The sequence below is a fragment of the Acomys minous genome, assembly GCF_964271855.1.
Source record: "Acomys minous genome assembly, chromosome: 10".
NCBI classification, from domain to species: Eukaryota; Metazoa; Chordata; class Mammalia; order Rodentia; family Muridae; genus Acomys; species Acomys minous.
In genome coordinates this window covers 111,987,705-112,120,623 of record NC_140491.1, presented here as the reverse complement: position 1 = coordinate 112,120,623, position 132,919 = coordinate 111,987,705, and the positions used below count along the sequence as shown (strand labels likewise).

The 132,919-nt window shown below is 44.2% G+C and overlaps 1 protein-coding gene and 2 long non-coding RNA genes across 9 annotated transcripts; 2 read left to right on the top strand and 1 right to left on the bottom strand.

Moving 5' to 3' along the window:
* Positions 1–5,118: 5,118 nt before the first annotated feature.
* Positions 5,119–21,924, top strand: LOC311607004. Of its 2 annotated transcripts, none has more exons than XR_014782493.1 (3): positions 5,119–5,255; positions 12,293–12,533; positions 21,579–21,924. It is a non-coding gene; the product is annotated as an uncharacterized lncRNA (long non-coding RNA). The 2 variants fall into 2 exon arrangements; XR_014782494.1 differs by lacking the exon at positions 21,579–21,924 and adding an exon at positions 17,760–19,782.
* A 17,668-nt stretch (positions 21,925–39,592) lies between these two features.
* SESTD1 (SEC14 and spectrin domain containing 1) lies at positions 39,593–131,039 on the top strand. 5 transcript variants are annotated; one of them, XM_084798505.1, is made up of 18 exons: positions 39,593–39,690; positions 77,203–77,282; positions 80,389–80,497; positions 85,863–85,953; positions 89,169–89,282; positions 94,388–94,501; positions 95,208–95,305; positions 98,007–98,062; positions 100,618–100,829; positions 109,108–109,230; positions 116,910–117,104; positions 117,579–117,693; positions 119,077–119,236; positions 123,638–123,719; positions 124,332–124,454; positions 125,148–125,339; positions 128,474–128,595; positions 129,813–131,039. In XM_084798505.1, the coding sequence occupies exons 2-18, from the start codon at positions 77,228–77,230 to the stop codon at positions 129,940–129,942; spliced, it is 2,091 nt and encodes a 696-aa protein (XP_084654631.1). In that variant the 5' UTR covers positions 39,593–39,690; positions 77,203–77,227; the 3' UTR covers positions 129,943–131,039. The 5 variants fall into 5 exon arrangements, with proteins under 5 accessions (XP_084654631.1, XP_084654633.1, XP_084654632.1 ...); XM_084798507.1 differs by lacking the exon at positions 39,593–39,690 and adding an exon at positions 39,871–40,107; XM_084798506.1 differs by lacking the exon at positions 39,593–39,690 and adding an exon at positions 40,331–40,352.
* On the bottom strand, positions 51,002–60,463 carry LOC311607005. 2 transcript variants are annotated; one of them, XR_014782495.1, is made up of 3 exons: positions 59,400–60,463; positions 58,941–59,099; positions 51,002–51,106 (listed from the first exon to the last, which is right to left on the bottom strand). It is a non-coding gene; the product is annotated as an uncharacterized lncRNA (long non-coding RNA). The 2 variants fall into 2 exon arrangements; XR_014782496.1 differs by lacking the exon at positions 51,002–51,106 and adding an exon at positions 53,816–55,333.
* Positions 131,040–132,919: the final 1,880 nt, after the last annotated feature.

Here is a 132,919-nt window from a genome sequence, read left to right as displayed (position 1 = left end):
CCAGACAACTATGACATGGAGAAGATGGAGACCAACGACCTCAATGACCTCTAGGCTACTCTCCCTGAGCTCAAGGTTAGAGGAAGGTCAGTTTTCCCCAACTATAGTTGAAGGGGAAGCTGAACGCAATGAGTAATTGGTATAATGCTGGCGCCATGACTTGCCTGTCAGCTGAGTTATTTTTGCCTTGCAGAGAATGGGTCCTGTTTGGACCAACACAAGAATTCATCATAGGAAAGACAAGCGTCTCAGCGGTTAGTGGACCCTGACTAAGGGCGCATCCCTCAGGGACCCAGGCACAAAGCTGTTCTAACACTTCATCCTTTTTCCTCCTCCCTCCCCTCCCCCTCCTCTTCTCCCTCTTTTTTGCCCCTTATTGCCCATTTTTTCCTCCCTACTGTACTTTGAATAGTACTTTGATTGTGTCTTATTTAAAGAATTTTGTATACTTTTATATCCCCCTTCTTATAGTTATCAAGCTTTGTTTATAACTTTTTTTTTAAACTGTTGGGCAATATTTCTTTCTTTTTGTTCTTTTTTTGGGGGGGAGGTTTCTAACTACACTCCTCCCCTGCCCACCCCGCCACCAGTTTTTTGAGACAGGGTTTCTTTGTGTAGTCTTGGCTGTTCTGGAACTCTGTAGACCAGGAAATCCACATGGCTCTGCCTCCCAAGTGGTGGAATTCAAAGCGTGTCCCACCACTACCTGGCTCTCATCTGTTTTGTTTTGTTTCTTAAATAAGTCTTGTCTCTTCTTTTTTTCCTTTTATTATTTTATTAACCCTGCTTCATATCTGTTCCCCTCTTTCCCTTTCCCCTTTCTGTGATCTCATTCATTCATTTTCTGTTTTTCATTGAATATGGATAATTTTTAACTTCATGTAACATGTTAAATTTGACATCTTCTGGTCTGTAGTTATTGATGATGTGGGATTTATTTAATTTTAAATGTGTTTCTATATCTTGTCTGACTTGGTGGTTGTGTTACTAGAGCAATTCGTCTTCTCTTTTTGACTGGTATTGTGGGTTGAGTCCTCAAGTGTAGGCTGCTCATTAGGAAGATCCCCAGATAAAACTGGAAGGGATACCCAGGACAACAGATATTCAAATTGCAAAGGCAAAACCACAGAAACCATGAAAAGGCTAGGTCACTATGAGTTCTCCAAATAATCAGAGCTCTTTGGCTACTGAATTCAAAGATACCAGTTCAGAGATGGATAAGTTGTTTGGAGGGAGATTTCCTTGGAGTAACCTTGGAGCCTTCAGTATTATAAGCCAGCAGATGATGATGTACAGAAGTCAATCTAGGATCCAAAGAGAATGCCAGCAACACAGATGAAAAATATGTAGCAAACAATAACAATAACAATAACAACAAAGATGGAAAAGTCTTAAAAAAAAAAAAGGTTGGATAATGGGCTCGTAAACGCAACCAAAATTGAATCAAAAAGACATTGAAAAACTTAAATAGAACCAGAATAAACAAGATTTAAACAGTGACAAAAAGACTCCAAACAAACAAAGTCCCAGAACATATTCATTGCCAAATTATTTCAGACCTTTAAAGAAGAGATACCATCAATGTTCCTCAGATTATTCCACAAAATAGAATCCTATAAAGCCAGTATGACGTTGATACCTGTATTAGTCAGGTTCTCTAGAATAACAGAATTTATAAAATTACTCTCTCTCTCTCTGTGTCTCTCTGTGTCTCTGTCTCTGTCTCTCTGTCTCTCTGTCTCTCTGTCTCTGTCTCTGTGTCTCTCTGTGTCTCTGTCTCTGTCTCTCTCTGTCTCTGTCTCTCTGTCTGTCTGTCTGTCTCTCTCTCTCTCTGTCTCTCTCTCTGTCTCTCTCTGTCTCTCTCTGTCTCTCTCTCTCTCTCTCTCTCTCTCTCTCTCTCTCTCTCTCTCTCTCCATCTCCCCTGCTTCCAACAGTTGGCTCTAGAAGGGATGGACTTACCAGCAAGGTGAGGGCACGCAAGCTAAGAGCAAAAGGTTCCTTTTTCCATGTATATAGGCCTCTAGCAGAAGGTGTTCTCCAGATTAGATCTAGATTAAACACCCAGATTAAAGGTGTGTCTTCCTGCCTCAAAGATCTGGATTAGAAGGAGATCTCCCCTACTTCAAAGTAAGCAGAAATCCCTCACAGGTGTATCTCTATTTTAAGGTTTTACTTAATTCCAGATGCAGTAAAGTTGACGATCAAGAACAGCCATCACAGGATACAAACCAGGTAAGTGCACAACAACAAAACCGTAGGTCAAGTTCCCTGTTGAATATAGATGCAAAAACAGCCAATAAAAGACTCAAGTGGAACTTACCAATAGAGTCAGATCATACATCATAACCAAGTTGGTTTATTCTGTGAATATAAGGATGAGTCAGGGTATGCACATCAATAAATATGACGTAGAACAGAAACACACCCAGCACTGGAAAAGACAATTGTCTCAATAGATTTGGAAAAGAAAAGCAACAAAGCTCCAGGGAATTGAGTGATAGAACGAATATACCTCCACATAATAGTTTGTATGTGACATTCCTACAGACAGCACTATTCTACGTGGAGAGAAAACAGAAATGATTTCCTCTAAAACAAAAACACAAGAAGGGCATTCACTCATTCTTACCCAAGAGAAATGAAGGAAGAGGAAGAAAAGAAGAAAATCCAGCCCTTTGTGTGGGTAACATGATGCTATTCAGAAAAGACCCTGAAGACTCCAGTAGAAAATTCCTAGATCCGATAAACTCAGCAGACTAGCAGGCCATAAAACTAACACGCAAGAGTCAGTAGCTTTCCCTTACACCAATGTCGAACTCACTAGAAAGAGATCATCTGAAACAACAGCAAACACCTTGAGAGTAAGCCTAACCGAGGAGAGCAAAGATATTTGCATTGAAATCTTTAAAACTCAAAGAAATGGAAATAAATATTAGAAGATGGAGATACCTCCTGTGCTCATATACAGTAATTGCTACAGAAATCAGGGTAGAGATTCAAAGAGAAAGAAAAAAGAGGAAAGAAAGAGGGGGAAAAGGAAAAAAAGAAAATGCAAAACCAAACACCTAAAATATGGTACAGCTAATACCCAGATATTTGCATATCCATCTCTGTTGTTGCTCTGTTCACAATAGCCAAGATAAGGACCCATCATAGGCGTCCATGAACAGAAAATACATAAAGAAAATATGGTATATTTACCATTTGAGGAGTTTTGCTTGGCTGTAACTAAGAGTAAAAGAACATTTACAGGGAAATGGATGAAATTGGAGATCATGTTTGGCAAAATGAGCTAAAATAAGATGGATAAATATTACCTATTTTCTCATATGCAGAGTTTATACTTGAAAATGTATTTATATATTTGTGTATAATGCACAGAAGTATAAGTAGAGTGCAGAAAGAAAAGATCTAAAGAGAACAGAAGGGAAATAAGAGAAGGGAATGGGAATAAAAAGACAAAATATCATGTATTTTCACATATGAAAAAAAACACATATGCTGCACAGGGCCTAGAGGGGTCTGTACCATCTGCTGTGTGCTTTTATTATAGCTTCCAGTTTGGTGTTTTTATGCAGTTCCTGAGCATGAGAATGAGTGGGTCTTTGATTCTTATGAATTCTCTTAGGCTACTTTTCTTCTCTTGGTTTGTCTTGTCCATCTTCAATGTGATAGTTTTTGTTTTATCTATTACATTTTATTTTTGTTTTATATATATATATATATATATATATATATATATATTTTTTTTTTTTTTTTTTTTTAATGAACAAATGAATGAGTACTTAGCCACTAAGGTAAAGGCTAACAACTGAGCTGCCATTTATACCTGCTGGGAGAGGGGAAATCAATTTTCTCCAATGGAGTGCCATTGGGTGTATCAACTACTGCAGGGCAGGCCTTGTGTTCAGGAGTAATTAACCAACTCCTGCAGGGTTTGTGTGTGTGTGTGTGTGTGTGTGTGTGTGTGTGCGCGCTTTTATTTTGTGTGTTTTCTTTGGGGGAGGTGGTGTTTTATTTTTATTTTTTTCTTGTTTTGGGGAAGTTGTTGTTGTATTGGGTTTTTGTTTTGCTTTGTTTTGTCTTTTTGAGAAAGAATACGAAGTTGGGTGAGTAGGGAGGGGAGATGATCTGACTTGGGGGATTAAATATATTTAAGTTTAAATATAATCTTAAATAATAAAAATACAATAAAAAATAAAGGATACATATGCATACACACACACTTGAGATTGGTACCAAAAAGATGGCTAGGAATTGGAGAGAGCATTGGTGTGTAAAAATATGAGCAATGGTATATGAGTACAAAAACTGCATTGATGGAATACATTAATTTGTATTCAGAGAGAATCTATTTTAGAATAGAAAAATAAAATAAAGAATAGTTATCTTCCTTTGGTTTATTTTCTTCCAACATGTGTGCATGTATGTATGTATGTATGTATATATATATTTCTTTTTCATTATATTTTTATTATTAACAAATATAATTACATATTTAATATTTAATTAAATATTTAATATAATAAAATGTGCACATTGTGGATGCCTAGGTATATACATGTTCACATGTGTGTGGGTGCATATAAATGCAACTGCATGTAGAAGTTTATGGTTTATTTTGGGAGTCTTCCATTATTCTCCATATTATCCTTGGCATCAGCATGTCTCAGCTGAACCCAGATCTCACTGATAGGACTATGGTAGCTAGGCAGCTTGCTCTGGGGTACAGGTTTTACACTAGGACTACTGTACCCCTGGAATTTTGGAGCTCTGACCTCCAGTCCTCATGTCTGCATGGCCAGTGCTTTACCCACTAAGCCACCTCCCCAGACCTCTCTTGGTTTCTCCGTGTAGTTGTAAAGTGAGGACAATAATCCTCAAGATTTCTCCTTTTTGTGGTGATAAGGCCCCGGTTTAAGCTGTATAAATGATTACACAATTAGAGAGGGGGAGACTGACGTCCTCGTCCTCTGTCGCAGCTAGACGTGGCTGCTCTGGCTGGTTTCAGTTCAGAGGAAATCCAAGCAGAAGGGTCATGTGTCATCTCTGGGAATCTCTCCTCCAATGTAACACTCGCACACTTGGCGTTTGTCCTTCATCTCTGTTCATGCTGTTCGTGAAGCCCAAAACAGCTTCTGGAATCATCTCTGCGGCTGAGTCTCTCCAGCATCCAACACTGAAGTGTATATAAAGTCTGTTTTGTTACTGCTCCAGCCCTGAACCGCCAAGTGGATCTATGCCTGACAGCGAGGTAAACTTCTACCTTCTAACACTGCTATTTAGAAGAGCCCTCCCCCCGCCACATATTTGAACTTCATCTTAGTTATATAGGCTTGTTAATTTTACTATAGTTCAGCCTTTTTGCTTAACACAATATCATCTTTTATCGCTAAATAATCACTGTAGCCATAATTGTAATGACTTCATCTCACAAATATGTTTCAATGTATAAAACAACTTCTCATCATTTAATGTTTTACTTAATATTACTTTATTTATTTATCTTTAAAAGCTTTATATATTCAATGTGCCTATTACTACTTGAAAAAGTATATCAAGATAATTAATATTTTTGTCTATCCACTTATGAGGATACCATTCAATAAGCTTTGTAACTCTCTCCCTCTCTCTCCCTCTCTCTCTCTCTCTCTCTTTCTTTTTTCTTTTTCTTTTTCTTTTTTTTTTTTGCATCCCTTTCTAATGCTGACTTAAAATTCTTATAGAGTTGATTTATGAGTAACTTTTGGTCTCAATTAACTTACCTATTATTATAACACTACTCAATTTATTTTACTTATGATACCTATGAAATGACCTAAGGGCAAATAATTAAAATACTTATAACTCTTTAGATTTATACCAATCTATTTTTACCCATGTATTTTATAACTACAGGTTTCTTTCTAGAGTTGGGTCTGTCTTTTGAAAGCAATAGCCAAAACAATGATGCACTGCTTTCTAACTGCTATTTATGTCAAAGCCCCATCAAATTCATTGTTTCATTTGAGGCCTGAATTGTGCTATTATGACACCATTCAGATTAGCCACATCCAGCTTCTTAGTCTCCTCACACTGAAAACCAGGGCCTTTTAAAAAAAAGAATTTAGACTTCGCTTCACAGAAATTGTTCTGCGGTGCTCCTGAAGAGACAGCTGTCAGCTCCGTTGGCTACAGCCCCAGTGCTGGCTTGCGATTATGGACAGGGTTCTGCAGTCAGGTCAGAGCTCTTAGCCTCACGCTAACTGTGGTTGCAGCTGTCTTCAGTCACGCTGAGCGTGGTCCAGCACCACCATCCATCAGAGCCCTGTGCCATGCCTGCCTCAAAAGCAAATCCCTGTAAAGTAGGACAAGTCGTTGAAGCTTTGCAGTCTTTCAGCATGGGGCGTCAACTCTCATCTCAACTCAATGGGATGTGCTTGGGAGAGAGGCGAGAAGTGCCTGTAGGAATAATAAATCCCGGGCGAGACATTCTACGCAGTTGTAGCTTTTGCTCCTGGCAACAGAGTGATATACCACCCTCAGCGTTCAGTGGGCTTCTCGGAACGGAAGTTCTTCTGCCCTTCGAGTGATTTCTCTACCAATAAGGTGCGGATCAAGTGTGAGTGGACAAAAACACAAGCCATTTCTAAGATAATGACGTGCTTTTTCCAGGGAAGCTTAAGTGCCAACTAGACCAGCTGGAGGTTTTCTAGAAATTGTGTTTGTACAAATGTGCTGTATAATGCTATAAAGAGGATGCGAAATGGAAGTCTCTTAAGGTTAGGTATATAGATAGCCTTTATAAATTCCATACAAGTGAACTTTTATGTCACTGCAATGTAAGATAGAGAAGGGAACTTAAGGGGGAAATTGACAGGATCGGAAGGAAGTCATCAAGGGCATTTGCTAACCCTGACACACAGCCCCAGCTTAAGTCAAGCTGCTCATACAAGGCATTTCATGGAGAAAACAGTTAAGCCACACAGCAGGAAGGTCAGCGAAAATGACTTCCCCAGTTTGGTGCCATCAGAACACATTGCCACAAACACAGACACATGTGCTTAGAAACATCATTCCCACGCTCCTTGGTTAGAGAGATGCTGGAAGGTGCATGTCCACACTGTGGGGTGTCCCTGAGCCTTCGGGGAACAAATAGATTCGTCAGCTCCAAGGCAGGCTTCAGGAAGCAGCAGCTTCTCAAACATATTTGGCACCTGGTGGGAGAAACCTTTTTCTATCTCCTAGAATACAGAGGATATAGAAGGTATGATATATAATCTACACATAAATATAGAATATATAAAAATATGAAATATAGAGTTTATAATTTTGGAGATCCAGGAAGAGCACAAAGTTATTTTGGCTTCAAGGGTAGGGTAGGATGAGCGCGGGGAGGGCAAAGGGAAGGTTTCTGCACTGGTGTAGCTCAGGCAAGATGTTTAGGTCAGACTCCCGGAGACTCTAACTGCTTATGAGGAACTGCAGTAGCCTTTTAACATCCACAGAGAAAAACTCATCTGGAAACGGAGGAAGAGAACTGAGAATTCCATTATGAAGTTGTTAATTCGTTCCATTTGTAAAACCGTAGCATTTCAAACCTGAGAAAGATCTTAAAAGAACCCCACTTCCACCAGTTCTCAGACTTTCTAATGAGGAAATTGAGTGGTTTGGCCAAGGTCATCCAATCAGAAGTCTAACATGAGACAAGACCTAGTGGTGATAACGGTCCTATCATGTTCTTATAAGCACTGCACAGCAGGCCAGTTGGTTTAAAAAAAAAAAACAGATAAAAGGAAAAGATGAAACTTCCTTCACTTCCCCTCTCCCCTCACATTCCCCTTAGAGATGACAGCTGAATGTTGCTTTTGACTTTGTGAGTAAATGTGCACTATTCAAATTTTGTTCAACACTCCACTTCTTCTTTATCAATCTAGTAAGTAGTCAGTGTGCACGGCCTGTGTGTTGCTATTGCAATCCGAGTCTGCTCTCAAAGTGCCCAGTTGGTGAGGGAGGCTGAGTCTGTGACGGGTACCATGTCATAAACTGGTTAAGAAACTCAGGAGGCACAAGGCATGAATCAAGGGGATGTGTGTGTGTGTGTGTGTGTGTGTGTGTGTGTGTGTGTGTGTGTGTTGAGAGGCTGTGTTTCCTAGAAGGCATGAAATTTTGAATAAGAGACTGTTTGATAAACATTTATTTCTATTGATCTGTGTGTGTCTGTGTGAGTGCACACCACTTGTGTGCCCCCTAAAAGGGGAAGAAGAGGGGGGTCCAATACCCTGAAGCTAGAGTTCCAGGTGATCGTGACTAGCCTGTGGGGGGCTGGAAACCAAACTTCACGTCCTCTAGAAGAGCAGCAAGTGCTCTTAACCACTGGGCCACCTCTCTGGATCCTTAAATAAAAATCTTAAACTAAAGAAGCAAAAGCAGACAAATAGCGAGACATGGTTGTACGAACAGCAAGGCAAAGCTTAGAGCCATGAAGTGCGGTAGAGAGCAAGGCATGGAGACATCTTTAAAGACCCAGAGGCACCCGCTTTAGTGTGCCTCGCTGTAGGTGTGAGTCCACACCTAGTTATAAACACTCACACTAGATGCGATATGGTGATAGGAGGCCAGCTGTAGTGCCACACACACCCTTAATCCCAGCACTCGAGAGGCAGAGGCAGGTGGATCTCTGTGAGTTCGAGGCCAGCCTGGTCTACAAAGGAGCTCCAGGACAGCCAAGGCTACACACCGAGAAACCTGTCTCAAGAAAACAAAACACAAACAAAAAACAAAGAAGAAAAGAAAGAAGAGAGGCTATAAGAATGGTGCGGGGAGCATATGGCGAGAACCTGAAACAAAAACGGGGCATGGAAATGTCCTGAACATCATGAGCTGGCAAGAATGGAAGGAAGTGGCCTCTCCTTCAAAGGCAGATGACTTCATCCCAGCACAGGCGATGAAAGTAAAAATTGAGACTAGATTGGCTGGAGGCACATTTTGGAGTCGATTTTTATAGGGATTGCTATAGAGCAGGGGGTATAGGCATAGACAAGGTGAAGAACTGCTGACGACTTCAGATTGCTGAGTACATATTGGTACCCTGTGCTGAGCTATGGAGACAGGGGAGGAGACACACAAGCAGCAGGAAAAATGTTTCACACACGTCAAGTGTGACATTCAAGAGAATGGTAAGTTGACCGTTGGAGATACAAGCGTCAAGAGCAGAGAGATTAGAGATGCAAATGTTACTGTGGAAAGCCTCAGCACATAGCACAGCTACTATATTTAAGGCATGGAACACCCATGCTGTCCTCTGTAAAGGATACACAGAAGGGGCTGGAGAGATGGCTCAGCAGTTAAGAGCACTGTCTGCTCTTCCAGAGGTCCTGAGTTCAGTTCCCAGCAACCACATGGTGGCTCACAACCATCTATACTGGGATCTGATGCCCTCTTATGGCATTCAGGTGTATGTGGATATAGAGCATTCATCTACATAAATAAGTAAATCTTTAAAAAATAGATTTAAAAAAAAAAAAGAAGACACAAGGGGGAAAAAAAAGAAGCTCAAAATACATGCCTTGAAGTTGGGAAAGAAAGACAGCCACCAAGGAGACACAAGCATGGGCCAAGCTGTGGACTTAAAATGAGAGCTGAAAGGTCTGCTGAATGTATGGCCTAGTAACTTGGGGATAAGAAAGATACTGGGGATGAAAGAAAATGGAGATTAGAAAATATAGAAGGAAGAAGTACACTGGGGGAGACTAGTGGTGGGTTAAACTAGGCAAGAGGGGGAGGAAGCTGAGAACTTTTCCTCCCCAAAAGCCTATGCTTTCCTGGAGTGTAAGGTTTCTGTTGAGTGGTCCAGCATGTTTGCCTTTGTAAGTCAGTTGACCTCAGAGTGCTTGCACACTGTGGCTTGGCTTTCTTCCTCTACTTTCTTGGAGTCTGAACATTGTTGTCTTCTTCCAATCTTCCGCCCAAGATAGTTTTCTTCTGTTTGGTTAATCTAGTGGTGACGTTTTCCAGTCTGTTTTTCACTTCCATTTGGTTTTTTTTTTTTTTCAGGATCTCAATTTTTTGCCAGAATTTTCATCAACGTTGCTCACTGCTCATCTGTGAGGCTGACTTCCTTATGTATGTCCTGAAGTTATTTCCTTACTTCGTTCATCAACTTGTTGACTGTGGTTGAGTATTTTTAGTAGTGGCATTTGAACTCTGTCATTTCAACCATTTCAGGATTTTGGATTCAGTACTTGAAGAGTTATGAGCTCTTAGAAGCAGCATGCTGTGTGTTTCTTATCGTTGTGCGCTGTGAGCAGCACACTGCAGTTTTGATATCTAGTCAGGACTTTATTGGAGATCTTAGTGAGCAGCAAACTCTTGAAGGCTCTGTCCCTAGTGTCGCTCTAAAAGGAGAAAAGCAACCACAGTAATAACAACAAATAGAATGAGATATAAAAATAGACACAAAAATTAGAGATAATGAATGTGTCATTGGTGCCTACAGCACAACAACAAAGAAAACCAATTTAGAGTATTGTAATGGTTATTCTTGTGTGGCAACTGGACTACATCTGAACTTAACTAAAACCCAAGCAGCTGGCTACACCTGTGTGGGATTTTTTTTTTCCTGGATAAATCATTGTAAGTCGGAAGACCCACTTTTAATGTAGACTTCCTGAGGTAAAAAGACCCACCTTTAATGTGGGCCACACCTTCTGCTGGCAATCTGCATAAAGAATGTGGAAGAAGGAAGCGTGCACTCTCTGTCTGCTTGCTCTCCATCTCTCTGTCGAGCCTACCCCGCCACTGGCATTAGAGCCTACCCCATCACTGGCATTAGAGCCTACTCCATCACTGGCATTAGAGCCCGCCCCGTCACTGGCATTAGAGCCTACCCCGTCACTGGCATTAGAGCCTACCCCATCACTGGCATTAGAGCCTACCCCGTCACTGGCATTAGAGCCTACCCCGTCACTGGCATTAGAGCCCACTCCATCACTGGCATTAGAGCCCACCCGTCACTGGCATTAGAGCCCACCCCGTCACTGGCATTAGAGCCCACCCCGTCACTGGCATTAAAGCCCACCCCGTCACTGGCATTAGAGCCTACCCCGTCACTGGCATTAGAGCCTACCCCGTCACTGGCATTAGAGCCCACCCCGTCACTGGCATTAGAGCCCACCCCGTCACTGGCATTAGAGCCTACCCCATCACTGGCATTAGAGCCTACCCCGTCACTGGCATTAGAGCCTACCCCGTCACTGGCATTAGAGCCCACCCTTCACTGGCATTAGAGCCTACCCCGTCACTGGCATTAGAGCCCACCCCGTCACTGGCATTAGAGCCCACCCCGTCACTGGCATTAGAGCCCACTCCATCACTGGCATTAGAGCCCACCCCGTCACTGGCATTAGAGCCCACCTCTTCAGGGTTCTGATGTAGACTGAAGACCAGCTGAGACCTCCATCCTTGTGGACTAAACAACTATTGGCTTCCTAGACTTTTCATCATTCGACAACCACTGTTGAGCTTGCAGCATCACAGCCCATAAGCTACTCTAATAAATCCCATATATTTTCTCTGTTCTAGACAATCATGACTATGAAATTTAAAAATTAGTTAAAAATATTAAGTGGATAAAATAAAGAGTGCATACAAAAAAGACCAAGGTTAAGTAAAAGGAAGGAAAGAGAAAGAAGAAGTGAAAAAGAATGTCATGAAGCAGTAAAGACACTTAGGAACCTGATTGTCCTATAAAGGAAAATGTGTAATGTTATTAAATAGATAAATTAACTAGATAAATGTAAGAAACAGAATTTTAAAATCAAAACATAAAATCATTTTTATAAGAATGGTTTTCTTTAGGAGGGTGGCTCAGTCCAGTGCATGGTCCTATACCCAGGGATATACGTGCACCACAAATCAGAATCTGTGGGTTAATTAAAAACGAGAGCAAAATAAATACAAAGTTGGGGTGGGGTAGGAATCAGGGAGGAGTTTGGCTAAATATGATCAGCATACATTGTATGAAATTCCCAAAGAATTAATTAAAATATTATAAAATAGTAATGACAAAAATACTATTGCATGTAGTAGTAAGAGGAGACATGTAGAGATATAAACAAAAGACAAATAAGGAGAATCAAATTTGACAGTTTCTTTCTGGGTTCTCTACACCTGGCTCTGGCATATAGGGCAGGGCTGGGATGTTAGGTGAGGTTAGGGACTTCCTTTTCTTATATTCAGCTAGAACTGATTTCTCTGATGTCCAACAGAGCTTAGTCTTCAGTTCAATAGCTTCTCTTCTCTGCATTCCAGGATCCACTGCTGGCCACGCTCAGCTCTGCAGCCCCAGACTCCACTGACATGCTCACACGTCTGCAAACCCTGAGATGACTCATGTGTAAACAGCAGGGTACTTCCTGGATGAGTTGCCTGTAATGGTAGATGAGTCTTCATCTTTAAAAACCAAGTTGGGATAGAGGAAGAAGCTGTGGAAGTCATATATTCAGATGGAGCTCTGTAGTTCTCAGCCCTGCCCCAGTGGACTTTGCAGCTGGTAAGTGTTTGCAGAGACTGGGCTGCCTGTTGACCTCAGGCTCCATGCTCTCAGACTCAACTCTTATCCTCAGCTCATGGGCTCAGCTCCTACCAGTAAAGACAGAAATGTCACCTACATTACCCAGATGAACTTCTGCATATCATCTCTCTCCTTTCCCATGTCCACCTTCCACGTCTGTCTTTCACTTGGAGACTGGCAATTTGACCTCAGGCTCAATGACTTGATTCGCTCAGCATTAAATAATACACACACACACTCTCTTTCATGATAGCTTTGTGACAGCCCCCTGAGTCATAAGAAATATAAATATATGTTCTCTCCACTGATGACACATCATGGCAGAGGAGTCACTAAAACCCCAGACTGGATTTGAGTCTTGCAAGGACTATGTACTGTGTGTGGCTCTGCTGGTCTTTCAGTTGTCTTCTGGATAGACTACTGTGTGCCACTCTCTCCCCACTAATCTCCAATGCCCCTGTAGTTATCCATGACTCAGTCTGTATCTGCTTAGTCCTTTCCCTGTCTCCACACTCTTCAGTTGGCCTGTGATCTCTGATGTTCCTTCAATCCTTGCTCTCTTTGGATCAGAGACAATTCTCTGTTATTTTGATTTTTTTTTTATTCACTACGTGACAGAGTCAATTTCTAATTGCTATTTCGCCTCATAACCCAGCAGTACAATTTATTGATGGGTTTACTACTAGCAATATGGTCTTGAAGAGCAACAGTGACTGAAATTTGTATCAGAAGTGTGTGTGTGTGTGTGTGTGTGTGTGTGTGTGTGTGTGTGTGTTTCCATCCTAACCAGAATCTATCTTAATATCTTTTTGATATTCCTGACCCAAGAGTCTAGCTGTAAGTTTCACATATCACTGTAATGGTTTTATCTATTTATAGTTTGCTGGGAAACCAAGTGGGAAAAGCTGACTAGGGTTATTCTGGTGCAGTTATGGCAGTTGTGGTATTTGCAACTCAAGATGTCTGGAGTCATGTCAAGCTAAACCCAAGGAAGCTCATATTAGAGAAATACATTAAAGGGAATGCCTTGTACAGAGATCTAAAAATGGGAAATTATTATATGTGTTTGAGGCACATCAAGGGCCGGGGTGGAATGGGTGAGTTGTGATTAAAAAAAAACAGATTACAAAGAGCCATGCAGGCCATTGTATTCAAAATCTTGATATGCACCTAGTGAAATGGACAGCAATGGTCATGTGCCATTTTTTTTTAAAGAGTCAATGCTGCTGTGTAGATACATGTACAGAAACATGGGGATGGAGACAGTAATCCTCCCTCATGAGCTAGAAAAAACAAGATTAAGCTCAGACCAGAGCCACAGTTCTAAGGACAAAGAGAAGTAAAAACTGTCAGGGTATCTCCTGGTGTCATAGATTCATCAATCAAACATGTATGGAGTGCCTACTATTTGCCAAGTTGTATTATAATTTCTAATAGGTAGAAATGGTTAGTGTCATGACCACATTATGCCAGCAATATAAATGGACATTTTTATGTTTCTCCACAGTCAGAATTTATTGGTCAATAATAAATCTACAAGCTATGTCAACTTCATGGGCTTTAGTTCACTAAGTACTGGTTTCGCTTGGTAGATGTAGCCATTGACAATCACAGGTTCTTTTATCCCTATTGTAGGCACTGCTTTTAACTATTATATCTGCATACACATTGTGTTGTGTGGCTTTTCCTAGGGGGCTGTGAACAAATGTCTCTTCACCCCAAATATAGCACAGAGAGGGATTTAAGAAACTATTCCATATATCTTAGTTACTGTTCTATTGCTGTGAAGACACGGCACAACCCATAACTCTTATAAAAAGAAAGCATTTAATTGGAGGTTTGCTTACAGTTTCAGAGGGTTAGTCCATTATCATCATGGTGAGAAGCAGAAAGGCATGGTGCTGAAGCAGTAACTGAGAGCTTTACATCCTGACCCACAGGCAGAGAGAAAGACACTAGGTGTAGCCTGGACTTCTGAGACCTCAAAACCCAGCTTGAGCAACACACCTCTTCCAACAAGGCCACGCCTACCTTAACAAGGCCACACCCACTGTAACAAAGCCACACCTACCCTACGAAGGCCACACCCATTCTAGCAAGGCTACACCTCCTAGTTCTTCCAAATAGTTCATCAACTGGGACCTAAGCAGTCAAATACATGAGCCTGTGTGGGACAGTCTCATTCAAACCACCACACCACACAAGTCTAACTTTGTAAACTAGTAAGGTTATTGGGGTCACCAAAAGCCCACCCCAGAATGGGTGATCACTCATGAAGGCATTCCTGGAGCTTCCAACATGGTGTGTGTGTGTGTGTGCGTGTGTATGTGTGTGTGTGTGTTATGACCTCAACTTGGTCAGCCAGAAAGCTTTTCCCCACACCAACAATTTTACTTCTTCTTCTTCTTCTTCTTCTTCTTCTTCTTCTTCTTCTTCTTCTTCTTCTTCTTCTTCTTCTTCTTCTTTTTTGTTTTTTTTTTTTTTTTTTTGGTTTTTTGAGACAGGGTTTCTCTGTGTAGCCTTGGCTGTCCTGGACTCACTTTGTAGACCAGGCTGGCCTCGAACTCACAGAGATCCACCTGCCTCTGCCTCCCGAGTGCTGGGATTATAGGCGCGCGCCACCACGCCCGACTTAATTTTACTTCTTATATAGCCTCACAGGAAGGGTGGGGCTTTGTGACTCCTGTAACTTTTCGTAGCATCCTGGGCCTCGTAAATTTTGTTTTATTTCCTGCACCCTGTATTTTCTTTACTCCAGGAGCCTAATGACCCTCCCACCTCCCTTTAGATGAAACTGTCTCGACTGGGAGGCTTGGGTTTTTTAGCGGACAGAGCTCAGTCTTCATTCAGTTCGGTAGTGTGCCTTGGTTGCATTCCAGGGTCCTCGGCTGATCACACTTAGCTCTGCAGCCTCAAACTCCATTAGCACGCCCCTAAGTTTGCAAATCCCGGAGTGACCCATGTTCCAACAGAAGGATGCCTCCTAACATGGAACCTCACAGAACACGCAAATATGTGTGCGCACATATATGTTACATAGTGGGAACAAACATGTTCAAGAGGCTGACGACTTAGTGACGGCCAGAGCAAGCAGACAGCTGATTCTGATGGAGCACACTAGGGTGTCTTTGAAAGTGACAGAGCCTTTCTCTGCTCTTAGTGAGCTTGGTTTGGCGATGGGGTGAGACTAAGGTCCCAGGGAAACTCAACAGTCCCCCAAAGCAGCCCTAGGGACAGTGGCTTTCGGGTTTGGGGGAATTCGAAATATGAAGTTCATGGACCACAAGAAGAGGGGCTCTAGAGAAAAGTTTATTACACATGGTGGGGAAGAGGAGAGAAAGAAAGAGAGATTGGGGGGGAGGAGAAGGAAGAAGGGAGGGGGAGGGATTGAGGGAAGGGTGAAAACCTGTATAGCATCAGGGGTCCTAGGACGTAGGGCACCTTCAAGCAGCTTGTCTAAGGACATTTTAGAGGATTTGTGGCAGAAACCAGTGCAAGACATGAGAAGGGGATGAACTATCGAGTCCAGCTGTTCAGGCGCCTGCTTCAGTCCATCTGTGTTCTCACACACAGCCCTCAGAGACAAGAGATGTCAAAGGAGCAGAAACCAGAACTCTCTTCTGGCTCTCCTGACTCTAGAAGAGACACCCACACAACTGTTGGTTTGGGGAACCCTACCTTATCTGACCACTTTCTGTCTCCTGTTCTTATCAAGACAAATGCAGAGACTCACTGTAGCTGGCAAGGCAAGATGGAAAACCAAGAAGCCAATGGGAGCTTCTGGAAGCATATAAAGCTCATTGAACTAAAGTACAGGGCTGGCAAAGTAAAGCAGCGCAGACAAAGGGCGATTCCCATGAGGGCACCATACTGAGGTACTTACAGCTCAGGCTACGTAGTTTGAGAATTGGTTGCCTGTCAGTTCTGTGATACATGCATGCATTGGGCATGCTGGTAGAGGGCCAGTGGGTAGCACCATAAGTCAATATAAGGGGCCCCTTTGTGTGAATGATATGGGGGTGTCACACCACTATCTTGTGTATTCAATAAGTTCATGGGCAAAACAGTTTTTCAGGTATGTGTTTGACAGGCCCAAACACCCATGCATTCCCAGCTTGCCTTCGTAAGCTCATATAGTACTTTTGTTGCATGAGAAAGTTAGTTACCCATCTGTGTAGCGGTTTGTGGGGAGCCGTTTGTGGTGGTTCTTTATTTGCAAAAATAAGATTTAGCATCATTTTTTTCATAAACATTTTCATCTAAAATTGTTAGGGCGCAGGCAATTCTGCTGACCTGTATTCAGGGACCTAGAAACTTCTTATGTCTTTACCTGCCACTTCCAGGCGGGGACTGCCAGATAAAAGAACCCCCCACACAACCTCAGCTCACTCTGTTCCTGCTCTCTCTGTCTCTGTCTCTCTGTCTCTGTCTCTGTCTCTGTCTCTGTCTCTGTCTCTTTCTCTGTCTCTGTCTCTGTCTCTGTCTCTCTGTCTCTGTCTCTGTCTCTCTGTCTCTGTCTCTTTGTCTCTGTCTCTCTGTCTTTCTGTCTCTCTGTCTCTCTGTCTTTGTCTCTCTGTCTCTGTCTCTGCCTCTGTCTCTCTGTCTTTGTCTCTCTGTCCCTGTCTTTGTCTCTCTCTTTTTCTATCTATCTCTGTTCTCAGTACCTCCTTTTCTTCCCCTCTCTGCCCTTCCCCACCCTTCTCCGGGCTCTCCTCTCCCTTCCCCCAATAAACCTCCTTACATCAGATCTGGAAGGGGCATACCTTGGCCTGGGCCCACCATGCCATTTATATTTCATAACAAAAATGTAGCAAATAGTTGCTCTGTCAAACAGAGTCGTCAAAGCAAGGCATTGTTAGAAAGTTTATGTTTATGCACACAGAGCACAGTTCAAACACTTAACACAATAGGAGTAATTTAGAGTGGAGCATATTCTCCACAGGTAAGATCTTAGATAGGAAAGCTTATTCTAAAACAATGGATATAGAAATAGAAATGAGAAAAATGTATTTGCAAGGAGGAGAAAATAAGAAAGATGTATACAAAGGTGGTGAAATGTAAGATTCTCAAATGGTGAGAAGTTGTGTTAACTGGAAGTCTGTTTAAATAAGTGCGTTGATGAGGCAAGAAGGATTGTCATTCTCTTCAGGAAAGAAGGTACCACCTCGTCCCACTTAGCACTCAACATCATCTTTCTATTTCCAGGAAACCAGCATGCCCTCTCCCCATTTCCTATCCCTAAGACTTATGGTGGCATCATGGGGTCATTTCAAAACCGCTGGGAAGGGAAGTGCTGGCAAGGGATGAAGGGAGGATACGAAGAGAGAGACGAAGAGAGAGATGTGTAAAGAAGGAAGGAAGATCAAGGATGCTCACAGACACACCCCCGTGCAGACACCAGGCCGGCATGCACAAAACAGCAAACAAAAATGGAACTGCATTTCAATCAGGGACTAAAAAAGAAGTGGCATATCTGTTATAATGAAAACTTTTAAACGCACATAGCATCACTCTGCCCAGGCTGCCATAGCAACGTACCATAGGGCAGTGGCTTAAACACCAGTTCTTCCTACAGCTCCGGAGGCCAGAAGTGAAGCCAGAAGCAGGTATCATAGAGCTAAATTTCTCCTGAGGCCTCTCTTGGCTTTGAGGGAGGCTGCTTGCTCACCATGTCCTTAGTTCCCTCTCTGCAGAGTCCCTGGGCTTACTACACACTAGATTAGTGTCTTCCCTACCATCTTGGTTAATCTAACGACTCCCTTAGAGCACTCTGTCTTTAAATACTGCCAAATCCTGAGAACGTCAAGATCTGAGTGAGAAGAGAGTAGACAGCCATTGGACAGCCCGTGTGGTATCCAGAAAAACTATGGGAATGTTACCTGAAAGTTTGGAGCATCCCACCGGAAAAATCTCTACATGTTACCTGTTACCCGGGAAGTCAGGTCCTTTTTTGGGGCTCTTACTCTTGTCAATGTAAGAACTTGATGGTGAACTTAAAAGGAAGCTTGAAGACAATTTCATTAGCGTTTAAAAGGAAAAAAAATGTCAAACAGGCAAGCTCTAAATCCCAGCAGCTTCTGGAGGAGGGACAGAGAGGAGCAGGAGCAGGCACCATACCCTTTGGTCTAGGCAGACATGGAGGTCAGCAACGGCAGACAAGCAGCCTCAGAGCCGAGAAGAGAGAAGCCCAAAGTGAGAAGAGAAAGACAGACACGGTGGTGCACACATTTAATCCCAGCTCTGGGAGGCAGAGGCAAGTGGATCTCTGTGAGTTCGAGGTTAATCCAGTCTGCATACCAAGTTCCAGGACTACACAGTGAGACCCTGTATTACATAGACACACAGGCACGCAGACACACATACACACACACACACGCACACATATACACAGAGAGAGACAGAGACACAGACAGACAGACAGACAGACAGACAGACAGACAGTGCGCATCCCCCGTGATCAGCTCTTGCTGGTGGTCAGTGCGAGGAGAAGTCAAGAATCTAGAAAAACTAGTTACTTCAGCTCTGGCGATAAAGTTACTTAACAAGAAAACCTAACAAAATGGCGTGACCATGCTAATAATACCTAAACAATTTATTTATTTTGTGTGCATACATGTATGGGTGTGTGTGCACATATGTGTGTAAGCCACAGCCTGTGTGGCGTTCAGAGTCCAACCTGTGGAAGTCAGCGTTCTCCTTCCAGCATGTGGGTTCTAGTGGGTCAAAGTTAGGTTGTCCGGATCCAGGGTCCATGACAAATGCTTTCCCCCTCTAAGCCAAACTCTCTGGCCCTAATAATTCCAGCACTTGGGAAGCAGGGAAGGCAGATCTCTCTGTGTTTGATGCCAGCCTGGTCTAAAGGTCTAATTTCAGGACAGTCAGGGCTACATAGAGAAACCTTGTCTTAAAAAACAAAGAAGGAAACCGAACAAAAATCTTCCTAGAGTCTTTTAGTCCATGTAGGAGTTTAACTTACAATTTTAAAAATAACGTAAGCCAACCAGCGGGGCACAAAAAGCGAAATGACGCCATTTTAATAAAACTGCAACAAAGCTACAATACACTTTTGAGCCACTGCCTTTTAAATACTAGGAAGCAAAATATGACCGGGACAGTGAGCCCCATTGGGCCTCGCACTGCAACCATAGGCTTTTCAGGTAAAGCCCTTGGGTTTTATAAACAGAGCAAAGACACAGTTAGAATCTAGGCTCTGTCACATTGTACAGGAATCTATGGATAAATCACGGGAAGACGATGCATAATTTCTCTCAGGATGCAAATGTGCTCATGCATGCTAAGCACAAACTCCATGGCTGAGCTATTCCCAGCACTAGTGCATGCTCACTCGCTCTCTCTTTCTCTCTCTCTCTCTCTCTCTCTCTCTCTCTCTCTCTCTCTCTCTCTCTCTTTGTCTCTGTCTCTCTCTCTGTCTCTCTCTCTCTGTTTCTCTCTCTCTTCCTCCCTCTCTCCAAGATAAATCATTTCAGAAATCAAAGGAAAGGAACCTTTTCTATATCTTTGATTTACATTTTCCCCCCACAGTTTTTAGAACAGTTTCTGTACATATTAAAGACTGCTGGTGAAAGGGACTGGAAGGCACTGATTGTCAACAGAACCTCAAAGCACCAAAGTGCAGTTAACATGCCGGAAGAGACACTCACATTTCTTATCAAACTACTCACTGCAGAGCACATGGACCTCAGTTTGGGCTGAGTTCTTAGGAAAAGGAGTCAAACGCCTATGACATCTCATGGGAAGGACTTTCTAAAAGCCTTTCTTTCATGTACAAATAAATGTTTAGCTCTCCAAAATAATACCTTTCTGCTCCTCTGCCCTTATTGAAGGAAACGTGGACCACTGAGGATGATGGAAATCTCAGGCCCAGGCTTCACACCTTTCAGAATTCCCATCTCATTGCTGTCATCTGCTGCTGCTTACTATTTAGGTTGTGATGTTATCATGTATTAATTTCATGGCGGGCTGTGCTGTCAATCAATGAGATTACCCCATTTTCTTCTCAAGGTGTGCATTCTGAGTAAGAAATTTGCTATTTCACATACTTTAAAGACGACTGCAAAGTAGAATGACTTCATTTTAAATCCCTTCCGCATCAGATGCAACACACTGAGGAGCTGAGGGTCTTTTGTTTGTAAGCAAACGGAGATGTGAGTCATGTGACCTTTGGCAGGCATAATTGCCAATTAATTAACAGCCAGCATATATTTTTTTTTACTCACCATCGACTGTGTCTGCGCTACAACACGTCAGAGATGCATATTTAGGGCTGGAGAGCCGGCTCTGTGGTTTAAAGCACTTGTGACTCTTGCAAGGGACCTGGGTTCAGCTTTGAGCACCCACATGATGGCTCAGAACCATCCGTAACTCCAATTCCAGGGAGTCCAGTGCTCTCTTCTGGCCTCTGTGCACACCACACACACATATACATGGAGGTAAAGCATTCATACAGCTAAAATAAAAACTTTGAAAAAATAGACATGCTTATTTACTTTATCCCTTTAACACATACGAACCTTCGGTTTAGTATTTACCAAAAACTGTCATCATGGGATTTGCATCCCTAACTGAAATAAAGCAAAGATGTAATATGAATTAATAGAAGATGTTACCTACTATGGAAAATAATAAAACTAAGAAATGATGTCGAAGATATGTGGGCAAGAGGGTGTAATTTTTAAGAGGATGGTCAAGGAAGATGACATCTAAGCAAGTATTGAAGGAGGTGGGAGTGAAATACGAATTTCTGGACAGAAATCAGATTAAGATGCCAAGTATTTTAGTGTGTTTGGGGCCCTGGGGAGTTTTCCAGAATGAAAGACTTTCAGTGCTTAACCCAAGCAGGCCAGGCCAGATAGATGATCACTTTAGGAGCATTTATGAGAGGAGACCCAAGGAACAAAGGGCCTGAGTTAGGAGCCTGGGGTCAGGAACTAGGAAGGAAGCCGGTGGCTCTAGAGGGGTGAGGTCAGGGCCTGCAGGAGGAGTCACATTGTGCATGCCTTTTAGGTCATGTGATGCAAGTCCACCTGGATCCTGTCCTGAGACTGATGCAGACAGCCACCACAAAGCGCCTTTCAGTGGTACTTGTCCTTGGCTGGGGAACTTCCTCCTTCAGGGTACATCTCTCCCCAGAAACAGCCGTGACCAACGACTGCCTAATGCGGAACTGCAAAGGCCTGGTCCCCACCCTCAATTTGCTTTGCTTACAACTGATTGAGGCCTCGTTTGTAACTGGCTGTACTTCAGTGTTTCCCTCTGCAGCACTGTTTCATTGGCGGATCTCCCGAGAGCTCTCCCTGGTCCAGATGCAGCCTTCCATCTTACTCTCCATGTCTAGGGAACTCAGCAAAGATGGCCTTAAACAGATTTTGAGAGAGATGATATATCAGATCTTTCATGAGTTGCGAAGACACTGGACCCTGAAACATATTTTTCCTCTCCTAAGAGAATACATATGTTTTATCATAGCCTGTTTCAGGGTACCCTTCTGAGCCTCTCTACAATTACTTTACAGGAAGAAAGACCTTGGCAGCACCTGGCTGGAAACTTTAAGTCTGTGGAACTGTTGGCAGTTTCCCTTATGCCTGAAAATGTGGGCAGGTAGACAAAGTGCTCAGCTGGGGCAGCCAAGTTGTGGTGTTCCCAGATGGATTGCATCACACATCAGATTCCTTTGTGTTTCTGGGGCTTCAGTTGTTTTCAATCAAGTAGTTACATCAAACAACAGCAAGCAAGACGGATTCTGTTCTTCTCTGAGAGCCATCCTACTGAAAACATTCCATCATAAATGGCTTGCCCTGGCCGACGTCAGAGCCTCATCTCCTGTAGAAGCAGCATCTGTTGGGAGTGGCTGGTGAGGGGCCTGAAGACATTCCAAGTGAGAAAACAGCCATCTAGTGCTTTCTGGTCTCATATATGCCAACTCAAATATCCAACTGTCCTGGAAATATATCAGCTGAATTGACTATGTCAAAAAATTTTAATATCTGGGGCAGACAGTAGACTCCAAATTCATGATTCCTGGGAAGGGAATGAATAGGGAAGCATGAAGGGAGTGGCTGCTCCCACTTCCTGTGTGCACCAGAAAGCTGCCCCCCCCCCTCTGGTTCCTATGGCAAAGCCTCAGGGCGTAAAAGCTTCTCCGATATGAAGGTTAGTTTTCCAAGTACATAGGAATTTTTATATGGTGAAAATGTTCTAGAAATTAGAGGTTAATTGTTCCTATTGTCTGTGTGTACAATATTAGCTGGGCAGATTTAGAAAAAAAAAAGAGTCCTCGTACTTTATAATGTATTTTATGAAGTTGTGAAAAGTATGCTGTAGGCAGACAGACCTGAATCTATTTTCAATTCTAAAGCCGAGCCCTGTGGTCTCAGACCCTGGAAGGAGTCAGCCCTCTAACATAATGGGATTCCGGAAGAGAAACTGATTTGAAAGTTTTCCTCCAACTTGATTTTTGTAAATGCACAGTGGTGTGGACCCGACTCTGGGACTTCGCTAAATAGCTTCATCTATTTTAATAAGTAAGCCCATCTTAACAGCACTGACTTCTTTGTCTATTAGATGGCATGGGAGCCGAGCTGTCTCTCAGAACTGCTCACATGCATTAGTGGGGTTGAGGCTGACTTGAGAACTACAAGGAACAAGAGGCTACTCCTCCCTTAGTTTTAAGTGGAAATACCCTCTGTACACGTTCAGACAGAGTTTTGAAATACTAAACTGATGCAATATGTATGTAAAGGGCTCTCCTTCTTTATACATTCAAACACAGCCACACACTCACAAACACATCAGCTAACGGACTCTGTGGCCTGCAGAGCTTAGCATATTTGGGAGGTTCGGTTTTCACCACTGAATGAGTAATGCTGAATGAATGAATGAATGAATGAATGAAGTTGAAAGCAACAGAGGTTTATCTTCTGCTGCCACATATCAAAGAAGTTTAACCACACTGAAGCCCACAATGATGAGCAGGCGTGCATTTCTATCACCATAGTTACATTCCACGTGCCCGCAATTTTACAAAAGAAATCTGAACTCGGTAAGTGACTTCAACCAAGTCAGATATTACTTAAATGGCGATGCTTTTTCCTTAAAATGAAAATCAAAAGAATCGCTAAGTGCTAGAGTTTCACATTATTTTGTCAAAACAAAACAGCTGGGTGGAGTGGTGCGTACCTGAGTCCCACACACTCAGGAGGCAGAGGTAGCTGCATCTCTATGAATTTGAGGATAGCCTGGTCTACACGGTGTGTTCCTATACAGCCAGGGCTGTGTACATCGACCATGCCTAAAAACATGAGAGGGTGGGGGAGGGAGGCGCGGGCAGGGGGGCTAATGATGAAGTTTGTCACTTTCCCTCTATTTCAGAAATTAAGATATTCTTTTTTCTATGAAAACCAGATGTCTCTTCATCCATTGCCTCCTCTATCTGGGCTATCATTAGACAGGTTCCGTTTTATCTTCCTTATATGGACACTTTTCAATCAACAGTTCGCCATTTCTTTTTTTTTTTCTTTTTTGAAATTAGAAAGTTTTATTAGTGTTTCTTTACTGAAATAGTTGTTAATGAACCATGCCACACACCACATGCACCAACATAACCAACATGCATATGTATAAGTGCACAATGAACCAACTTAACCCTCACCAAAGTCTTGGGAGGTACCTATAATTAACATCCTTCTTAAACGGCTAAGAACATGAGACAAGGAAGTAGAAAATCTTGCTTAAGCTTGCTGGTCCACCAGCCTCTCCTGGTCAGTGAGTCCCTACATCCGGTGAATGATTCTGTCTCAAAAAACATGGAGGATGGTTACTAAAGTACGACACCTGCACGTGACCTCTGGCCTCCACACGCATGCATACACAGGTTTCTACATGCTCATGCACATATGCATGCCTGCACAATACACATACAAACACACAAATCTTGCATGTCTATTAACATATACACATATATTAATAAATATACATATATTACACAAAATATTTTTACATTAAGAGCATACATATTTAAAAGTTCTTAAGCACTTGCATAGACCCAGTCTCAGAGTGTAAACACACTGACCTAAAAGGACCAAAGACTGTGACTATTAGGAGGAATAAGTATTAGCTCAACACCACAGAGTAATGGACTGGGGACCAGAAACAGAACAAAGCAGGGTCACTACCATCCAAAGAGACAAGTTTTGAGAGGCAAAGCAAGGGATCCCCAGCCCAGAAATGACGACATTCAGCTATAGAGCAGCATAAAGCTTCCCATACCAGCATCTGCAAGAGCATGGCTGACAAAAAAAGTCAATATTCTTGGTATGTAGGGAGCTAATACCCCTCAAGGGAAAAACTAGAAAAACTATCAACGCACTGACTGAAAAGACATTAAGAAAATAAAATACAAGTAAAAATGTCAATAAATGCATTAATTTATAATTTAGAAAATGCAAATTTGGAGGAAGAAATCTTTGCCTATTCACTTAGAAAAGATTTTTTTTTCAAATACAGTTGTAACTGCTAATGAGAATTTCAGCTGGAGCAAAGTACTTATAATGTATTTTGTGCACATAAAGAAACTTGATAGCTGTCCTTAAATTTGACATGTAATCTCACCTCTAAGAGTGTTTATTCCTGCATAACCAGAACTACATAGTAGTAAATGCAATGTGTTCACTACAGCATAATTTCTGATATAAAAATGAGTCAATTGCAATATTCACCAATATTTAAAATTGCAGTTCATTTATAAAACACTGTATATCCATTAGAATGTACATCCAAAGATTATTTGTAGGTAGAATAGTGTTCTTGGCACACAATCAAATGTTAAAAGCAAGGTACAACATTTTATACAAAGGATGAGACAATTATCTAAAAATGGGTCTATATTCACAGCTCCTGGTTTGTTTGTTTTTTTTTTTTTACATATCTGCATAATGAGATTCCTGGTGAATTTTATTCTTTATATTTAGAATGTCTTTGTAATCATCTGCAATGAAAAGCTAAGTATCTTATAGTGATGATCAATATTCTAAAAAGCAACAAGAGTAAGAGCATCAAAAGAAATGCATGGTCATCAGTTGGAGTCCACACTTCTGTGCATAGCCGCCCTGCCCTTCCTGCCCATCCTCCTCATCTCTGAAAGCTCCTACTGACCTGCTTCCTTTGCCTGCTCTTCCACTCGCCTTCTCATAGGGCTGTCATCTCTCTTCACCATCTTTCATACCCAGAGGCCCTCTTCTTAGTTTACCTCACTTTTTCCTTTTTAATTCAAACCCCAAAGTTGCCTACGTGGTCTTCTTCCTTCAGTGGTACCTCAAACTCAGTCTCTGCCTTCTTACTAGAGTGCTGTTTCCAACCAGGCATGGTGACTCGTGTCTGTAATTCTAGCACGCAGGTGACTGAGGCAGGGGGATTTGTGACTGGAAGCCAGTCTGATCCACGTAAGTCATTCAAGGTCAGCTTTTGGTATATCCCTCAAAATAAGGGGTGTTTATTTCTAAACGTGAAACATATTCCTAAGAAGAAGAGATAGAAGGAGGTGACATCTTGTTTTGTGCTTGTCGTGGTTAGTTAACCTGATGGCATCTAGAGTCACCAGGAGACAGCGCCCAGGCATGCCTCTGAAAGCTTACCTAGAGTGGGTTAGCTGAGATACCATGTCCCACCCATTATGGGACATATCACTCTCTGGACTGGGGCTCTAGAGTGAATATCACAGTGAAAGAAAACTAAGAACAGGCATCCATACTCCTCGGTCTCTCTGCTTCCTGACTACAGATGCAACGTGACCGTGTAACCTCCCGCCTCTGCCTCCATGCCATCCCCACCACCATGGAATGTGTATACTCAAACCGTGAGACAACTGCTTCTTGTCAGGTATTTTGCCCAGCATTGAAAACTGTAACTGATACAGTGCTGGGGAGATAAAAATCCAAGCCCCTTGAAAAGAGACGACAAGGGTTCCATGCTTTCACTTTGTCTTTCATTCTAGCTTCAGTGGCCATCTTGGTTCTGTCCCGGGCTTATGGAAATGTCCCCGGGTATGGGTCCTCACCATACCTGATGTGGTTTTCCACTCTGATCATATCCTCCTCTGTCTCAAATGATGTCATCACTCACTTCATCCAGTGGGTCAACACACAGCCTCTCTCCAGGCAAACTCAAGTACAAGAGCTTTGTACAAGTGATGGCTGCTGAGTCCCCATAGTGTTCTGGTCCCTAGTGGTACACACGTCTTCATTGATGAGTCAAGTACAAACCTCTTGAGCTCAGTGAATGTAGTTTAGCTTTTGATCTCCACTTACTTTAGAGAATAATAAAAGTCTAATAAATGTTTGTTGGTTATGAGAATAAAAGAACAAATGGTACCTTAATTTGCCTGCTATTGCTGTGATAAGACACCATGACCAAAGCTATTTGAGGATGAAGGGTTTGTTTGGCTTATGGATCACAGTCCACCATCAGTGGAAGTGGAATCAGGAACTCAAGGCAGGAACCTGGACAGAGGACCAGAAGCAGAGACCATGGATGAGTGCTGCTTCCTGGCTTGCTCAGCCTGCTTTCTTATACTGCCACAGACCAATACCTGCTCAGGGGATGCTCTGCTTCCAGTGAGCTGGGCTCCTCCAGCACCAATTATTAAATAAGAAAATGTCCTGCAGACATGATACAGGCCAATCTGATGGAGGCATTTTCTCAACTGAGGTCTCTTCTCCGATGACCCCAGTTTTGGTCAAATTCACACACACACACACACACACACACACACACACACACACCACTAGCACAATGACTAGCAATATCAAATACTATAAACTGAGAGGAGAGGAAGAAACATCATTGCCTGTCATAATTAAATAGTCTTTGATATTATTTAAAAGAACCACTTCAGTTGAGGTAGCAGGAGTAGGTGGTTGGAGAACCAGCGCTCGTTTCCAGTTAGGGATACCTCTCCGCTCCAGCATAAGAAATCTGCCACTGAGTAGGAGGAGAAAAGAACACCTCAGCCCCAGAAGCCAAATATGCTTGTAAACACAGAGAAACAATGCACCTGAGAGACAGTTTTAGTGTCATATGGTTAAGACTGGCTTGTGAGTGATTTTAGTCCTTTGCAAGTCACAGACATTTCAGGGGTATCTTGCCTTACACATTACATGAATGCTGTTAACTAAGAGCTCTCACTGGCTCTGCCATTTTTTCCAGCCCTCTTCTTTGTGTCCCTTAAAGAAGAAAATAGTTATCAGAATAATCTAAGACCAGCCTCAAGGTCAGCATGCGGGAGCCCAGGAGTTTATCCTGTGCTTTTGTGATGAGCATTAGCCATGTGTAGCAAATGGCCTTTCCCAGGCCCATCTGACTATCTTCCATGACCTCTTCAGTATTTCTTGATTTTTACATATGTTTTTATCTGCTTATTTTGTGTTGCATATTGTGAAATTTCATCTGCTCTGTTCTCCAATTTGTTGATATTTATGTTTAGCTGTTCCCAGTCAATTTTTTAAAATCTGTACACTTCTAAATTTTAGTTTCTAAAAGCTTCCCCTAGAGTGCTTTCCAATGTGTCCCATCTTAGAGAGATGCCTTATTCGTTGCTTATTTTTGTGTTTCTATCTTTTGTTTCTCTCAATGTTTTGTAAGAGTTACTTCACATTCTTTGGCCAATAACTCCAATATTTGAAATTCCTGTTGGCCTAGATCTGATATTTGTGTTCCTTGCTGACTATAAACCACGGTTAGCTGATTTTGGCCTGTAGAAAGCCTGGATACCTGAACTGAGGATGTGCTTTTGCAACTCTTTCCCTGTAGGGGGAGATAAACCTAATTTTGTTTTGATCTCAAGAGTGGGCTGAGGAAGAGAGCAGGATGTTTACCACTTAGAAGTCAAACCACTTTGTGGGGGGCTTGGTTGTTGCCACCTGAATAACATCCCTGAACAGACTGAGAGGATATATATATGAGCCCCAAAACAGGAGGCAGAGCTTTTTGTTGGGACTTGGTTTTTGGCTGTTCATCCCTGCACTTGGACAGGCTCCTGAAGAGAAGTGCTCCAAGGAAAGCTTCAGAGGCTTTGAGCTCTGCTGAGGTTCTGGTTGTTTCAGGTCCCAGCAGCAAGTTTGGTGGGTCTGCTGAAATCCTGCTGACTATGCCAAGAGAATCGTCCCTCAGAACTGACACCCAGGTTTCCTTCCTGTTTTCCTTAATCTCCTTTCCCTCTTATTTAGGCCAGTCGGGTTCTAAGGGAGGTAGGCTCGTTTAATAAGTTCATAATAAAATATAATTGTTAAGAAAATTGAGCCTATACTTCCCTCTGTGTGGAGAGATGCTCTCTCACCCTACTGTGACCTGTTTTAATCTGAGGCTTTGTGGGGTAGCTGTTTGCCATCAGTCCTCTCCAAGCTCTTTTGTGGATGCTGCTGCCTTGATAGCTTGTGGCCCCTGTTAAGCTTTCCCCACAACCCTTATGAGCCTAAAAGCATATCAAATTTTTTGTTTCGGAGCAAAAGTGACTTTCTTCCTGCTTTCTTGTATTCCCCTTCCAAGCCTACTTTCTACTCTATCATTTCATAATTTTGCTTCCTATAATCGCTAATAATGTTCCATCTCAGTCTCAAAAAGCTTAGTGCTATGCTTAACTCTTATCTTTCTATCATCTATTTATCTATTTAAGTTTATTTTTGAGACAAGGTCATTCCACATAGCCCTGGCTGACCTGGAACTCCCTATATAGATCAGGCTGTCCTCTACCTCACAGGATCCACTTGCCTCTGCTTTGTTATGTCCTGGGATTAAAGGCAAGTACCATCATGCCTGCTGGGGATGGTTATTTTAGAGCATCAAACTTGCCTGGCTTGTGGTTGCCAGCTATTTAGTCAGGTTTTTTTTCCTAGCTGTTTCTACAAGAGTAAACTTTGAGTAAAGCAGATTGGGTGGGCTTCACCTAATCAACTGAAGACTTGGATGGCTTGGTGGTGGTGGCCTTTAATCCCAGCACTTGGGAGGCAGAGACAGGTGGATCACTGTGAGTTCAAGGCCAGCCTGGTCAACAAATTGAGTCCAGGGCAGTCAAGGCTACACAGAGAAACCCTGTCTTGAAAAACCAAAAGTCTGTCTGTCTGCTTTTAAGCAAGAAAGAATTTAAAAGACTTTAACTCACATTAGACTCTTCATGGCTGCCTGGCTGGCTCCTCTACTTGTGTTGGTCTTCTCAGCCTCCATATTTACATTAGCCAATCCTTAAAATCAACCTTTCTGTTTCTCTGGAAAGCCCTGACTAACTGCTGACTGTGTTAGCAGTGTGTCACAGCATTGGTCACCTCTTCTTTTGGAAGGTACTTTCTTTTATGGTTTTCCCGTGAGTGTTCTCCAACCTCATTGGCTGCTGCTTCTCAGTCTGGCTTTCTTGCATCCTCATCTTCTCAATCACCTTGTCCCAGAGCTGAGTGCTACGGCCATTCTCAGCACGTGGTGCTGAATGTTAGCATTGTTCTGGCCCCAACCTCTTTGCACACACACACCTCTTCACGCACGCACGCACGCACGCACGCACGCACATGTGAGCTAGCATTTCTGAAACAAAGCCACCTCTGAATGTCCTCACCATCTTCTCCATAGAAAGATGGATATTGCCATTCTAAATGCCTAGGTCCCAAGCATCACCCTTCTCTCTAGATTTTCTTTTTCTTTTCTTTCTTTCTTTTTTTTTTCTCTTTTGTTCACACCCCATACACAGCATGTCAAAAAATCCTGATGCCTTCTCTTTGACATAAAGCAAGAACCCTATCACTTCCTGCCGCCTTGTTGCTACTGCATAGGCTGAAGGCACACTCAAGCTCGACTTGAGGGGTAGCTCTCACTTCTCATCTTTACCCTCTTCCCAGGCTTCTGCTCCAGTGACATTTATCCTGGCTGTGCGCACAGTCTGTAAAAGGATAAACCCCATCCACTTTTTGTTTGTTTGTTTGTTTGTTTTTCAAAATTGGGTTTCTCTGTGTAGCCCTCACTGTCTAGGAAACTCGCTTTGTAGAACGGGTTGGCCTCGAACTCAGCCTGCCTCTGCCTCCTGAGTGCCGGGGCTAAAGGTGCACACCATCAGCTAGTCAAAGTTCTTGCCCCGCTGAGAGGTGACGACTCTTTCTTGAGAGGTGACGACTCTTTCTTGAGAGGTGACGACTCTTTCTTTACAGTTGTCTAAAAGACCCTTTCCTGTCTCTTTCCCCTCCTCCCATTTCCTCTACCTGCTGCCCTGGGGCTGTGTTCTCTTCACTCAGGTCTTCTGGTTGTGGCTATAGCTGTATCCTCTGCTGAAGTCTTATTCCCACAGATGAGTGGTCTTACTGAACAGCTCTCATTTTCCTCGTCTTTGTTCAAAGCCTCCTTTTTAGGGGGAACCTTCTAGATCATACTATCTTAGCTCCCATTCCCCATCTGGTCCTCCTATGTTTTCTTCCATATCATTTATCTTATACTTGGCTATCTGATTTTTTTAAACTATATTTTCCATCTTCCCCTCACCACAGCGCAAGTTCCAAGGTATAGCATTTTTATTTCAGTTTCTGTGGAAAGACAATTCCGAGTGCCATTCACCAATCATGAGCACTGCATAAATACATGTTGGAGAAATGCAAAAGGATGGCTGGAATATTCATCAGGAGAATAGAGCAGAGTAAGGAAAGAGACCTTCTCTCTGATCGTTCGGGGGCTACAATTTGTGCAATAGACTGAGAGACTGCATGTCCTCCCACATGCCAGCGGCCTGTCATTCACAGCATGTGCATTTAGTCCCTAAATCCACATTGATTTCAGTCATTTGAATAACATTCCTGGGGTCTGCAGGTTGTTCTCAACCCAGGAGCAAAAGCACTTCACATTTTTATCACACCCGTCAGTGTCCCTCATTCAGCCATAGTAAGAATACGCAACGCTCCCCTTGAGATGCGACATTTGTCACTGCTTCCCAGCCTCTACATTCACTCTTTTCTTCTCTCGGGTCTATGTGGCTCTGACTCCTTCTTCTATATTCAGCTGAAGCTCGAAGCCACTGCAAACTTTTCACCAGACACCTGGCGGTGACTCATGTCTGGGTCCTGGGAACTGGTTGTGTGGAGTTCAGTTACAACGTTTGTATGTATCCTGTTGCACGATCTGTGCTGCCTCTCAATTACACAGAGCAAAGTCGCGACAACCTCATTTTTGTTCCCAGGATTCCAGAGCACTGGAGTTCTCTATTTTGGTCACACGAACAAAGACATCTTTGAGTTTATTTTCCTTAGGCGTCTTTCTTACTCCCATTCTTTTCAGGTAAAATGTTTAAGAAGTTGTTCCTAAGACATTAGCGCCATGCCTTTTCCACAGTGCCGGCAGCTTGACCTGGATACAGGTCTTGGAATGTCTGCAGATATCCTTGGAAGAGAACTCTTCCTCTGGTTGCTAGGCGAAGCAGCAGCAACAGTTCTCGTCCTAAGTCGGATGCTGTAGTTTACATGGAGAAGTCTAGATAAGGAAAATACATTTTTAAATTGTGCACCGTGGTCTGCAGTCCCAGCTGTAGTGAGGCCGAGGCAGAAAAATTACCACACGTTTAAGGGGCAGATATGCTATATAATAAGACCCTGTCTTAAAAATATATTTCTCTTCACCATGGTGAATGATGATAATACATACTGTTGGGTTTTTTTTTTTTAAGGTTTTCATATAAAAATTAGGAGTTAGAATAACGTGGTTAAGCAGTGTGCTGCTGTTGTTTATGTCCCCAGAGAAAAGCACTCTTTCTTCTTTCTTTCCTCAAGTTGAACACAACGTCCATAAGGCATGAACCCAATTTGTGTTTTGATTACACTGCTGCGCAGTCCCGGAATCAAGTAACCCCACACCCTACGAAGTGGCTCTAACCCAGGATGACACAGTCTGCATTTGTCCCATTGCCAATTTAAAAAAGCAAGCAATTGCTTAAAGGCCCTTTGTTACATAATAATGTTGTATTCAGGAGGAGAGGGAAAGTTAGATTAACACAAAAGGCAATTCTTTCCCTCTTCCATTTCCCCCAACCAACCACACCAGTTCTTTGCCTCGGTATTGACAGCGCTTCCTGAGACTTTTACTCCACGCCACGGAACTTCCCCGTGGGCTGCCGCCATTCAGCTACTGGCCACTGTTTCATGCACCTCTCCGGGGCAGCTGGAAAGAGTGACACGTGGGAAGGAGCCTGCTGCTAACGGGTGGAGATTATTTCCAAATGTGGTTTGTCCCTGTTTTGCTCAAAAAAACTTCACAGAATTCTAAGGGGGCAGGGCGGGGCGGGGGGGAGGGGTGGGTGGGGTGGGGTGGTGGTGGTTGCGAGGTACATAAACAGCAGAGCCATTTCTGACCACTTCAGGCTCCAGCCTCAGGCCTTCCCAGTCAGTCCAGAGCAGAACACAAGGCTTAATCTCTGCAGTAAATATTCTTGACCTTTCTATGCAGGCTGATGGCTGCAAACTGAGTAACGTGGACTAACCTCCTTGTTAACATTCTTTTCTCGTTGACTGATGTCTCAGAGAGGCCCCACACTGAGACAGCATGTGAGGGACCTGGCTCTGCACCTTACAGAACACTTTTTTTTTTTTTTTGGTTTTTCGAGATAGGGTTTCTCTGTGTAGCCTTGACTGTCCTGGACTCACTTTGTAGACCAGGCTAGCCTTGAACTCACAGCGATCCACCTGCCTCTGCCTCCCGAGTGCTCAGAACGCTTTTTCAATGAGACGAGCATCTCACTGGGCAGCTTGAGCTGGACAGCCAAGCCTTTTATACTCTCAGTAGTGAATAAAATGTATTTGGACTTAAAATTTCTAGACAGATTTCAAGCAATAGCTAGAAGCAGTCTGATGAAAGTAAGACAAACGGTGTTTTTGTACGATTATCTTGAGCAAGATAAAAGGAATTTTCTGGGACAGGGTTTTAAGAGGGCATCAGCAGATCAGAAAATGAGTAATTTAGCATAAGACCTTAATGTAAAATCATGAGACCAGGAAATGATGTACATGGTAAATCTAGTAGTAGATTGATCATACAACATATTTCACAAAATCCCTCTCCTAATGATGTGTGATTAGAGAGGCCCATATCCAGCCAGGGGAGGGAACTTGCCTGCTGCCCCTCTCTCTAGGGCAATAAGCCCAGCGTCTGACAGACACCTTGTGTGAGTGCAGATGCTTTCTCCACACCTGCCAGCCCTTTATGTTCTATCCAGCCACAGTGTTTGACCCTTCACGAAATCAAAATATCAGTAATGCCGAGGATGGGCAGCCATTGGTCCTCGGGGCTCAGGCCCTGTGTCCTAACACAGGCCGCTTCGGTGGTGGACAGGCATCTGAGAAGGGCAGGCTTGACAGGAGAAGCAATAGCAGGCATGCGTGCTAACTCCTCCTCCCCCCTCCCCCTCCTCCCCCTCCTCCTCCCCCCTCCTTCTTTTTGTTTTTTTAAGACAGGGTTTCTCTGTGTAGCCTTGGCCGTCCTAGACTCACTTTGTAGACCAGGCTGGCCTTGAACTCACAGCAGTCCGCCTGCCTCTGCCTCCCGAGTGCTGGGATTAAAGGCGTGCGCCACCACGGCGCGGCTGATTTTTCTTGAGTCTCTGAGGTTGGCAGGACTCCCTTAGGGCTCTGAGTTGCCTGAGGATTACCGTAGAGTTTCTTCATCCTTCTATTTAAACCCAATGTGAATTCCTTTGTCGCTTGTGGAGTTTGAACCGAGAGACAGCCATTTCAACATACTCTGGACCCACACCAACTGACTAGTGGGAGAAATCGTACTGGAGATGACGGTGTGTGACCACTGGCCTCATTAGTTTGCTGTTGCCTCCTATTCATATTGACGTATTGTGTATTGTCAGAAGTATCTGTAACAACTTGCTCCAACATTCAGCTCATCATTTGGTATCCTTTGCTAATGTATAGCTAAAGCTTATATTAATTAAGAGTGAAGGAAATTATTCATTGAAATTAGAGATTTCTGCCCTGATTGAAGTTTTATATCAGCTCCCAATACCTTTAAAGTACTGCTGATGTTTAAGGGGGGAGGGATGCTTTGTGTTACGCCCAAGTTATACACTTCTGTTTACACACGTATAGGCGATAACACAAATATCTCACGCCAACTAGTAAACAGGTCTGGATTCTACTCTGTGATACCTCACTAGCTTTGAAGTTGGTTTTGTTGCTTTGACTTCTCTGTGTTCCACGAAAAAGGGGACGTTGGAATAGAGGAAGAGGGAGTTTCCAGCTTAAAAAAAAATCCTATGACCTCATGACTAGAAAAATAAGTCAGTTTTGCTTTACAAGGGTTTTATGATTAACAGCAACAATCAGACATTGCTTTTCACTGTTCCATTTGGCTTGTTTATTAAGAAGGAAAGACGGAAAGAAAGACAGACCATTTTGTGAATTGGGAAACAGAGCCAGGCTTGGGAACACTTGTGTGGGGTGAGGCACTGCAAGGCACTGGCTTACATGGTGAAGCAGCAAAAGAAACAAACAACCTAAAAGCTGCACTGGCGGCATTTCTGAATCATGGAAGGATATTTAAAAAGACGACCCAATTTTTATACCTGTCTTATTACGTGAGAGAAAATTCGATCTGGAAATTAAAATGTCAAATATAAACATGATAAAATTAGACACTCCATCATTTTTGCAAAATTGTTAAACTTTTTTTCTTAAAAACATTAATGATATATTAAGTGTGCATTATTAAAAATTAATGCCATATAGTTTGGCAATTTTCTTTTCTTTTCCTTTTTTCCTCCTACAACTGGGGAAATGAATCTTGGAGTAGACTCCTGCCCAGTGCTACTTTGACAATTTTCTTTTCTTTTCTTTCTTTCTTCCTTTCTTTTTCTTTCTTTCTTCCTTCTTTCTTTCTTTCTTTCTTTCTTTCTTTTCTTTTCTTTTCTTTTTTTTTTTTTTTGAAACAGGGTTTCTTTGTGTAGCCCTGGCTGTCCTGGATGTCTTGGACTTACTTTGGAAACCAGGCTATCCTGGAATCACAGAGATCCACCTGCCTCTGCCTCCCCAAGTGCTAGGATTAAAGGTGTGTACCAATGACAATTTTCAAATTTTGATTTTGAAACATTAAAAGGTTCCTAACTTTCTGGATTTTGTTGTTGTTTTGTTTTGTCCCTAAAGGCCAGTTATAGGAATACGGCCTCAAGTCCAGTGCTATAATTCAGCCATCCCTCACAGCTTCTTTGGTTTGTGTGAGGAAGGTTCAGAGGCATGCTTTGAATGCTCAGTCCTTGTTTTCTGACAGCCACTCCCATGGCATGTGCCCCATGAGGACTCCCTAACTGCCTGGCTCCCTTTGCTTCCATGTCTTTGTTTGTTTGTTTGTTTGTTTTTGGTTTTTGGTTTTTCAAGACAGGCTTTCTCTGTGTAGCCTTGGCTGTCCTGGACTCACTTTGTAGACCAGGCTGGCCTCGAACTCACAGCCAAACCGCCTGCCTCTGCCTCCCGAGTGCTGGGATTAAAGGCGTGCACCGCCACCACTGGCTCTGCTTCCGTGTTTTATCTTAGCCCCAGGCCCACTGTGTCTCACCCTAGAGGGGCCCTTCTCGGTGAGTTCTTCCCCAGCCCAGTTCTAACAACTGTACTCCTCTCTTTGTTCTTCCTGTTGGCTACATTGTTTTATCCAGTGTGCCCGGCCTCCTGACATGTCATGTGCTTTTCTTACTGTGCTTATTATAAGTCTGTTTCCTCCCACTGGAATACATAATCCGCAAAAACAAACTTTTTGTCATGTCTGTTCTGTAACCCCTACATCTAAGGCGAAGTGGAACCTAAGAAATAGTTGTATAGATGAGTGAGTAAATGTGAGAACAGATGCTCTCTGCTTAGTCATGGTGTGGCTGGCCTTCACTTCTGTCCACTGGTGCTGTGTGTGCTGTATCACCGCTCTTCTCAGTCCTGGCTACCTCTGTACCTCCTTTTCCGTTAGGTTTCCCCCCAGCTGGTTGCTTGATTGGACTTATTTAGAGTAAACGTTTTCCCCTATGGCCATTTTTTTAAAAAAGTTTGACCCTTCCTGCTCATCGTACCCAGTAGAAAGCAGTAACAGCTAGAGACCACACACATAGTCCAAGAACACTTCCTGGGGACACTCCTTCAGTACGAGCTATGGGAACTGTAATCTCTCCAAGAAGCCAACTTTAAACTGCCTATTTCTCCAAAGCTCCATTAAAAAGACATTAACAAAAGGTCTACCTTACCTTGGTGAGTTATTCAGAGGCCCAACCATACCAAGTATGGAATATTCTCCTAAAAAGTGGTTTTCAGTGTTAGTTTGTCAGAAAAAGAAAACAAGATGGGTGTAAGAATTCACACCATTTAAAATGATATTTAAATGTGGCTTTAAGGAGCCCAAAAGAAATTGTGTGGGAAAACATGACATTTAGAAAAAGTGTCTCTTGGGGTCTTTGCTCCTAACCTTGAAAGTCCATCTCCTTGTACACTGCCATTGAGTTAGTAGGGGCTCTTAGTGCTTCTAACACTTAGTGGGGACTCTTAGTGCTTCTAACACTTAGTGGGGGCTCTTAGTGCTTCTAGCACTTAGTGGGGGCTCTTAGTGTGTCTAACACTTAGTGGGGACTCTTAGTGCGTCTAACACTTAGTGGGGACTCTTAGTGCTTCTAACACTTAGTGGGGGGGCCTCTTAGTGCGTCTAACACTTAGTGGGGCCTCTTAGTGCGTCTAACACTTAGTGGGGACTCAGTGCGTCTAACACTTAGTGGGGACTCTTAGTGTGTCTAACACTTAGTGGGGACTCTTAGTGCGTCTAACACTTAGTGGGGGCTCTTAGTGCCTCTAACACGCATTAGAGAGGCACAATGGAAAAATATCCTAAGGGCTGCAAAGCATAGTTTAACGAAGATACGTTTTTACTTCTCTGTCCATGGTAAAGACTTAAAAAGTTTTGGGGGTAACTGTGTTTGTTATTAGTCAATGATACCTTGATATGTATGGCTAGCCTAGGAGGTGGAAAAGATTCATGTGATACCATGTCTGCTTTTGAAATGCCATCATTCACAGTGGGAGTTGCAGAGTCTGGTCTTGGGCACAACTGGAGAGGCACTAGGTAGATGGAGAAGCTGGGTGGAGTGTGAATAAAGGGCAGGTATGAGAGGGACCATACTGTGACTGCTGCCATCAAATGTTCCCAACGCTACATACAGAAGAGCCCGGGTGTTCTGTGCTCAGCAACAAATTGTAGCTCTAGATTCAGATTTGTGAACAATTTAATATATTTTGTTTCATATTTTATCATGATGACTTACAGCGCAGTCATTGTTATTACTGCAGTCATACTGGTAGGATTTGCGCTTGCCCAAGGTCACAAAGCCAGGAAATTGCCCAACAGATGTAGGACTTGCTCACTCAACTTAGAATTTAAGCCAGGTGGTGTTTCTAGCGATACCATTGTCCACCCACGAAGTTTATAGAGACACAGAGTTCAGTTCCACATAGGTGGGGCAGTGGGGTCTTCCAGAGAAAAATGCTACTGTGTAGTAATGGATGGTCCCCGGGAGCTCAAGCAAAGGATGCATGTTTGCTTTGCAAGGATCTAGTCATTTATTTCTGTCTCTTTGACTCTGTTTCCCCACCCCCCCCCCTCTCTCACACACACACACACACACACTCTACAAATGCTAATACAGAACCATAATAACTCTGGACATGAGGCCTACTCAAGTGAAAAGATGGAGCAGAGTTCATTTTGTCAGCCATTGGGAGCCACAGCATGTCCATTCTGTGAAGTCATGCAGCTGGTGGGTAGGTAAAGAGTGCTTAGGATAGTCAGGGTGGCATTGTCACTTACAGGAGTGGATTCTCAGGCATGCTCTTGAGTGAAGAGCATGGGTTTTAAAATGATAAGTAGAGAACCCCCTGTGCTAGTGGGAGGAAAGTCGCAGTAGGTGGTGATTTGGTTGTAGCTTCTCCTCTTTGATGGGTAGATTGTTGTTGTTGTTGTTGTTGGATACATAATGACTTAACGAATGGTTAAAGAGAACTTTCCCTGTGTCGAGCATTGTACTATGATCTAGGGAACTCAAAGTGAGGTAAATCAAATCTCTGTCCTTGTAAGGATCACAGGGTCGAGGAAGAAAAGACCACTAAAGAAAGAAACGGGAAATATGAATAAATTAATAAAATAAACAGGAGAAGAACGAATAAGGATAATCACAGAAAATCCAGGCCTCTATGAAAGCAGAGAGGAAAGGACGTCTAATTTACCGTGTGTGGTGTGTGTGTGTGTGTGTGTGTGTGTGTGTGTATGTATTTAGGCTGGTGGTAGTAGGACGGTCTGTGAGCCAGTTCTAGGAAGAGGAAGCCATGCGCACTGTCTTATGGGAGCAACTACGGAAGCCTCAGAGCCTGTGCAATCTGTGTGGTGTGTGCAATACGGCGGGAGATGGTTCTGGAGGTGGAGAGCGAGGTGTCCGATTCTAAATGGGCTTGTCCACTGCTGGACTCAACCTCTGAGGAGTCTAGACACAAGGGGCAAGCTAGGCTTGGGCTTTGAAGGGTTTGTTGGTAGGTGGAAGTGAAGCAGAAGTGAATCTAGAATAAAGTCACGGAACTCAGAGTGGATACGAGTGGGACTCCTTTAACCAAGATTGGTCCCCTAGGATTAAGAGGAGGAAAACTCTCTCCATTTTCAGCCAAGGGAGCTTAAGCAGAGAAAGTTGGGTGTTTATTTGGTATGGGAAGAGTTTGGCCACTGAAGCGGGTGATAACTGGACTGGCAGTGTGAGCTCTAAGGAAGGCCGGGCATTGGGACCCTGTGACCATTGTGGTTTTATGTGGATGACTCTTTTGAATTGAATTCAGGAAATGACCTAAAAGTGACTTGTGCAATGAAATAAGAAAGAGGACACTGAAGTAGTCATCACCAGAAAGCCCCGTTTGTGAATTTTGGATCATCCAATGGAAAGATCCCCAGAACCAAACAAACGTCTGGAATCCCACCCATCCCTTCATCCCTGAAACCCTTTCCCCTCCAGTATCCAACCCTGTGTACATGGGACCACCGGAATCCTAGCACAGTGGGCTCTCTTTAGATAAGGGGGATGAAGCAGAAGTGAACAGACAAGGTACAGGGGCCTCTCCAGCTACACTTCCTGACCCCCGGCCGGGAGGGTCCGGGGTGGGGGTGGGGGGCTTCCACCACCCACGCGGCCGGGCTCTGACGGGTGGGGACCACAGGACGTCAATCCCAGGCGCCCCGCCCCCTTCCGCGCCGGGCGGGGTCTCCGCGCCGCCGCCACGGGCGCAAGCGAGGTCGCGCGGACGGGGCCTGGCCGCGGGTGCCGGGAGGTGGCCTGGCCACCCGCGCCGCCGCCCCCCAAGCCTGACGCACGGAGGGCCGGGCAGCGATTTGCCGCGGGCCCGCCGCCCGGGCCGCTCCGCCCCCGGCCCGCCTCTCCTCCCGCCTCGCCCAGCTCTCCGCCCGCTGCGCCGGCGTCCCCGCGTCGTCCCCAGCGCCCGCCAGCCCGGCCCGCGCTAGCCAGGTGAGTGCGGCCGCGCGGAGCAGGGGGCGCAGGCCGCGCGGGACAGGGACGCGCGTGGCGCGGGCGGGAGGGCGGGCGCGGCTGTCCCACCCTCCCTACGCCGTCGGCCGGTCCGCGCCCGCGGCAGACAAAGCGCCCGAGGTGCGAGCCCCGCCGGCCCATCCCGCTCCCGCCGCCTCGGCCTCGGCCCGCACCGGTCGCTCCCGCGTCCTAGCGGGGTCCCCGGGCCCTGAATCTAGCAACAGGTTTGAATGTCAGCCTGGATTCATGGGGTCCCCCTCCTTCCCCGCGTGCGGGCATCCAGGGCAAGCCCCCGCATCCCTGCCTCCCGGCCCGCTCCTTTGTGTGCGCCTGGAGCCGCCGGTGCGGGACGCCGGCTGCAGGGCCAGGGCTCCCGGGTTGCCGGTAGGGTTGGGCTCCTCCAGGGCCTGCGGGGGGCTCACAGCCTTTCAGCCCTACATGGCCACAAAAGGGAGGCCTGAGATACTTAGGGTGCAGGGACCTGTGTTATCCAGTATTCCCTAGAAGGAAGGGATGGTCGCAGCCTGCTCAGCTCTGGAGGTGATGATGGGATTCACCCTGTCTGAGGCTGGGGCATGCTGAAGCTGACAGCCCTGTGGCTCGCCACGCTCTGACATCCTCTCACACATGGCCCTCACCCAGAGAAGTTGGGAATAACTAGACAGCTGCTGTTTGACAGGTCCTAGCTGTCTTCAGGTCTTGTCTGTGTCCAGCATAACCCACCATGCCTGCCATCAGTTTAACAAGCTCTTACATTATAATTGTCACTCAGGGTACCCCTATGTTGGAAAATCCCTGTGGTTTTCTTTTGGTTGGATCAATTTTTTTAGGCGGGGGGAGGGGTGCGGGGGAAGGAATGGATTTACCCCCATTCAGGAAGAAATCACAATAAAGAACAATTTATCTTTGTTTACAAACCTTGGGTCTTGTCACACCTAGCTGATTTCATTGGTCTGCTATTTTAGTGTAACAATACTAAATAGAAGGAAAATATTTTCCTTTTGCTCTAGGCAGTAAAATACTTTCTTTGTTCTAGAACCAGGAAGCCTTTATACCTAATACTTTTTGGTGGCCAGGACTTGGTGGCCGCCTTTACCCTATGACAAACAGCGACAACGAGGAAAACTCCAAAGAGATTACAAAGCCTTTACACATCTCTGTTGATTGCTTTTATGTCCCAAATTCCAGGAAATCGTTTTTTGCAGAATATGTATTCAGACATTCTAGATCAAACTTACCCTTAAAAATTGGCCTTCCGCTGTGTATTTAGAGCTTACCAGCGTTGTAACCGCTCCGAGTGGGCCTTGGAGCAGTCCATGGAAGAGAGCAGTGATGGACCCAGAAATCCTGAAGAAACAGAGTGCAGAACATAGAAGGAAGACAGAAAGCTGGGTCGGCCTGGGTTGCAGTTGATTGGCAGGTGCCTAAAGGGATGTTAAATGGGCAATCTTACTCATGATGTATCTGAAAAATCAGGGGGAGAAAAAAAATCACGTTTTGATGTATGTGTATGCATAGGCATGTGCGTTCACTCCTTCTATAAGGATCCCCTTAGAACAAACACAGACTAGTAAGGTTGGGTTTTAAGCAACAGGGTGATAGCAGATTTGTACAGTTAACTTTGGAATAGGTTCACTTTATTAAAAACGCCGTTTATGTTTAACATCTTAACTTCAGAAGGCCTTTTTAGCTCTTGCAAGCAAACAGGAGCAGTCTCTTGGGGGAAAGTAGGCCGTTGACTAGAGTCCTGGCTAGTTTTTGCCAACTGCTCAAACTAGAGTTACCTTGGGAAGAGGGAATCTCAGTTAAGGCGCTGCCTCTGTCAGATTGGTCTGCTGTAGGTAAGTCTGTGGGGGCGTTTTCTTGATTAATGATTGGTGTGGGAGGGACCCAGTCCATGCTGGCGGGGTGGGGCCCAGTCCACGGTGGGCTGGTGCAGTTTCTGGCCTGGTGGTCTTGGCTTAGATTATAAGAAAGCAAGTGAAGCAAGCCAGCCAGTAAACAGCTTTCCTCCATGGCCTCTGCCTCAGCTCCTGCCTTCAGTTCCTACCCTGGCTCCCCCGATGGGGGTCTGGGCCTTGTAAAGTGCGGCAGACCCTTTGCTCCCCATGATGGTTTTGGTCAGTGTTGTGTGACAGCACCAGAAGCCTGGTTAGAATCGAAAAGCAGGGGCTTTCAAGGGAAGAGGGAGCAGAAACCTAGATTTCTGTATAGCCTCGTTTGAGGCCTAGAGTTCACTCTCACAGTGTGCAGTCCTGTGGTTTTTGTTTATTCATTCACAACATTGTGTAAACACCACAGCCAGTTCTAGGCAAGCACAACGACTTTGTGTTGTGGATTTATTGGCCTTTTCTGGACATGCCACAGACGGAATCATGAACTGTGCGCTCCTTAGTGGGTGGCTTAGCGCGTTGTCAGTGCTCATCTCCATCGCGGGATGTACCATTTTAGGGCAGAGTAATATTCCGTCGTGTGGATATACCAAAGTTTGTTGACTTAACTGATGTTCGTTTGGGTTATTTTTACTTTGACTATTTTGTATAATGCTGTGGTACATACTCATTTCCAGATACTTTGTGGACATATTTTCACTTCTCTTGGAACTGTAACCCCGTGTGGGATTCCCGGTCACATGGTGGATATGGCTTTTTGAGGGACCATTACACTGATTCCCATCGCTGCTGTGCGTTGGCAGCCTCATCACCAGCCTGCGTGGGTTCTGCTTTCTTCAGTTATTATTGATGTAGTGTTGGTGGTGATGCTCAGAATCTTACACGTGTAGGCGTTTTACCAGCTGAGCCACACCCCTACCTGAGGGCCCCTCCCCCTTCTCCGTTCCTTTACTGGTAATGTTTGTTTGTTTCTTTGTTTTTGATGAGGCCTGTTAATGCTAATGGCTGTCAAGTGATGCGTTTTACCTTTTTATGTTTCCATTAGTATTTGCATATTTCCTTTGGAGAAATGTTTATAGTTTATGCCTTCACAGGTATTTTCATATTTGATTTCTAAATTGTCCTAGAAGGTAGATTATATGTAGTTTGCTGGTAGGTGCAGAAAGATTCTATGTTTTGCTTGTTTTTAAACTTAGCAATAGGGTCCGAGTGTGGACTTTTGGTCTTTTGACTTCCTGCATTCTTCTGCTTGGTGAGGCATGCAGATGTTTCATTCTGCTTGGTTAATGAATGACAAAGCTGGAGGAGAAAATTAAACCAGATATAAGGAAGCAAATGTGTGAGCATACTGCTTGGTTACCAGATTTTGTTATGCTTCTAAAGACAAATTGTTTCCTCCCATCCTAACGAGGGAAGTCGAGGTTTCCTTATGTCAGATGGGGAAAGAGAGTCATGGTTATAGCCCATATCTGGCTCTTCCTGCTTACCTGATCCTGGAGCCCCGCGTGCACGCCTTCAATCAGCCTGTACACTCAGTGCCTTCTATTTTCCCATTAATTTATTCCCTCCAGGCCTAAAATAATCGAATGATTTTGTACAAAGATTAATTATATTTTTTTTTGGGTTAAGCTGGAATTAAATTTTACTTTGGAGGGTGCAGTTTCACTTTGAAGTTCTTAGAGCAGCTTTTATGTACCTCTTGGCAAACTCCTTAGAAGCTATGTGGGAACCATGTAGTATTTATTCTTCATGGCAAATACATTATGCAATGTGGTACCTGACACATACACAGGGGCTAGCATTTGTCAAATAAATGAGTACATTTAGTAATTAGGAAAAAATGATATATATGTTTTTAAAGACTAAGATTTAGAAAATCTAGCATGGATTAAAAATTAGAAATTTGACTCCTATCTCTCTGTATCACGTTTAATGGAAGTAAGGGGTCTGCTTAAGAACCTGGTGATGCCGGGGACAGTGACTCATGCCTGTAATCCCAGCACTCGGGGAGGCAGAGGCAGGCACATCTCTTGTGAGTTAGAGAGGCCAGTCTTGGCTACAAAGCAAGTCCAGGATAACCAAGGCTACTCGGAGAAACCCTGTCTTCAGCCCCCTTGCCCAAACAAACAAACAAACAAACAGGACCTGGAGACTGGCTTGCTTGTTTCCCTCGTTAAATACACACATGCAGTAGTTGGACCTGGGTATCTGTTGGATGAGTGAATAAGGGTGTGAGTGAAAAAAGAATTGATGTTTGCTGTACTCACTGGAGCAGCTGTAAGAAATGAATAATTAAGCTCTGCTTTTAATGTATATATATGTGTATATATATGCATACATAGAACATGCTAGTTATAAAAACTGAGCGAATAGTGAGGGTGTAGAGTAGAAGCTGAGTATCTCCCTTCGCTTCCTGTCTATTTCCCTCCCTTCTCCCCTACAGTCACTCCTGTTACAGCCACTCACATCTGTACGTGTGTCCGTGCACCTGTGTGTGTGTGTACACATTCACATGACCCACCATAAACACGAAGTGCCTTCATCCTTCACAGGTGGGAATCAGCATGTGTATCGTTCTGTTTTTCACTTGAATATCATGTTTACGGGTCCCTTCTCGGTTTGTCCTTGCCTGACCTTGGCGCCCAGATTAAACAGAGCCTTCAGAGATTATCAGCACACCTTCCCTGTTTCTGAGCTCCGGGGCAGATACAGAGGCCTGTCTTGTCAATTTGCGTTAGCTATCACCTGACACCTGTGGGGAGCGAGCACCCCGAGATGACCTTTCTGATTGTCCCCGGTCTTTTTGTGCTCTCAGATTCCCACACTTGTTTTCTCTTACACTTTGTGAGTTGACAAAGGTAGATGATTAGCTAAGTCAGTGTATGTGGGGGTCATGGAGAATGAAGGCGCAGGTCCTACACGTCTGTCTCCTGGCTGTGAGCCATAGGTTGCCTTCTTCTTCCCTTAGGATTCCACTGTCTTATACAGTTCACAGGGTCGGGGAATGGTAATAAGTGAGATGTGGGGTCACATATGAGGAAGCCACGTAGCTGCATCTAATAAATATTAAAAAGACTGGAGGTACAGTTTAGCTGGTAAGACTGCTTGCCTGACAGATGGGACACTCCAGGTTCAAGCCCCTGTACCAAGTAAGCCTGGAGTGGTGGCACATGCTTGTCATACCACAGTTGGGAGGGAGAGGTGGCAGGAAAGATCAGAAGTCCTGTCCTTGGCTGCAGAGGGAGTTTGAGGGCAACTTGACATACATGAGACCCTGTCTCGTGGGAAGAAAAAAGAAGGGTAGGGGCTGGTAAGACTTTTCAGTGAGTGAAGATGCAGGATGCCTCATGTCCAGAGTTCCATCTCTGAGGTCTACCCAGTGTGGGGAAGAGAACCAGTTCCCACAAGTTGTGGGCTCCACACGTACACATTGGCAGGTGCCTCCCCCACCCCAAACAAAACAAAGTGAAGTAAAGAAGAAAAAAAATTAAGAATTTCCTAGTAATAAACTGTCACGTGCTTTTCAGATGTAATTTGTTACTGTGGCTGTTCTGATTATGTTTTAGCTTAGCAAGAACAAACTTAAGGGGATAGAGTGGTGGCCTTGGCTGCCTTCCACTGAGTTGGAAAGATTTGCAAAAACTCCTAGGCTATCTGCCTAGCTTTAATTTTGGCAGGCTGTTCTGTGCAAACACTTGAGTCTTTGGGGGCAGGAAAGTAGAGGAAAAGAACAAGAGTGCACAGATGCAGGGTAGCCTGTGTTGTCTATTATCTGTATCTATTTGATTTCAGACGGCGAGCTTCTCTCAGCACAAGGGGATGACGCTAGCTGCTGTATAGGATAGCTGTGAGGAAGGCAGGGTTTAATGTAGTGCCAGGCCTCTCTCTAGGTGGTGTTTGAATACTTTCTCTTCTCTTCTCTTTCCTTTTTTTTTTTTTCAAATAATTTCTGACCAACATTCAGTCACTTGGGTCAGTAAGATGACCTGTAGGCCTAAGTCAGAGTTGTAGTCTATAGGACACTTGCTAACCGTGGATATGCCACCTATGTGCTCAGATCCTTATGAGCAGAAGAAGCCGTCTCTTCCCCACCTGACCGGTCCTGGCTAAGTCTTTTCATTCATTGCAGCTGCCCCCTCTCAGGGTGGGGGAGTAGAGTGCAGAAGTTAAATGTGCAGTGTCCTGGAAGCTTAAGTCCTGATATGTACAAAAAGCCCATCTAGGGTCGAAGGAGACTACTTACTTATTAATGATTTCCATGAATAAAATACTGATAGAGAGTTGTTAATGTGTCCTAATGTCTGTGCTTAGCAGTGGTCATTGTTTTTTTTTCAATACTTTGTTTTGCTCATGATCGTTTTACGTACATAATTTATCACTTAGTGCTCATTGCATTTTCAGTTCGCTCAGGTAGAGAGTGTAGGGTAGAGAGGTCCTAAAGGGAGGCCAGGGCTCCTCTGTCAGCTGGGTGTGTGTCTGTGTATGTTGGGGCAGGACAAGTCCCTCCCAGTTGAGGATTTGCAGAAACTGCAGATTCTTGGAAAGAAGTTGCGAAAATCTGCATTAGAATTCCCGTCTTCTCTGGACTTGCAGAGTCATTTAGAAAGGAGCCTGCTCTTGTCAGCTGGTTTGTAAAGAGCTATTGATTATATTCTTGAAAGATGGCAACATTGTTTTTCCTTTAATAGGGATTGCTGGAGCGTTTGCTTCCCTTTCAGTTTCATTGATTGGATACCTTGGCAAGCTTTGAGTTGGGGATCTGCCGAACTAAAAATGGTATTGGAAGATCACAAATGAACTTGATGCCCAATAATCCCACAAAAGGATTGGGAAACTGGCTGCTTCGGCTTCTACATAATGGGGGTGGGCAATGCCGTGGTTAGGTTAGAGGGACTTTTGCCAGGGTGAGTTGAGTTGCACCGTGTGGATTTTTTCTGACATTGAGTAAGTTTTTTATTTATTTGTAGAATGGCAAACATGAACTATGGGTGGAAGAGGTGGAAGTTGTCTTCATAGAGCTTACCCTTTAGTTGGGCGGGAAGGAGTGACGATGGCAGATAAAATGACAGTGGCGAAGCTGTGTCTGTTCTTTGTAAAATCAATGTATTGAGTTGGGCCTTGGTAAACTATCAACAGTCTCCTGAGGAACGCTGACAAGAACAATGCCGCTCTTGAAGAGATGTATCATTTCTCTCGGTTATTCTGTGGGGGTCACTTCACTCGCTTTATATAATAAGTCTCCTTCAAGACCTGTTTTTCATGGACTGGGTTTCCAAAAGCCAAAGCTGAGTTTGAGAGTCATCCCAGGGTGGCCCAGTAGGTCTCATGCTGAACAACTTCTAGCCTTTGTCTCAGTACCGGCCTTGGTTCCTTGATTTACATTTTTAATAGTTAACACATTCTTATGTCCTTAATCCATTTCAGAGCAGAATGTGGTATAGATACATACACACACACACACACACACACACACACACACACACACACACACGAGCTCCATGGGTGAGCACATGGAGGCAGACAGGCTCATATAGCAGGGTCAGCCATGGTGAATAGGCTTTTTCCCAGGTCAGTGTGGTGTGGTAGCAGCTGGACTTAGTGGGAAGGCTGCTGCCATCACTGAGCAGGGCTGGTTGTCATGGTGACAGCATGAGTGTTGGTACTTGCTGTCCCTGGTGTAGATAACATATACAGCATGCTAAAAAGCACATGAGGTGGGTGGCTTTTAAGTTTAGATTTTTTTTTCAGGGAGAGAGGCCAGTTTGAGGAAGACGCTGACAGGGTGCTGGATTGGCAGGCAAGCAGACGCACCCAGCTAGGATCCAAGTACATTTAAGGAGAAGTGATGGTGGTGGGGGCAGCCCTGATAGGTAGTGGAGGAGACTGGGTCTCTTTTGATCTCTGAATTTTGAATCTTTCCCACTCCCTCTTTACATTGTTTTCACAATTTATCTTAGCCCAAGTCCTTTTCATTATAAAAGCTAATTGGGTTCTGAATAGGCAGTGTATGCATACATTTCAGTTTATAAGAGGCAAGAAGACACATGAAAACTTACTTTTATTCTCGTTCCTTGAACATTGTCCTCTGTGAAACTGTCAGTCTTAGTAGGTTCATGTGCCCTTCCAGAGGTGTCTTGTTTTATACATATATGCTTTCTTATCCTTTTGACATAAAAGACACCTCAGTATCTATGTCCGCACTGTCTTCTGGGACAGTGTGCACACTCTGAACCTTGGCTTCTTTTTTTCATGCCAGTACATGAGGAGCTTTGTTCTCCTCCCCCGCCTGCCCGTTCTCTCTTCTTACCTCTCTCCTCCCCTCTTCCTACCACACGCCCCTCCCTCCCTCCCTCCCTCCCTCCCTTTTTCTCCCTTCCCCTCTCCTCCCACCTCCCCTCTTTTACTGTTTTATTTTGAGACAAGGTCTCCTGTTGCCAGAGCTTGTCTGGAACTCTGTGTAGCTGAAGATGACATTAAACTCTCACCCTCCTGCCTCCACCTCCCAAGGACTAAGATTGTTGGTATGAATAACTGCACTTGGAATATATAATATCTTTACATATATGTATATATATTATATATATATTTGTTTTTGATACAAGCCTTGCCACATTGCCCACGTTGCCCAATGATTTTTCTGCCTTAGTCTATCTCACAGCTAAGACTATAAGTGTATACCACCCCCATAGCATCATCTTTTTAAAAATGTGGGGGGGGGGCGAGGAGGGGGAGGAAGGGGAGGGTGTTATTATCTGTGTTTGGTGCTGGACCTCAAACTCAACGTGTATGCCTTGCCTCACGTGGGTAAGCGTGGGTAAGTGCTTTGGCACTGAGCCATATCCCCAGCCTCTGGTTCTGGAATAATTTTAGATTTATTGTACAAGGTGTGCCTCTCCTGCATCTCCCGCAGTTTCAGTTCCCCTTGACCTTACCTCACAATGGTAGGTTAGTCAAAACCAAACCAACCTTGGCGTGTTACTGGTGACTGAAGTCCAGACTTTGTTTGGACTTGTGTTTCCACTTACTGCCCTTCTGTGGTTCAGGATCCCTTCCAGAATACTAGGTTACATTACTACTTTTCTCTTGGCTTGGCCTTGTAGTTTTGGACGGCCCTAAGAGGTTTCAGGTCCGTAAAACACCCCTGAGTGCACATGTCTGATATTTTGCTCAGGATCACAACAGTGGAATGGGTGTGTCTTTGACAAATCTTGATACGTCTGTAGTTAAACATTCCACTTACTTTATGTAAACCTTGCCATGTAATAGACACTTAGGTGATTTAGTAAGTTATAATGGTTAAGAGAGTAGAATTTGAGAGCTTGATCATCTGGGTCCAAACCCTATTTCTGCCCCAGCAATGTGATCTTGGATTACTCCCCCCCCCACCCCCGTTCAACACATAAGAGTTGTGGGAGGATTAAGTGGAAAATGTGTGGGATGCTTAGGAGAGCATCTGCCAGGATTCTAATGCTGGATAAGTACATAAGATTATTAAAAAGCTACCGATTTTGATTATTAGAATAGTACGGTAATCAATCCCCCTTCCTTTTTTTTTTGTTATTTCACAGACAGTGGAGAGGGAAGGTGTATGTGGGAATATTTGTAGGAACTAGGTTTTAGGTCTCTCTGTGTTAGGGTTCTTTAAAGGAGCAGAGCTGATAGAGTGAGTATAAGCATTTAGGATTGATTTACAGCATGCGGTCTGGGCAGCCTAGCGGTGGCTGTCTCTTAGGTACGCGGTACATGATAGTGGATGTCTAAGCAGTGTCATTCCAGCACTCAAAGCCCGAAGGGTTCCTGGAGAGCTGCTGGTCTTCAGTCTGTGCTAGAATCCCAGGGAAGTTGGTTCTGATATGTGGAAGGATGGATGAACTTGCCTTCCAGAGTGAGGGCAAGCAGGTAGCACAAAGCACTTCCCTTCTTTCATGTCCTTCTCCGTGGGCTGCCACCAGAATGAGCTGTCTCAGTTAGGCTGGGTCTTTGTGCTTCATATAATCTGGCTAAGAAAATCCCGTGCAGCATTGTGAGGTGGCTTGTGTTTTAATTGACTCTAGAGAAAAGGGTCAAGTAGACAACCAAGATTGGCCATCATAGCATCCTCGGTCCTTGCAGTTCTGATCTTTGGAGATATTGCTGGCTTTCCCTCCATGTAGATACTAGTCTGCATATCGACCAGGGATATCTGAGAAGAGTGGTGTCACAGCATTTATTGTGGAACCAAATTATTTGTCTATTTGTTGACAAGTTCTTTTGTTATGAATTAAATTGGGCACCTTTTCAAACTGAGGTATTTTAAGAGTTTAGGATTTGCTCATGGCTACAATCCTAGCACTTGGGAGACTGAAACAGGAGGATTGCCACTGAGTTCAGGGAAAGCTGGAAGCAAAGTGAATCACAGGTTAGCTTGGGCTGTACAGTGAGAACCTATCCCAGACAAGTAAACAAAAGCTTTGGCTTGGATGTTTGCCTGTTCAGAACACATTTGTTCTTTGTTATTTGGGAAGTGACAGAAAGCTGTTGAGGTGGGGAGTAACTTGGGGAAGGCTAAAATACTGAGGTTGTAGGGCAGACCAGCTGCGCCTTCGAATTCCAAATTACTGACCTCCTGAGCTGGCAAGCACGGTGACTTGGGATGCTTAGAGTTTTAAGGGAGTAGGCCTGCTGTGTGCAGCTATGTAATTGACCAAGAAGGAAGCTGCCAAGAGAGGGCTGGAAGCACAGTTTGTGGTTACATAAACTAAAGCTCAAAACACATCAATCTGACATAATTTATAACATGAAGATTTATCATTTTGCATAATAATTGGGCATGAAATGAAAGCTATTTGCATATGTAGCCATGATTAGCAGTAACAGTGACTTGTGGAAGTCCTCCTTCCCCGTAGTGCTCTCCAGTTCACAGGCCCTTTGCCAGCCAGCAGTTGTGTCTGGTACCTTCTACTGCTCAGTAGCATCATCACTAAACTGCCTTTTGCCATCACTAAATTGCCTTCCTCTCCTTCTTCCCATTGCTTGAAAACAGCAGCCAAGCCTGCTTTCCCCATCTTGCTGTAGTTTTGGTGTCTTTGTTTTTGCCTTCTTCAGCCCTGGGCATGTTGGACAAAAGCTTGGATGTAACATGTCCATCAAAGGTCCGTGTTTCAGAAGCTGAGCCACAGCTTGGTAGTGTTGAGCGGAGGTGGAAACCTTAAGCGCTGGGGCTTAGTGGTGGGTTCTTTGGGCTGCTGGAGGCAAGTCCTGCAGGTGTCTGGGGAACGCTCATTTTCTGCCTGGCGGTAAGAGAGCAGTTCTACCTTGCTTGCCTGCTACAATATGCCACCTCACCCACTGTGCCTACAAGTAGTAGTGCTCCGCTAGTGGGCTACAACCTCCAACACCAAGCCAGGGTAACCCTTTTCTCTTGATAAGTAGGCGCTTGTGCTGTTTGTTAGAGTGCTGGGAAGCTGCTTGGTTCTCAGCGGGCTGGGGTTAGCATAAGTCCTTGGCTGTTCCTGAGTTTGCCTCTTGTTTTGGGAGAGTCTGTGAAGTAAACCTAGCCCATTGTGTGTGCCTCCTGCTTAGTCCTCACAGCACAGACGCTCCAGCACTCTAGAACACAAGATTGGCACTTAGAGATGATGAGGCAGATACAAGCATGGCCGCCATGCTGAGGAGAGGAAAGGGATGCTAAGCCAGGAGGGAAGAGTGAACATTTGAATGGAATCTGACTCTCTTCTGAAGCCTAGGGCCTCAGCTGCATAGAAGCAGACCCATTTCCTCCATCAGACCCAGATGAGCCAAAAGCCAGAATTTCTCTTTGTTGCCTTAAAATACAGTTCAGTCCTCCTTAAGTCTTTTGGTCTTAATCTGAGAGGACAGCCTCCTGGGGCCTGGAGATGCCGTCTACCCAGATGCCCTGGAGCACTTAGGAGACAGGAGTGAGTATCATGGCGGCTGAGAAGACAGGTGCAGGTTTTACAGATGTGGTTTTGGGGCTTGTCTTGTCATTACCCAGAGACTGTGCACAGTGTCTCCTCCCTGTGGGAAGGGTGGCAAAGCCCCTTCACGATCAGGGTCTGTAGCTGCTTTGTGATTCAGGATTTGTATCCCACTTACATTCTAAATACTCAAGAGCTGCCAGGCTAGGTCCTGGATGTGGTAGGCCCTGGGCCGCTGAGTTGAGTGGCTGAGAGTGCCGGATTCTGTCCTGCATGCGCAGTTTCTGTTACGGTGCCCTTTGGGTGAGATGGCTTCTGTCCCTTGGGACTGTTCCAGCCCAGCCGTTACTCATATCTCAGTGTGAGTCATCTAGGCAGATACTTGTTTTTTTCCCCTAATACTTCCTTGAGATCAGATATTTTAGAAAAAATAATGTTGGTAGGAGAGAAACGTTTACAATTTACATCTGCATTTGTTTGTTCAGGCTGTGCTCTGGGGGTGTTGTAAGCGATGTGGGCTTACTTCTGATACTTCTAAAGGTAGGAAAGTCCGCGATAAAGCAGTGTCGTTTGCTGTCTGCTGTGATTTACAGCTGGGGTTCTTGTGGCCTCGCCTGGAGGAGGTCAGGAAGGGGCTTTTTGGGCTCGCTCTTGTGGCACTGCGCATTGAACTCCAGGGCTCACACATGCAGGGCCAGGTGCTCTCCCTCTGAGCTGTACCCCTGGCCACCTTTGTGTTTTAAAGCACTTCTGAGATAGTGTCAGTAAGTTGCCCAGGCTGGCCTTGAGCTTGCTTTGCGGCCCTAGTAGGCCTTGAACTTGGAGGCCTTCTGCCTTTGCTTCCTGCATGGCTGTGGCTGGGAGCGTGGAGGTCAGCGCCATCATAGGATTTGGACATCTCCCTCAGGAGGGTGCTGGTCCTGTCCTCGTGACCTAGTCACCTCAGACATCACGCTGAGGGTTAGGACTTTTGAAGGGACACAGGCACTCATGTCTCTTGTGCAGACTCATGTCTTGCACTTAAGTTGCTTTGGTGGCATTTGAGCACACGGAGCTCAGGCTGGAGGGCAGCCTTGGTGACACACCCACCCATGTTTCCAAGTAATAGCAGAACTGAAATGGCAGTGCTGAGGATTGAACTCAGGACCTTGTATATGCAAATATGTGTTCTGCCACCTAACTGCACCCCAGCACCAGGACTAAACTTAAAAACAAACAAACAAACAATGTGCTTTATCCCATTCAGTTATAAAGAGTGCCTACTTAACCAGCAAAGAGATACGTGCCCAAGGAGATTGGTTAATAGTGGGAGCACAATTCTTACATCATAGTAAGTTCATAGTTGAATCAAGGCCTACTGCCGCCATGCAGGTTTTCCAGTGAATTTTACCTTTATCCCTTTCCTTTGGGCACTGTCTTCCTGGGGGTTGTTTAGAAACTGCTTCTTAGTTTTGAAATGGTTGAAATTTTATTTCCCTTTCATCTTTGCTACTGATTTCTGGCTTGGTTACATTGTGATCAGAGAAAACATTCAGTCTGGCTTTAGTTGTCTGAAGTTTACTGAGGCTTGCCTGGGGTCATCCTGGGGTGTGGTCCCTGGACTTTCTGAAAGGAAGGCGGGCTCTTCTGCAGTCTGATACAGCATAGGGATTGTGGGTTGATCTGGAACTGTTGGGTTCTCTATTGCTGACTTTCTGTCTGAAGAACTTTTGAGGAGCTAGGGCAGGGTACCAGAGATGGGGGAGGTGGGATGGGAGAGAGAGGAGAAGGAAAGAGGTGGAGGAAGGGGGGGGGGGAGGGGAGAGCAAGGGAGGCTGCCTGCTGAGTCTCCAGCTGTAGCTGTTGGTTACCTGTTCAGTTCTGTTTTGCCCTGTGTTTTCCAGCTTTGCTGGTTGTTGGACACAGTTTAGGTGGGCTGTATTTCGTGGGTTAGCACTCCTTACGTAATGTTCTTCTCTGACAGTTTCTTTGCTCCGAAGTCAGCTTTATACATATAGAGGCCATCCTGATTTCCTTTGGTTACTATTTAATGCTTTATCATTAAAAAAAAAATCTTTTACTTCCAGCATGTCTCTGTAGTTATTCTGTGCTAAGCTTAAGTTGGGGGTAGGTGGTATGTGTTATAATCTTATTTGTTCAGGAGGTTGAGGTTTGAGTTGTGCCTGAGCTACAGGGTAGGTTTAGGGCCAGCTTAGATCTTCTGTCAAGCTAAAAAGAAGAAAGAAATGAGGCTTACCTATAGGTCAGTGGTAGAGTGATTGCCTCGTGCGCGTGGGGTCCTGAGTTCAATCCCCAGTGCCATAAGTAGGTTTTTACATTTGTTGTAGGCAGCTTGTAGCCCGGTCATATTTATTGAACCACTCCTTTGTTGCCTTTCACAGTGTATTTGGATTATTATACTTAATGCATTCGCTGTGTTAGGGCTTACATCTGTGTTTTTGCTAGTTTGCTTTGTGTTCTTTTCCTGTCTTGTTAGATTGCATCTGCCTTCAGGAAGCAGAGAGGTGAAGGCTGGAGCAAAGCTCATGTCTTTTCATTCAGGTCTGGCCCCCAGCCCATGGAATGGTGATGCCCACAGTTAAGCGTGTGTTATCCACCTCAGTAATCCCAGTCTAGAGATTCCCTTCCTGACGTGCCTGGAGCCTTGTCTCTTAGGTCTCTCCAGATCCTGCCAGTGCTCGGCCTCAGAGCATGGAACTTCTCAGCCCACGGTCACCACTTACCAGTGTGGTGAGACACGGAAGCTTTGTGTCCCTCTCTGAGCCTTTGCTGTGCTCTGACTGATCTCCCGGCAGAACAGCCAACCGGAGGAAAGACTATTTCTATCGAGTTTTCAACAGGGTCCTTTTAGGAACACTCAAGAGACTATAACATCTCTGTACATATAATTTAAATGAAGTCAACTGTTCTTTTCCTTGTTTTCTATTTATTTTGAGACAAGGCTTATCCTATAGCCCATGCTGTCTTGGAACTTGCTGTTAGCCCAGGCTAGTCGACTTGTGTTCTTCCTCCTTTACCTTCCTGGTTGCTTAGATTATGGGGCACATCACCACGTGCAGTTGAGATTCACAGTCCTCTATTTTTATTTTTATTTTTTTAAGTCCTTTTCTCATGTGGCTTAGACTAACTTCCACCTCACTCTGTGGCCCAGAGGCCTTATCCTGTCTCTGCCTCTCAAGTGACACCAGGCCCAACCCCAAGGTAATGTTAATCTGATTTAGAATTTCTTTTTTGGCCCAAACAATAGCTACTAAGAGTCCAAGAATCTCCACTAGTTGCAGACAAGGAAGTGACGGTTAGACATCGGTAATGGTCAGTGAGCGTGGCACTCTGCGGGATCTTGTGACAGAACTGCAGGCAGGTGGCTTTGGCTTCTAGTAGGAAAAGCAGTTCTGCCTAAGGAAAGAAGGGCAGGTCAGAGGAAGAAAGGGAAAGGAGAAAAGAGGCCAGTTAATAGAGAACGCGGAGATAAAAATAGGAGGTCAGATAAGAATTCAATTAACCCCTGTGCCTGCCAGCGCCTTTCCTCCGAGGATGAGGTTCACTGTTCCGGTTCTCTGTTTTGGGGAGGCGCATTTAGCTCACTCTGTGTGTGTGAACTCTGTAAGACAGGCGCAGACAGGGCTATAAAATGATGCTCCCTTGTCTCTAACCAGTCATTCCCCAAGCGTTAGGCTTCTAGTTTCTTTCAGAAGCCTTGGCTGGGCGTGGGGAGGGAGGCTTGCCATCAGGGCGCTCACTCTCTGAGGGAGGCTTGGGGACTAATGGGAGACACTACTGCATGGATCACTGCCCACTTCTCAGTCAGTTTCTGTGTGTGTGTGTGTGTGTGTGTGTGTGTGTGTGTGTGTGCGTGCGCGTGCGTGTGTGTGTGTGTGTGTGTGTTTTTTATGGACTCTAACCCCTTTCTATGTTTTTTAAAAAAGATTTATTTATTTATTATGTATACAGTGCACATTAGATCTCATTATAGATGGTTGTGAATCACCATGTGGCTGCTGGGAATTGAACTCAGGACCTCTGGGAAAGCAGTCAGCACTCTTAACCGCTGAGCCATCTCTCCAGCTGTTTCCCCACTTTCTATGTTTTAAGTGGTATAATTACAAAGCATTTACAGTATCATTTCAAGATTTCTGTGCCATGATTGGATCTCCATCTTTGTGGCGGGAGTAAGTTAGCCAGTGTTAGGATTCAGCGTCAATCTGCCTACCTGTGATGTCACTGCTTACCTGCCACGGGGGGCGTGGTCCTGCCCTGGGCCATATAAAAGACACCCTCCAGGTGGCTGACTCTCTCTACTTTTCTCTCTATCTCTCTACCTTTCTACCTCTCCTCTCTACCTTTTACTACTTCTCTCTCCCTCCCTCTCTCTCTCTCTCTCTCTCTCTCTCTCTCTCTCTCTCTCTCTCTCTCTCTCCCCCCTCCCTCTCTCTGTGTATGTTTCCAGAGACAGTCTCGTATCTCCCTATTAAACCTCTTAAGTGGATCTGTTGGGTGGTGTGATTCCATCCCTCTGTACAGCTCTGCCCTTCACCTCTAACCTCTGCCGTACACTTCTTACATCCAGCATCTTGGACTCTTGTCTTGGGATGTGGTGTCTACTTCCAAACACTGACGGAGGGGCTGAAGTTTCATGGTACTGGAAGTAGGCCTGCTGCTGTGTTAACCATATGCAGTCTACTTCTCTGTACCTCATGTAGAATAGAAACACTTTAATCATTGCTACAGAAAGCAAAGTCGTATGAAATCTAGCCAAATTCTCTAGGGAGTGGGAGATGGTGCGGCAGGTAAGCCTGGGACCATGTGCCACTTGTGAGACCTATACCGTAGAAGGAGAGCTGACTCCCACCGCTTGTCCATGGACTTCCCCACTGTGGCCCGCACCTTCTTCCTCCCCTCAAACAGATAAACGTGGTAAAGGAAACCTCCTCAAAGTACTTCGGCTATTTGTCTTAGACACATTGTGCTCCGTGTATGTTGTAAATGCTCAGGTCTCGTGGGGGAGAGGCTGACACAATGATAAGTGAAATTGGTTTGGTCCCTGCCCTGCTGGAGCAAAGACGTTTAGTGGATGTGAAATGTCCGTGTTGGCCCTGATAGGAACACATAGGAGGGACAAGGTGGCGGGCAAAGGTGAGTCCTGCGAGTCACAAAAGAATCCGAGCAAAGGAGTCATCAGCGAGTCTGAGAGACGGCAGGGGGATGACACCTCCCAGGGCACTGCTGATTTCTGTACTCAGTGTTTAACACATTTAAGTGTTGGAGGATTTTTTTTTCCTAGAGAAGTTTAACTTGGATGGTTGTATCACTAATAAATTCAGAATATCTGCTTTAAGACGGATGATTCCAGCTTCTCTGGTACTCTATACAGCGGGAAGAAGGGCAGCTAACATTGATAATGCTTCCCTTAACTTCCTCTCTGATACAAGATTATACGTAATGGGTTTGGTTTTAGAACCAAGACAGCAAGATTCAGGACTGATTAGGATTTTAATAGAATTGAATTTAAAGTCAGGAGTTACATCTTTTAAAGCACTCTGACACAAAGGTGGCTATTATCCTTAAATATAAAGTAGCACTGACTTCATTTTGTGTTACTTACTTAAAGTACTGATTTCCACCGCAGTTCATGTTTGAAAGCCTGTGAACAGCAGTGTCTGTCCTGGCTAGTTTTTACATCAACTTCACATCAGCTAGAATCATTTGGGAAGAGAGAACTTCAATTGAGAAGTACCCCTACCAGACTGGCCCACGGGCAAGCCTATGGTACATTTTCTTAATTAGTAATTGATGTGGGAGGGCCCAGACAGTTTGGGGTGAAGCTGTCCCTAGGCTGGTGGTCCTGGGTTCTATAATAAAGCATGCTAAGCAAGCCACAAGGAGCAAGCCAGTCAGCAGCACCCCCCATGGCCTCTGCCTCAGCAAGCCAGTCAGCAGCACCCCCCATGGCCTCTGCCTTAACTCCTGTCTCCTGGTTCCTGCTTTGAGTTTCTGCCCTGACTTCCTTCAGTGATGGAGTATGACCCAATAGCTTTCACAGGAGTAGAAGCTCCAAGATGGTGTCTTAAGCTATAAAACTATAGAAATTAAAACGTGAACATTGAATCAGATGAAAAGTTAAGTGTAGGACTTGCTCTGTCCCACACTACTTAGCAGCAGTGCGTGCCGTTTCCCTGGGAAGATGTGTATTCAACTTACAGTTTTAAAAACATTTTCTTAGCTTTCTTCATTTTTCAGTAAAAACATTATGGGGACTTTTTAATGTCTTTATTCTTTACTGTGTGCTATCAGCAGCATATATGATATGCACTACTATTCATATTGGTTAAAACTGTTGGACGACTTTGTAACATTCTGCGTTACTCAACCAGTGGTTGTGGTGTGAGCTGTTCTCTCAGTGAGCTTGCGATAGCTGAGGCCACCATCCTTACACTATCAGGAATTCTGTGCAGCCAAGGCAAAGTAAGGAAGGCTTTAAAGCCAGGTAGGGATTCCTCTCTGGGCACATAGAAGAAAGTACCGGAGCAGGACGGCTGTAGAGCCCGGGGCATAAATGCAGAGGTGTGATCTCTGTGTTGCTGGTGAGAGGCACAGAGCTGAAGAGGCAGGGCCACCATCCTGCAGGACTGCCTTGTGACAGTCCAGTGGGGGGTTTGACCACTCCCCACTAGGGGAGAGGTAAGGAGACAGACATGTTTTGCAGATGTATGAATTGACTGTTCAGTCAGGAGGCAGTGGTGCCTGAGAAGGGGAGAGACGCAGACTGTGCAGCCTTGATTGTGTGTGGGGCATGGGAAAACAATAGCATGGACTTTTCCGTTAGGTTTATGGTGAGTGTGAAAGTGTGTGTGCATGTGCGTGCTTGCTTGCCATTGACTGATGTGGAAAATCTCCTGCACATTGTAGCTCTACTGAAATGGACGTCATCTTGAAATCATTTAAGGTTTACAGAACAGTAACAAAAAGAATCTGAATAATTCCCATATATATATATAGTCTTTACCTTATGGTCCCCTAATATCAGCTCCATGTCTGCATTTAATTTTTTCTCTGCTGGGTCTCAAACTCAGGGCTGTGCACATGCTGGGTGAGTGCTCTGCCGTTGAACTGAATCTCTTGGTCGTCTTTCTCTTCTTCATTAGCATACAAAGTAACAGGGTTCCTGATAATTTTTGTTAGTACTCCGCCTCCTCTCCCATCCCCCTGGTCCTCACTCTCCACTTGTGCTTTTCCTCCCCCAGAGGTCTCCTTTCTCCTTTTGTACCACGCGTTTTCTGTTACCTTCTCCACAACGCTCCCTCAAAGCTCCCTTTTCTACTTTCCGTGGAGCCATTTCTCAGTTTCCTGACCTCTACTCACACCAACAACCACTTGCACACACATTCCCACTTAAACACACATGTACACATACACACCAGAAGCTAGGGTTTATATAGGAGAGAGAGAATGCAGCATGGCTCACCTTATGTAATATATTTTCCAGTTCTGCCCATGTTCCTGCAGATTTCTTTTTTCATTATAGCCAAATAAGATTTCATTGCGTGTCTGTGTCACATTCTCATTATTTATGTTGATGGATGTCTCAGCCGATTCGCTGCCCTTACTCTTGTACATAGAACAGCAATGAACGTAGATGTGCAGGTGTCGCTGTGAAAGGGTATAGAGCCCTGCGAGCATGCCCAGGGGTGCTATCATGGGCTCATTTAGTAATTCTATTTTTAGTTGTGTAGAAACCTCCAGACTGATTTCCACAGTGGCCACTGCAGTGGACACTCCCCCCAGCGGTGGCTGAAGGCACCTTTTGGCCACATCCTCAGCGCCGTTCCTTGTCATTTGTGTTCTTTAGGAAAACCATTCTGACAAGAGTGAGAAAGAATCTCAAAGTAGTTTTAATTTGCGTGTCCCAGATGTCAACGCTGGGCGTCTTCCTCAGTCACTCTCCACCTTAGTTTGGAGACAGGTTCTCTCACTGAACCTGGAGTTCACTGACTGAGCTAGACTGGATGGACAGCAAGCTCAGGGTTCCTCATCTCTTCCTCCTCAGTGCTGGGGTTACAGGTGCGTGCCATGAGCCCAGCTTTCTATTTATTTGTATTTTTTTAATGACTGAAAAATTGCCCGGTGACGCTGTAGGGCTAAGCCTCACCCCATGAGGAATGTGTCCCAACTGTGGAGAGTCTATCTGAGAGGAAGTTGTAGGACCCAAACAGAAGTAGGGTTGGGAACCTGGAGGTACTGCGTCACTTGTCACTTCGGTTCCTTAACTTGACAGCTGTGGAGATCTGAACGCAGGACCTCATGCAGGCTGGCCAGGAGCCACCTCCTAGCCCCCAGACTTGGTGCTTCCAAACAGGATCCTGTTGTGAGCCAAAGCCTCTACCTCCCGAGTGGTGGCGTCACGGGCATGTGCCACCATACCCAGCATCACAGTTACTCTTCAGAAAGCAATAGAGAAATACTATTTCTCCCTGAGCCATTTGGAAGCAAATTGTATACGTTGTATTCCTTTACTCCTAAATATTTTAGTATGTGCCTTTCAAAAAATATGAGTATTTTCTTATATAATTATAGTACGATAAACGTCAGGGAATTATTACAGATAATGTAAAAATTTTGTTCAAGTTTTGCTGAGTTCATTATGTTCTTTTGGTCAGGGAAAAAACCATTTTCTTGGCACTGTGTTTTGTTCAGCATGTCTTCCTTTTTAGATCAGGAGACTCTCTTAGTCTTTGTTTCACTGGCATTCTGGAAGACTACTCACCAGCTGACTTTTAGCATACCCCACTACTGAGGTAGGTGGGATGCTTTCATGGCCTGATTTGGGTTGCTTTTTGGCTGATTTCCCCATATCTTATCAGGAGGCCTGTGCTGTTGTATTGTTCTGTTAATGTCATGTGCACTTATCACTTGGCTCTGGTGAAGCCTGCCAGGTTCCCCAGTGTCAGGTGACTGACTGTCCCTTCAGTGTCTGCATTGTGGGGTGACATGTTGAGTCTGCAAATATCTCAGTTTTCATATTTTTATTTAGAAGCTTGAACATACACAGCCACGATTCTTACCTGGATTGTTCGATGTCCTTTTGACAAGGGCTCATAAATCTTGTAGCATTTACGTTCTGGCAGGGATGCCTCAGTCATCCACACGTATCCACCTGTGGAGCCTGCTGGTTTCAAGGAACCCTAATTCCTTTTACTTGGAATGCTCTTTAGAAATCAGGATGTGGCCACTTGGGTTATTGTAACTGAAAGAGAATTGCTTTTGGGCCCTTATATTAGCCAGGGTTCTCCAGAGCAGCCGAGCCCTTAGGAGAGATGTATGCCTTTGTTTGTACCCATGGCCGGGTCGGGTTCATCATTTGTGTCTGTGTGTTTGTGAAGATGAGTGTGGGCCAGCCCTCAGGGTGAGCCGATGCACTACAGTGGTGACCAGGCAGGAAGGGCTGACCTCGCAGAGCAAGTCCGAAGGCTGTCTGTCTGCTGATGCCTCTTAACTGGGTTTAGGTTTTTATTTTTTTCCTATTAATATTCACGATTTCAACTGATTACATGAGGCCTACTCATCATGGGAAGCAAACTCATTTTCTGTACAAATTAATTGTTAATGTTATCCCAAAATACCCATCCAGAAACCCAGAGTAATGTTTAATCAAGCACGTGGTGCTCAGTTGCTGGGTCAAGTTGGAACATAAAACAACTATCTGTACTCTCAGTGCACAGGCCTGGGGCGCCCCTGCTCCCTCAGTCTACCTCTGTGCATCGAAACTGTATTTGTTTTTCTTTATGCAGCCATCACCAGGGATCCCATAGTCTCCTCCATCTTTGCAGCTCCCCCTCTGTCTGTGAGAACACACAGCAGGTGATTTAGAGTTGCTAGAGAGAGCTGAGCCCATGTATTGGAACTCAGTGTGGCCCTGAGGTTCTGGTGCTTAGAGCCTGAGACTAGGTACTGAAAACGATTTCCAGAGTTGCTTGGCTTAGTGACGCCCGCTTCCGTGTGGTTACATCAGTCAGCAGGAATTCCAGCTGCGACTGCTGTTTCTATTTGGATTTCCATCTCAGAAGTTCTCACATGCTCATCCTTGTTGAATATGTACCACCTTTCCTTTAATTTACTAAACATACTTAGGTTTTCCCTACTGCACAGTACTTACTGGATATCTGTATGTTTATTTTTATTTCATGTGTGTAGGCATTTGGCCTGTGTGTATGTCTGTACATCACATGGGTATAGTGTCCACATCATGTGTATAGGTGTTTAGCCTGCATGTGTGTCTGTATATCACATGAGTATAGTGTCCACATCATGTGTATAGGTGTTTCGCCTGCATGCGTGTCAGTGCATCACATGGGTGCAGTGTCCACATCATGTGTATAGGTGTTTAGCCTGCATGTGTGTCTGTATATCACATGAGTATAGTGTCCACATCATGTGTATAGGCGTTTGGCCTGCCTGTGTGTCTGTGTATCACATGGGTGCAGTATCTACATCATGTGTATAGGTGTTTGGCCTGCATGTGTGTCTGTGCATCACATGGGTGCAGTGTGCACATCATGTGTATAGGCGTTTGGCCTGCGTGTGTGTCTGTGCATCACATGGGTGCAGTGTCCACAGAGGCCAGGAGCAGTGTGGGAACCTCAGGAGCTGGAGTTACGCATGGTTCTGGGCTACCATGGGTGCTGGGGAACTACCCAGGGTCCTCTGCAAGAGGAGTGATTGCGCTTCACTGCTGCGTCCTCCCTGCAGACGCCACTTGTTTTAGTGTGTGAGACATTAATACAGCTTTAAAAGGGCGCTACAGAGAGCTGTACACAGCACTGTTAGCCATCCTCATCCACCGCTTTCCAGCTGTCGCTGTTACACCGGCCTTCTAGTTCTTCCTTTACATTGTTTCTCTTTGCACACATTGAGCAGGTAAATGTTTAGCATCTTCCCTTGTTTTGTTTCTAAGTATAGCCAGTGTTTTATTTTTTAGATGAAATATTTTTTATTATTTATTTTCCTTACATTGAAAAGAGATTTCCCCCCCATGTAATACATCCTGATTACAGATTCCCCTCCCTCTGCTCCTCCCAGGTCCTCTCCACCTCCCCTCCCATCCAGATCCGCCCCTTTCTGTCTCCCAGAAAGAACAGGCTCATAGAAGAGCAGGCTTCTTTTTTTCTCCCTGAGACAGGGTCTCTCTCTGTAGCCCTGCCTGTCCTGGACTTGTTTTGTAGACCAGGCTGGCCTCGAACTCAGAGCGATCCACCTGCCTCTACCTCCCAAGTGCTGGGATTAGAGGTACGCACCACCAGGCCCGGCTAGAAGAACAGGCTGCTAAGGGATAATAATGAAGTTTAACAAAATAAAGTACAATAAGGATAAAAGCTATCCCATCGGGGTTGGACAAGACAAACAAACAGAAGGAAAACAGCCCGAGAGTCAGAGGCCCACTCTTCCTGCTCTGTCCTGAAGATGCTCAGGCCTTCCCCGCTGTCCTGCTGTGTCCTGAAGATACTCAGGCCTTCCCGCTGTCCTGCTTGTTGGATAGTGGGTTGTTTCCTAGTAAATGAGGAGACCTATGTGTCACTCCACTATGTAGTTTTTATTTATTTATCTTTTGGGGACACGGTCTCACTGTGGTTCTCACTGGCCTTCAAGTCAGAGTTGTGTCTGCTTCTAGGATTAAAGGTGGGTGCCACCAAGCCTGGCTCCATTGTGTAATTTTATTCACTCTTTTTTTTTGTTTGTTTTGTTTTTCAAGACAGGGTCTTTCTGTGTAGCCTTGGCTGTCCTGGACTTACTTTGTAGACCAGGTTGGTCTCGAACTCACAGCGATCCTTTTGCCTCTGTCTCCTGATGCTGGGATTAAAGGTGTGCGCCACCACGCCAGTTCAGCCAATCTTCTGGCTGTCTGTATGAACATAGGCTGTTTCAGGTTGGCTTTCCAATCATGTGTAGTGCTGTGACAGTATCTTCTATAAGCGTATTCTAATATGGCTGAAAGCACGTATTATTTCCACTTATTATTTTGATTTTTTGATACTGTGCTTTTTCCTTTTGTCTTTTCTGTGTGTACCTTCCTTGCACATTTCCTTTTTAAAAAAATTTTATTTTATTTTATTTTTTTATGAAACCAGTTTGGAGTTTAAGACAGGCTTTAATTTTATTTATTTGAGATGGTTTCTCTGTGTAACCCTGTCTGTCCCGGAACTTGCTGTATAGACCAGTTTGGCCTCGAACTCATGGAGATTGGCCAGCCTCTGCTTCCTGAGTGCTGGAATTAAAGGCATGTGCCACCACTGCGTGCTACTTATGTATATATTTTAAATTATATATTCATTATACATCCTGGCCATAGCCCCACCCCCTCCTCACCTCCCAGTCACAGCCTCCCTCTCTCCCCTCCTCTATTCCCTTCCCATCCATGCCAGCTCATCAAGTCTTATCAGGACTGAGTTTGTCAAACTCTTCCCCCGTGGGCTGGCAAGGTGGTCCCGCCAGGGGGAAGTGATCGAAAAGTTGGCAGGAGAGTCTCCTTACTAGAGGACCCACATGAAGCCTGAGCTGTCCATCAGCTACGTCTTTGTAGGGACTTAGGTCCAGTCCCTTTAAGGTCCTTGGTTGGTCATCATCCTGAGTTAGGTAACCCAGATCCAAAAAGAGAGACATGATATGTGCGCTCACTTCTAAGTGGATGTTAGCCAGACAGTACAGGATAAACACACCACAACACACAGACCGGAAGGAGCTAATCACCAGGGAGGACTCAAGAGAAGATGCACAAATCTCACTCAGAAGAGGAAGTAGAACAGACAGAGGTAGTGGTTGAAGAGAGGAACAAAGTAGGAGAGGGGGCACAGAAGGATATGAGGGTGGACATCAGACCCGGGGAGAGTGAGGGCAGGAGGACGGAAGGCCTTCAGAGAAGAAATAAACCGTGGGCACAGTCCCAAGCTGGAGACCCAAGTCAGTGCAGACTGCTGGGAGGATGTTGGAGGGACGCCAGCAGAGACTGCTAGTAGCAGGGGGCATAGAGCCTGAAGAGAACACCCTCCAACTAGACAGGTCTTCTAGTAGGGGGAGGGGAACACCAACCCACACACAGACACTTGGACCTAAAATTCACCCTGCCTATGAGATGTGCGGGGAATGTCCAATCACTGCCTGGTCCAACCCAAGACCCACAGCATGGGAGAGAGCTGACCCCTGACACTATAAATGATCCTCTGCTATGCTTACAGACAGGAACCCAGCTGTGTATTTTTAAATTATGTATATGTCTGCACATGATGCAGTGCTGACAGTGGCAAGAAGAGGGGGCACTCTGATGCACTAGGACTGGATTATAGGCAGCGACGTGGGTGCTGGGAATTGAAGTCCACTCTCTGGAGGAGCAGTACGCGCTTGAAAAACCTCTCTTGTCTCTAGCTGTACCTCAGATGTTTTCAGTACAGATTTAAAGATGGGGCACTGGAGAGATGGTTTAGTGATTAAGAGCTCTGCTCATGCAGAGGACTGGGGTTCAGTTTTTAGCATTCAAGTATTCACATACAACCTCCATCTCCCCAGTTCAAGATGATCTGAGACCTCTGGAGGGCGCTGGGTGCTCACACGTGCACATCATATACTTGAGAAACACTCACACACATAAAATAGTCTTTGTAATGTGGTTGTTAAAGAGGGGAGAGAAACATGTAAGAGGACAGTAGTACATGCCCAAGAGTAGAAGTGTGCTGCTCAAGCAAATATGCCCTAGTAAGAGCGGCATAGATGATTTGCTAGCTTTTGAAGTTACATTGCTGAAATAGTTTAAAAGGTTAAGATGGTTTACTTTATTTTTTTATATTTTCTTTTTGTTTATTGTGTTATCTGACAATTTCGTACATGTATATAATGTATTTTTTATTTTGCTTTTATTCCTTTTTTTTCCTCTCCTTGTCAAACATCCAGTTCCTTTTACAGAATCATAGTTTTTTGTTTTGTTTTGTGACCCATTTGATTTAAGCAGGGTCATCTGCGCGACAACCACGTGGCTTCTTACTTATTTCCACTTCTTATTTTGATTTTTGATACTGTGCTTTTTCCTTTTGTCTTTTCTGTATGTACCTTCCTTGCACATTTCCTTTAAAAAAATTTTTTTTTATGAAAGCAGTTTGGAGTTTAAAATTAAAGACAGGGTTTAATTTTATTTATTTGAGATGGTTTCTCTGTATAATCTTCTGTCTGTATTGGTAAGCAGGACTGTTTCTTGAGTAGACTGACTTAAGGCGCCCTACACTGTGGGCTGCTGTAGGTAAATATGGTTGTTTTGTGGGTTAGCTCTCTTTCCTTTGGAGAGGATTCTCTGTCTGCCTTCCTGTCTCTGTCTCTGTCTCTGTTTCTTTCTTTAATAAATGGAAACATATAATAATAGAGACTAAATTAGAACCAAAGGAAGGAGAGAGGACGCACTCACTCTTTCTTATTCGCTGTCTCTTCGGAAATGGAATCAAGCCATATGGAGGCTGCCCTGCCCTGGGATTTGCTGTCTGCAGTTTGGAGACTCAGGAAAGCCTGTGCTATGATGTCTCCCTGTCTGACTAAAGCTTGAGGACAGAGACCAGCAGTGCCATAAGTTCCAGGGCACGGATGGAAGGCAGGTCTCCTCACCCAGACCGTGAGACAGACACTTCAACTTTTCTTTCTTTCCTTCTGGGTACTGTTTGGCCTTCAGTCTGTTGAGTGGTTCTTATGAAGGAGAGGGCAGTGTGCTTTGAGCAGTCCTCAGCCCAGATGCTCAGGTTTTGAAAAACACTGCTTGTGTATGTACTGAATCACATTTAAGCAGCCATTGACGTCCTTTGGCTGAGTTGGTACTTACACACCTCTGAAGCTTTGCCCTCCCAAGCCTGCCCTCTTGAGTCGGCTTCTGGACGGTCTTCTCAACGGTGCTGTCTGTCAGAATTCTTCTTCAGGGATTTTCACTGGTGGTGGTCTTACCTTTCTGTATGATATGGGCTAATTTCAGGTCTTCTGTTACTATCCTCTTTCTCCTGTACAATTTTCCTTTCTCTAGATCCACTCCTATTATAAGGGTTGAGGGTCTTCAGAAATATCTCCATAAAAACATGGTTTGTGCCGGGCATGGTGGCGCATGCCTGTAATCCCAGCACTCTAGAGGCAGAGGCAGGTGGAATACTGTGAGTTTGAGGCCAGCCTGGTCTACAAAGCGAGTCCAGGACAGCCAAGGCTACATAGAGAGACCCTGTCTCAAAAACAAACAAACAAACAAACAAAAACATGTTTTGCATTTTCTACCTCAATTAAAGTTAGTAGTTGGCCTCAAGTGTATTGCGGGTGCAGACTTTGTGTGGCTTTATTTGTTCTTTAACAAGAGCTTTGGAAGACATATTGGGAGATAATAGATTTGCATGGTCATCTCCTTTAATTCATGAATTGTGAAACTGTCACGTGGTACTTTTCCTCCTACTGAGAGCAGCGTGGGCATCTGATTCTGTAACACAGTGTATAGTACCAACTGCCATTCACAGTGAGCTCAGGTGCTTTCTCTTATGAAGAGTAATCCTCTGGGATTTCAGCCTCCCCCTTTAATAAAGTCAAGCCCATACTTACTGCCCACCTCGAGACTTAAGGTAGAACCATCACAACATTTTTCTTTATTCTTCTTTTCTTTACTATTTTTATTTTTTTCAATTGTTTTCACAAACTCTAAAGAGAGCCTCTCACTTTCCAACAACAGAGGGGTGTTGTGAGGCCCCAGCACAGAAGCATGGAGATGTGTAATTTAGTTAAGTATGATGTTTAGGCCAGAATAGTGTTAAGGCTTTTTTTTTTCTTTCTGCCCCACTCCCAAATCAGACAAACACACACACACACACACACACACACACACACACACACACACACACACACACACCCCAGGGGCCATATCTCCTGTCTTTTATTACACACACACACACACACACACACACACACACACATGCACACACAAACACTCTTTAGATTACTTTTTGTAAGATAAATAAGTGCTGTAGTTTTTCACTAAAAAAGAAAAGATTTTACACGTTGCATGGCCCTACAGTAGACACTTGTTTTACTTTCTGTTGTTACCATCTTGTATGGTAATTATGGTGCTTCAAGTATTGGAAGCTACTTGCCAGTAAAAGCTTTTCTTCTTAATTATCCAGAAAGACCCTAGATTTTTTTCTGTGGTTCTCATATGGATAACAAGTCAGATTATTTTGCCAGGTGACAGTGGGGTGATAAGAGTCAAAAGCTATCTGAATGTTGCCTGGAAAAGCTACAAGTTGAAAAGCGTTCATAGGTGTTAAACTAAAAAAGTGAGATGGGGGGTTACGGTAATTACTATAATAAAAGCTAAGGTATAATTTCAGGAAATGGAAAGTGGGCATGTTAAATAATGGCTCGTGTAAGTGTTGGAATATAGATGATGAAAACTCACTTGTGGGTAAATAGTGAGGTTGAGTAAGCCAGTTCTAAAAGCCTCAAGTTAGAGTTGGCTCAGCATGGAGAAGGCTTTACACAGTCTCTCTCTCTTCATTCATGATCCAAAGGGCCGAGGCCCAAGATGTCTCAGCAAATGTCCCTGAACTATGTAATTTAATATTCAGTTCAAAGAAAATACACACTCTATTCATAGTGCTTGGGTTAGTTTAAAATTATCTAAGCTTATTTTCTTACTTGCTAATGATTTTGCTCAATGGCACGTACATGAGAAAGCTGCTGTGGTTGTGGGGAGGGACCCTAGTCAACAGAGCTTACTGTGCATTGCCCAAGTGTGCGGCCTTCTCGGCCAGCATACAGGAACATTCACACAGCAGAGACCACACCTGCCTTGATCTCAGAAACAGTAACTGCTTTGTCCTTTATGAGCACATAGGTGGGATAGATTGTTACGAGATTCAGAACATGTTCTTAGATATTGATGTGCAGCATGCACATAATTTTTAGATCCATTTGTCTGACTGAAGCTACAACATTCCTGATACTTGTTGATGCTTCACCTAGCAGACCCACCTGCTTGTCTGACCAGCCGCTCCTTACCGTCTGCCTGTCACAGCTGGTATGTTCTGTGGATATAATGTTGTGCTTTCCTGGTAATTAATCACCTGAAAAAGTATGTGTGGTGGCGGTGATAGCGAGGGAGGTCTTGAGAAGACAGCTGGGGCTTGACGCTAGACATCAATGCCAAGCACTCGGCAGAGCTGCCGTTCTGTGCACCCTCACAGTGGGCTCACACCCGTGGCCTGCTCTTCGCCTCTGGAACTTGTCAGAATGTGCCTCTTCCCTCCTCAGCAATCCCGAATGGGGTCCACAGAGTCAGTCTGCGCTCACCAAGACCTATAGATTGTGATGGTGAGTGTGAGGACACCTCAAGGAGTCTGTTTCCTAAATTCTCCATATATACATAACCCCGAATGCTGGGATTGTAAGCATGTACTACCATACCTGGCTTTCCCTGTTAATTGTGAAATTTAAAAAAAAAAAAAAAAGCTAAGTGGAAACTGATGTTTAAAGGATTATGGCTCCTTTTTCACAGTGTTTGCATGTTTAAAGATATTACCAGGTTTATCACAGATATTTACAAACATAAAGAAACACAGGGGGAAAAAGAAATCTGTTTTACTCATCATCACTTTGAACAATTATAGACAAATTACCATTCTTATTCCAAGTATGTGTCCCTTCCCAGATGCCAGTGCTGTCACCGCGACTGCCTGGGTCCCCTTTGTGAGGGTGGCAGGCCCCGTGTTTCAGGAAGTGATGGATGCATAGGCTGCTGCCCTCAGGGATGGGACCAGCACTCTTACCAGGGCACTCCAGGAGGAAGAGGGCAAACACTGCTTTGTGAAGATCGAGTGTTTCTTTCTTCCTTTGCCCTTCTAGCCCACGAGGATACCCAAACAGTGCTGCCTGTGAGCACCTTCACCAGGTCCTGAACTGGCTGGCACTGTGGTCTTGACTTCCCAGTCTCCAGGACAGATAAACGCCACCTTAGTATCATCCAGAGCGTGTGCAGTACTGAAGGGCCGTTGTCTTTGCTGCTGAAGCTTGGTAGCTTCCTGGTCTGACCACAGAGGAGCTGGGATGACGTGCTAAGCATTTGTGGTGCAGGGAGCAAACGTCTGGGAGCATGGTGCTTCCTTATTTTTAGTTTTCAGGTTTTGCTCCATAAATGCACATCATTTATATCCAGATTTTTCCTGTTGGACACTTATGTTGTTTGTTTACAATGTTTTTTTCGGCAGTTTTTTAGCAAGGTAAAACGTATACATCTTAAGGTCCACCGGAAATGATGAAAAGATGGATGTAGCGGATTCAGTGGTCTGCTTCCGGGAGTTGCAGTCTGGTCATTTGTGTGATCTAAGCACATGATTCCTCCAGCCCTGGTTTTCTCACTTGATAAAATGAGATGCTGTGTAGAGCTTGGTAGGGACACAGGTGAGGGTCCTTGGGCCGTTACCGATTATCTGGACATCTGTTACTTATAGCAAGGCCAGGACAGTCTTCATCTGTTGGCACAGGAAGGCTCTAGTGTGAATTCTCTGACTGTGGTCTCAGTGAAGTCAGTGGTTGAACTATCAATGGATGGAGGAAGGAAATTTTAGCTATAGGTACTAGGCAGTGTTCATTGAACAATGTCTATCTTGGGATATGCCAGCTACTATACATGTAAATAGAATCACCTGATCCTCAATCCTATGAGCTTGTTTCTGGGATTATGCCCATAAAAGTGAGGAATTTTCTGGGTGTGGAGAGATGGCTCAGGTGTTAAGAGCACTGGCAACTCTTACAGAAGACCTGAGTTCAGTTCTCAGCATCCACATGGTGGCTCACAGCCATCTGTGACTCTGGCTTCAGGGAGTCAGGTACACTCTTCTGGCCTAGGCATATACAGTGTCCATAAAAGACATGTAGGCAAAGCACTCATACACATAAGATAAAAATTAAAAGTAGTTTTGATGAGGGGAGACAACTTTTTAGGTGGGGTTAACTCTTTTTACATTATGTAAATGAACATTCCAAAAATGTCAGTGCACACTATAGGTAATATTTTATTTGAACAAAGGCACTCTTTCCTTTGTGGCATCTGACATACAAGTAACAGGATTAAAGCTAATTACTGTTTGTAGCCTGGGGCCTTAAAACACATCGGACTGAACCGCCCTTGAAATGTATTAGGGTCCCCGGAGTCTGCAGAATGGGGGCTTTAGTGGGAGTTTAGCCTGAAGGGATGTGTGTAATCTTTGTCGAGGATAGGAGAACAAAGCAACAGCAACAAAACCAAACCCTTCTTCTAGAAACAAGGTCAGGGGGCAAAGAGGTTTGATGATAGCCCAGAGAAGCTCCAGCCTGCCCGGCCAGTACCACCTGTGGCAGGTGAAGAGGGCTGGGACTCGGAGCCTCCACAGAGGAGGAGGATGGGCAGGTTCCTGTGATGAAAGCCGCCATTGTTTTACCATGCTCACTTAAAGCCTTTCCAGGGGACTGTTGTTCTTTCATCCGAAACTGCCAGTATGGCTTTAAAACTAGGTTGCTTATCATACCTGCACCTGCACTAACACAAATGTCACATGGAAGTTCCACAGTGTCACCTGATGCCCAGTGAAGTTCCTGTCTGCCTAGCTCTGCAGTTGAGTATGGTGAGCCAGGCAGGAAGCAGTGAGCCCTGGACTGTGCTTGTGTTTGTTTTCATTTCAAAGACCCCTCCCCCCCTTTTTTTCAAAAGCAACAATAGAAGCTATTCCTAACCCGCTTTCAAGGAGAGCTGCCCATCAGCATTTTCCTGGACCCAAGGAGCCTGTGTTCTGGTTTCGTTCATCGCCATTTTCTGTCTACATGATGCAGATTTATTAGAGATGATTTAGTTAGCCTCAGGCAGTCCTAATGGGTTTTCTCTGGTTGTTAAAAAACACTCTTCAAAGAATATAACTGAATTTTCCGAGCAGACTGGTTGATTTATCCTTATTGAAAGAAGAGTTCCAGTACCCCACACATATCATCAATTACAATCTCTTTTGAAGTGTAATTTGCTGAGTCTTGATTAAAAGGCCTGTAATTGCTCTGTCCTGCTGCTCAGGACATGCTCTGCTGCCCTCTAACGGCTGCCCATTGATGGCAGTTATCGACTTCTCTGGCTGCCTTCAGAGTTAGCTTCCAGGCATCCAGTAGTAGCTCCTGTGGGTTCCTGGGGCTGGAGTCTGTCTCAGGGGAAGAGAGCGCAGCAGGTGTGGGTGCCGCCGCCGCCGTCATTGAGTACTGACAGAGATGTGAGGAGTAGGTGGGGTGTTCCGCTGCGTGATTTTTACATAGGCTTCGTCGTTAGTCCGTTACTGCCTCCCGTATTTCTGAATGCAAGGGTGTCTATCACCTAGCCACGCCTCCACCTGGTAAATTGTTACGTGGATCTGATCAGTGAGTGGGTGAAAAGATGCAGATGTAGAGAGACTTGTCTGTGCTCCTGGGAAGAGCAGACCAACATGACCACCTTGGTTGTCCTGCTCTTCCACCTCAGATCTGGGAGAAGCAGGTCGAGCTAGAACAGGCGCACCTACTAGGAGCATGTCATCTGTGTGCGTCTCTGCTGCTCACATAGTGTGACTTCTGCTTTAGAAGGAACCCAGTGATTTTTATTTACATTTTTATTTTATTAATTTATTCATATTATATCTCAATAGTTAGCCCATCCCTTGTATCCTCCCATTCCTCCCTCTCTCCTGCTTCCCCCCTACTCCCCTCCCTTATGTCTGTGACTGAGGAGAACCTCTTCCCCCTATATATGCTCATAGGCATCGAGTCTCTTCTTGGTGACCTGTTATCCTTCCTCTGAGTGCCACCAGGCCTCCCCAACATTTTTATATCATGAAATGATCTTAAGGCATGGCATAGTTATTCTGGGTATTGAGAGCCAAAGCAGTATAAGTCGAGGACTTCCAGAACCATCCAGAGAGGCAGCATGCTTCACAGGCGGCCCAGGTGCCTTGTTAACTATCCTGGTTTTCTGTTCCTTTTATATAATAACTTTCCAGTGACCTCATTATTATTTAATAATTCGTGTTTTTAAAAAGGCCTGTCTGAAATGACTGTCTGAAATATGAAAAGCGGGGGAGGGGGTGGGATTGGAAGGAGAGGAGGGAGGGGGCTGAGATCGGGAAGTAAAAGTGATTGCATAAATGGAGGGGAAAAAGAAATACGAAAAGCACAGTGGCATCTTTGTCATTTCATTTTTTGTTCAGCACACCTTACTCTACTTGGCAAGCTTTAACCACTTACATCTTTCTAGCTGGTTCCGTTGTCACATCGGGTTACTGTCCCGTGCTGGCTTTACTCTCTCATTGAGAATATGGCTCATTCATATATTTGGAGTGAGCAGCCTTTTCTTGTGAAAAATAATGCCCGTATTTGCCCCTGTAGACAGGCGGTCGCATACATTTCGTAAGAGCTTTTCTTTATTTTCTGTACTTTATGCATAGCTTAACTCTTCCGCAAGGCATTAATGTAATCAAAGAGAAGCAAATTGCTTTTTTTTTTCTGTAAACACTTGAAAAGCAAAGGCATAACAACTTAAAAGAAAGATGCATGTTGTGTGCGTGTGTGTCTATGGCAGTGAACGCCATGGCGGCAGAAGAGAGCGTCAGGTTCTTTGGAGCCACAGTCACAAGAAGCTACCAACTGCCTGATATGGGTGCTGGGAATTGAACCTGGGTCTTCCGGAAGAGCAGCAAGACTCTTAAAGGATGAGCCCTCTTTCTGGCCCCTAAGCCGTGGCTTGGAGAACTAAAGGAGTTGTACAGTCACCCCCATTTTTGTCGTCCATTTCTTTAGTGGCAGAGAAAGAGATTGAGGCTCCCTCCACGGCTTCGCATTTTACTTTATTTTATTTGGTTCTGGCCCATGTATCCCCAGATGTGGATGCCTCATTGCTCTTTGTCATTTTCAACAAGACCTGAAAATAACCAAAAATAAATAAATAAATAAATAAATAGCAAGCAAGCTTTGGATTAAAAATTACTGTGTGCTGGCGGTAGTGGCACACTCCTTTAATTCTAGCACTTGGGAGGCCAGAGGCAGGCAGATCTCTGTAAGTTCAAGGCCAGCCTGGTCTAAAGAGTGAGTTCCAGGATACCCAAAGCTACATGGAGGAACCCAGTCTTCAGAAAAAACAAACAACAACAAAAAACGTTTGTGCCTTGTCACATGTAGCAGCTGCCTCTGAAGAAATGCGGTGGGGTGGGGGAGAAGAGAAGGCTGCCTCAAGGGGCCAGCTTGCCAGGGTGAGCCTAGAGCACAAGATGGAAGTGCACGTTTGCCCCTTTGAGCACTGGAAAACTCAGTGGTTAACAATTAAGCTAGTATTAATTGACATAAAATCCAGAGCCTGCCATGCAAAGCTGCGGTAACACAGTCCGTACTCCCAGACTCCCCCGGAGCCACTGTGTCTTGGGCTTCAGGACTGCAGATGCTGGAGATTTCAGAGTATAATACACACCCGACCATAAGGCGCCCCCAGTGTTTAGAGCAGTGAAACAAGAAAAACCGTAAAAACAGCAATCGGACCATAAGGTGCACCCTAATTTCCCCCCTGCTTTTGAGGGAAAAGTGCATGTCATGGTCTGAAAAATACAATATTCTTGTATCCCAGTTGCTGTTTAATGAGGACCTTACTGTGGCCAATTATTTATTTATTTATAAATTTTATATGTACGAGTGTTTTGCCTGCACGTTTATTTTTGCCCCACTTGTGTGCCTGGTGCCCAGGGAGGCCAGAAGAAGGCGTCTGATCCTCTGGCACTATAGTTACAAACCGTTGTGAACTGTCGCGTGGGTGCTGGGAGCAAACCCAGGGCTTCTTAGGTTTGATAATTCACTAGAAGGACTCAGGCCCCAGGAAAGCCATTTCTTCTCTGTATAACGATGTCATAGCTCAGGAATAGCCAGCGAGGAGACACCATGTTGTAAAGTATGGAGGGCTTTCAGAACCGCAGCCTTGCTCAGCCTGCTGCCCGCCTCGTGTCCTGTGTGCCCACTGCCTGGCCAACAGGTGTCTTACTGTGTAGTCGTGATTGATTAAATTCTGGGGTTCTGATAGAGAGTTTTGGGGAGTATGTTGGCCTTGAACTTGTGGAGGCTCCCTCGTAGTTTATTAGCACGAGTTGCTAGGAAAGGGCACGTTAGCAGTACAAAGGACACCCCTTCCTGTCACTCAGGAAGTTCCAAGGGGTTAAGGAGTTCTATTAGAAGGAGCGAGGACTGAGGACATGGCTTCGAGTTTGCTGCATGTCTGTTACTGGCATCTAGTCTAGACAGGTTTGGTGTTTAATTGCCTAGATGTCGCTGGATATTTTCAGAGCTGTTGATAGGTGAGCTGATAGCATATTATGAACGTGGCCTTGAAGGAACCAGATTGCCTGCGTCTGAGTCCTGACTCCCACACTTACTAGCTGTTAGAGTTACTGAAACAGCTAGGTGTTACCTCAGAACTATTGGGAACATCAAATAAGTCTGTACTAGAAGCCATTTAGAAAAGGGCAAAGTTTATAATAAACACTTGAGTGTAAGGCAAATGGTAATTACCATAATCATCATAGCATCCTTAACAAACTTCGGATCAGGGCCCCAGCAAGGGGATCACAGGAGGGAGGCTCTAAAATGTGAGCACAGGTTTTCTGGGTTCTTGTTTAGCTGGTAACAGCTGACCAAGCAGCAGCATTGATCCAGAAACACGAAGCGCTATCAGGATGTGAAAATGTGAGGTTGTGCGAACACCCTTCTGTTAGCTGGATAATACAGAGTCAGAATGGAAAAAACAATTTGACTCCTTCCTAAACAAGTGCTTAAGGAGTAAGCCTGAAGGCTGCATCAATTAGTGTACAGGTTGTTTTCTTTGTAAGCAGCTGGGAATGGTGGTGGCATTCTTTGGTTTTGTTTTTCTCTTAACCACAAAGCTTGTAAAATACTTCACTGGCTTAATTAGCCTTGCATAATTAGCCATTATCTGATGACTATATATATTTTTCTTTTTCAAATATGGAATTTTTTTTTAAACGAGTGTAGTTTTTACAGGGCTGAAACTTGAGTGTTTTATTCCAGCCGACAGCACAGTGGCTGAAATGGGATAGGCTCATGGCAGCTCCTTGTTGGACACAATCCAGTGAGTCATCTTTTCTAGTCTGGATACTTGTTTTGAAGAGAGCAGCTCACACAGGGTTCTCTAGGACCTGCCTTCCCCGGGCAGGGTGGCGTGAGCTGCTGCTAAGGAGTAAAGGACGGATAGTGATGGAGAACGCTCTCTCAGATGTGCAGCTCGGTGTAAGAGGGCAGTGTAGTTGAACCTTAGCTCTTTTTGTTTTTTAAAGGTCCTCTTCTCCTCAGCTCCTGTTTAGTGATATAGAGAGGCTGGCCGTATCTCAGAATGCCTTCCCCACTGAAGCCTCCATTTATGGAGAACTGTCTTGCCCCCAGCACTGACTGCTGAGTTCTCCCTTTTTGTAGGTCGCCATGAGCTCTGACAGTGACTGTGTGGACTCTGGAAAAACCAAACAGGAAGCTGTGGCTTGCCCTAAAGGGTAAACTCATCCCAGCACTCAGGAAGCTCAGAACAGGAGGGATGCCACAAGATCGAGGCTAGCCTCGGGTGTAGAATGAGCTCCGGGTCAGCCTGGGCTACAGATCAAGACCCTGTCTCAAACAAAAACAACAACAATTGTTAGAGAGTAAAAGAGATGAACTGAGCTAGCAAATAGCACGACTGCCTTGAGGTACCATTCTGTTAGGAGGTGTTAGGAAGGAGGAAAAACACTTGAAATTAGAGAAAGCTCTTAGCCCGGCTACAGATGGAATCAGATATTTGGAATAAGCTGTGAGATATGGGAAGCTACGGAAGACTGGCTGCCACTTGGTGGATTATAAAATAATTGGGGTAATTCTTGAGCTGTTGCGGTCTACAGTTGGTATATCTGGCCCAGGAGTTTTTCTCTGGAAAACACTTATGCCATTGGTTTTCATGCAGCTACTACAGAATGTTTGGCAATGTCTAGACTTCCGGTTGCTTTTCGCAGCCGGGGGTGGGAGGGGGTGTCACTGGTATTTTGTTGGTAAAGGGCCTGCATGTCACTAAAAGATGTACAACTCCCTGCACATAAAGACTTACCTGGCCCCAAATACCAGCTGTCTCCACTCAGATTGAGAGACCCCGGATAAAGCAGAACAAATATGAATTTCATAGAGTAATTGTCGTGTTTGACGTTTCACTGTGTTTTCAGAGGCCAGGAAGTTTGCTGGAGTGAAATGGAGGCCTCGGTGATATTGCCCATCCTGAAGAAAAAGCTGGCCTTCCTGTCAGGTATGTGCGCTGTGCCAGAGCTGCTCTCCATGTGCGCTTACTCTGATTAGCTTAGCAGGAATGCGTGGGGTTTCTTTTACAAAGGTTTTGTTTTTAAGGCATTTCCGTAATGGGTTGCAGTGGCCATCACTGCTGGATCCTCATGATCTGGTTTTTATTCTGTTCTGTGATTTGACTAAACTGACCAGTACACAGATGAAGTCAGTTCCCACTTCTGCAGTAAGAACTGGGCAGTAAGTGCAGGCTGACCCCCTCCATTCTGGCTCCTTCTCTCAGCTCTGTCCTCCGTTGTTCTCAGGGAAACAAGCGCTGCGCTGTGAGAGGTGCAGCGTGCCACTTCTGCTCTTCTCTCTGCTGGCTCAAATTTGCTTACAGTTCCTAACATGAAGTGTGTGTCTGCTCAGATGATTCCAGGAGAGGACAGAGGCTCCTCTGCCCCCCTGAGAACTGAGGTGTGGTTCATTCTGGGGCGGTCACCTTGGGGTCTGAATAACTGAACAAAACGTGCACAGGCCGTAGGCTGCAAGGTCTGCCGGTTTAGGTTTACCCAGACTATAGCTTCTTCCCTTTTCGTTCCCATTTCCTTGAGCTTTTGTTGTTGTCTTGATAGTTCTAATTTTTTTTTTAACCCCAAACATCTGATGCATCTTTATAAGCTGACGTTTTCCTGATGACAAAGGACAAAACAAAAAGCTGAATTCTGTTGATGTTGTTTCTACTAATCTAATGTCTGTTTGTTTGTTTTTAACTTGTGTCATCAATTGGCCTTTCCACTGCCTCCATGGTGCTCTGTATGAATGCTATTACTAACGTTTATACTGTGGCCTTGTGAGATTTATAATGATTGTTTAGTAATGTTCACTCTTACAACTGGAAGCATGTTCCTGTGTGATCCCAGCACTCAGAAAGCTGAGGCTGAAGGATCAAAAGCCAAGGCCAATCTGTGCTATACAAGATCTTATCTCAACAACTAAAAACCACCCAACCAAACACCCCAGCTGCCTTGACGTGCTTTGGGTTGCCAGGTGTCCCCCAGGAGGTTGGTTTTCTTTTCTCTTGCTCCGCCTGTTGAAATGCCTGTCTTCCCACACTGTTGTCACTTGCGGATGCCGTTCATTTCTTTCCACCAATAACATCTTCGTGTCTTACGACATGTGAGCCCGTTGGTCGTAGTGTCATGAAGGTCTTTGTTTCTCTCACTTTCACACCAGTGGTTGTTTTCTTACCTCCAGTAACAGCTGAGCGCGTGGAGTTGAGTGAGGTGTAGTCTTGAGGACTAAGCTTGGCTCCTGAATGGGAATTTCTAAGTGGTTGAGATGGCACCTACAGTCTAAGTGTGAGCTCCTGTGTGTTTGCACCAGTAAAGCTTATCAGTTTTGAAGAGCAAATGAAAGTGCCCTTGTTCAAGCCAGACCTGGTGTGCACACTTTTAATCCTAGTATTCAGGAGGCAGAGGCAGGTGGATCTTTGTGAGTTCAAGGCCAGCCTAGTCTATGTAGAGAATTCCAGGACAGTCAGGGCTACATAGAAGGATCCTTTCTCAACAAAACAAAGCAAAACAAAACAAAAAGTCCCCTTGGCCACTCTTAAAATTCTGTTGCTTGACCGTTAGTAGTTAAAGCCGGTTATTCGCAAACTTTCTTTTAAATAATAAAGAAATATGTCTTCAAACAAACAGAATTACTTGAAGGCCACCATTATTTGGAAGTTACCTGTGTAATCCATTTAAAAAATAAAGCCTATATTCTAATCATCAAAAATGCTATTGAGTCACTGTGTTTTAGGTTGAACCCTCTGAAATTGCGGTTTATTGATGTTAGACAAAGTGGTTCAATATCAACGGTTGCATAGAAAATAGCCCTTTATGGCTGTCATGCCGCGGATTGCACTTCTGTCACTAATGGAAGTCATTTTCACCTCAGGCTTTTCAGTTTGTAGTGATGAGTTGCTGGAGATTATACAGAATTGTTTTCTTCAGGATTTGCTGTTTTTTAAACTTCCAAAACCGTTGTAAATGTCGGTTAGTTCTGACAGTAGGCTTCAGTGTGAGTCAAGCATGCGCAGACCTTTGAAAGATGGTAGGTGTGAATAAAAGTTCTACAAGTTTGCTTGTTTCCTTTGCTGCCCTGGGAATGGAACTCGGGGTCTTAAGCAGATAAGCAAGTGCGTTTTCTAAGCTGCATCCACAGTCCTTGGCTGTGTGAGGATCTCACTTTGTAGTTGACACTGGCCTTGACCGCTTGGGTGCTGAGATTGTAGGCGTGTACCATCAAACTGGGCTTCAAGAGTTACACTTGACGGTGAGGGCAGGCAGGACAAGGACGTAGCATACATGGGATGTCAGTGTGCGCTCCTCCCCGGCTTTCTGCTGGAACCTCCAGGTCCTGTCCCTCATGCTCAGCTGGACAGGGCTGTGTCGCTGCCATGGGGACAGTCCACAGCTGGCTGTCCTGCCTGTACACAGCAGCAACCGGTGTGATATTTGCAGAATGAATGAATTAATATGTCATGTAGGCAGCCCACCTTCCATTGCTTTCCGTATTCCACACAGTTTCTTCTGTGAGTGAACTGGGGTCATCTCTCATTGTGGGATGTTCTTTTAACTTGGTTTAAAATTCTACAAGTTTTTGCTCAGGTCTTTACTTTTCTTATACTTATCACTGCTTTTTTAAAAAAAGTCATCTTTCTCTATTATCTCAGTCCTTTTTTATAGCATTTTAATGGATTTTATATGAAGACACAGGGTAGCAAATTAGTGGCTGTAATTCATACTGTTATAATGACTTAAAGCTTTTCTTTCCAGATGCACATTTGTTTTACTTGCAAACACTGATTGTACCAGGCACACGGGAAGTATTTGATGAGTTGATTCAATTAGGCAGCAGACTAAATGGAAGAAATTGAAAATGATTTTGGTTTTGATGAAGATTTCATAAATGCATTTTCTTCTGCATATTTTTTTTTTGCCTTTACTATTACAAGCATTTATAAACTACGCTCATTAGATATTTTCCAAACTTGTAATTGTTTTAATAAAATTGGATTACAATGTTACCCATGTAAATGTCTTAATATCTAGTAAATCTTAACTGTATCTTCTCTGTAGGAGGAAAGGACAGACGCAGTGGACTCATCTTGACAATCCCGTTATGCCTCGAACAGACAAATATGGATGAGCTGAGTGTCACCTTGGACTATCTACTCAGCATTCCAAGGTGACTCCGAAGGTGTCTTTTTTCTTCAGTTTCAATATTGTTTCTCATTGATTCTTGCTGTTGAAGTATCACATGCTTTCTCAGCAGTGAAATTACAGTTAAAGACTAGAGCCAGTGGCTGATGGCAGTACATAGACAAGATACTTTACTCTTTTACGCACTTCATGGCATATAGATCTCTAAATGTGTACTTTCAGCCTTTCAAGAACGGTTAGGTTAAGTGTCAGTATACCATGGAACACCAGAAAGAGGAGAAGTTAGGGGCCGTGGAAGAGAGCTCAGTGGCTAAGAGCACTGCAAGATTTGTGTTCCCATGCCCAGCACACACACAGGAATTTGGACATAGTGCCTTGTGAGTCTACCTATAACTAAATGGCAGAGACAGGAAGCTCGCTAGGGCTTGGTGGCTGTCAGCCAAGGTCCAGGCTTAGTTAGTGACCCTGTTTCAGGAGAGTGATAGAGCAGGGTACCTGCTGTTCCCCTCTGGCCTCCATGTGCACACAGGTACACACCTCTGCGCATACATGTAACTCCCACCCCCCCACCCCCGAACACACACACATGGGAAAAGAGACAGAGAGAACTTAATCTACATGAATTTATCTTTTAGTTCACTATTTCACTGTGTTGGTTTTAATCTCTAATATGAGTAAAGGCTGTTGGTCTTCAAATATTTTTATTTTAAAAAGTCAAAAAATCTGCACATAATTTAACTTATAGGTCCTTGAGTTTTTTATTTTCGTAGTTCTGGAATGAAGAAAAATCTCGAACATTTCTGTTTGCTTAAGTCTATGAGTTACTTCAGAATCCAAAGCAGGACCTGCCGAGGTGGCTTGGCAGTTAGGAGTGCTTGCTGCCCTTTCTGACTGCAGCTCTCAGCACCCACAGTTGGTGTCTCATAAACACCTGTAACTCTACAGGAGCTGAGATCCTCTTCCTGCCTTTGAAGATAGGTGGCCCACCTCTCCTGCTTTGTCATCACAGCATTCATAGCTTGTGTGGTAGGCTAATGCCCAGGTTGGCCCACAGCACACTTGCCACTGCGTTTTGATGGAAATCGCATGGCTCTGGCATCTCCAACATCCTGTGATCTCCACTACAGTCACGGATGCGTCTTCACCAACGGTCTCTGTAAAAGGAATTGCTTGTGTCTATATGGCAGCATCACCTGTCAATAAAAAGCTAATGGCCTAAAGTTGAGACAGGAAATAGAAGATGAGGTATCCGGCAGGCAGAAAGGATTCTGGGATAGAGCCAGGCACGGGAGAGATTTGGCCAGGAAGATGAATCTTTCTGGGAGGACAAATGCATGGTACCTGAGCAGAGGTAACAAGTCACACGACCAAACACAGATTAGTATAAACGGGTTATAAGTTATGAGCTAGTCAGAGAAGAGCCTAGCTATATGGCTTAGGTATTTGTAAATATATTTTGAGTCTCGTGAGTCATTATTCTGGGAGCTTGGGGCCAGGAGGGAAAATCACTACAGCAGGTCTCTCTGGTCTCACAGTACTACGCCTTAGCTTCTCTCTAGGACCCCGTAAATCTCGTAGTTTTCAAGCCATCAAAACCAATTCCCTATGAGAGACTCTTCACCTTCCAGCTGGAGAAGCAGCCTGGGTTCTCCCTGGACCACAGCTGCTGTGTACTGACTCTGATGGAATAATCCCTAGGTTTTAATCACAGGAGAATTAATTTTTTTATTTTTTATTTTTTTTTGCCTCAGCGCACCAGTACCTATTGTCTCAGTAAAGCCAAGGTTTCACTTTGGTGGTGCTGGTCTTTTTTTAACCATTGCTGATTCTTCAGCCCCAGGTGACCAGAGCCTCAGAGTCTTAGTTTAAAATGCCATACAAATGGCTGAGCATCTTTGAGGGGAGTCTCAGACTTCCCTCTGCAACTTCACAAGCCAAGTTCCCATTGCCTATGTTGTATCCAGTATTATCTTGCAAGTTCCCACAACAGTTTATTAATCTCTGAGCACTCGATGGCTTTTCTAGCCTCCACAGTCTTCCTACAAACCTTCCAGAAGACATTCCAACATCAACACCCCACACTTGGTACCATCAGAGGAGCGCTGCTTGTGCTGGCCTGCTCCTGGGCTCATGTTTAACTACCTTATACATGGTGCCAATTTCTTTCCTTGCTTAATTTCTGTTGCTGTGGTAAATGCCATGACCAGAGCAACTTGGGGAGGAGAGGGTTTACTTGACCTATAGATTGTAGTTTATCATCTTGGAACTCAAGATAGGAGCTTGAGGCAGAAACCGATGGGAACCCTGCCTGCTGGCCTGCTTCCGGGCTCATGTTTAACTACCTTTCTTACACAGCCCAGGCTCGCCTGTCCAGGGCTGGCATTGCCCACAGGCCAGTAGGATATAGGCCATCCTTCAATAGTGGTGCCCTCTTCCCATGTGTGTCAGGTGGACAACAGAGCTAACTGGGACACAGACCTACTTCCAATCTAGATGCATCATTTAATGATTGGCTGCTGCTGGCTTTTCATTACTGGAGACATACAAGTCTTCAAGTAAATGTTTTTTCCCTTCTTCTCTTCCTCCCTTCCTTCCTTTCTTTCCTTTTCTGAAAAGGAAAATTACCAGATGCCATAGTCAGTGCATTCACAGAATGGCCTTGCTGATCTCTGTTGCTAATTGCCAATCTATAAAATCCCATTAACCAATAAACCTCTCATTTTAGGTAGGCTCATAGCTGTAAATCATACAAATAGTCATTGATGGACCATCAGGATCAACTTCTCCATTTGATAGTTGGGGAAGTGAAACTAAGCAGCCTGGGTTCCTCAGGATCACACAGCCGGTCATAGAGTGGGGCTAGAGTCTGCTTTTCCTCACACCTAGCCAAGAGAGTGTCCCACGTTTTTTCTTTTTCTTCTCTAAACAGGTTTAGAAACCTTATTTACAGCCCCCTAGGCCCATGAGCATGCTTTTTGCAAAGCATCTGAAATCCACTTGGTTGACAGTTTTGAAATAATATCCCATGGTTGCACATATTTTCATTCTCTGTCTCAGTGAAAAGGTGTAAGAAAATGAAAATTAAGGGTCTTTTTAAGTACTGTAAAAGATTTAGTGTTTTATCCTTTAGGACCATTATAGATGGCATTTTCAAGCTTCATTACTTTCACAGTATTAACCTGCAGATTAATTTGTAATACTCATTGAAATATAAATGTGTTATATAAAAAACATATTTAACAAATTGTTGTGTGACCTACATCTCACGGATATAGATGCTAATAAGAAAACATCAAGTGTTGAGAGGGATGTGTCTTTGGGTAATAGGCTCACACTGGAAACCTTTGTGTTGGCTCCATTTCTTGCAAGCTTATTAGGTATTGGGAGACCCTGAGTTCTTGCCTTTCTTTAGAGGCTACTTAGCATCCAGCGTTCCTGGCCTGTGTGGCCTTTCTGGGCTTGTAGCCACACTAAGCCATAGCTGCCTTTTATATGTCGTTTTGGTGGCGACCTCTAGGAATTTCCTCTTGCACCTACAAATGCGAATTGGGTGTCTGGTCAAGCGTTTATGTGCTATTGTAAGCCGAGGTACAGGGTGCGTATTGCACCCCTTTCCTCTTCCACAGAGATACTGAGAGCAGTTTGTTTTTTTTTTTCATTGTAGCCCCCAATATTGAATACATAAAATTTTAAAACAAACTTCACTAAGTTATCATAAAATACCCTTTTCCCCTTTCTTTCTTTCTCTTTCTTTCCTTTTCTTTTTTTCTTCTGAGACACTGTTCCTCTGTGTAGCCCTGGTCAACATTGAAGTTGCTTTGTAGACCAGACTGGCCTTGAACTCACAGTAGTCCTCCTGCCTCTGCCTTCCTGCTGCTGGGATTAAAGGCGTGTGCCACCACGCCCAGCTAAAGTACCCTTTTGATAAAGTATGCAATTCAAAGGGTTGTAGTATATTCACAGGGTCATGTGACCACACTAACTCCAAATAGTTTTTATCAGTCCAAAAGAATTTCTATATATTGGCGGTCCCTCCCCATTTCTGCCTCACCACCTGCCTCACTCAGCCTCTGATCTGCTCTGTGGAGTTGCCTGTGTTGAATGTTTTGTACAAGAGACTTATAACATCTGGGTGCTCACATCTGGCTTTTGCCATGACATCAGCTGCTGGCCAGTAGCTTTCCATGTGGCCTCGCTGTTCTGTTTCCTGGTTAGCAGTTGGTAGACCCTGGATTTCTATGTTTTGATTATCAGAACGTACACTCTTACTGCTATTCATGTGCACGTTCTTGTGTCGGTGTCATGTGTGGGATATATCTCTCCTTATTTAGCATATTTGTGGCCTCTGTCTCCCAGCCCTTCTTCCAAATTCTGAGCTCTGTCTCCTCATTCTTGGCGGGGGGTGGGGGGGGTCAGCTTTTTCTCAGGGAACTAGACATGCAGTGCTTTTCCCAGCAGCCTCTGTGGCAAATGTGGGTGCCAGGAAGGAAAAGGAAAGACTCTGAGCTCTCCTAGCCTGCCGGATTAAAATCCCAGGGAGAGGTCAACTGTTTGCCTTTCCGGTAATGTGTACAGTGGAAAGGACTGTAACCTGCACTGTCTTCACTTCAGAATCCTTGCTCTGCTAAGCACAGCTGAAGTTTCTCCCACTGTATTGAGGGAGGGCAGTGGAGGCTCCTGCATCAAGCCTGTAAATACATAAATGATTACAGTATCAATAGCCATGCAGTTTCATCTTTAGAATGAAGCTTTTCCTTGTAGCAGCCACTACATTTAATAAATATTTGAATAATTAAATGTAGCACAGCACATCTCACAATACTGAAGATAGCGTTTTGCTGGTCAGATGACTAAGAATGAGAAAAATCAAAGCAACAATAGGTTAGATGTAGTGCAATCAAACTTTCACTCAGCTTGTAAAGCGAGTATGACCTCATCACGTTAGATTTCCTGTGCACAAAGAAGCCAGCCTGCAGTGGTTTAGTAATAACTTACTGTTCTCTACCTGTTTTAAGCTGTCTTGCCACAAATCCAAAATTCTGGTAAGAAGCACATGAGGCTCTCTTTGATCCCATTTTATAGATGGAGAAATTGAGAGGCTATTGGTGTTGCTGGAATGGTACTTTGATTTCATCACTTTTTAAGACCTTAGCTTCCCATGTTCTCAGAGTTTTCCTTCCAAATTAGCTTGTGATTAATACTTCCCAAAACAAGAAAAACAATTCCGGACAGTGGGATGAACCCTGTGGAGGATTGTGGGTTGATATTGTGGGTCAGACCAAGTGAGGTGGGTTGCATCCGACCTGCAATTAAAGCTTTTACCGTCTTTCTTCGGGCTTCTGAGGAAAGGCTGGACCTTGTTTCACACCTATTATTGTGTTTTGTTTCAGTGAGAAATGCAAGGCCAGAGGATTTACCGTGATCGTGGATGGCAGGAAGTCTCAGTGGAATGTGGTGAAGACAGTAGTCTTAATGCTGCAGGTAATTATTTTTCTTTTTGTCTGTCAATCAAGAAATACTCTTTGTTTTATAGCGGGACATCCTTTTATTTCCTGTGTCCCTCCCGGACAGTTTTGTCCATCTATAGCATATAGCAGGGACACAGCAGGCTCTTGTTATCTGCTGGGAGGCTACTAAAAACATTGTCATGTGACATGGAAACATCCAGAGTGGATGGATTGTTCCCAGGCACCTGGTTGTCCTGAGAAAAGTTTCTAGACAGTATTTGAGCTAAAGAACAGAAGTTATCTGGATTAATGGAAGACGGTAGAAAAAAATGCCGCTCCTGGCAGGGACTTTGACTTAGAGATGCCTCATGTGAAGCAAATGCAGTGGAAGGAGTTGATGGATCAGTTTGGGGAAAATACATTTAATTGGGCAGTATTAGGAGCAGTGAGCGTTCAGTACGCATCAGTGACATACATAGGGGTCAGAGAACTTGAGCGGCGCCTGGCTGCTCTGTAAGTTCTGTGGAGAGAAAGGGAGTGGGAGTGTTTAAACCCGTGGTTAGAGAACTGTGCACCATGTTTCATCCTTTACTCAGGATGAGTAGGATGAAACGATTTGACAGATGGCAACAAAGAGGATAGTTTTAACTTTAGTGTCAGAGCTTAGTGTGGCTCAGATACTGTGTACTTCACAAAGGTGGAAGTCGGCATAGCCCAAGTGCTGGGGCTTGGCTTTTCCAAGCATCTGAAGTGATGCCAAAGTATTTGCCTGTTGTTCCATTCTTTTTGTTGTTGTTGTTAATAAAAAAGTTATCTGTTATGGATATTGTGCCTATGCATGTCTGTTTATCACATGTTCCTAGAAGGTGTTAGAACCCCTAGGACTGGAGTTGCAGACAGTTGTGAGCTGCTGTTTGGGTGCTTGGAATTGAACCAGCCCGTTGGAAGAGCAGCCAGTGCTCTTCAGTGCTGAGCTCTCTCTCCAGCCCCTGTTGCTTCCTTCTTAAGGATGTGACCCAAATGCTTCCCTATCAGGCTTTGTCGCAGTTAAACACGTGTCCTCTTAGGGCCAGTTTTTACGGGAGCACAGATTGAGGTCCCGTAGCAACCTCTCTGTCAAATGTGTGGCAGTACCTCACTTCCCCACCCTGGAGACAGCTCTGACTCTCTGAGGTTGTTAAGTTCCACTCAGGAAAGGAATCCACTGAGGGTGGTCTTTGGGGTACTGCCCTTCATCCTGACACTCACCCGTCATGGATGAGCCTTTGGGACCTGCAGGAGCCACACTTGGATCCACAGTCTGTAGAACAGTCAGTGGACTTCATCCTCGCAGCCATTTCCTCTTCTCAGGTAGATATGAGTCAGTCTAGATTTCTAAGAAAGTTATCGAAGTTTCTCAGGCTTCCATTAACTATTTTCTCTTAGTTAACTGTCTCAGGAAGTGACTCCCTGACTTTTCTCTCAGGGGCTGGGGTCAACTGTTTGGGAGCCCTGTCCCAGCCTCTGAGAACAGCTCTGCCCGGCACTAGTGTTCTGAAAGAGGAACCCTGTTTTTTTGGATTCTCGTAGCTCTCATATCGAGTGACTTGGAAATAATGATTTTCTGTAGGCCAATAAAAGAATAAACCACACTCTAAACTTCCTTGCCTCTGTGATAAGGGTTTTGAAGCAGTTGAGTTTGTCTTGCTTACCATAGCTACATCCAGGTCATTTACAGGGGCACTAGGTTTCCATTGTATCCATGGACATGCTCCTGAAAGACCATTTCCATCTCTGCCTGGTACAGCCCTCGTGGCTTAGGGTAGTGGTTGGACTCTTGGGTTTAAATAAATACTGGACATTGCCTGTAAGTATCATTTGTATACTGTCTAAGGCTTATGCTTCACCACAGAATTGAATAGTTGGAACAGAGATTCTGTGGCCCTCAAAGTCTAAAATGTTTTTCATCTGGACCTTTCAGAAGTAGTGCGTTGACCCGGTGCAGAGCATTATGAAACAGTGTGGTGGTAGAAATGAATCAGACAGCTGTCTGTCCTGGCTTCCTTACCTCTAACTCTAAGATACAGTTACTTGAGTAAGATCCAGTGCTAATGAAGATTCAATCCTTCAACAGCCATTTATGGAATGGCATTCCTGTGTCAGACGTTGGGAACATAGAGTGACATTCACAGATAAGCTTTTCATTGACATTCATTGGGAAGCTCTTGTGCTATTGAGGAGTCAGGCAGTGGGCAGTTAGGAAACTAATGAGCAGCATGAAGTGGTGATGAAAGCTGTGGTGAATGTGGAGTGGGGGGCATGACCATGATCAACACACACACACACACACACACACACACACACACACGTGCGCGCACGCGCACACACACACACACACACGCACACACACACACACACGATGGCAGGGACGGCCTCCTTAAGGAGGGAGCTCTTGAGCTCTTGGCACATTGGATGAAGAATCCAGTGCAGATGGGATCAGACGAGCATTCTAGGACTCTGGAGCTCAGCATGACGGTAGAGGAGTGATGTAAGGAAGAGGTGTACAGTCACACCTGAGCCAGCAGGGACCCCGCTTGGGACACCAGTAGCCCTGGCAAGGCATCCCGAGCATATGACAGTGCCGGGCAGGACGGCCTCTCACAGGGATGTCAAAGTAGTTTGAAGTGTTAGTGGAACAGGTTAAGCATGGTTAGGTTGTAGGTGCCTTTTCAAGTTAGTCTTCGTGTGCTTCCTAATTAGGAAGAAGTCCTTACAAAGTCATTGCTAACTGCCATTCTTCTCTCTGTGATGCAAATAAATGGTCATGTTAGAAGACAGGAAATTGTAATGTGTGGAAGAAAAGGTGGTTTTATCTTCTTCTTCCAGTGAGTTATCACGAAGACTCCTGACTGTGGAATGGTTGGTAAGAAAATGGACTTCTCATTTTCTGAAGTTCTTTGCCTCATAGCATAAAAATCAATTTTAATGGTTTCTCCGCTAAAACTTAAGTCTTGTGGTTTAATCTAACACACTCCCAGCAGAGATACTGTGTAATTAACACATGCAGTTTGTTCAAAACTGTTGGAAAACTTTTCCAAATAGCTTGCCTTTCTTTATTGCCATTTAGATTTTTGAGTTTGATGAGTTTCTTATGCTTTATTATTTGAATTCTTTTCCCAGTATTTTAGCATAATCGCAAGTGTGTCTGGTAATTTGCACGTTTACTAAATCATTTGCATGTGTAATTCGTACTTGTTCCATGTTTTGCAGAACGTTGTTCCGGCGGAGGTATCCCTCGTTTGCGTAGTGAAGCCAGATGAATTCTGGGATAAGAAAGTAACACATTTTTGTTTTTGGAAAGAAAAGGATAGACTTGGCTTTGAGGTAAATATAATCTATATGACAAGAGATGTGTTGTATCTTTGAAAGTAGTTTCCGCTGTTACTGCTGTGTGTGTTCAGTTTAGTTACTTAGCGATGCGGTGCTTGCCTTGTGCCTCCTGCGCCGTCACCAGGGCATTCTCAGCGCACGACACTTGTTGAATGCTCGCGTCCTTCTCACAGGCTGTGAAAGCTCCGTTTCCGCCTGAGCACTCTGTATTCACTCCCAGATAACCAGGGCCTTTGGGTTAAAGTTTGCAGTGATTATGAGGAGGAAACACAGGGTGGCCTAAGAGTGCGTGGGCTGTGATATGCCGTGTTCGCTTCAGGGTTTTTCGTGCCTGGAGTATTGTGATTTTCAGCACTTTTCTTTCATATGTGTAGGTCTCTCATTTGGTATTTATTCTATTTGGTGGTCCTATAGTTCTTGTATCTCTGGATTGTGTCTCCCATTAATTGATTTAAAATATCTCTGTACCCTCTGCATCTGTGTTAGATGCTTTGAAAATGTCTCACTTTTCTTGTTTGGTCTTCTGTTTTATTTTTAACCTCACATTATCCCCTTCTTGTTCATTTTGAAAATTCCTGGTGACTGAACTTAGTGTCTCATGAATGGTAGGCAAGTGCTCTCTTACTGAGTGATGTTCCGAGCCCAGTTTGGGTGTTTTCTGTTTTGGAGTATTTTCAATTTTAATCCATTTTCAGGGCTCTCTGTTTTCATCTCTATTTGGCTTTTGTATACCCAGCCCATCATCCAAATATTCACATCCATAGATTCACACGACAGGTGAAAATACTTGAAAAAGTGGATTCTGGGGTCAGGAGCTGCCTCCATTGCTAACGAGCTTTCTGGGTAAACATAAGTGGCTGAGTTCAATCCCAGAACCCAAGACAAAAGGCCAGACATGGTGAAACATAATTGTAATTCTAGTCCTGGGGAAATGGCACTACGCAGATGCCTGGGGCTGGCTCGTTGCCAGCCTGGCTTACTTGGTGACCTTAATGCCAATGAGAGACCCTGTGTTTAAACAAAAGAAAGAGGCGAGTGGCACCTGAGATCCTGAGGAATGATATCCAAGGTTGTCCTTTGGCCTCCACACATACTGAACATGTGCACTAGTGCAAACAGACAGACAGACAGATACACACACACACACACACAATTCTTGTTTCAGTACTGGATATAGCCTTGTGCCATAGTTTCCTAAACAATACATTTGAACAACTGTTTGTGTTTTATTAGGTGTATTGATTTAAAGTATCCAGGAGTTTTCTGTGGGCTGCACATGCACATGTAGTGACGCTATACTTAAGAGAACTTGACTATCTTTAGATTTTGGTACTTGCAGTGCTATGCAGAATCCAGCCTCCCTAGGCCCTAATTGATGAGTCTAGTTTTCATCTTTTGGGGGAACTCTTATCTATGCCTCCCGTGACCTTTCCTCTCTGCAACATAGATATCTGCGTAGTTTGAGCTACCAGACAACACCATCACCTCTTATTCTCCTTACATTGCTTGCTTGAGTCTTGACTGTGCTGTTTCTTGTTTGCTTCTTTGTTTCATGTTGAATTGAATACTCGACATTTTGTGTAAGACAGTAAACCAAGGTAAATCGCATTTGCGCCTGCGTATTAACCCACCTTATCTTTTCTGTGGGCTTTACCAGGCAGGGGAAGTGTTGAGTTACACTAGCCAGGAGTTGAGTTGGCTCTCGGCGTTGTTTCTGTATTTTCTTCAGTGCACACAGGCTTCAGGTTTCTCTGTGGTTGCCTTGGTTGGAGGAGTGCTCTGTCTAGCGTTCTGTGTGCTAAGTAGAAGCCAGATTATCTCTCCCCACTTGTTCCTGCACCTCGGTCATTGGTAGCTTTGACTGTCACGTAGACTTAGTGGCGAGATGTGTGCCGGCCAGTTAAAGGACGATGGCTCAGGCCAGTACAAAGAGTATTCTCCTGACAGTGTGGGTGGGAAACCACATCCCAAACAGCTGAGCCAAGAAAGCCTGAATGCTGCAGTTGGCGCCGGGTAGAGTGAGCACTCCAGACACATAGTTCATAGCTAGGAACCTACAGAAAACTACTCTGCGAGAATGCAGAGTGAGCAGGTGCCAGCTGTTCAGACTCAAACCACGGACAGAACAGAGAAAAGCCAGGGCTTTTGTGAAGGCCTGTCACATCTGCTTAGGCATAGGTGTGAATGACCACTTCCTAAGCACCTTGGAGGATGAAAGAAAAGACAGCTTTGGTCTGGTGCCGTAGATGTTTGCCTTAAAATAAAAGTGTTTAATGAAACTTCTTGCATCAATGTATTTTCTCCCAGACACTGAAGAGGTTCAGTTTTGATATTTACCCAGTAAATAAATGCTTATTAAAGGCCGGATGTCCTGAAGAGATGGGATTAGTTTTAAATACTGGTTATTTTGCCACTAAACACATTCGGCTTTAAAGGGGAAGCCCAGCAGCGCCTAGTAAGTGGCACCTAGAGCTTAGAGATAGAATTAAATTCAATGTTGCTTCTTATTTAATTGAAAATTATTTTCCTTAGAGTCCTCCTTCTGGATAACTTGGGTTTTTGTAAAAAAAAAAAAAAAAAAGCGTATGTCTTTGTAGATATTCTACTTATTTTTAACAGCTAACTTTGTGAAAAAAAAATAACGGTGTTCATATAAGCATGACTAAGTGCTTTACTTTATAGAAGTATACATGATAGAACAAAAGTTTTATTATCAGCTCTTCACACTTCATTAGCTGAGCACCTGTCAGATATCCCCACGTGATTTTGCGTTTTCTTTCCCATCTGTGTGAGTCTCTCCTGGTGATGTAGCTCCTGTTCCCGTCCCACAGGGCTTCTTGTTCTCCGAGTGTCCTTCGCTGCTGACCTCAGTACTTCCCTGTAGACCTATCCTGTCTCAAGTCCACGCACGCTTGTTCAGCGAGTTCCTTCTGTCTGTCTGTGGCACCTCACTGATGACTGGGGTAGCATCTGTGTATTTATGACAGGACTAGGACTGGCGTTACTCCTGTCCTCAAACTGAGACACTAATAATCAGAATGACACTCGTAATAATAAAAGCATATTTATCAAGGTTTGGGTTCTTCTCTAACTCGGTCCGAGTCTTACCTTCTCTGAGGTTTACCAGAGGTGAGATCCAGGACAAAGGCTCCTTTTAAGTTCCTGTGTCCGGAGCACCCCTGGCAACATCTGGCCTTTGAGGTTTTTACAAAGGCTTATTAGAACTTTGTGGAGAGTTGGAATGCTACAGATCTAGAGCCAAATGACTTTAGGCTATCCTTAGCCCCCTGAATAGCTCACCTCTGTGCCTGATCTATCATTTCAGCTACAGGTGAAAACCTTCAGAATGTATTACCAGCAAGCCACTAGCTTCCACTAACCCAAAAGCTAAGGACAACATTAGATAACTTTGATTGAAAAAGGCCTTGAGCTAATCACTTTCTTGTTCTGTGACCAGAAAGTTCAAGTAGCTGCTTTTACATAAGAACTCATTGTTTGGGGATGCCTGCATCTATGCTTTGGGGCTGTGGTCACTCATAGCTCAAGTGCAGCTCAGAGTAAATTAATTTTTACTCTTTTGGAAGTATTGTTAGCTGTGTTTTGTGTTTCTTGGAATTTTTAAAAATTCAGTTACATTTTTGTTGTTTTGTTTTCATCTGCCAAGGTTTTCTTTAAGGACCGTTGTATGCATAGGAAGGTTTTTAAATGCTGTGTGCTTCCTGGAAATGAATATATAATCCTCTAGTCTTTGGTTGTGGAATTATGGGGGGATTCTTCTTAATCTTCTCCTCCTCCTCCTCTTCCTCTTCTTCCTCCTCTTCCTCATCAATTTTGGGCAGACCCAGCTTTCATCCTGCAGCATCTCCCATTGTGAGCACATTGTAGTAAGCATCCTGCAGTATATTTAACATGCTTCACCATCTTCAGCCTTTATTTCCACAAATCCACACTGAGATTTCCACAGTTGTATCCAGGTTTGATCTTTTTACTCAAGGCTGTTCACCTGGAGGTGTGTTCCTGATAGTGAGATTTGGGCATTGAGCATCTTCCTTTTGTTTATAGTTGTGCCCTTCAGTGTCTCCATCCCTTAGTTCAACAAAGCTTCAGAATGTCGATTTGGTATTACTGTCCTCTCTGGATGTCCTTGCTGAAGTGAGAGACTTGTCCCTCTGCTGTGTGCCTGCCATTGGTCCCTCTTATGAAAGGTGCTGCCCATGTTTAACTCCCACTGTTGCTGGTGTCTTCACTGTAGTGACTTTACTCCTCAGCTTAGCCTAAAGATTATCGTTTCTTTTTTTCTGTTTTCTATTTTTTTTTTCCTTTTTGGTTTTTTGAGACAGAGTTCCTCTGTATATATAGCCTTGGCTGTCCTGGAATTTACTCTATAGACCAGGCTGGCCTCAAACTCACAGCGATCCTCCTGCCTCAGCCTCTCTGAATGCTGAGATTACAGGTGTGTGTCACAGAGCCCGGCTGATTATCATCTTTTAAGCTCACAGCTTAAAACCATTTAGTGTTTCAGTCCAGCTTCTTATGGGCATCTTTATTCAGCAAAGATCTTTTCAGGCCCCTTGGGTGCTACCGTAGTGGTCTCTGACAGTTTGTGGTGCTCTGGGTGAGATATTCTTAGACATACTTACTTCATCAGTGCCCTGACTAGCCTGCTTCCTTTCACTGAGAAAGGAAGTCACGGGCTGTCACAGTCTGGATGCTAGGAGTAGACATTTCTACAAGGTTTGCCTAGAATATATTATCTTAGTATAACTAGTTAATCTTCAATTGATATAAAAATTCCTTGACATGATTTTATTAAGGAAAAGGTTTTAATTACCAAAGGATTTATTGATAAAGTATTAAAAAACTGTTTTTTTCTGAGATGCTAGTCATTTTTTAAATGTTGGTATTGTCAAAATATTTGATGTTTTAAAGCAGATAGCCATAATCTATTGAGTTGATTTGAAATGCAGTTGTGTTAACTAGGTAAATGATCATTTGCTGCTATTATGAAGCAGGGTTGCGTGTTTCCCCTAATACATGTCCTTATATACATTCAGAGACTTCGATGGTGTGCTCAGTGTTCCTTCCCTTTTCCTCTGTAGGTCATTTTAGTGTCTGCCAACAAGCTGACGCGTTACATAGAGCCATGCCAGCTGACAGAGGACTTTGGCGGGAGCCTCACCTATGATCACATGGACTGGCTAAATAAGAGGCTGGTTGGTATATTAATATAAAACAAGATAAATATTTTTACATACAACTAAGATGTTTGAATAACTTTCTCATTTTAGTCAGTTAAGATGTAGATAGTTTTTATAAAACAGAGTAATACATTATGTGTGTGTCATAATAGTGTAGTGATTGAAACCCACACTCTATGGTCGGACTCACATGACTATATCCTCCTACTGCTGGAAACTGATGTGCCATCTTCATTGACCTATTTGACTTCTCTATGTCTGTAAGACAGTAATAATAGTAGTACTGTCTTGTCCATTTGTGAACAAGATGAAATGAGCATGCGCCTTAGACACTTTGACCAGCCCGGTAGGATATGTAGCACTTCTGTCGGCTGTTACAGTTGGATCAGGATCGGTAAGATCGCCCTTACAGTAGCGACAGAGCATAATTTCTTGAGAGACGATCTCAATGGCTCAGGTGACTCAGAAGATACTTCAGCGTCACGTGAGTTACCAGCCTGCGGCCTAGTTTAACAGATTGACCAAGACTGTCATTTCTCTGAAAGCTTCTCCTTGTCAGACATCTGAGGCATGCTGCTTTGTTTTGTTGAATTGTGGAGAGATGATCTCTGGGAAGGGAACGAAATCCTGCTGGCAAGTGCTGTTTCTGTTAAGTGAAGCCCTCATGATGTACCGATTGTTGAGATTGTCCGTGCTATGTCTATGCGATCTCCCACTGCAGGTCTTTGAGAAGTTCACGAAGGAGTCTACGTCATTGCTAGATGAACTTGCTCTGATCAACAATGGAAGTGAAAAGGGGAGCGAGCAGGAGAAAGAGAGGTAGGTGGGCCGTAGGTGCCCGTGCTGCTGGCTCGGGTGCGCCGAGAGCAGGTCTCTGCTGGGACCTGCCACGCACAGCTGACAAGCTTCTGCTTCACGCGTGCAATGTTCATTTGACTCAGGCTGGCTCTACAAAGCTGCTTCTTCATGAGCCTGGCTGTATTTTTTTTTCCCTTGTGCTAGAAAACATTCTGTTCTAAGAATATACTTTGAAAACAAAGCCGTTTTCTACCCCCTTTAGTTTTGCCTTTTCCTGAGAACATCTGCAGCTTGGAATAAAATTCTTACAACCTTATTTAAACTCATTAGTACCAAAATGTGTAGCATACAGAACTCTTCTCCTGAAATGTGGGATTTGTAAGTTAACGTAAGGAGTTCGGCCTTTCACCGTACTTGATACAGTAGTTGAGTCGGATCATCACGCTGTAGCCGCCCAGACTTACTACCTTCATTTATTGGTTGGTGGGCCACGTTCCCTTCCACTTAAGGCTAAAGCACATTAAGAAACACCCAATGCAGCCGGGAGTGGTGGCGCACGCATTTAATCCCAGCACTTGGGAGGCAGAGGCAGGCGAATCATTGTGAGTTCGAGGCCAACCTGGTCTACAAAGCAAGTCTAGGACAGCCAGGGCTACACAGAGAAACCTTGTCTCGAAAAACAAAAACAAACAAACAAACAAAAAGACACCCAGTGCTGAGCTTTTGATTGTTGGTGTCACCAGAACAGAGCTTTTCCATTAGGAAGTTTGAGGGAGCCAAGGGGCGTTCTTACCCAGCTCCTTTGCAGCTGACCTTGAGTATGCGGCAGAACCTACGAGTATAAATACGGTCAAGTGTCAGCCAGCTGAAATAACACGATCACGTGGGTGTAAGAGAATGATAATTGTACCAAATGCTGATTAAAACGAGTTCAGGATGTAAAAAGACAGTTTGGATTACAGTCTAGTTGAAGGTACCATAAATGGTCAGAAATATTAGTGCCCTGTACATGGCACATGGAGGCACAGGCATCTAGAGTCAGGGTTCCACACAAGTCTAGCTTGGTGAACCAGTAATTTTATTTGGGTTACTTACGGGAGTATAGGTGAGAGGTTACTTATAAGATAGTAGGCAACGAATAGGCTGCTGTATCACCAAAGAAGAGACTCTGTCTAGCAAGTGCCACCCCCTTGTGTATCTTGCAGGTGGAGAGGGGCCTCTTGTGCTGTCTGGTACACCCTCCTCCACTTTCACACGAGAATGTTAGTGCGCCAGTCTATGGCAGTCTCTCGATGGTAATCCTAGCTGCTCTTGCAAGACAGCAATTGGCATATCCTTCCTGGAGAACAGTGTTGCACAACACCATATAAAAATGTAAATGCATATATATCTATAGATATATACATATATATACATTAAGTCGTGTGTGTGTGTGTGTGTGTGTGTGTGTGTGTGTGTGTGTGTGTGTGTGTATGTATGAGACTTAAGGTTGTGGTAGCATGAAGCTATTACACACTCTTATTTCCCAGGGAAGACAGTCATTTGAAGAGCGTACCCATAGACCATGCAGTATTTCTGTCCCTGTTGGTGGCTGTAAACCTGGGTTGTGGGCGCCAAGGAAGCATGGCGTCAGAGAGTCCCGTTTAATTGCTTCTTTAAACCTCATGCTTATAAGACAATAAGGCAGTGTTTTGAGAAGGAGTGAGAAATGTTGACTTGTGTGTCTACAAGAAGTATTAAGAAAATCTTATGTCTACCAGTCTCCACATTCAAATGTTATTGTTTGGTTTCTTCCATACTCAGGCAATAGAATCCCATCTGTTGAAGATTTGTATCACTCGTCATTGTGTTAGCCTTCAGGGAGCACCTAGGCGACCCAAGGGGTGAAGGCGAGGATCAGTTAACAGAGTACAGGGTGTGGTTTACCATAGAGCAGCATGGTCTTTGGCTGTGATTTGCGAGCTTCTCTCTCTTTATTGTATTTTCTCTTTCTCGTGTGTTTAAGAAAATAAAGGCAGAATTCCAGCCGCCCGAGAAACAGGACCACAGTAGAGAAGGAGTGGAGCCTAACTGTTAGGACACCACACGTACATGTATATATGTATGTTTATTAGTATGTAGGAGGCAAAATTTAACACAAGAAAATGCAGGTCGAAGAGTTTACTGGTTGGCTGCATAGGGTGTTTAGTTATGTAATCATGGGTCTCGTCATCTTCATTAAGGGGCGATTGGACTTTTCCCTCTCCTGCTTGTATCCCTTGTTTCTCGTGTCTTAGCTTTAGCTAAGACTTGAGACACTGTGTTGAATAAGGATGGAGAGGGTGGAAATCCTTGTCTCCTGTGTCTGTTGCGCTCTCTGTCCTGAAGTCTACATTTGTGCTGTGTTACACTTAATTACGTGCGCTGAACCCTTTGTTACCTTTGCTGTGAAGCCAGCCCAACCCGGCAGTCCTCCTAATGTGCTGTTGAGTTCTGCTCCTTTGGTTTCATCCAGGGCTGCTGTTCTCATTTACTGTGTTCCTCTGGCTTTGGCTTCATAAGAGGAGTTGGTAGTAATCGCTTACTGGCTGTGGGACAGTGTGTGGAACAGTACTGCTGGCTCTTTAGCGGTCTGGTAGAATGTAGCATCGGATCTTTCTGGAATATATTTATTATGTGTAAAACAATTTCTAAAGTAGATTTATAGGAATATTACAGCCTTTACTCTTCTGTTGCCTGCCAGGTCCGTGGATTTGAACTTCCTTCCATCTGTTGATCCTGAGACGGTTCTTCAGACAGGTAACATGAAAAACAAAACATTGCTTGTTAGTGGTAATAATAATCTGGTGAACAAAGTATTAGCCTCTTACAGAAATTTGTTCAGCATGTATGTGGTTGAGGTAGTAGGAATTTAAACGGAAGTTTTTCCAAACTGCTTCGGGCTAAACTTGATGGTGTTAATATAATATTTAAAAAATAATAACATTAAACTATTTTCTCCTAGAAATACTAGGTTTATTTTCTATTTTATAAAATGGATTTCACAGAGTGATTTAATTCTATCTCATTTGGTTGTTGTGAGGATTATTGAATGCTTGCTGTGTGCTGCTTTCCCTCAGCAGCAGTTGAAATAATTGGTATTACTGTCTCTTGTTTTACACTTCAAGGAAGTCAAGGCTTAGAGATTAAAAAAAAAAAAACCTAAGTAAGTAACTTGTTCAGAATCAATTAAGAAAATTTATCACCACAACTCCAAGCAGGTCCAAGTGCAGAGGCATCGTTACAGCAGTTTGTAATCATCTGAGCCCGTGGCCTTGGCCTTGTGTGCTGATGCCCCATCCTTCCTGCTGCATGTGTGCTAGCCCCATGTCTGTAGTACAGAGCCATCCAATCTAGGAGGATGAATTGGGATTCTTTTAATGAAATACTGTCATTTTATTTCTACTTCACAAAAACAAAAAACAAAAAGCAAAAAAAAAAAAAAAAAAGCAAACAAAAAACCCCAACAATATCTCATGTTACGCTCTTAGTGGGTTCCAGTCACAAATCTCAGTACTCTGTTAACTCATATCCTTCAGCATAGTCTGTGAGGAAGGTCTTGTTACCGTATCGTTTTTAAGAGGCATGAAGCTGAAGCATAAGCAGTTAAGCGGGGCCTTGTAGACAGGCTCATTAGTCGCAGTTCCCGGAAGGCAGAGGCTGGAAGGGAAGTTCAAGGTCTGCCTGACCCACGGCGTGAGTTAAGTGAAAGCTTGAGGGACTTACAGAGACCTCATCTCAAAACCAGGGATGTGAAGGAGGCTGCAGATGCGGCCCAGGAGCGGCCCACGTTCCTAGCAGGGTCTCGGCTCCAGTTCCTTCCTTGGTGGGCTGAGTTATTACGCATACACGCAGCCAGTAAATTCTATAGTCAAAGCCTGAACCCAGGCATCGAGGCATCAAATTTTTTCTCAAAAAGTTGTCCTAAACTTTCTCTGATAAAAAAGGGTACTCACAAGGAAAATGCTAAGGCAACACTTGTCGAGTAGAAAAAGAAATGAGTGTATTCTGATTTTATATATATATATATTTTCCATGCAAAGATTCAGATGTGTTTAAGTATTTACACAGATTTTTAAAATGAATGTTTTCTAGTTGCAAATTGCCAAGACTAGTTTTTTAAAAATCTGGATAGTTTTGATATATTTATTCAGCTATATTTCAGTTTTCAATATGATATAATCTTAGTTCTTTAGGGAGCGAAAGGATACTTATAACCCAGAAATTGCATGTTTAGAAATTACAGTAGTTGGCCAGTAAAAGCACTATTTTACATGAAAACTTAATTCCATGAGTTATTTAGCATTTTTTTACTTAACATTTTAAAAAAACTTTATTTTCAGTGATTGATTTAAGATAATTTTAAATATTTATATATGCACTAAGTTTTGTTTTATATTCTATGGACACTTAAAGTAGGCATTGAAATTATATAATGGAGATTTAGAACAATCTAGATTTTAAAAGAAGTTGGTTATATCTGAAAGCTATAATAAAAATTCTCTTTCTGTACTTTGAAAGCTATTTAAAGTTAGGATACTTTATTTTGGAGTAAAGATGAGAAGAGGAAAGTTTATAATGCCTATGTACTTTTGATACCTGTGTAATAATCAGTAGTTTTATCTGGCGCAAATGGCCTCTTTATTTTTAAAATTGTAACTGCGCCCATAGCTTTGTTCCGCACTCCTCTGTGTCAGCTCATGTATGAGGGGATTCCTAGGCGAGCTTGCTATATGTAATTCTTCCACTGCTGTAGCCTGTCAGTATGCTACGCACATTCCTATAGAGATTATTTTAGTATTATTTTGCACTGCTCGTAAAACTCCTGTTACCTTGATGGTACGGCTGCCTCACTGCCAACTCTTAAGTGCCGTGCTTGAGAGTGAGGAGTCGAAGCCCTCCAATGTGAATTACTATTTCTTGAATTAGTAATGAAAATTGTTGAGTGTAATTTTGCTCCACAGAGAGATGATTTAGTGACACAATATCTTGAGTAATAATCCACCAAGAATCTGATAAAGGCATATTAATGCATGTGCTCTACATTTACCGTGGCGTATGGGGTGTATATGTTTACACAATTGGCCATTTATTTCAATATATTTTCTGGTTTATATGAAATGATTGTGTTCTCGTCTGTGTGCACATACGCAGCTTTCCTACTCTTTGTGGCACGAGGTTTCTGGTTGCATTTTATCCCTTCTGGGAGTGCAAAGGGGGATGGGTTTTAAAAGCGGGATCAGGATTTAGAAGATCAACCTGTAGGGACCGTATTTTTTGTGGGCATTAATTACAAGTATCTTTCGTTTGTAAAGGGCATGAGTTGTTATCTGAATTACAGCAGCGTCGCTTTAACGGCTCCGAGGGAGGGGTCTCCTGGTCTCCCATGGATGATGAACTGCTCGCACAGCCACAGGTTATGAAGCTGTTAGACTCGCTCCGGGAGCAGTACACGCGCTACCAGGAAGTGTGCAGGCAGCGCAGTAAGCGCACACAGCTGGAGGAAATCCAGCAGAAGGTCATGCAGGTGGGTGTCAGGCTGCTGCGCCCCTCGCTCTCCTCAGTCCCGGTGTCTTCCCTGGCAAGGTTTGCCTCGTGACTGACTGGATTAAGTCTTGCTTACATCACATTGAGGACTTCAGAGATTTCAAACTTGACTCATATCTTTATAGGGACCATCCACATTAAAGTTATTTCTGCAATGGTGGGATTGATTATTTAACTCATTTAACAGAATGAACTTCAAAGCCAGCTAGTTTAAAACATAAATGGTCTCTATATTCACTTTATCCATAACATTTGAACATGGTTACTTGATCTATTCTTTTCTTATAGAGCTTACTAGATGGTTTTCTATCATTGTAAAGCATTTGGACTTAGCATGCAAAGGTAATACATGTGGTGTAGGTAATTCTAATATTAAATTTATTCTTTTATGCCATTAATAAAAATGTTAATCTACTTAATTATGAATTTTCAGTTGCCTTTGGAATTTATTTTCATACAGAATATGGCTGAAAATACCAAAATGAATATTAGACATTTCTGTTCATTAGGTGGATTTTAATCTGCTGAACAATTAAGAAAATAAATCTTTAAATGATTTTATTTATTTGGTGATACAAGCTGGAGCAGCTACTCAGCCATAACAGAGTATACTGCTCTTGCAGAGGACGTGGTTCAGTTCCCAGCACCCATATCCAGGGCTCACAGTTACCTGTAACTCCAGCTCCAGAGAGTCTGCTGCTGTGTGCTTTTTTGTCTTCCAAAGGTGCCTGCTCTTACATGTACATACGCATGCACACATGTACACATAACTAAAAATAAAATAGACTTTTAAAAGTAAGTGCCAGCAGCCCGAAATGCTGAAGTGTCCATTTTAAATCTAGATTAATTGATTCTCTAGGTAAATATTTATTAAGTGCTTCGCATGTATTAGGCATGGTACTAGATCTTATACAGGTTATAAAAGTAGATTTAGATTTAGATTTGTTTGTTGATAAACTTAAGGAGAAAAGGCATTGAGGGCATCACCGGGAAAGAACCAGAGTGTTGTGTGGTTGCTGTGGTTGCTGTGGTTGCTGTAGTGTGGAAGGCCCAGTGGGTTGAAGTAGCGGTCGGGTTTATTCTCTAGGAACGTGGACTGTTTGACCGCACGGAAGAAGGGTTTACGGGAGGCTGGCGTGCTGTGGTGGTTAGAGGGCAGCGCAGTGAGGAAGTGGGCGTTTGGGCTCTTGGGATGCACTGGATTCTGTAGAGCGTCTTCTCATTCATCGGATGTCTAGGACCACTCTTAGCAAGCTAGTGTGCAACAAGAAGCCAGCACTCTAATGGGAGTGTATATTCATGAAACTAGGCTTCCGCTAAGGATGCCCAGCCTGTGTTGTGGTCAGGACAGCAGTGTCACACATAGGACAGACTCATGGGTGGTTTCCTAACCCATGGCTATCAGGTTCAACCCCCCATGGAATGTGTGGCCCAAGATAATTCTCAGTGTGGCACAGCAGAGCCGAAATGTTGGATATCTTGACTAGAAACCATTAGCTGTAGAAACCACTTTCCCTGTAAAGGCTAAACATTTAGGCCTTATGGATCACATTGTGTTTTTCGTAGTTACAGCTAGTTAGCCCTCCTTTATAATGTAAGAAATGTGCAAGTGTGGTGTACGCATATGAGTGTGCATGGCCTGTTCCCAGTGGAACTTTATTTTCAAAGCAGATAATGGCCCAGATTTGGCTTCAGGGTATAGCTTGCTGACCTGTGACTAAATCTGTGACATATCATAGGAAGAAAGGTGTGAAAGGATGATGTTGAATTCCAGGCAGAAAAATCAAGGCTTTTATTGACATTAATCCCATGTAAACTAAAGATGTCTGAGCATATGTTTAATTGTGACTATTCCTGTGTACTTACTAGTATGTTAAAGGCAGTCTGTACCAGGCCCAAGTAAGCTTCAGCCTTTATGTTGGAATTACCTTGGATAAGCCCAGACATGGAATGGCACAGTGGTTGGGACAAGGCTCAGTTCTGCACCCAGGCTGTCTGGATCTGGCCTTTTCTGTTTCCAAGCAGGTTGTCCTTGGATGACTAGTCTATGCCCTAGTTTCTTCTTCCTCCACAAGCAGAGCAATTACAACACTAATTATAGAAACACGCCTATTTATTAAGACTTTTAAATGAAGAATTAAAGTGACAATTTTACAGGATCCTTAGTGCCTGGTATGTAACAAGTGCTGGCTTTTGGATTTATGCATAGCGGTAAGAATCACCACCACATGGGCTTTGCTAAATAGATGAGATCAAAGAAGTCAGTGTACCGAAAAGTGCATCTTTAAAATGCCCAAGTAAGAGATGATAGAAGGGAGATAATGACTGTGCTGATGGTGCTGATGTGATAGTGCTGTGTATAGTGGTGGTGATGATGATGATGATGATGATGATGATGATGATGACTGATGGTAGTTAACAGAGCATTGTTAACAACAGACAAATTTCATTGTAGTTCAGGGTTTTTGTTTGTTTGTTTGTTGTTGTTGTTTTTCTCTTTAATTTTTGTTAAAGATAAGGTCTCACTTGAAGCCCAGGCAGATCTCTAGCTTATGATTCTCCTGTTTCCTGCCTCCCGCCTCAGCTTTCTGACTGGATGTCAGGCACATGGGGCCACACCCAGCCATTTTCTCTATGAATCTGCAGCTGTGCCGGTGCACCAGTGCTGCGTGGGCAGCTTCCCTACAGACCACAGTTTAAAGATCCAGCTCCCTTGCCAAAAAGATTACTTGAATGTAGCTACCGTAACATGTGAACAGCATGCTGAACACATGGCACACATTGTAGTGTCTTGCAGATCTGGGGGACTTCAGTATATGTAGAGCTGGTTGGGAAGGCGCACGTCTGTTTATGTTGTCAGGGAAATACCTGTCCTGACACATCTCGGAGAACGCGACGCACGAGCAGTGGGTAGTTGATAAACTATGTGCTGAGTAGCCGTGTGGTCGTCAGTGTCAGACTTCATGAGGAGTGTGAATGCTCTGCGTGCTGCTTCTGTGGAGGTAGAAGACAGGGCTTGCACACGCCTGGGTAGGCGACGGCACCACCTCACTGAAGAGGCTGTGGTCTTCTCCATTATGCACTGCAGCAGTATTGCTGCCAGTGCTGCAAGTGTTAGTTGTAGAACATTCCATGCACTTTTCCTGCATTCTAGAGAGAGGCCACAGGATGCACTCACAGCTGCATAAGTGCGCGGCTGGAGGTGGTGTTCTCAGCCCCTGCGCCCCTCCTGCAGCCAGGTGCTTGTCTGCGTTCCTGCCGGGGCTGCCCTTGTGTGTGTCCCGATGCTCCCTCATGCAGTCCAGCTGTGAAACAGTAGTGGATTGCCACAGGCATTTTTGGCCTGCGCAAATATTTGCCCTCACAGGTTTTAAGGATGTATCTCTAAGGTTATACTTTGCCTTTAAATATATTAATAACTGTTTGAGGGGTCTTATTGTCATAGATTGTGTACAGAACTGTTTCTGAAATAAGTTAACATTCATACTTGACTGAGTAAAATGTGAATGAAAAATTTATAACACCACTTGGCAATCCACTATCATTGATGCATTTAAATGGACTTGTTTACTGGGTACTGACCTCAATTTGAATAATTTTATTAGAAGTAGTCATACAGTTACTGCAGCTACCCTATGATGTTACATACTCAGGAAAATCAATTTCGGCATGTGTTAAAGCTGCGTGTACTGTTGGTCATGTAATTGGGTTTCTGTGTCAATGAGATGCCGCTCCTTTATATGAAATTCATCTTTAGGTTAGGGGCTTCTCTATGGTTCTGCACTCTTACTCCCTTTTGTGGCTGTCCTGACACAGCAGACACACTAATGATGAAGAACAAAGGTTTGCCTTGCATAGTTAGCTCTACAGGCCAGAAGACCCAGGGTCAGGAGGTGTCCGTCTGATTGGGCTTTCTTGCTATGCAGAAGGCAAAAGGGCAGGAATTTGAGTGAGAAGTGGAGCAGTGCAGGAACACATCAGCATCAGCACAAGCTAATCAGCAAGCGAAGAAGCAAATAGCACCCTGTGAGTCTGAGTTCTGCCTTCACCTTAACTGTGCCCCCCAGGGCTGCCGTTGGAACATTCTAGGCACTGTGTAAGACTTGTCATGGTGGGTTGTGTTTGTGACTCTCAGCCTCTGTGCTTTCCCACCTTCCCCTTTATCCTCTCAGGCTTTATGGTTTGTCTCTCACCTGCAGTTTCCCTTACAGTTTGTAGGTTTCTTAAGAGAGTGTCTGTCCGGATACTTAATTTTTGACAAAGGATCCAAAACCATACAATGGAAGAAAGAAAGCATCTTCCACAAATGGTGTGGTCTAACTAGATTTCTACGTGTAGGAAGCTACAGATAGATCCATAATAATCACGCTGTACAAATTGAAGTCCAGGTGGATCAGAAACCTCAAAATAAAACGAGACACACTGAATCTATTAGAAGAGAAAGTGGGGAAGAGCCTTGAACTCATTGGCACAGGAGACATCTTCCTGAACAGAGCACCAGCTGCCCAGGCTCTAAGATCAACAGTTATTAAGTGGGACTAAAAAGCTTCTGTAAGGCGAAGGTCACTGTCAATAGAACGAAACAGCAGACTATAGATTGGGAAACAATCTTCATCAATCCTACATCCAACAAAAGGCTAATATCCAAAACATATAAAGAACTCAAGAAATTAAACAAACCAAATAATCCAGTTAAAAACGGGGTACAGCAGGATAACCATCCTATAATTCACAGGCCCAAAGAAGCTAAGTAACAGGGAGGGCCCAAGAGAGGATGCACAAATCTCACTGAGAACAGGAAATAGAATAGACAGAGGAAGTGCTTGAAGACAGGAGCAGGAAGGGAGAGGCAGTGCTGGAGGAAGTGAGGGTGGAGGTCTGATGTACAGGGAGCAGGAGGACATAGGGCTTGCAGAGAGAAGAGAAACCGTGGCCTGAGGCATCTCTGAGACAGACTGGAGATTATGACAGCGCAGGTTCCTGGGAGGGTATGGGGTGACTGTAGCTGAGACCCAACTGGTGTTGGACATGGAGACGGAAGAGGCCACCCTGTAACCAGACAGGACTCCTAGTGAAGGGAGGGAACACCAACCCACCCACAAAAACTTCAACCCAAGATGTACCATACCTGTAAGATGTGCAAGGATAAAGATAGAGCAGAGACTGAGGAAATGTCCAACCAGTGCCTGGCCCAACCCGAGACCCACCCCATGGCAGAGCCAACCCCCGACACTATTAGTGATACTCTGCTATGCTTGCACACAGAAGCCTAGCATAACTGTCCTCTAAGAGGCTCCACCTAGTAGGGGATCAAAACAGATGCTGAGACTCACAGCCAAACGTTGGGAAGAGTGAAGGGAATTTTGTAGGAAAGTAGGAGGAAGGAGGAGGGGACAGGAGCTCCATGAGAAGACCAACAAAACCAACTAACCAGGACCCAGAAGGGCTTGGAGACTGAAGCACCAACCAAGGACCATGCATGGACTGGACCTAGGCCCCCTACACAGATGTAGCCAATGGGCAGCTCAGGCTTGGAGAACAGGGCCTGGCTCTTACATAGACTCTGTTGCCTGCCTTTTTTTTTTTTAAATAATTCTCCCTGGTGGGGCTGCCATGCCAGGCCACAGGGGAAGAGGGCATGCTCCATCCTGATGCAAGTTGATGAGCTGCAGTGGATGAGAAATGTGGGCTCCCCTTTTCTGGGGAATAAAGGAACGGGGAAGGAGAGGAGGGAGGGGCCTACGATTGGCATGTAAAGTAAATAAATAATTAAAAAGAAGTGTCCGTTTTAACTGTTGTATCTAACACTGAAATGTGGAGCAGTAATGAGTGTCTTTATGTACACCAGCTGGTGTATCCCCAAAGCAACCCTGCATACTCCTTCCAACTAGTGGAATCTTCCAACTAGTGGAAGTTACTTAGTTTCCAAACAGAATCTTCCAACTAGTGGAAACAGCAAGAATTCAAACTCACACGTGCCCAGGTGTCCTCTGAAAGTGATGCTGGCTAGTGAAGCAGAGTGCTGCCTGCTGCTCTAGAGGCAGCTCGTGTCAGAGGCTGAAGGGGAAACAGTAAGGATGCTGACCACCAGACCTCTTGACTCCGAAGAGCACCTCCCAGCAGAGTTCACATTGAACGTCACAACCGAGTTCAGCCAACAGTTGTTCCAGTGATTCTACAGTAACACTGTTTTATTTTTGAGGTTTGCATGCTTGTCTTCAACCTTAAAGTGTAGTTTGTATATTAAGGCAGTAGACTATAAGATAAAAAAGACAGAGAGAAAACACAGAAGACCCCACACATGTAGTAAACAGGCACTTGCAGCGTATTCAGTGCTACTAATAACTGCACGGAGAGGCTTTATTTTCTAGTTGGCCAGAGTATTTACACAGCAGTAGGTTGTGTACCTTGCAAAGGTTATTGGAAAATACGGTTACAGCTGATTATTAGATGTTGTGGATAGAAACGAGTGTCTCACAGGACTGTTTTAGAGCACATGCCACTACCCATAGCGTTTTCATCGTACTAGAAGGGTCCAGTGGACGTTTTTCTAAGGAAATAAACAGAATTAGGGAAAATGCTGTATTTGGGTGCCGGGTACTTTTCATCATCTAATCACGTACTGATGCCACAACAGAGCCTTGAATGTAGATGCAGTGGCTACATGAAGTGGTCCATCTTAGGGTGAGAGGGCGGCTGGGCCGGTTGATTGATTGGACAGTTGGAGAGAGGAAGGCAAAGAGGTGGCCTGCTTAAAATCAGGTTTGTAAACTCACTGGAAATTATAGTAGTTGCCACATGGAAATTACTACAGTATTGTAATTTAGTGTTAAATGAAAACCACAGCATAGAAATCACCTGGAACTGGAGAGGTGGGTGAAACAAACACGTCTAGGACTATACAAGAGGAAGGTGCTTTGAAAATTAACAGAAGGGAGTGCACACGATTTCCTTATGTTGTATGTTTATATAATTATATAAATGAATGCATAACCATTTAAAACTCAGTATGTGTCAACCCCACATTAGCAGCAGTGCACGGCCACGGCAGACAGGCTCCTCTTCACTGTTGTGAGGCCGTCCCAGCAAGCTACGGTGGCTCCTGCAGTCACTTCGCGAGAACTGTCCTACTTTTAGGTTTAGGTCACCATACATCTAGTCTCGGATTCCCTGTTGCAACTTAGTGACAGGTGAAGCTTGATGCTGTTCCCACCTTGCTTTGTTAGGGTTCCTTAACAGTGTGAGCGTGCAGAGGAGTTAGCAGAACCTCCTGCGGGAGTCTGACCCTTGCTCTGTTCCCCCAGGCCCTGATGAAGGCTGGAATGGAAGCCGTGTCACTTGGCAATGTGGCTTCTACTACAGTTCACCCAAGGGCTGGTCTGAGCTGTTAATATCTGATGGAGTACAACTTTGAGCATCTTCGAGTTCAGTGACTCATGATGGAGCATGAGCTTTTGATGGTAGAATGAGTCGTATCTGCTCCAGATGGTTCTTGCCTCCTTACACCTGCCTCTGCTGGGTCCTGCCATCTTGGCAAATTATAGTGTCCCCCCTCTACCCCCCACCCTCCCACCCCCCACCCCCCCAATATTCATTTGAGCGTAGCTTGTGGGACTTTTTTTTTTAAAGAATTCTGAATGTTTAGTTTATCCTAGGAAGATACTTAGAGATTGTTAGAGTAATCTTATTCTGCATTCTGCTACTAAAGTGAGAGAGTGGTATTTTAACGTTGTTACCTCCCTCTGTGTTTATCACTTTGGTAGGTGCATCCCACTGAATCAGAACATGGACCTTTTGGTCCTAGGCTTTCACTAATACATTGTTACCTCGGACAAGTTGTTTAGTTTCTGAAACTCAGTTTTCTGAAGTGTTAGATAAAAACCTTTGGCCAGTGTCGTTTCTGATGTCCTTCCCAACTCCAAATCCTGCAGTTCTGGATCTCTTATTATAAGTAAAATTGTAACCTTCTTTAATAGAAGCATTTGGTGTTGGTTCTGGCACCCCCAGCCTGGCAGATGGTCAGATAGCTGAAAGCCAAGTGCTAGCTACAGCGTTCATCCTTCCAAATTCAGTTTTTTTTGGAAGTGATGTTACAGTGTAAATACGTGATCCCAAATGAGACATGTACTCCCGGTGGCATGCAGTAGGATTTAAATAATTTCAGTTATAACCATTTGAGGAATTCAGGGAAGGGGAGCGGATGAGGATGAAAATGTGCAAAGCTTTTGGTTGTTTTCATCTTACCTTCTCATTTGTAGGTCGTGAACTGGCTTGAAGGGCCCGGGTCTGAGCAGCTGAGAGCACAGTGGGGCATCGGCGACTCTATCAGGGCGTCCCAGGCCCTGCAGCAGAAGCACGAGGAGATCGAGAGCCAGCACAGTGTGAGGAGCCTTCCCTCTGCACGTCACAGTGTAGCCTCTCAGGGTGGGGCCGGGGGCTGGGTGCTGGGTGGCTCCTTGTGTTGGTATAGGGACAGAGTGCTTATGCTGAGTACAGAGCCGCTGGTAGTTTGGGCTTGATTCCCATACAGTTCCATTACTGTGTTACAGAAGGCAGTTTGGATGGTGTTGATATTGACAGTGTCAGGGAAAAGGTGACCTAAAAGTGGAGAGCCTTTATTAGTGGTTCCCAAGATGGAAACTTTCTGCTTTAATTGTTTCAACAGGTGTTATACCTATAGAATATGGGTTTTATTGTGACATTTTCATACGTGTATAGCTAATACTTTGATCATATTGACTTCCCTCTCAGAACCCTCGGCTGCCCCCACCCCCTGCCCCAGAGAGAGGAGCTAAACACAGCTGTGGGTCTGAGGGCGTGGGACACAGAACATCTGCCCATTCTCTGTTGATTATGAAGGTGACAACTAGGAAATCAGATATACACTGGGCAATAAATTAATCCCTAATCTGGTTTCAGTAACAGTGACTCATAAGAATTTAAAATGGAAAACTTGGTGGGCAGAGGAGTCAATGTTTGGCTTGTGCTGTGGGGTGGCAGCCTGACCTCAATGTCAGCATCACATCTGGCTGTGAGAAGGGCCTTCAGTCCCCTTGAGCCATGTTACTTACGTTGGTTTTAAGTGAACTGAATATAAAATTGGAAAAAATGAACATGAATCTATTTTTATCTCCTTAAAATATCTTCAAAAACTGGTCAGTAATAATAATGTTGAGCTCACATGAAACTTAAAAATCAAATCCCATAATTGAAGTATATATAAATTTATAAATATACATATGTAAAAATTTCTAAATATATAAAATCTAATGCGTTTCACAGTTTCCAACATGGATCTCTCTTTTATGGTTAAATGGAATTGTAAGTGGATAACTTATAAGCCCTATTCCTGGGGTTATAATCTTTTTAATTCTCTTACTCTTTTAAAACGATGTAATGCTATTAAGTTGGGCTTTGTTGTTGTTGTTTTGGTTCCGTTTTATTTTTGATAGGAATTTGGTTTGTTAGAACTGTGTGGATTATTCCAGAGTACATTATTATAGGACAACTGGATTCCATAATTTGTTCCCTTATTTAGCTCTTAAAAAGAGTATATGTCATAGAGTGTTCTAGACTTCATCAGAGAGCAATTAGTTATGTTAGACTTTTAGTGAGAGCTTGTGACCTAGGGATCCTGAGATGAGTTTTTATGTTTTATTATTTTAAAACGAAACACTTGTAGGTAGAAACTGATTGTACACATACCACATATGAGTTCACATTGGATTAAAAAGTACATTACATACTTCATGGAGTATGGAAAATGTTCAGATTACATAATGCTTGTGCACCGTCTTTACAAGGTCATTAAGTTACATTAAAGACTCAACATGCTTATGGGGTCTGCGTGCTTCACTGTACTTTTGAGTGCTGAATGCACGCAGAACTTTTTCGTTGCTAAGGTCCACCAGTTAGATTCTTCAGACGCCACCACAGTGTTCCCTAGATGCAGACACGGTTGACAGACTGTACATGTGTTAACGGCATCAGAGTGGATCTCTGTGCCCACAGAGGTGGTCTTTCTATTTCTTTCTTAGAGAAATCACTCAATTTAATGAATGAACTTTCTCTTAAGTTCTTGCATCGTTAGTACCTGGGGACTTGCATAGCTGAATTGACACCTCCATTCCTGATCCTCACAGACAGCGCATGTGGAGAACCTAGAGCCCTGTCACATCCAGCCAATGGACAGCGCATCCTCCACAGCTGTGGGGAGCCTGTGCCTTGGACATGAACTCTGGTGCTCCCAATTTGATCACCTCCCCTTGGCAGGGAGACTGTGTGGGCACACAGAGGAAGGCGATGCAGGAGGCTCTCCCCCCCCCCCCCCCAGTCAGAGTTCTAGGGGAGAGAAATAGGCCAGAAGAGGGAGGGAGGGAGGGTGGCAACGTGAAGAAAAAAGTGAGGGAGTAACAGTCAGGATGTAATATGAATAAATTATAGTAAATAAATAGATACAATTTTTAAAAGACCCGGGGTGGGGAAGGGGAGAGAAGCACTGATGGCCCGTCGTGGATTCACTTAAGCCGTGTGTGCTCTTGGGGATTTGCTGTGTAACTGGGAGATGTGGGAAGAGCACATGGGAGTCTGGGTGAAATGGAGCCAGCCACAGGTTGATAACTGCTGAAGCTCGGTGGGTGTGGCGGCTCCTTGTGTTCTGTTGGGCTTGCTTTAGATTTGAAATTCCCCCTTGTAAGGTTTAAAAAGGTTATTGTGCTGTTTTAACCAATAGGTGGCGCTACACTGCTGCCTTGTGAATAGGTTGGTTGTTGACAAAGGTGCTAACTTAACTGTATTTAAGGTTCTAATGTTTAGTATTTTACTCAAAACTTTCTTAGCTGGGTCTGGTATACCATCCAGAGCTGTCTCAAAGCCAGCCAGCCAGCCAACCAACCAACAACCAAAAGCCCAATAACAAAATTAAAACACTGTTTGTTCTTTGCAAATAAGACCCAACTGTTAGAAGTATTTATTGCTGTTTTTCTGGCCTTGTGTAGTAATGACAAAATTCTAATACTGATAGCAGACAAAGAATTTGGAAAATTTTTAATATACAATTTCTATTAAATTACAGTGTCAAGCATTAAATTTCAAATTTCACATAAAAGCATAATGGAGAATTAAAACTAAAAACTCACATGAGTTTGGCTATTTAGGATTAATATAAAAAAATAAGCCGCCTACCAACATGTGGTTCTTTGCAAGGGATTATGGGTTAAAAATGCATTCAGCTTTTTAATGCAACAGAAAATAGCAAGAAGCCTGGTAGTGGTTATAGAATCTGATAATAAATTTTAAAAGGTTTAAATTGAAACTGGGTATGGTGTTTCACACCTGTAATATTAGTAAGGCAGGAGAATTACAAATTGGAAGAAAGCCCTTCTCTCAAAACATTCAAAATACATGAAAAAGAATTTTAGTTCAGTGAAAGTCTTACTTTTCCAATTTGGTAGAGGCAAGTGTGGTAGAAAACTGGTGCTGACAGTGTGGAATATAGTCTCGGAAGCCTTTTTGATCATTCTGTCCTAATCCTAGCCACAGAGGCCACGTATTCCTGGTGTGTGCCACCTTATAGGAACCAGCAGCACGGGGTTGCTTAAAAGGAATCAAGACACGTTTCATCTTGATACACACTGGGGCAATCGCCTTGGTAACCTGACCCGCAGTGTTCCTTCCATCTGCATCAGGATGATTGTCCCTGGTAAAGCTGCTATAGATGCTCATCATCCCACCTGTGCACAGCCCCCACACGCACTGGCGCCAGAGACCTGGCCTTCAAGCTCATTGGCTCCTTAGTGGTCTTAATCCAAGCCCCATACAACAGCTGTGCAAGCTGGGTGGGCCAGAGTGAATCAAAGGCAGCTTGCTTGCCTGAGCTCAAGTGTACTCCACATCTCCCTTTTTTTTTTAAGGGAGAAACACTCTAATTAATTTTCAGCACACACTATAGACAAGCTGGTTCCTCTTTGACCCCCATCCTAGACTCACTGATATGTCTTTGGGATAACCTCAGTTATGTAAATCAGTAAAATCCGTATCTCTAATCAAAGTATTGATTGGGGGGGTCATACCAGTCTTTGTGTTACATTTACATCCCTGGCAAGGTTACAGAAACCTCTATACCCTGGGGCCCCAGGGAGGAGTGTAGACTGTTAGTATGTAGCAGGCCAAGTGAAGCTTGAAGTTCTCAGGGAGAAATTGTATCTAGAATGCAATTCTAGGATTCTAGCCTGTTTCTTTGCTTAAAATCATTGCAACTTCTTTTTCAGGAACTGGACACATTTCCTCAGAATACTAGCTAAGTTTCTAGTGCTATTATTAATCAGGCAGTGAAAACACTCTCTATCTGAGAGCATGACAGTAATGTTCTCCATGATATTTTTCACATTAAAACAGCCACTCACCATGTACCCTGGCACACACCTGTAATCCAAGCACTCTGGGGAGGCAGAGGCAGGTGGATCTCTGTGGGTTCCAGGCCAGCCTGGTCTATAAAGCCAGTCCAGGACAGCCAAGGCTACACAAAGAAGCCCTGTCTCAAAAAACAAAACAAAACAAAACAAACAGCCAACCTGGAGCTAGCGAGAAGGTTCCTTCTGCCAGGCCTGATGACCTGAGTTCTCTCCTCTGTAGGTACCCACATGGCAGAAGGAGAAAGCCTTCTTCCAAAAGTTGTCTTCTGACATCCCCCGCCAAGTGCTGCACGTTAGCACCCATGCATTGCCCAACACGCACACAAAACACATACAATATAAAATAAGATGTTGACAGATACTCTCTATCAGTCATTATAATAATTTTGTAATTTTAAAGGCATCTTCAAACTAATTATGTTTCTAAAATAACCAATAACATGGTAAGACAATTTTACCACAACCATTGACTTGATAGTGACTTGACTTTTCTGATGAGGTAAGTACGTAGGTCTTTGCTGTATGGGTTCTCGTATGTATTAGTACTGAGTTCTTAGTTATGTTAACCAAAAATATGTCCAGACATTGACGGAATCGTCCCATTTCCTACTTAATTCACTATCAAGCCTGCACTGTCCATCACAGTTCATGAATGTATTCAGTGTGTGCTAATGGAGCACGTTGTTCTGGCTTCTTGAGTTCTAGCAGAACTCTACCCTACAGAATTCATAATCAAGTCAGGAGAGGTGGGGCGTAGAGAGCAGTCGGAGTGTGGCGTTGAGGAAAGTTCTCTCTAAGGAAATGACACTCAGTCCCCAATCCTTGAAATGTGAAGGAGTAATTAATTCAAGCACAGGACACTTGAGATAGAAAGCTCGGTGCTGGACGCATGCTGCCGCAGCGGCACAGTAGAGGTGACTGTTGGTGCTGCCAGAGCAGCAAGCACATAGAAGCCGCAGCGTTGAGGAGAGTTTGCAGCAGGAGTGTGTGCTGACTTCCAACCTGTGGAAGGGAACTAACATTGCTTTCAATGGTGTGTGGAAGCTTTGGAGCACTTTTTTGAGCCTAGCCCTGTGGACTGCAGAGTTAGAGACAATAGAAGTGAAAGACTAAGAATGTTAACGGAGGCAGCAGGCATCTGAAGAGATGTTAAGTTCACACAGTGGAGCCAGCAGTACCTACTGGTGGAGGACTAAAGCTTTGGGAATGTTCTAGTGAACGATTGTTTTCTAGTGACATGATTGGTTTCAGAAGAATGGAAGTACAAAGTTAGAACTTTCTTAGGAGAAATTTTGTTAGGGGAAATTCAAAAGAGAATAGAAAAGAAGAAAATGAGTGTTGAGAACTCCTGTGTGTGTATGTGCGTGCGCGTGCGTGCGTGTGTGCGTGCGTGCGTGCCTGTGTGTGTATGTGTGTGCATGCGTGCGTGCGTGTGTGTGCGTGCGTGCGTGCATGTGTGTGTGTGTGTATGTGCGTGCGTGCGCGCGCATTTGTGTATGGGTTTATATGTGTCCATGTTCACATGTATGTACACATATGCATATACGTGTGATTTAACTTAAAGCCTATTAAAATATAGACATCCTAAAATTTGCTTTTACATATATTTCAGCTGACTTACATGCTGACAAAAGTAATGAGTTGAAACACTGGTGGGTGATACAGATGACATCACTGCAGAGGCGAAGCTGTGTGCCTGGGGCAGTGGATCGGCTGCATGAGTGGCTAAGCTACATCTGCAGACACTGGCTCCTCTGTGAGGCAGGGTGGAGGGCTCCAGAGGTCAGAGGTTTTCTTAGGTGAGGGGATGAGAAGCTTCCGGTTTCTTCCCTGTGAAGTAAGAAGGAGAAGGTCTTAGGAACTGAGCGGGAGGTGAGTGTGTGTGACGGTTGTCAAACCTGAAGGGAGATCATGAAAGGGGAAGCGAGGCTCTAGGAAAGAAGTAGGGAGGCCAGTGAGCGACATGCAAAGTGAAAGTGGAAAGGAGGGTGTGTGTGTGTGTGTGTGATGTATGTGTATATGTGTGTGTGCCTGCATGTGTGTGTGTGTGTGTATGTATGTGTGTGTGCGCGCCTGTGTGTATCTGTGTGTGTATATGTGTGTGCCTGTGTGTGTGTGCTCACATGTGCTGTGTGATGGGGAGCACAGGGTCAGTGCTAGGCATGTGTGGGAAAAGAGGGGAGAAAAATAATAAAAAGGATTCGTTTTTTTGAAAATGATATTGGAGAATACAACCTAATACTGTGTATGTCACGTTTTTTAAATAATAAAAAATTGAGGCCTTTGATATGATCAAAGCACAAAGTGGGGTAGATATATATACATGCGTGCATGCCTAGGAATGTCACAGCTCTGAAACCCTTTATACATACAATATTCAATAGTAATTGTAAGTTGGTTTAAGCTTAGGAAAAGGCCACATATTTGGCTGCAAGTCACAAGGCTTTAAAAGAGATCCAGAGATATAAAGAGTGAGAAGACAGTAATTCTAATCTGAGAATGGAGAAGAGTTGACTACAGAGACGCAGCAGCAGTGCCAAGGCCCTAGTGTTAGTGACAACCTTAAAAGGTCTATGTACTTCCTGCCGTTCATCACCCAACAGTGGTGCAGGAAGCAAGTGCTGGAATTGTATCTTTATGTAACATAAACATTGAGCGAGTTGACTGTGATGTCGCTCACAGTCATAATCTGTGGAGCTTCGTTGTATTATGCATTCTGCTGCTGCTGCCATTGTATAGAACGGGACTGTAGTACCTTAGCCATGTGAGCTGGTGCAGTCGCAGTAGACAGGGAAACCATGTTCTAGCTTGGGGTCAGTAGTCTCCAGCAGGCAGCACGGCATGGCTCTAAGCGGAGGGAGAAATAACCTTCTACATGGGTAGAAGAAAGAACAAGAGGCGGACAGGTCCCGGACAGTAACCCTGGCCATCGATTGGCGGGCCATGGAGTTACAGGTGTGAGCCTGCTAAGGAGACAGTTGGGGTCAGAGCTTGGCGATCAGATCAATCTCAGATTCATGTAATTGGGGTTTGGGGAGCAGTGTAGTCGTAGGCAATCGGTGTTTATGGTCTCTCAGGTCAGCGAGGTGAAGTGAGGATCATATAGTCGGGAAGGAGAATCTGGGAATCGAGAGGTCGAGCTCAGGAGCTGGTGCTGGTAGATGTGTGTACGGTGGAAATGTTGCTGAAAGAAAGCCGAGCCGCTGCCACACCCCTCTGTGGACGTGGGGACGTGGTAGGGTGAAATTCAAATTCAGCAGCCTGCACTGAGAAGGTGGTGAAGTTTGGGGGCGCAGACAAGAAAGAGTCCTGTGATAGTAACGAGGAACAGGCCTACGTTTGAACTCACCCAGCGCTTAGGGGCGGTTGGTGATGAGGACTGTGGGAGAACCTCGGGGGCCCTGAGTTTCCTGAGTTAAATGGGCTTCCCTTCGAGCAGGGGAGAAGGGGCCATTTCGAAGGCAAAGGAGAGGGTGGTTTTGCTGGCTTCAGGGATCACAGTGGAAGGGTCTGATGACAGGGGACTTACCGTCTATTTGAATAATTCTGCCTTACAAAAATTTGTTTCTCTTCTTAAGAAATGATAAACAGTGCTCCAGGCGCTAATCTCGCCTTCTTCACTTTGCTTTGTAATGTCCCTGTTACAGGAGTGGTTTGCAGTGTACGTGGAGCTTAACCAGCAGATTGCAGCACTCTTAAACGCTGGGGACGAGGAAGACCTTGTGGAGTTGAAGTCTCTGCAGCAACAGCTTAGCGACGTTTGCTACCGACAGGCCAGTCAGCTAGAGTTCAGGCAGAATCTCCTGCAGGCAGCTTTGGAATTCCATGGTGTGGCCCAAGATGTGAGTCCCTGCTCCAGTTGCTTTCTCCAAACGCTCCACACAATCTATACACAACTTGTGTGGTTTTGCATGCCCCATGATGACTTTTCTGGGACAGTAATTTGCTGGTGGAGATAATGAAATGAAATTCTTTAATTAAAAGTTAGATTGTTATTCTGCATGCAATTGAACCTGCCATCTAACTAGAGCATGCCAAGCTAGTTGTTCACTCTGATGGTTTCTCAGTACACGTGTTTTGAAACATAGACAGAAACAGAACCACCGGTATCTTCTTGCACTCTGCTGACCTTCCCGGTGCCTGCATCTGTACGCCCCATCTCCTAGATAACGTGCATTCTGATTGCTCGTCTTATCTTTTAACTGCATAGTCTTTCCAAGTGGATTTGTGATGACCTCGTTAGATAAAACTCGTTAATCATTGAAGATTCGAGATGCCGGTTACTTCAGGGTTGTCTCTTTGTCCCTCTGCTTTAGTTGTCTCAGCAGTTGGATGGCTTATTAGGGATGTTGTGCGTAGACGTAGCACCGGCTGATGGAGCATCGATTCAGCAAACTTTAAAACTGCTTGAAGAGAAGCTGAAAAGTGTTGGTAAGCAGATCTTAAAAATGCTGAAACCGAAAAAGTTCTTTAAAATATATTACCATGATTAGTTAATTTATATACTAATTAATATTTGTAGGGAACATAAAAAATATAATATTGAAAGGTTTTATTCCCTTTAAGGGTTATAATTTAGGCTAAAACACTTAATTTTTATTGTGGTTGGTCAGTCCTGCCATCACTGGCCTTTCACCTTGCTGTCACTCAGTGGTCTAAAGGTGCTATGTCTTGCATATTCCAGGGACAGTTATTTGTAATGCATGCAGAAACTGTAATTAGCTGTGAGTGTCCCACGGCAAACCCTGCATGCCTCGAACTGTGTTTTATGTGATGATTTTGTTGCTGTTGCTCTATTCTAAACCAAGAGAAAAAAAAATAGTTGGTTTGATTCTGTGCATTGTATCTCCACACTAGGAATAATGTCCATGGGAAGTGTGGTCCAGTGTCACTAGCCCAGCTCTGTCACTTGACATCAAGACCCTTCCGGTGTGTTTGCAGTAGCAGGCACACCTGAGAGGGAGCATTTTATAAAAGGGATGAACGGGGAAGATGCAGAACATAGTTTGTAGAAAGCGATGACACATGATTGAACCAAATTAATTCATCATGAAAACAACTTCAGGGAATTAATTTAAAAGGCACTTTTGTATTGACATTTACTTGCTTACAGCCTTTGTTAATGGATGATATGCATAATGCTATTTAATAATTCATATGCTAAGCATGCTCTTAAAGTATCAGAACTTTTCTTGTTTGTTTTGTTTTGTTTTTCGAGACAGGGTTTCTCTGTGTACTTGGCCATCCTGGACTCACTTTGTAGACCAGGCTGGCCTCGAACTCACAGCGATCCGCCTGCTCAGTGGCAGAACTTTTCTTGAGCCACACTTTCCTCAAAAGAGAACTCCTGTGCGCACCTAACATGGAGTCTCCCGTTGCATGTGATCCACGGCAGCCCTCCTCACAGTGCTCACCCTTTTACTTTGACTATATATTATGAGTGGTTTTTGAAATCTTGCAAAACTTTATACCTTTTAAAACAAATTATGTGCACAGTTGCCCTAAAAATTGGAGCACAAAAGCAAAAGGGAAAAAAAATAGACAATCATACCTGGTGAAATGGGAAATCTTACACTTTTTGGTTTTAAAGGTAGTTATCTATGCAGAATTGTGTTTTGAAGATTCCCCTTTAGGAGAATGTGGCAACAGGAAGAGTTTCCCTCTGAGCCCCGTTTAAAAGTTCTGTCGCCTGATCTAGTCAAAGGTCTGCATCCCGGCATGCCGGCGTCTAAGCGTCTGCATTTGGTACCCATGTCTAGTGTTGAGGGGGAAACACCCTTATTAAGAGAGTCAACCCAGTGTTGTTTGTTTTAGATGTGGGATTGCAAGGCTTACGAGAAAAAGGCCAAGGTCTCCTGGATCAGATCTCCAATCAGGCTTCCTGGGCCTATGGAAAGGATGTAACTATTGAAAATAAAGAGAACGTGGACCACATACAAGGAGTGATGGAAGACATGCAGCTCAGGAAACAAAGGCAAAGTCTCAAAGCCAATGTCCGATTTACCAGATAATGTGATGCTAAGCTAGAAGTTACATGCTCTATGTTTCGCATATGGACTCAAATCTCTTACCTGTTTTGATACACATGCGCGCGCGCGCGCGCATGCACGCACACACGCGCACACACACACAGTAGGTTTGGGGTGAATGTGATCATTATTATATATAATTGTTCTGACACTAATGCCAGTTCACCAGCGGAAGAGTCCCCTCTTTCCTTTTACTGGTTGTAAAGGTTTTAGTTACACTCAATGTTCCTATCTGCTTTAAGAAGACTTCATCCATCTTTCTTTCTTTCTTTCTTTCTTTCTTTCTTTCTTTTGTGAGAAGTGCTTTTCTGTTTCCTGTTTGTTTAGAGTTCTGTTAACTCTTACCTAGTTGTTTCTTCATCACTTCTTCCTATGTCACATGTCCATTGCTTTGTTGGTTGTAGCATTGGACAGTGGACCAACATTGGTTTTATTTCTCTTGCTAGACCAACAGGCACTAACTTAAGGCTTCTGAGCAGTGACTCTCAAGCTGTGGTGTCATGACCTCTTTGAACGTCACATGTCAGATATCCTGCATATCAGATATCTCCAGTATGACTCATAATAGTAGCAAAATTACAGTTATGAAGTAGCAACAAAATAATTTTTCAGTTGAGGCCACGACAACATGAGGAACTGTATTAAAGGTTGGCAGCATTGAGGAGGCTGAGGGCCACTGTTCTAGGTGCTCCGTCTACAATAGCGACCTGGAAGTGTCAGAAAGTTAAAGATTAGAGTTATAGAGGCAAGAAAAGGCGCACACATGTAATCCAGCATGGGTTTATGGAATATGCACACTTGCAGACTTAAGTCATGCAAAGAGTTTCACGGATATTTCCGTTCGGCATCATGAAGAGTCACAGGGCAGGGCTCCCTTTTGCACCTTACTGTGGCGTGTGATGGCTCTGGCAGCTTCTGGGGTGAGTCTGCTTATGTGTCCCGGCTTCTCACTCACCTGTCTTGTCACTCTAGCAGTGGTTGTCCCCCGGCCAGGTTCTGGTTCCTCCTGTGGCTGCTTAGTTCTCTCCAATATGAAGACTAGCAGGTGATGGTACACATAGAGGCATCCTGGACTGCGGCTTGCTCTCAGCCCGCTGTCCTGTGCTGTCACCGCGCCTCCTCACAGCTCAGTCATTCGCAGGTCTAACCTGTGTCCCTTACTTCCTGAAGTTTATTTTCTGTCCCTCTTTGTTCTCCTTTCTGCCCTCACAATTCGTGTCTATATTTTGTTCTAATGTTATGAGTAACTTCTAATTCCTACATGTAATAAATGCTCAATCTCGGAAAAATCCATGGAATATTTTAGACTCGACCCTCTTGACTCTAAGGAGCAATGGATACAGCAATGGTACTCTCTCTCTCTTTGAAAGTCAGTGACACTCTCTTGGCTCCGTCCCTCCTGTTTTCTCTTTCTGTTCCTAACATTGTGAGTTCCAGGGCTTGTGGGGCTCATTCTCCTGAGTGCTTTCTCTAGTCTGCCCTGCACCCTCAGGGCTTGCTGGTTACCCAGAGCTCCAGGCTCAGGTTGCCTCCAGAGGGTCTCTGGTTGGATGTCCCCTCAGGCCTACTCTGTCTAGATCAGAGTCATTGCTCCCCAATCTCTGCTGTTTCTTAGTCTCCTGGTCAAGTTGCTGTCAGCTACCAGATTGAGAATGTATTTGTAAGTCCTTAATCCTCCTGCTCTCTTCCTCCCAATCAGATGCCCAGGACTTGCTCTTCTCTGCCTTGCATCTTGCTGCTCATCCGCCTGTTGGAGACAAGAGTAATCCACTCAGGCACAAAGAGCAGATGAAGCCCTTGACTCTTGTTTCTGTTGTTAGAATATCTAGGCCTTGTCACACCTTTGTGTTTGTCTCCCCACCGCTTTGTGTTTCCGACTGCCACTGTTACTCCGCCCTATCCTAACATTCCAAGCATGCTTAAAGCTACGTAAAGGTGTATTTGCATCCTTGAAAAGGAAACAGGCATCTAGACAGCTCTTGGGAGCGGAATCTGGACAACATTACTAGACACGGTGGGAAAGTCCTCACTTCGCGTTATAAAAAAGACAGCCAGATACCAGAGCTGAAGTAAGATGGAGCATCTCAATTTATTTTTTCTTTTTTAAAAAATTTTTTTTATTTGAGTAATTTATTCAGATAACATCTCATTTGTTATCCCCTCACTTGTATCTTCCCGTTCCCCCTCCCTCCCTCCTTCTGTATTTCTTAAAGCAACTTCTTCCACTGCCGGAGATCTCAAGGAGCCTCCTTAGTCATCTGGAAGCAATTCTTCATGTAATCGCTGAACTTGGCTTCCACTTTGGGAAGAGAACCCTCCTTTTCTAAAGTTGGTTGCGTTGTTGCCTTAATGTCTTCTACAGAACTAGGTCCTTTGGACTGCCCCCCCCCCCCCCCCCGTTCTTTTGTTTGTTTGTTTTAGATTCTTGACCTTTTGGTCTTGGTGTTGATATTTTTAAGTTTTTTTTCCATTCTTTTTTGTATTTTATACTTTATTTATTTTTGCATTTTTTTTCATTTTTGGCTGGAGGATCTCATACAGGGCGGCTTCTTCAGTTTCCTATCGTCATCATCTTCCTCCAACTCGGCTTTTTTCCTGTGGAACCTTGCTATCACCCCCAGGGGCCAATTCATGTCCAGACAGGCGTAGGAGTTTCACATCCGCTTCATCTCCATCTGGTTCTACACTACCGGGTGCTGTTCACTAACAGGCACAGGGTCTAGACTACTCATGACCCTGAAGGCCACAGGCCGTGTCATTCAACCGCCCCAGCTGGTGGTTGCACAGGTCTTTTTACAGTTGCCTCTGTGACTTTTAATTGGACTGCCTTGTAAGGCACCAGTTCTGCCCCAACTGTGGATCATCCATCTTTCGCCTCAGTGTCTGAACTGACTGTTCTTGACAACCGGTGCTCATTTTCACTGTTATCCATCTTAAAGGTTCTCCATCAGCCTGTAGCTCACAGCCAGGCAGCTGTGCGGCCTCAGGGCTCGCCTGCCAGTATTCATCGTGCCTTCTGCAGGGTGGAGCCACGGACCTGCAGTGAGAGGGAGGCTGGTTGCAGATGGCTGACATGGACTGCTGTCCACAGACGGATAAATGTGCAGGGGGGGATTGCACCGGGTCCGTCTTCTGAGATGGAGCTGTGTCCTCAGGGAGGCTGCCTTCACTCTCCAGTCACAGTGTCTGTAGCTTCCACAGTATTGCTCTTACGTTGTTTCTCAGATATGCTGTGGGTTTCGTGCACCCAGGAATTCTTCTTTTCCTCTTGCTTTCTGTCCAGTGGATGCTTAGGCTAGGCAAGTGAGTCCCTTGCTCCTCTCCACCCCACAGAGCGTTTACATGGGTCTGTAACAAATGTTATCGATACGCCTATCTACAGGTCATTTCCCATGAACGTTTTCTGGTTTGTCTCTTGTGTGCTTAGATGGCATGCAATCTAAATTTAATCTAAACTGTATTATTTTCCCAATGACACAAGATATGTATGCACTTATATGTCTTGGTCATCTTTATAATTAAGGTGTCTTACATATTTGGTATTACGTTTTAGAACCAATGGCCATTGTTTTCCTTCTGTCACTTACAGACTTACCTTAACGAGCTACATCTGGCTGAGACTGAGAAATAGTTATTTTAAAAGTAGCTTGTTGGTAGCTAGTTCTGGGTTATCATTAGACTTTCTTCAGGAGCTCCGACTCCGGCTGCGGTACTCGTTTCTGCTGGGTGGGGCTTTACAGGAGAGCCCTTCCTGCTTCTCACACACGGAACTGTGTGGGAATGAAGGAAGTGGGTCAGGTCTCAGTTACACCGAGACACTGTTTGAGTTCACTGTGTATATTATCCGTGCAGACCAAGACAGTTGCTCACTCAAAAGATCTGTGGGTTGTTTTTTTTTTCTTAAAGAGTATAGATAAAAAATTTAATTAAGAAATTAATATTATTTCAGATAATATTATTTGACAAAATATATTAATTAAATTTCAAAAAAAACCATCATCTTCTAAACTTTTATATTTTTATCTTTGAAGCTTGTTTAATAAAGTTGGCAATGGAGGTTTCTTTGGGTTTTGGTGGGTCGCTGCATTCATGCTTTGCTTCAATATTTTGCAGAATCCATGCTATCCTCAAGAGGGTTTGTCATTCAGTACCGTGCCAGGTATTTTGAGGTCTTGATGTAACATAGATAATAGATTAGCTATTCATAAACTTCTGACAAGTCAGTACAAAATAATAGTTGCAATATCCATAGCATAGGACTAAGTACTTTAGTGTTCTGTTAAACATGCGTGTCAGAGAATCACTGGAACCAGAGTAGTAAGCTGAGTTTGTGTTTGGTCCATCAGATGTGAGGACATGGTAGACGTGCGGAGGCTGAAGATGCTTCAGATGGTGCAGTTGTTTAAATGTGAAGAGGATGCTTCCCAGGTAAGGCCCGGTCAACCGCATAGGAAGTTAGCTTAGAGCAAGTTCATTATAAGTTAACTCAGAAGGTTAAATTCACATAACTGTGAACAGAGTGAACTCCTATGGTGCTAAGAAAGTCAGTTTGTTATGTCAGGCTCTCATTTCTCCTGTAGAGAATAAAGCTTGGTATTCTAACTAGTTTACTGATTTCATTTGATGCCCCCACACCCACCCCAGTGAAATTCTATGTTGGTTTAGAGATTGGGAACATTTATTAATTCTTTTTGTCAGCTCAGTTATTCATTTTATCCTGGAGTGAAGGGTAGTGAAGCCCCACAAAAGAGTTCTCAGTGCTATGTAAGCTGTAATGAGATCCCAGCAGGACTTTATACTGGGACCCATGGCCTTCTGTCATGTGATGCTGGTTTTACATTGAGCACATCTCTTCAGGAGGTCCAGCCTCGACATCTGAGACAGGAGTTTGAGGAGGAATGGAGACCGTTAGTTCATAGACCGTGGCATTGAATGAATGCTAAAACCAAGGTTAGGATTCAAGAACTAACTAGTCAAAAGGAGTAATTTTTGTGTAGGAAATGAATTCTGAGTCCAGTTTTATTCTGCATTTCCATGTAGGCGGTGGAGTGGCTCAGTGAACTTCTGGATGCCCTGCTGAAGACCCACATCAGGCTGGGCGACGATGCTCAGGAAACGAAGGTTTTACTGGAAAAGCATAGAAAATTTGTCGACGTTGCACAGGTACAGACAGAACTTGTCTTCTTTTCTACTTGCAGTGTGTGAACAGCTTTCTGCAAGGTCCTAGTGTGGCTTAACCTCCCAGGCCTAAGAAGGTCAGTTCTGTTAAACAGAGCTAAGGATGCACCAGCTGGGGCACTGAGCCTGACCCACATAGACTCAGGAGGGCTTGGCTCCTGAGTGGAGGGTCTCTGTGCTCCCTGCACGTCGTATGACATTCTGAGCCCTTGTGTAGACCGTCTAACCGTTCACAGAGTGAATGTGAGGCATTCGTTAATAACAGCAAATTAGAAGCAGCAGTTCTCGTAGCTCACTAGAATTAGCACAGGATTGTTTTGGGTTCGACAGGTTGTTTGTGTGTTTTCCCTAACACAGAGTTCACACAGTTATATTTTACTTTCCTAAATGTGATATAAAGTATGTAGCTAACTTCACTGCCTCCTTTTGGTAATCAGAGAGCTGACATCCTTTGGCCAGTAGAATTTAGCTGACTGAGACGGCGAGCACAGACCAGGGCTAGAAGTTTTAACAGCCGCAAACCTAGGACCTAACTAGATAAATTGCTGTATGTGTTAATTCCTGCAGATATCTGAACCACTGGATTGTGTAGTATTAATGTACTGTGGTGCCACAGCCTCTCCCTTCCCCTCCGTTTGAATTGCTTGTATTCTAAGTGGTGGTTATTTTCCTCCTTAGAGCACTTACGATTATGGCAGGCAGCTGCTGCAGGCCACGGTCGTGCTGTGCCAGTCTTTGCGCTGTACCTCCCGGTCCTCAGGGGACACACTTCCTCGTCTGAACAGAGTGTGGAAGCAGTTTACAGTAGCATCTGAAGAGAGAGTGCATAGGTTGGAAATGGCTATTGCCTTTCACTCAAATGCTGAAAAGGTAGGTGGGAGCTTTAAAAACTTATCCAGAAGAGGCTGTCAGATTCCCTTGGGACTGGAGTTATAGACAGTTGTGCATTGCCATGTGGATCGTAGGAATTGAGCCCAAGGCCTTTGGAAAAGTTGATGCATTCTTAACCATTGAACCCTCTCCAGGCCCGTTGTATTCCCTTAAAAAAAAGTTGCTAATGTTTAAAAATGTTAATTGGAATAATGTAATTACGTGATTAATCTGTGTTACTGTTCTTGTTTGTTCTGTTGCTAAGGTTTATTTGAATGTGTGTGTTGGGGGGGATGGAAGGAACCAGAGGGTTCAGGAGCCCCACAAGGGGACCGTTGAGTCTGGGATCTGGACCCAGGAGGTTCTGCACAAACGGCTATACCAATCAAGCACAAGGCCTGCAGTAAACCTAGACCCCCCCCCTATTCAGATCTAGCCAATGGGCAACTCATTCTCTACCTCATGTCTGCCTCTGATGTGAACTCTGGTGCCCCAATTCCCCTTGGTCGGGAGGTCCAGTAGGCACACAGAGGAAGGGGAAGCAGGTTACCCAGATGAGACCTGACAGGCTGTGGTTATTATGGTAGGGGAGGAGGTCCCCTTCTGTCAGAGGTCTAGGGGAGAGGAATAGGGTGGACGAAGGAGGGAGGGGAGAACGGGAAGATACAAGTGAGGGGATAACATCGGGATGCAATCTGAATAAATTATAATAATAAAAAAAATGAAAAAAAAAACCCTGAACAACAAAAAAGAATGTCTATACTAAGTCTGACCCCATGGTGCAGACCTTGGCCAGAGGATTCCAGAAGCACAGGAGTCCTGACTCCCCACGTCTCTCCTCGCCCGCCCAGTCCAGTCTAGCTCCAGGCTTCTGCTTCACTTTCTGTCATCTAGGCTCTTTCCCTGGGTCAGGAAAGGAGACTGTTCTGTGTTAAAAGTTACCTTGTGATTCCATAATTTAGCATAAAGACTGTCCAAGTAAACTAATGAAACGAAAAAAAAGTATTTTTCCATAGTTTCATGTCATTAGTTATAGAAGCTGGCACTAAGAATAGTAGTATTAATCTGGGCAAACTTCTGATAGAGCCAGTTTCCCCTCACAGTGGTGATGCCGCCGACATTCCCATTGAAAAAAAGGAAACTTACTAGGTAGTCAGTTTTGTGTTGCTCTCTCGCAGTGGGGGTTTGTGTGCAGGAGACCTTAAAGGTGCAGCAATACATGGAAAGCTAAGCTGTAGCCTCACCTCAGGATGGCAGATGTGACAGGGAACCCCAGGGCCAGAGACATTTCATGTGTGAAGCACACTGTTAGCAACGGTCATAGCTGGATCTCTCACCTGCTCACTGAGCTTTGCAGGCAGTGAGTACCTCTCGGCCCAGTCAGGACACAAGTTCAAGGGCAGGCTGAGCCATAGAGAGAGACAAACAACGGAAAAACGAAGGCCTAATGAAGATGAAAGAAAGTATAACAGACAGAGGATGCTTGGCTTGTTTATTGATGAATTATTTCAGTGGATGTTTTTATTATTACACACTATGCCACTCATCCAGAAAAGGTATAGACCTTAAATGTTGTGCCTCATCTCATGGCTCATCCTAGGCACATGGATGGGCATGCCTGTGCAGCTGCAGCCAGTGCAGGGCCTGAAGCCTGCTGCAGGTTGGGGCACAGTGCCTCGTCTGTGGCAGAAAGAGAATCATTCGTGTTTCTGATAACACTTTAGGAGACTGTTTTTAAATGTGAGGATTTTTTTTTAAACCAAGAACTCTTTAGAGGGTATATACAAATACAGTCAAGAGATTTTAAATAGAAAGTTGGTGCTTCTTTTCTTTTAACAACTTATTTATTTTATTTTATGCATATGGGTATTTTGTCTGCATGCAGATACAGTTACCACATGCCTGGTGCGATGGGTCCTTTGGGACTAGAACCACAGACAGCCGTGAGCTGCCATGTGGCTGCTGAGAACTGAAAATGGGTCCTCCGGAAGCAGCCAGTGCTCTTAACCACTGAGCATCTCTCCAGCCCTTCTTTACTTTTCTTTTCTCTTTTCCTTTTTCTCTTTGGTCTTTATCTTACTTATAACGGCCTATTTAATTGGGCAAACCTATGTAAAATATTTTGTCATCCTGCACTATTTCTCTTCTTGACTTTTAATTTATATTATATCAGTAAACATAAACTCAACTATAACTGTAAAAAAGATTATATAACATAATAACTGAGAGTATCTCAATTAAATCCTGTATTTAAAAAAAAGTATTTATGTGCATTAGTGTGAGGATGTCAGATCCCTTGGAACTGGAGTTACAAGACAGTTGTGAGCTGCCACGTGGGTGCTAGGAATTGAACCCTGGTCCTCTGGAAGAACAGTCAGTAGTGCTCTTAACTACTGAGCCATCTTTCCAGCCCCACATCTTGAATTTTTAAGTAAAAAACAAAAGAATAAAACATCTTCAAAGATGGAACTGCTTCCTGTTTGTGAATTATAACCAGTGAAATCAGAGGAAAGGAACAAGGCAGACCTTCACATCTCGTGTGTTTGCATACTCGGGGCTGGCTGTGGGGAACGAGGCCGACCTTCCCATCCGGTGTGTTTGCATACTTGGCGTTGGCTGTGGAGAATGAGGCAGACCTTCCCATCCGGTGTGTTTGCACACTTGGCGTTGGCTGTGGGGAATGAGGCAGACCTTCACATCTGGTGTGTTTGCACACTTGGGGTTGGTTGTGGCTTACAGTTTCCTTGAGTTTTGAAGTCTGTAAGCTCCTTAAGAACAGAGTTGGTCTCACATTCACACCCATTAAACGTTTAGTAAATGGTTGCCTTAGAAGCTAGACACTATTTATTTCTAAGCACAAGTTCCATTTCCTTTTCCACACAGTGCTCCGTTATTTTTTTTCCTAGAAATCACTGTAGGTTGTTTTTACTCTTGATTGTCTTATTGTTACTTGAGATACACTTCATTGGTGTTTGGGATTTGTTTACCAGTCGCTCGTAGCTCGAGCTCAGGCGTGTACAGTGATGCGCGTGAAGACACTAAGCATGGAGCAGACCGCTTCGGCTGGCAGAGTTTGCAAGGGCCTAACTTCTTTTCACATTCCTTCACTGGTGCTGCCCTTTCCTTTGCTACAGATTTTGCAAGACTGCCCGGAAGAGCCTGAAGCGATTAATGATGAGGAACAGTTTGAGGAGATCGAAGCCGTTGGGAAATCACTGTTGGACAGACTCACTGTTCCCGTGGTTTACCCCGATGGGTAGGGTGCATGTTCTTACCAATCTGTTCTTTGGAACACCAAGTGTCTTCATTTTGGCCCACATTCTCCTCTCCTACAGTGAACCAGTGTAAACGGAAAAGAAGTCCAAATCCAGCTGTTGGCAACAGTGACAGTTGGTGTTTGCTGGCATCAGATTTGTGCCTTGACACCTTGGAGGTGGAGGATCACAGATTAGTTTGGGGCATGGGCTTCAAGCCTGAGCTGTGGTAAGAGTGAGGTATGACACTGTGGGCCTCATTCAGAAAGGGGTGCTCCAGGGAAGGACTCATGAGATACGCCCGTCAGGCAGCTCTAACTCTTCCCCTTCGTGGCTCATCCCAGGTGGATCCAGACCACTCACGACTTAGACCTGAAGGGCCTGGGTCAGATGAAGACGAGGACCAGGCTTCACAGTTTCTAGGTGTTTGACTTAGGATGCAGTCTCAGGTCTATCCAGCTCCAGCCCCGTGCTCACGGGGCTCTAAGCCATCCTCATTTTTCGTATGGAAAGGCATCAGGCCCTGATCTGCATTGTTCCCTTTTTATCTCAAATGTGAAGTGACCTGATGGAAAAGTCAACAAGCCGGGAAAAGAATCCAGTTTCATCCTGGAGATCTAGACCTTGTCAGTCACTGAGAGGTAGAGCAGAGGAAGTTAGATTCAAACAAGAGAGAAGCCAAGGTAGAAGCCAAGAGGACAGCAGACAGGAGGAAGGTGCCCTCACTTCGCGGTCATGTGAGGGCGCAGAGGGCAGGCTGGAGCCTCCGGCCGCAGCTCTTTTCCTGCCTCCCAGCAGTGACTGCAGCTGTCTTGGTTCCTGTGCCTGGTGACAGGGAGGATAACTGTACTTTCTCAGGTCACAGCAGTGGGGGGCCTCCTGGAGCCAAATGCATAGAAAGAACTCAGATAGGAGGCACAAGGGCTTGTGTCATGAACTTCCATTTTGTTCCCTTGGAAGACCATCATTCATAGTGTGTACTGAGAAAATCTTTAGGAGCGCCTGCCTTTGAACTATCAAAAGGAGCGTAACATCATGACTTGCCTGCAGAACAATCCCCGCAGAGCTGGGCCACAGGGGCGAGTCACTGTGCTGACCCAGGTGAACGAGGTTGTACTCAAAGGCTATATTGCACTTTTGATAGCATTGGCTCATGCACCTGTTACAGTTAAATTGGATTTGTGCTAACCTGTGTGTTTTCTGTGTGTTCCGATTTTAGAACTGAACAATACTTTGGGAGTCCAAGTGACATGGCTTCTACTGCAGAACACATCAGAGACAGAATGAAACTGGTCAGTCTCAAAAGGCAGCAGCTGAGACATCCCGAAATGGTGGCCGCGGAGAGCTAATGTCCCCAGCTCCACAGAGCTGCAGGTCATATGCCCACACATCTTCGCTGTTGGCATACGGCAGGGTCAGCCACAGCTCATTAAGATGCATTTCACAGCAGCATAAGCCTCCTTTCTTCCCACAGCACGCCTCTCTAAATGCTAAGGCCTCTCAGCTACCGAGGCACAGTCATGTGACAGGCTTTGAGACTGTAGACTCCAGGTATCTTAGAAGGAGGGACTGCCCAGAGTCCCTGCTTTCACGCTGTACCTGACTTGTCAGTTTGTAGGTGGACAACGGATACTAAGCTTTGAATGGTGCTAATCGGAGTTTAGGAGTTCTCTATACAACATGGCTGCCCTTCCTTCCCAGGCGATGTAGGATAGTTAGACCATAGTTAGGCTGTTAGTGAATAGTGGTGTCCTCAAGACTTTACTTTGTAATTCTTCAAAATGGGTTATTTTTATTGTCTATATGAAGAAAAACCCTTCAGATCTTTGATATATCGTATTCATTGAAAGACATTTTCCTATTGTATTCATAATGTATTAAAACTTGTTTGTGCTTAATAAATGTCTTCTTTAAGCATCTTATTTAATTTGGTAGTTACATCCCAATTCTAAACACGAGTGCCTTATTAAAAGGGCATTCTTAGGACTGTGAGGACGAGCTAATCATTGCTTCTGATGGTTGCTGCATGTATTTTAGGCAGGAATTTCATACGTATGCATGTGTATATAATAAAAAATAAGCATGTTTATTGTGAAGAACAGTTTAGACGTTTAAGAACATAACAATAGAATACTATTTTTAACTTTTCTCTTGAAAAATGCTGTCAAAAATATTAATACTCTGAAGACACTTTGTCTTTGGGGAAGGAGGGCTAAAGATGAAGGTATGCATAATTGTTTCAGTGTAATCTTTTATATCACAGTAGTCACTCTGGAACTAAAGCAGAAACTGTTAATAATATTTAATATCTTATGATACTAGAGGCAAAATCACCCTGAAGACGTCTAGTCACAAAAACTGTACAGATCTGTAGAAATAAAATTTGTCATAAAATGGCAATGCTTTTATGTTTGAATTAAGTTATAAAATGTATATAATTTAACATTGTGTTAATTTTTATTTTAGAAGATTTTTTTAAAGGTGAAAAATAACTGGGCTTATCAGTACAAAATTATGCAAAGAATTGTCTGCTGGTTTATTTTTGCGATCTGTAGAGATGCTCATGTACCCATCTATGCTAAAGCCGGTTTCTCCAGCCTTCTTCTCTGCCAGCCGTGAAGAATCCCATGCTCCGTGTCCACCCATCCTCACCCCTACTCTGCAGCACCTTCCAGTCAGCTCTTACCCTCACGGTACAGGGAACTGTTCTTTTGAAAGTCAGCCAGAGTCTTCCAGTTACTGAATTGAATTTTTTTGCTCCTGGTCACATCACCTATTCCCTCCCTTTCTCTCCATTTCTAGCATCTCTCCTGAACAGTGTTCCAACCCTCAAAGATGCTATCTTCCGCCATGAGTGAGAGTAGTTTTGAACGCATGTAAAACAGGTCTGTTGCACGTGCGCACTGTACTGCTGCCCTCGGCTCTGGTTCATTAGGCATCACGTCGCTAATGTCTGCAGTACATGTCTGATCTGAAATGCATGGCTTTCAGCTGCCTCCGTGTCATTTCCACCGAAATGAAAGACATATAATACTTGCCTTTTCTTCTTGGAGTAGTTTTGATTAATGGTGCCAATTAATGTCCAGGGCAAAATTTAACTGCTCCCCCGTGTCTTACACTGCCACTGCCTCTGAGACCATCCAGAAGTTCTTTCTGTACTTGATAACCCTCCTTCGGGGCTTTCCGCCTGTGCATAGGAGCTCTCTGAGTCTTCAGTCTTCATGACGGTGCTAACCCTTTCCTGGTATGTCATGAGGTCCTTCTGGGGGCTGACTCCTGTCCCACGTGTCTTGTAGCTAAAACTTCCCTGGTGGGCAACATGTGTGGTCCTACACCTGCCTTCCATTGTAAGCATTAAGCAGTAGTCTGAGGTGTATTTAAACAGTAGTATTTACTGACTTATAAATCTGTTTCCATGGGATGTGTCTGATGTTTTAGATCCTTAGACATGTAATGTTTAGATGGGATTTTTTTCTTGTTTTTTATATTTAATATCTGTTTCTTTGACTGAGTTTCAGAGTGACTGGTGTTTTTATTATGACTTTGTAATTATACCATCAGCTCATGGATGCATAATTCCCAATGAGTTAATTTTCATATACTTCAAGCTCTCTCTCCTGCAAAAAAGTAAAGTAAGGCAAAATATGGAAATGCCGTGTATGATTTGAGTAGTTACAGGCAACCAGATACACAGACTGAGCATAGTCACCCCTCACTGGTGTATGTGGGCCCCTTTTCTGTGTGTGCATTGTTACAGACACACAAGAGTTATGAGTAAAGTCCTAGCAGTGCCTCCATTTGACTTAGAGGTCAGTTTGTTGGAAGGATGTGACTTCAGTTTGTTTGAAATCTCAGGCTTTCGTTATATCAACACTAACAGTAGCCTACAAACCTAATTAAAAAGAAATACTTCTTCTTTACTGGTTCAGTGCCGCAGCTCCCCGCATTACTTTAGTACTTCCTAGGGATTGACTGACTTGTTAGCGGGGCAACTTTTGTTAAGCTGTGTCTGGTTGGTGGTGGTGGTGGCTGCAGCGGCTGCAGTTTCTTCTCCTCCTCCTCCTCCTCCTCCTCCTCCTCCTCCTTTTCTTTTTTCTTTTGCCTGTATCTTTGTTCCTGTGTAAACTCAGTAGACAATGGCAGTTTGATGTCGTCTCTTTGGACATGTCTGACTCAGCAGAGCTGTGATGCAAAGGTGATGACTTCCTTTTAGATCCTCGGGCTGTATTCCCACGTCTCAGTTTTTTTTTTTTTTAACCTCATTTTCCAGGGCGAGTCCTTAGTCCTATTGGTGAAGGCTCAGCCTGTTAGCTGGCACTCCGTGTT

Excerpts from the sequence above, each read along its gene's own strand:
- SESTD1 (XM_084798505.1), top strand. The coding sequence starts at position 77,228 with ATGGAGGCCTCGGTGATATTGCCCATCCTGAAGAAAAAGCTGGCCTTC. Across the intron at positions 85,954-89,168 it reads CAGTAGTCTTAATGCTGCAG|AACGTTGTTCCGGCGGAGGT; the intron begins GTAATTATTTTT and ends CATGTTTTGCAG. Across the intron at positions 119,237-123,637 it reads ATGCAGCTCAGGAAACAAAG|ATGTGAGGACATGGTAGACG; the intron begins GCAAAGTCTCAA and ends TTGGTCCATCAG.